Source organism: Cyprinodon tularosa, unplaced genomic scaffold, assembly GCF_016077235.1.
Source record: "Cyprinodon tularosa strain WSP-4 unplaced genomic scaffold, ASM1607723v1 ctg713, whole genome shotgun sequence".
NCBI classification, from domain to species: domain Eukaryota; kingdom Metazoa; phylum Chordata; class Actinopteri; order Cyprinodontiformes; family Cyprinodontidae; genus Cyprinodon; species Cyprinodon tularosa.
Genome location: NW_024039467.1, coordinates 396,701 through 540,879, shown reverse-complemented (window position 1 = coordinate 540,879; position 144,179 = coordinate 396,701). Strand labels below are relative to the sequence as shown.

General features: G+C 40.2%; 1 protein-coding gene across 3 annotated transcripts; it reads left to right on the top strand.

Moving 5' to 3' along the window:
• Nucleotides 1-45,462: 45,462 nt before the first annotated feature.
• On the top strand, nucleotides 45,463-132,760 carry nrp1a (neuropilin 1a). Of its 3 annotated transcripts, XM_038268986.1 has the most exons (18): nucleotides 45,463-45,874; nucleotides 46,858-47,303; nucleotides 48,876-49,050; nucleotides 74,025-74,206; nucleotides 83,803-84,030; nucleotides 88,035-88,190; nucleotides 92,011-92,177; nucleotides 106,531-106,686; nucleotides 109,674-109,818; nucleotides 113,507-113,838; nucleotides 116,183-116,327; nucleotides 122,272-122,382; nucleotides 123,000-123,050; nucleotides 127,370-127,513; nucleotides 127,596-127,873; nucleotides 127,956-128,052; nucleotides 128,142-128,195; nucleotides 129,898-130,184. In XM_038268986.1, exons 2-18 carry the CDS (start codon nucleotides 47,237-47,239, stop codon nucleotides 130,182-130,184), a joined length of 2,775 nt encoding a protein of 924 aa, XP_038124914.1. In that variant the 5' UTR covers nucleotides 45,463-45,874; nucleotides 46,858-47,236. The 3 variants fall into 3 exon arrangements, with proteins under 3 accessions (XP_038124914.1, XP_038124915.1, XP_038124916.1); XM_038268987.1 differs by lacking the exon at nucleotides 45,463-45,874 and having other exon boundaries at nucleotides 47,237-47,303; nucleotides 129,898-132,760; XM_038268988.1 differs by lacking the exon at nucleotides 45,463-45,874 and having other exon boundaries at nucleotides 47,237-47,303; nucleotides 122,272-122,361.
• Nucleotides 132,761-144,179: the final 11,419 nt, after the last annotated feature.

Below are 144,179 nucleotides of genomic sequence, written 5' to 3'. Positions count from 1 at the left end.
CTTAGATTTTACTTCACAGCTTTAATTGAATATTTTTAATTGAATATTTTATTAAGACTTTATTAAATAGACAATCACACTGTTACTCCTCAAGAGATAATCAAGGCTCAATGTCGTTCTTTTGGTTTTAACAGCCAATTATTGTGGACATGTCTTATAAAGCCCCCAAAATGCCCTCAGAACTAAAAAGGGAAACAGAAACCCAAATTAAATCAAAACAAATATAAAGGTTTACACAAATAAATACAAGTGAAACAAAGTCGTACCTCATTGGATGCATAAACTCCAGAGGAATAAAGGTAACTTATACATCTTTTTCAGAAAACCCGGTCTTAAAACTTTCTGGTGAAACTTCTTGAAAAAACAGGTGCAAAAAAAATTGCCCATGGTTTGTTGCCCAAACCATGGGCAACAACGTGAAATGCTGAACAAAAAACATAGGTTCCTCCTTACATTTTAATGAGCTTTTTAACCAAAGTACATAAACATAAATTTACTTAAGGTTATTTATTTATCTATTTATGATTGAACTTTTAATTTCAATGCTAGTATGTATTAACTCGTTTTTAACTAAATATTAGAGTATTTAAATTAATGGTGACTCTGATGGCAGCTACACACACAAAAAAGCATAAGTGGAAGAAGGAAAAATTTTTATAGTTTATTTTATTTATAGTTTTATAAAGTTAAACAAGGACTCTAAAGGTTAGATTTGCATTTTGGCTCAGAGCTGGAAAGTTACTCCTAGCCTGACGTAGTCCTACTCAATTCTAGTCAGAATATGAGTCTGATGCTGCTCCATAGAGCTGTGATTATGGGGCGTGTTTCGAACGAACCAGGAAAAAAATGCCTTTGCACTCAATTGGATAGACCTACAACCAATAAGAGCAACGGAGTGCGTGACGTATGTTAAGCCACGCATAGTTGTTGTCAACAAAAATCAAAGCGTGCAGTTGCACGCCTAGAATAAGAAGATGAGCCTTGATCGCGTTTCTCTGTTCCTCTTTTAAAATTAATTTGCTGTCGATATCTTCTAGAACAGACCTAATAGCAGAATCTACTCACCTCAACTCTCCAGCGGCAGCCATTGTTGTTGTTACCCAAGCACGCTTTGGTGACGTAGTTGATTACGTTACTGTTGATCATCTGTCCATCATCGTATAAAGCCCGCCCTGACAATTTGATTGGCCCGCCAGATATTGTGCTAGCATACTCGCACTACTACTGAGCAATGCCAGACCGAACTTCCCGACCTCAAACGTTGTGGGCGGGACTAAGTTCGGAATGGCACCCAGGCTGAGTTACTCCCCCCCCAATCTGAAATTTTTTGTAGTTTCTTGCGACTTTTCTCCAAGTAAGTTTCCTGTATACAACATGACAGTCCCTCCATCAGTGTATGGATGTAGATTGATCATAAGAACATGAGATGTGTAAAAATTTCATTGCTTTTTCTAAACCAAAAATTAAAATAGTGTACATGAAATATATTGGTAAAATATTCAGGCACAAGGTATCCTTAATTCTGAGTAAAATGTTCAAGTCTATAAGTGTTATAGAGATTATTAATTTGCACATTTGGTTGCATCTATAATGTTTGGACTCTTTCCTAATCTACTTCCCAGTAACAGAAATGCAGAAAGACCCAGCATGACAAAAGACACAACTTCACTTCGGGTGAACACAGACAAACAGACAGGCTGTTTTGCCACCAATCTGACAAACACACACAGAGACACACATACACTATATTGCCAAAAGTATTTGCTCACCCATCCAAATTATTGGAATCAGGTGTTCCAATCACTTCCATGGCCACAGGTGTATAAATTCAAGCACCTAGGCATGCAGACTGTTTTTACAAACATTTGTGAAAGAATGGGTCGCTCTCAGGAGCTCAGTGAATTCCAGCGTGGAACTGTGATAGGATGCCACCTGTGCAACAAATCCAGTCGTGAAATTTCCTCGCTCCTAAATATTCCACAGTCAACTGTCAGCTGTATTATAAGAAAATGGAAGTGTTTGGGAACGACAGCAACTCAGCCACGAAGTGGTAGGCCACGTAAACTGACGGAGCGGGGTCAGCGGATGCTGACGCGCATAGTGCGAAGAGGTCGCCAACTTTCTGCAGAGTCAATCACTACAGACCTCCAAACTTCATGTGGCCTTCAGATTAGCTCAAGAACAGTGCGCAGAGAGCTTCATGGAATGGGTTTCCATGGTCGAGCAGCTGCATCCAAGCCATACATCACCAAGTGCAATGCAAAGCGTCGGATGCGGTGGTGTAAAGCACGCCGCCACTGGACTCTAGAGCAGTGGAGACGCGTTCTCTGGAGTGACGAATCGCGCTTCTCCATCTGGCAATCTGATGGACGGGTCTGGGTTTGGCGGTTGCCAGGAGAACGGTACTTGTCTGACTGCATTGTGCCAAGTGTAAAGTTTGGTGGAGGGGGGATTATGGTGTGAGGTTGTTTTTCAGGAGCTGGGCTTGGCCCCTTAGTTCCAGTGAAAGGAACTCTGAATGCTTCAGCATACCAAGACATTTTGGACAATTCCATGCTCCCAACTTTGTGGGAACAGTTTGGAGCTGGCCCCTTCCTCTTCCAACATGACTGTGCACCAGTGCACAAAGCAAGGTCCATAAAGACATGGATGACAGAGTCTGGTGTGGATGAACTTGACTGGCCTGCACAGAGTCCTGACCTCAACCCGATAGAACACCTTTGGGATGAATTAGAGCGGAGACTGAGAGCCAGGCCTTCTCGTCCAACATCAGTGTGCGACCTCACAAATGCGCTTCTGGAAGAATGGTCAAAAATTCCCATAAACACACTCCTAAACCTTGTGGACAGCCTTCCAGAAGAGTTGAAGCTGTTCTAGCTGCAAAGGGTGGACCGACGTCATATTGAACCCTATGGATTAGGAACGGGATGTCACTTAAGCTCATATGTGAGTCAAGGCAGGTGAGCAAATACTTTTGGCAATATAGTGTATCTTATCTTAACAGCGGGATGTGGTGTTGCAGCGGTGACAAGCTGTCCAGCCAGTTAAAACTAATCTAGACTTTCTGTGCTGTTGTTTGATGTATTTTTATTTTTTTTGGTAATTAACTCAAACAAAAGGTGCACAATCTTCCTTCTGATTTAAACCCAGTGGACACACAGAGAGGCACACAAAAAAAAAAACACATTCCACATTTATACTTCCTGCTAAACCGGCAGTCATAGAGGAAGTGTCGGCAGCATGAAACAGGAGAGAATAAGGATTGGTTGGAATCTTAAACTCCAAATGGGATTGTTCTGAAAGATAACATCTTGACCATTTTCATGCAGGATTTGATTGCCTGCAGGAATGTTTTATGTCAACACATGAGAAACACAGCCAGTGAAAAAGTGAGAAAAACTTTTAGACAGTTCTCTGGTCAGATGAGAAAAAATTTAACTGAACTACCAGCAATGCACTTTGTATGGCATGGTGGTGTACCATGCACTTTAGACATTTTCCTTTAAAAGGGAAACAGAATCTGACAACATGGAATGAAAAAATGATATAGAGCAATTCTGGAAGACGATCTGTAGAAGACTAGAGACTATATAGAGAAGATTCATTTCAGTCAGAGGTGTTCAGGACAGAACACCTCTGATGTGACCACCCTAAGCACAGGCTCCCCTCAGGGCTGCGTCCTGAGCCCCCTGCTGTTCACTCTGATGACACATAACTGCATCCCCAGGTTCACCACCAATCACATCGTGAAGTTTGCAGACGACACCACGGTGGTGGGCCTGCAGAGATAACAGCCTGATCCTGAATGTGGAGAAGATGAAGAAGATCATCATCAACTTCAGGAAGAACCGGCCTAACCAGGCTCCACTGCTCATCAACAGCTCATCTGTAGAGGTGGTCAGCAGCAGCAAATTCCTTGTGGTGCACATTATAGACAATTTCACCTGGACTTTAAACATCACTTCACTAGTTAAAAGGGCACAAAAGCGCATATACTTCCTGCAGACGATGAGGAGAGCCCAGCTGACCCCACCCATCCTAACGAACTTCTACAGAAACACCATAGAGAGCGTTCTGACCAGCTGTCTCACTGTGTGGTGTGGAGGCTGCAGCGCCTCAGACTGGAAGAAGGTGAGGAGAGTAGTGAGAACAGCAGAGAAGATCATCATGGCTCCTCTTCCCTCCATTAAAGACATTTAAATCCAGCACTGTGTGTTCCGAGCCTGTAACATTATCACCGACCCCTCACACCCCCACCATGGACTGTTTTCCCTGCTGCCGTCTGGGAAGAGGCTTTGCTGCATTCGATGCAGGTTCTCCAACAGCTTTTCCTCAGCGGCCATAAGACTGTAGTACTGTTAAAATCTCTAATCAAGTCACACACAAGACGCTGCATCACGCTGAAAACATCAACTTTTCACTACACTGTGAATTTTCAAATCCCTTTAGATTGAATAGAAATCAGTGTTCTACTGCATTTGCACCACATTCCTCTGATCACTGCTGCACTTTAAAAAAGGAAATGTTCATTTTCACTGCTAAACTGCTCATTCGCTGTTGAAAAGCTGTGAAACTGTGTAAAGTTTGTCTAAGTCTTCTTTTAATGAGACTCCAACCCTAAAAACACACCCAGTTCTGCCGAGCTGTTAACAGCAATAATTCTGTTGAAAAACAATCTTTCTTGGAATTGTACTGATTATTCAATGCCAGGAATGCAAATTGACACAAACTAAATGAGAATACAAAATTAGAATAACTGGAACAATGATTTTTATGTTATATTTTATCTACCTCCAGCATAGATAGGGCCGATCCACAGTAAGGGAGGCAAATAAGAACTTTGGAGTGAAGGCAGAATAAGTAGTGAGAACCCAACGTTCCTTAACGAGAACATGTAAACTCCTTGTTTAATAAAAACTAGCCAGGAGTTAAATCTAGGGCTATTGCTGCATGGTAAAAACTGAGACATTATTAATATATTTTCTAATTTTAATACAAAAAAGATTGATATATTCCTAACTCTTAGTTTAACTGCACCTCCTTGAAACTTGCTATACTAAGCTTGCTATAATTCTGCCTGCATTGCTTTAGCGTATTCATTTGACAATGATTGTTGCTCAGTTTTAGTGGTTTCTATATAGATAAATATTTTTTTATGCTTTCACAGAAGTTTTTCTCGTTGATAATAGAGAAATGTGAGCCTTGATCCTCATGCTAACCTTTAGAGCATTCATAGTTCTGCTTTGGTTTCACATGTTTGTCTTCACATTTTATGGGCGCAGCTAAAAGCGTTTATGTTCAAAGGGTCAAGAAGAAGTAACCATGACCTACTCATAGTAAACATCACCTTTTGTGGATCCCTTGGCCACAAAATCTCTTAACTGGACTGAGTGGTAGAATAAAAGGGGCCAAGTGAATCCAAGACTAAGCAAGCAATGAAAGACTGAAGTATGTTCGGGAACCCGCAAACATCTTATTGAATTATCCCATTTCCGACCCGAACCCTCAAAAACCCACCTGGCACTTGAACTGGCCTCGTTTGCAAAACCAACACTGGAAATGCAAATACATTCCAAGCGCTGGGCTGTAGAGCCGAGCCAAAAGAAACATTTCTCATGTGCTGATATCAGAGAATCTTTAGAAGAGTTGTGGGTTCAGGCAGTAGGGGCCCTCTCCAAAGCAGCATCATAACTAAGTGAGGTCATTTTGTTGAATCACCCCCTGAAGTAAAATGCCTTTGAGGCCTTTAACAACTTTATTGCCACATATATCAAGGCCAGGCTTTGGTCTTTTTCACTTCAATTTGCGGGAGCTTGGAAGCCTTCTGTGAGCTGCTGCTGCGCTTCTACTCCTCCACTCTCTCCTCATTCATTTGACCCACAGTCATTGCTGGCTTTTTTCTGTCTCTTCTCTTTGTTTCCCTGCCTGTCTTCATTAAACTTGTCAAGTTCCCGCTGCAGCAACGCCAGCCCTGTATTATGTTCTGCTTTTCTCACCACCATGCCCTTCAGTTGCCTGGAAACTGAGCTTGGCGAAGACATTTGAAGAGCCACAGAACACCTTCTGATGCAAAGGATACAACATACCTTGTTAAAGAGCGTGCATACAAAGTTTTACAGTTAAAGTTAAGAGCAATTAGTGTTCCCTGTTGGGTAAATTAAACGATAAAATTAAAATAGCACGGCTGTGTACTACATGCTGGTATGAAGACGTAGGCAGCTATAAACTTAATGTACAGCTCCAAGTTTCACAGGGGGTAAAATCAGGGCTATTTACAAAGTTTTTTATTAACACAAGCTTTCATTTAAAACGAGCATTAATGATTAAAGGCACACTATGCAACATTTTTTCAGTTAATTAATGTGTTCCATAACGTTTTGGATGATTAAATGAGACATTTCAGGTCGAACAAAGGTTTTCTCGGCCGCCCTGGTGGTCTGTAGGGGAAATACCGTACTTGCAATTGCAGGAGCCCTCGGCCCGCACCCACAGTCTCAGAAGTCTCGCGAGAGTCGGTCTTGCTTTACGGCGAGAACTGCTACACGCCCCCAGTGAAAGGTATGCTCGTTGCTAGCGCAGTGGCGATATTTGTGCAGTTATCATGGCGGAACCAGCGAGAAAGCGAAAGTGGGATAAATTAATGGGAAACTCCAACTTGGCTAACTACAATCTTTGTTATTTAGACACATGCTTAACAAATAATGTATGAAAACATGCTAAATTTTCAAACTCGAAAATTAGAACAAAATAGTCACTTACCGCAGTAGACATGGTGATTTGTTGCGTTCGCCTGTCTGCTAAGCTCAAAACAATTGCACCTGGCTTGACGGAGAAACCAGGAGAACAGCTGAGCATATTTACGACAGTGCACTTTTACTTTCGCCCTCTGGGGGGAGCCTCGCTGGAAAATCAACACAGGTTGCATAGTATGCCTTTAAGAGAGAGCCTTACTTTGTTCAGTACAGTTCTCAAAATGGCTGCAAAAACAAACCCTCAGGATGCTTCAACCACCTTCATGCTTTACTGTACAGCTGGTGCTGTGTTCTTTGGTCTGACACCTGCAAAACTTCCTTCTATCACTGTGATCAAATGAGCTTTGACTCACCTCCCTATCAAAATGTTCTCTAGCAGACAATGAATCTTCTTTGAAAACCTTTTTCAAGATTTGGTGAATCTAGAAGTTATCTATGTTAAATTAAGGTTTTTATTAAGTATTTCTCAATGTTTGTGTAGAATTGTCCTAATCTTTGAGGCTCTTTAGGTTTGTCTTAATCATCATAATCAATTTCCTTATATCTAAGAATGACAGATTTGATCAATTGCAAAAAAAAAAAAAACTGGACACAAACCTTTGACTAGATAATGAATAGATAAAAATGTATAGAAAAAATAAGCTAATCTCAACTTTAACCCAAAATAAACATAAATGCATGATTAGTGCTAGTCCAATATATTGCAATGAATCAAGGGTCAGGGGTCAGATTTAAAGTCAACATTATTCTAAAAGTCTAATGATAGCTACAAATGTGTCAGGACTCCTGTCTTTGTGTTTGTCTGTCTGTGTTTGTCTCCCTTCATCCACCAGGAGGTGCCTGGTTCTAGTCCGCCTCCTCACACACCTGCTGATGGTTTCCTTGTTAGACAGAGTATTCTTAAGCTGCTGACTGCCACTACCTCGACGCCAGAGTTTTTGCCAGTTTTGGGTACTCTAGCCAAGCTGAGTTTTGCTGAGTCAAACTGAGTTTTTGAAAACATGAGTTTGACTCTGTTTTTGTCTTTGCCTCCCGGCAGGAAGTCACCCTGCAAACTGGAATTCTCGGACCTTCTCTCCCTGGAAGGATCAACTGAGCTTCAAACTGAGCTGAGGTTCAAACAGGAGGTTTGGATCCACTTTCCCCAAGAGATCGTTTGAGCTTCTCACTGAGAAAGGGATTATTCTCCACTACGACCCGTTCAAGTAATGCAGGAAATCTGAGTGCCAGTCAGTTTCTCCGTTCACCAACTGACAACCGCATTCTGGGTAAACCCTGTTCCGCCCTTCACCGAATCAGACAAACACTGGAACCACGGCACACAGACAGGAGTCAAGGATTCAACAACTTCTCAGGAAACGTTAGTCGGCAACCAAATCCTCTTCTCCAAGTTCACGAGTCAAATTCCCAACTGAGCCTGAACTAACTGCTGTGTCTTCTCCTCACTTTACAGTTCCAGTTGAGCAGTGTCCAGAGCAACACTTCTCCCTCTGTTTAACCTCTTCAATAAAATCCGTTAAACCTTTTCCCTGGTCTCTCTGTTCGGTTTTCGGCAGAAAACCGAACAGAGAAACCGAACCATTGAACAGGCCATTGAACTGCACATTTCTGTGTGGTATGAATACAGTAAAGCCTGGAAGTAAAAGACTGATCCTGGTTGGATAAAAGGAAATATAAAATAAATCAATACTCATACATCCAATGATTCGGAAAAAAAAAAAAAATAAAAGAATACCTTAATTTGTATGTTATCCAATCATTTCAATTGTGGAAAAAGTAAAAGTTCTTTAAAAGTCTTTAAAGCCTAAAAATGAATCTGACAATTACTGAATGTAAACACCTCACTGTAGCAGAGTTTTGAAACACTGTCCAAACATCCTGCAGTTGGGACGAGTTTCCATGAAAACAGGGGATTCACTTCCTTCCTTGTTTGTTTTGAATGACTCAGACCTTTATATACTGACAAGGAAGCCAATCCCAGCAATGCTCTGAGCTCTGAGTATATAGTACACTATATAGGAGTTGTTTGCTTCTTTTTTTTAGTAGTAATGTTTTCAATGTCTAAATTTAACGCCCTCTTTATCTCGTGTAAATTTACTCAAAGAGTCAAGTATCTTTAGTTGTGATGTCAAGAGGGTGTCTGGCTCATGCCAGCGTGAAAAAAATAAATAAGGACCTTGACAATTTGCTGAAAGTGGTAGACCATAAGTTTAAGCGAAGGTGTTATAAAAAAAAAGTGTCTTTGGAGTTGCTAAGAAACTAAGTCTGTTTTCTTTTTTTGTTTGTTTTTGCTTTGCTTTTCATAAAAACACCTAAGTCCATGACACACAAATCTTGTGTATTTTGTAATTTTATAACCAAAGTTTTATTGCGTTTATTGGGATTGTTTGTATTGGAACATTATCTAATGGAACCACTTTACAAATCCAGTGATGAAAAAGAAATGTCCATTAGATTTATTTGAATTCATTTACATTAAGATTTAGTAGAAAAATATTAAGTTATAAAAATCTAAGCATTATTGGTGGGAGCTACTGTTGGGATTTCACAGGTAAATGTGGTAAGATATGTATGCCTATGGTCAGTGATCCGTGTCAACTCTAATTTTCCTGTATAAGCTTGTGGTCAGCTCATTGCAGGCTGGGATAACTGTAACTGAACGGTATGGAGGGGAAACCACAGAGGATCAACTCTAGATTCTCTCCACAAATCTGCATGCTCTCCATAATGTTAGGATGTTTTAAAATCTTTGTTTAGTCTGGTTGAGTCAAACTCTGGATTGCCTGCCCCGGTCCAATTCCTGAGGAAAGAAACAAACCTGGCAATCGCTTTTAGGTGCGGACTGTAAGAAGTACACCAGAGCTGCAACAGGAAGTCATCTTGTTCACAAATCCAGAAATATGCATGTAATGACGTAAAATGCTTTTCTACAACATGGGATTCTGTGGCAGTTCAGTTTTCTTCCTGAGACACTTTAATAAAATCTTAAAATACAGCGGCAGTCAAAAGACTCAAAGAAAAAATGAATGAGGTTATCGTTTACAATAAGTCTCACATTTCTGATACAATTTTTATCTAATTAAGGATGGATGAAGCAGGATTTTTATTGCTTTAATTATTTGGTTATCCTTCAAAACAATGAAATTCTTATGTATAATTATTTAAAAAAAATGTTCAGTTATTGCTTATATACATGTAAGCTCAACAAGTTTTCTTTTTTGTTTTAATTAACCAATGGAAATGGGCAGCTGGACCTCTTATCACTGAAATGCCAAAACGATCAACAGCGATTTAAGAGTTGGATGGAGAAGATAAGGTTAATCATATGGTAATCAAATTGAGTTTTAGTGGTTTCATCCTGAGGCTAGAACCTATGCCATTAAACCGCTATTTATCTCTAAGCTAAGAAAATAATGCTGTTGTTTTTTGTTTTTTTCACTCTCTCTTTTTTTATATATATAATGTGCCAATATTCAATTAATTCTTATTTAGGCACAGCTCTCTTATCACACAGTGTTTTGGAAAAAAATTTAATTTTCTACAATTTAAACAAATAAAAGAAATGATAATATCAGACAATCAAACCTGAGAAAACACTGAATATATTTTTTGTTCAAATGTTGGTTTCATTTCCTAAGTTAAATGAGAGAAAGTGATGGCCATTTTTTTTTTTTCAGATAAAGCATTTTTTGAATTTTGTTTTTTTTCTCAGAACTAGAATTTGTGTTTTATAGAAAAGTAGGGAAAGATATCTGTTTCTGTCAGTCCAGATCATCCACTCCACCCTTAATTTAGAGGACACGGAAGTCTCAATATATATGGTTGTGTTTAAACCACGAGCTCTTGGAAAGTTGAGTCTGTCTTCACTGATTTATTTAGAAAGAATGAACCGGAACTGGCTCTGGCACCTATCCATTTTTGGCAACCCCTCAGTGCCAAGCCGGCATAATCCCCTTGCCAGGCAAGAACATTTATCCTTGCCTTGCCATCCCTTTGAATATTGTCTGGCTCAACCATTGTATGTAGGCAAAATATAGATATAGCACACACATATGTACATATATATATATATATATATATATATATATATATATATATATATATATATATATATATATATATATATATATATATATATATATATATATATATATATATATATATATATATATATATATATACATATATATATAATGTGAGCCCATCTTGCAGCAGTGAGAGTGGGGATAGATAAAACATCTTACTCTGGACTGACTGTGTCTGGTTGCAGTAAAACATGTAATAACATACAAAAAAAAATTTATACATTTAATAACAACATCAAGTCTGAGTGTTTCCAAGGGCGGACTAGTCTAGACATATACCGGTAGATGACTGGTATGCTGTAGCATAATTGTCAGGATGTTTGAGCAAAAAAATACTTTATTGTGTCTAAATGAAAGCAATTCAATGAACAGTAGGCCAAACGTCCTGTTCAGCGTTGTAAAAGATTAACCGCCTGTTATCACACTGCAAAAACAATCTAGAAATAAGTACAAATTTTGTTACATTTAGCCTTATTTACCCTTAATTTGAGTAAATAAATAAGTTGAGTTGTCAATGGAATAAGTATTTTTATTCTTAAAATAAGATAATTAGATAATGTGCACTTGAAATAAGACGATCTGATAGTTTTTTCTTATCTTGAATGTAAATTGTCTTGTTCCATTGGCAAAGTGTCTCACTTGCCTCCTCAATTCAAGACCAAAAATACTTATTGAGATTTACATTTTTTGCAGTGCACTTACACTTCATGCACGGCAAAAACGATCTAGAAATAAGTAAAAATATCTTAAATTAAGTGTATTCACCCTTAATTTGAGTTGGCAAACTATCTCATTTACCTGCTCAAATTAAGGGTAAATACACTTAATTTAAGAAATTTGTACTTATTTCTAGATCGTTTTTGCAGTGTAAATGAGATAGTTTGCCAATAGAATGAGTAATTTTACTCTTAAAATAAGATAATTAGATAATATGCACTTGAAATAAGAAAATGCAATTGTGTTTTCTTACTTTAAGTGTAAATTGTCTTGTTCCATTGGCAAAATGTCTCTTTAACTTCCTCAATTCAAGAACAAATGCACTTATTTTAATAAAAAAATGACTTATCTAGATTTAGATTTTTTTTGCAGTGTGATAGTTGTTGTTAAAAGGGTCAAGATAGAGTAAGTAGGTGTGAAGCAGCATAAACTCAAGAAATCTGTCCAAAAACACTTTGCACAGTGTCATAAGTCAGTAAAAATCTAACTGTTTCCACATATATTCTCAGCTGTATGGACTATGGCAAAGTAGTTTGTCTTTGAGATGAATGATGCAGTGTAAACAAAGCCATTCATCCATCCTGTGTGCTGTGAAATGTTTGCTCCCCCACTGACAGGACTGAACATTAAACATATGAAAGGGCTACAGCGGCTCAACCACAAACACAAACTGCTTAATTGACTTATTGTTACAAAAAAGCAAACACTGTCAGAAAACTCTGAGAGGAGGCATAACAAACTATCTCACCACATCATATTTGTAATGCCTGGAAATTAACCATGGAGCTGCTTACAGTTTAGTAGCTTAAAATCAATTCCTTGAAGAATGTTCTCTCACTTGTCATCCCAGAACGTTCCACCCATTCGCACATTTCCAACAAAGCAGTCAGTCAACATGTCAGTGTCCGGCCTAGTGGCATGACAGATTCATTTATTTCAGCACTCAGAGGCCTGCCTGAGGTTAGAGAAGGCTCCTGTTTGTATGCTGTTCTTCCAGATGGATGTTAAATTCTTCATTTTCTTACAAGTTTTTTTTTTCATTGGCATAATCGCTGATGAATTAATTCCTCATGCATAACTGTATTCTTCTTTCTTTTGAACTTCTTTTCTTTATGCTCACCTATCTTAATCTTTCTTCACACAAGTTCAGTATGTCCGGGTCAATTTCAGTCATCGTTTAAATGGAAAGCATGTAAACATAGACCTTGCCAAGTTGTGCTTGCAGTATCAGACCAAACTAGCCCACTAATTGTTTATTACAGGCAGGTTTTACCGATTTGCTCCCTCAGGACCTTATCTGTGCCTACAGTGCCTTTGTTCAGAAGTTGACATTTAAGAGAAGTGAACCAAGATGTACATTTTCAATAGCTGTCTTCAATCTTGTTTATATTTTCCAAAAAATGCAAATACACTCACCGGCCACTTTATTAGGTACACCTGTCCAACTGCTTGTTAACACTTAATTTCTAAGCAGCCAATCACATGGCGGCAACTCAGTGCATTTAGGCATGTAGACATGGTCAAGACAATCTCCTGCAGTTCAAACCGAGCATCAGTATGGGGAAGAAAGGTGATTTGAGTGACTTTGAACGTGGCATGATTGTTGGTGCCAGAAGGGCTGGTCTGAGTATTTCAGAAACTGCTGATCTACTGGGATTTTCACGCACAACCATCTCTACGGTTTACAGAGAATGGTCCGAAAAAGAAAAAACATCCAATGAGCGGCAGTTCTGTGGGCGGAAATACCTTGTTGATGCCAGAGGTCAGAGGAGAATGGCCAGACTGGTTCGAGCTGATAGAAGGGCAACAGTGACTCAAATAACCACCCGTTACAACCAAGTTGGGCAGAAGAGCATCTCTGAACGCACAGTACGTGGAACTTTGAGGCAGATGGGCTACAGCAGCAGAAGACCACACCGGGTGCCACTCCTTTCAGCTAAGAACAGGAAACTGAGGCTACAATTTGCACAAGCTCATCGAAATTGGACAATAGTAGATTGGAAAAACGTTGCCTGGTCTGATGAGTCTCGATTTCTGCTGCGACATTCGGATGGTAGGGTCAGAATTTGGCGTCTACAACATGAAAGCATGGATCCATCCTGCCTTGTATCAACGGTTCAGGCTGGTGGTGGTGGTGTCATGGTGTGGGGAATATTTTCTTGGCACTCTTTGGGCCCCTTGGTACCAATTGAGCATCGTTGCAACGCCACAGCCTACCTGAGCGTTGTTACTGACCATGTCCATCCCTTGATGACCACAATGTACCCAACTTCTGATGGCTACTTTCAGCAGGATAATGCGCCATGTCATACTGTAAAGCTGGAATCATCTCAGACTGGTTTCTTGAACATGACAATGAGTTCACTGTACTCAAATGGCCTCCACAGTCACCAGATCTCAATCCAATAAAGCATCTTTGGGATGTGGTGGAACGGGAGATTCGCATCATGGATGTGCAGCCGACAAATCTGCGGCAACTGTGTGATGCCATCATGTCAATATGGACCAGACTCCCTGAGGAATGCTTCCAGCACCTTGTTGAATCTATGCCACGAAGAATTGAGGCAGTTCTGAAGGCAAAAGGGGGTCCAACCCGTTACTAGCATGGGGTACCTAATAAAGTGGCCGGTGAGTGTAGATTTTCACAACAGCATTCTGCTAAGATTTACATATCTATGAAGTAAAGCCCGCTGAGTGAAAACAGTGGAAAATATCTACCTGATACAAATTTGGTAAAAAATTTTCAGGAAACAGAGACACAGATATAGCATAAATGGAGTACATCATGCAACAATAAGAAAGTACTGTTGCAAGAAGTGAATAGCAACTTCGGCACAGCTTCTTTCTTTTGGCCAGGCAAGGAAGGGTCAGGTTTGGGTTATCAGTCCACTCAGTGATCAAAATCCAGGTAATCAGGGTCAGGTAGGCAGGAGGTCAAACCACTGAATCCAAAACAGAACTGCAGAGAAACGGGTTTGAGCAGGCAGAGGAGGGATACAGGAGGTAAACAAGAAATGCTGAGCAAGGAAGAAAAACAGACTGGTTTGTCTTTTGTCAAAACATGACAAGATTTTTACATACAGTATGTTTTTACAGCTCTTACACGATGCAGAAGAGAGTCCATCCTTATAAAGTTGTTGCTGCTACTCTGGTTCATACCGTCTAGGTTTGATGGCTCCAGCTCAGAGGGAGGCATGACAAGAAGGTCTGAGGTTAAAATCCCGATTAGTTAATGTTATCTTCAGGTAACACAGAGTACATGTCAGACTTAATAATATTACTTTAGCGATAGTTTCAAGGTGTTGCTTTATTGTATATCTCGTACCATGTCTTTCGGTTGTGCTGTTCTTTTTTCATCTCGTTACAGGTGATGAAGCAGACTGAAAATGTTTTGTCATTATCTCCTTTCTATCTCTTCTTTCTTTCATCTTTTTTTTCTTTTTTCCTTTTTCTTCTTCTGTTTTTCTGCTCTACTTACATTGCAGTGTCCAAATAAACTGTAAAACTCCCTGCATAATTATAATAAAGCCATTTATATGCATGAAACAAGTGGAGCAATATGGCAATTGCCATACCGCTACACTTGTGAAAGTAAAATCTGTTGAGCTCTTTTTGGCATCAAGACAATTATTCTTATTGCCACATTGCCAGACAGGACACTGTAAAAAAAAAAAAAAAAAAAAAAAAAAAAATCCCGATTAGCATATCTCTGGGTACCCCAGCTTCCTCTAAGGCTATGTTCACACTACAGCCTGAAGTGACCCAAATCCGATTTTTTTTGCCCATGTGCACCCTGGATCTGATCTTTTAATGGCACTCTGAACGACACAGATCCGATTTTTTCCAATCCGACCCAGGCTCCTGAATCTGATACGAATCTGATCTTTTCAAATGCGACCTGTGTCTGAACGGCCAGGTCGGATTCATCCGTCATTAATACCCAACAAAGGCCATTATTCTGCATCTTGCTATGCAGAAGCGGCAAGAAAAACAACAACCATGGCAGATAATAATGTTTAAACATATTGAAAAGATTGAGTTTTTATGGTTGGAAAAGACTGCTAGATGCATGCCGGCACTACCATCCATGTTTACTTCAGTAAACAAAGAGCACGCTGGCCTGGGACGTCATTGCGTCCTCTACTGCGCATGCGTGACACTTGCGTTGTTTGACTGCAGTTCACACAAGAGATTACATACAAGTCGCATTTATTTGGAAATATGGCAACGCAAAAAAATCTGATTTCACAAAAAAATCGGAATTCAGCATCGAGGCCTGCAGTGTGAACGTAGCCTAATAGTCCTAAAACATGACTGCTAGGTTGATTGTCGTCCATTGCCCTCAAGTGTAAGTGTGTGCACTTTGTGTCTACTCGTGACCTGTGCAGGTTGTACCCTGCCTTTTGCCCAAATGCTATGATAGGCACTGAGACGCCCCGTCCAATCCTGTGTCGCTCCACCGCTGGTCTTCTGCAATGCTGCCTGGCTCTCCAGAGAGCAGCAGCATTTCCACGCTGTCCGAGCTGAGCCTAGGCCCCTAGTGCAGTCCCCAATCAAAAGACGTGAGGATGGCCGGTTTACCATTTGTTGACTTTTGCGACAGTGCTGCTGCTGCGCTTGTGCCCACTAGGGGCATTAGATATTACAGGTTACAGGTTTAACACCCCTAGTTGCCAAAAGTTAAACAGTGCGCTTTTAGTTAAAAAAAATAATAGATGTTAATAGTGATCTTTAAAGAGGCACGTCTGAAGCTACTGAAGCTGCTACCCCTGGGACCTGACCATTGATAAGCGGAAGAAGATGGATGGAAACATATCAAAGCAGCTTAAATGTGAAAATTCCGGTTAATTTGAGGCTTCCTTAGATAGAAAATTACACTGTAATTACCTGGAATTTTAGGAGTATTTCCCTCCCAACTTCCAGCATTCTTTGAGGAATTTCTCAGTGATTATTACAAAACACAGTTGCTCTGAAAAGAGTTTACACCCCTTCACTGAAAAACTAACACCACCTTTAATCTGACACAAATTATGTACACAGAAAAAACAAACTCATCTATTATGTTAGGAAAAATTAAAAAGAAAGAAGAAAAAGCTGCAATAACCCTACACTAGGACTTCATTAAAACTTCCTTGGATTTAATTTCAGCACTCAGTCTTATTTGACAGTAATCTGCCAGCTTTTGATAACTTGAAAAGAAAATATTTGCACTCTCTATCTGATGAGGACATCTCTTGTCAAAGGCCCTCTTAAAGAGATGGCACAGATCTCTCGCGTTTAGTTAAGGACATTGGCGTCTTCCAAACAAGATTTGTTTTCTTTTTCAGATTAAGCCAGTTTTTACTGATTTGGACTCAAGGAAAAAAATATCCATTAAAATTTCATTTATAGGAAAAAAAACAACAGCTAATTATGATGCAAATCACAATTATGCTCATAATGATGCGAATTTGTGAGCAAATTTTGTCGAAATTGGCAACTGAAAATTTCTCACATTGAACATATGTGATATGCATTTTTATGCAGTTTTTTGTTTCCTTTTTTTTATTATTGTGGATCCATGTTATCTCCAATGGCTAATGAGCTAAACAACAGCAATATGGGAAAATAGAAGTTTTGTGGATTTTTCTTTTTTCTTTGAAATTTTCCTACCTCTAACAGACTCTTTTGTATATTATCATTACTTTATTCCTTTGTAATATTTCTATAAACTAAAAGTTTCAAAGGAAAACATTTCTGGGATGTCTTAGAGTTATTTCATGATCATCCAATGCATCAACGGGGGCAGGAAGGAAACTCAGGAGGACTGAGTGCTGAAATCGAAGCCAAAGATATTTCACCAAATTTCACTGTGGGTGTACAAAACTAGGCCAACAGTATATTGCACTTTTTTTTAGATAGATAAATGTTTCTTTCCCATTTTTTTTTTACTGTTCACTTCAACTGCTCAGGATGTATGTATATAGTTGAAAATATTTGCGAACTATATACAGATCGTATAGCCTATAAACGAGTCCAATCAGGAGTCCATTTAACTTACAGTATGGCCTTACTCTTATTCTTATTTTTTTTCAATGATTCTTATTTTTAAAGAGAAAATAATGACAATATTATTTTGATCGCCAGAATCATTTTTTTCCGTAAAAGCAAAAAAATAAAAAAAATAAAAGAAATCAACTGGACTTGGTTTCCAAGTTTTGAAGACAAGTTCAAGTCCAGTGGATTATTTATTTATTTATTTTTTTTTTTTTTTTTTTACTTTTACGGAATGACTATGACCTGGATGACTGAGAATCTTCATCAGCACCAGAATCATTTCTTATTTGATGTAGTATTAAAAAAAAGTGCTCAGAAAATTAAACTAAATATCATCACATGTGGATTTCTTTCACTCTCATTAGTTAAAATTGTGTGTTTACTTCTAAATGAGAAGAGTAAATGTCCTCTGTCCTATTTGCTCTCATCTGTATCTTGTTGCATTCGATGGAATATATATTGGCCTATCAGTTCTTCTAAAATCTGCAGTTGTTGACATCAAATCGATATGGAGGGCATGTGTTTGTGGGTTGCTCTCTGCCCTCAGACCTAATGACAAAACAAGACAAATTAAGTGTCTTCTTATGCGCACTCCTTCAGAGTGACAAGGTGACGGAGGAGGCATAATGGAAAAAGAAAGGACACCGGAACACATGAAGATGAGTAGGCTGGTTTTATTATACAGCCCTCATTTGGAGAATGAGAGTAGATGCTTTCACAAAATGTTAAAGGACCCAGATTGCCAGTCACATGTCAAGAAGCTATAAGCTCTCTACCTAAATGGTTGGCGTTTATGGGGGTGGTTTGTCTCTGAGGCCCATTACGATGACAGCAAAGGTGCAGACTTGGAGAGACACGGACTAAAACAGATCAAACATGAGGCGCTGGCGAGGGAACAAATGGGGTCAGGGGTCAATAACATTACAGTGTCAGTCCAAGTCTGCTGCTCGCAGACAGGCGAGCTGATAACGGAGCATTTCAGCTGACACGCTAAAAGCCACTGAATAGTGCAGCCCGTAGAGTCGTATTTGATTCATATCAGGGGAGCTGAAGGGGATAGCGAATGGGGTGGTTTTATTTAAAAATCAACAGAGCCTGAAATCTTCATGTGTCCAATCACAACATTAAAGTAGCATCTACTAACAAGAAGACCAAGATGTTGAGATCATGTGGGTTGTTTGTGTATAGCGGTGCCAGTCCCCCCTGCTTAAAAAGCCTTTTTCACCAAAACCTTGTGGCGATTACAACCAACCATATGTCTGGTCTGTGAACACTGCCGCGTTGCAGCAATCCAATCCATTTGTATCATGCTCTTTGTAATTAACCATAAAATATGACTGGAGGAGCCTGGTGAGTTGTCGCTTTTGTACGCTGTCCAAGAAAACGGGTCTGGCTTTCTCTAGAAAGATGATTTCATTACTTTTGGTAAAAAAAAAAAAATTGAAACAGAGATAGATGGGGGTGGGGGGGTGGGTCTCTGTGCACAGCTCTGAGTTTCCTTATTTTCTTTCCTCCTCTCTGTTGCTATCTGTGGTTTGGATTTAAGAGTGGGGGGATGTGTCAGCTTGTGTTTATGTTTTTTAGCCCATATTAGCAAACTGTCTTGCTATCCTGAGAATGGTGGAAAAAACAACAATTTGGAACTACTTAGTTGCCTGTGTGACATGTGTGGGAGGTCAGTACTAATAAACATGTGCTTCCCCAGGCTCCATGCCTCAGAGAGCTGATATTTACCAGCTATAACTAAGGTTTTCTTTTTTGGTAACAGCCTCCCGTGTTTGAAAAGCCTGGGAAACAGTATTTATCTAAACTCTCCCTCTCATATGATGAACATAGAAGCCTGCATTTTCCGTATAACGCTGTTATACTGTGAAACGGCTGCTTAGAATAAAGTCCATGGGCATTATTTGGTTGTGTTTTTATAATGGTGTGATCGTCCATCTTCACTGTCACCAAACTCTGAGAAATCAGTGATTTTTCTTGACTAGGTCAACAAAAAGCTTTGTTTTTAAAGTGCCATTTATAAACGTTCTACAACAGTAATCACTTTACACTTATGGTTGTATATTATATTGATACATGATGGTTTTAGTTCTGTTGTAGTATGAGGGAGTGGAGACCTACGGAAGAGGATTAGGGCCACTGAAAAAAAAAAAAGTTTACTGATTTTAAAATTTTATTTCAATTTAGTATTGGAAAAAAGTCAGAATTCTGACTTTTTTCTCAGAATTCTGACTTTGATCTCAGAATTCTGACTTTAATCTCAGAATCCTGACTTTTTTCTCAGAATTCTGACTTTTTTCTCAGAATTCTGACTTTAATCTCAGAATTCTGACTTTTTTGTCAGAATTCTGACTTTGATCTCAGAATTCTGACTTTGATCTCAGAATTCTGACTTTGATCTCAGAATTCTGACTTTAATCTCAGAATTCTGACGTTTTTCTCAGAATTCTGACTTTAATCTCAGAATCCTAACTTTAATTTCAGAATTCTGACTTTTTTCTCAGAATTCTGACTTTGATCTCAGAATTCTGACTTTTTTCTCAGAATTCTGACAGATAACAAACATGTTAGCATCAAGCCAAAGCCATGTCTGTTTTAGAGACTAGCTCTCTTGTTTTAATGACCTTCTGAAGTTGCCTAATTCCGGTCATTTTCCTACAATGTGTAACTGACCCTCTCAAACAACTCACATCTATGTCAGTGAAGCTAAGTGCTCCCACATCTCTTCCTTCATAGTGCCCATTTACATTAAAATCCAAAATTCTGAGATTAAAGTCAAAATTTTGAGAAAAAGTCAGAATTCTGAGATTAAAGTCAGAATTCTGAGAAAAAAGTCAGAATTCTGAGATTAAAGTCAGAATTCTGACTTTTTGCCAATACTAAATTGAAATAAAAATTTTAAATCAGTAAACTTTTTTTTTTTTTCAGTGGCCCTAATCTTCTTCCGTAGAGACCAAAGGCATCCATTCTTTGCAGATTTACATTTTATCTATATGCAGACTTTTTGGTCAAAATGATTTACTTACTGACACTGACTCCAGAAGGCTTAGGTGTTATTTAAAAAGTAAAACCATAGTTTTAAACATTTCTATTAAATTGGCTGACTTCCATCCGAGTGTTTACTGCTTACCACTGTAAAAACCACAATGAAAATAGTCCTGCTTTTATTTTATTTTTTTCTTCATGATTTATGTAAATCTTCAGACCATCGATGCCTTTGCCTTGCACCAGAATTTCTTTATTTTAACTTGATTCATGATTCATTCGTTTAGATTTCATAATCGGTAACTGGTGTGGCATACATGTTTGAACTGCAAAAATTTTCATGTTTTCTTCGAAAAAATCATTAATGAATTTTTCCTTTAATTGTAGTTATTGTAATTATCAAACCGGAGACTTCTGAGCATATTTGCTTCATAAATTTTCAAGTCATTCAAATGACAACATAGCTTTACCTCATAAGTAGCCGAAAAGACAAAGGTCAAGATTTTTATTCAGTCTAAAAAAGAAAAAAAAAGGCTGAAGCAGAGACAAAAGCAGGCTGCTTTATCTCTTTATCTGAAATATCTCTTTTATTTACCCCTGGTCTGTATTCACCTAATGATAACTGATTGTGAAACCAGCTAATCATTACTTGGTTTATCTGATATGAGTAGATAAGCTGAGCTCTCCTGACTCACTGAGTAAACACCTTCTAAATCTGCTCAGTCTTGCAGGTAAAGGTTTGTTCTGCAAGCTTTAGCCTCCTATTGTAGGTTTCCTCCCCTCCTTGATTTCCAACTAGATCCCGCTTCATATCTAAAACAAAATCTCCATATTTGCTCCACATGCTGTTCATATTATGTTAGTGTTTTGCTTCAGGAAAACACAACCTATAGCCTGCTGTTCCTAACTCCTAAGGAGGTTGTGTCCTATTAGTTTAAAATGCCTGATAAATCCACTACTTAATCGCAATAGGCAACATTATGTATTTTTATATTATTTCAACAGTAATATGGACTATTGAGCTGATCTGCTGCCAGTTTTGTATGAAGGAATGTTGTTGCTTCGCCTCTTATGAGCCTGTCACACCTTGACAATTTAGACCAGCGCATGCCTGACATACAGAAACTCTGACAAAAGCTGGCACACGTTGAATAAATTATGGGTACGTTTTGTATAAGTCATGACCACACTGAAGTACGTTGAAGTACAAACAAACTGGCGCACGTCGACATTTTGCAAGTACATCCAGAAATTTTTAACATGCTTAAATTTCCAAATGTACGCCAGCATATGCTCATATGTTGCAAGTAAGTTATTTGATCGTTGACATAAGTTAAATGTAAGTTAATCATAAGTTGTAGTGTCTAGCTTATCCAAAACCTATGAGTAACATGTGCATAACTTATGCGTAACTTATCAAGAAGTTATCTCCAATCAGACTGTGAAATATGGGGGGGTCCGGGGGGGCTCAACCCCCTCTATTAACCCATAAGACCCCCTGAAAGCCTCAAAAGCAAAATTTAAAGGGAGTCTTAAATTGTGTCGAAAAAATTAAAACAAAATATTTTTTTGTCACTAATGGTCACTAAAATGTTTTCAAGCTCAACATGTCCAGTATTAAGATTCAAAACCAAGTGGAGCCAGCCAATCCTGCTCGCCTATGCAAATTAGCCATGTGCTTTTCCGTAGTTAATAACACGTGCAAAGCGGAACAGATTGCGCAAAGACAGCAGGTCTTCACTCCTGTTTGTGGACCTCAACGGACCTCCTCTGGACAAATTCGACCCAGTTTCATTCGTCAGAAACTGGATTAAAGCAGGACATGTCCGTGCATGAAAGAGACAGACAGACAGTCTTTGTGCATTTGTGTGTTTTCATAGTCTGACTGTCTGTTCAGGCTCTTGCCCGCTCCACCAGATTCACTGAAGGCTTTATTCTCCAGGCTGTCAGGAAGCCCCCCTCAAAAAAAACGCACTACTATTAATACAATATTTATTTACTGTTCTTTTGCACTGTTACTGGTACAAATGCTATATCTTACATAATTGGTAATAATAATGATATAATAATAATTTTTCTGATGCCATTACCATTTGCCTTTTTGCACTAGCATAAGTATTGCATATTTTATTGTGAAATTGAATGTTTAAATTTTAGTATTAGGAACTGATCTTATCTGTTGTGCCTGTGCACTTTATCGGTTTCACTGTTGGTGAATGAGAAACATCCTCTCCAGTCCTTGTATGTCTGGTTAATGTGAAGAATTGACATTAAAGCTGACTTTGACTTTGAAATGTTATAGGGTTACTGCTTATTGAGAAAACTTAGATTGCGCAACAATTGGGAGATGGGGACCCCCCCAAATATTGACAGGTATTTCGCACACTGTCTCCAATGCATATTATCGTATTTGACGTGTTCTAGACGGCCAATGAATTTGATTCCAACTTACAGCTACTGTTTAATGCCGTATTGGCAGCGTTTTGGTATAAAAGGGGGTTCACAGGAGGAAAGCGTCAGTTCTCCTCCAGACTTCATCCTCATTATAGGGTGAGTGAATAGGTGTGTGATTGATCCTCCCTGCGTTCACACCCACGACCAACAAACTTCAAAGCAGACATGACGCTGAATCTGCTGTGACTGCAACCCTTCTTTCTTTCTTTTTTCATTTTATTCATGTATTTATTTATTTTCGATGGGCGGTAACCATCAGCTATGTTAATACCGCAATGAAATAGATCTTTTTTATCCAGGCCGGATGCCTCCGCGCACAGTGGTGCTCCCTTCAGGACACTGGCTTGTGACATTTCATGGGCTGTGACATTTCATGGGCTGAAAGTTGGGCTGTCGTTGGACATACGTTCTGGACTCATTATGAATACACTATGTATACGCAATAAATTGAAAAAAATACATAGAAAGTTTAGGGTATACCAGCGTTTCAGAAGATTCTGGGACGTCAGACGTAAATCGTCAAGGTGTGACAGGCCCTTTAATTCTAATTTGCCCTCATTTGACCTTACACTTTTAGCATTTAAACTTTTTGTGCTCATTTGTTTCATTTTTTTTGCCCTTAAAGACTTTTATGCTATTTAATCTAGCTTTACTCTGCTGAGGACTGACAGTATTGGCACAAAGAAGCATTCCAAGTATGTTCATGTGGACAAATATTTATTCACTGAGGAATACCCTTTTCCTTACTTCTAGAAGCAAATTTTAAGCCTTAGCTGCATCTATTTTGTATATGTGGCCTGTCTTCAAAAAGGTACTAAGAATGATGATCAAAGAAGTGCTGCACCAGTTATTGTTATAAAGCTGATTTGCATTTTAACACCCAGTGACAGGTTCAACAAAGCTCTGCAGTAGTCTGCAGCTTTAAACAGCTGTGACGTTTTTGAGATTGCAGTTTTTTAAAGCTAGCCTTAGTCCATGCTGAGCTTGGAACACTGATTAGCTTCTTATTTAGGATTAACTGATCTGGGTTGATCCAAAATGATGACAGCATGACCTTTTCATAGTTATCTGATATGATACAATTTTAACTGTTGATAAAAATTTAATGTAAGATAGGCCAGTTAATTTCAGCACTAGAAACTGGACGTAAAATCATGTAACAGTTAAATAATTTCTGCCAGATTTCAGTTAGTATATTATCACCAGGCCAATATATATTGTGGGAAACTTTCAGGAAGAACTGAATTCTGTCCAGGATATTTTATTTGAACTATTATTATTATTCATTTTTTTCTCAGAAAAAGTCATAATAAAAGTAATTTCACAGCACTTTACTTGGAGATCAGCCCAGCAATTCCCTTTAGCAGAGCATCATGCAGAGATGTGGTCACAGTTGACTCCTCTGATTCACTTTCTCATTGTCTCTAGCTCTGTTTCTCTGTCTGCATCCAATTACATTTTTTTACTCACCCTGTCAACATCCATTTATCTGCGCCTGTGTTTCTGTCTGCATCCAACTCCAAATCTCTTTATCTCCCACTCCCTCTTTTTCTTTTACCGACTCTTTGCTTTGAGCTGTAACCAATGTCTCGTCCATCTCTCGCTTTTCTTCCTGCGCCATTTCTCAAATTATATGTACTCTTTTTTTATTGTACATTTCTCATCCACTGACCCTTCCACTGTGTCTCCCAAATACTTCTAATATTTCCTGTCTCTCCCACCTTCCTGCCTTTCTTTGTCCCTGCTTGTCTTTTCTCCACCCTCAGTCTCTGTCCAGCTCCTTTTCTCTCTCTTCCTGTCCATTTCTATTTGTCTCAGTGGACATGTTGGGTTCTCTCAGGCTGCACTCTGACATGGTGAAATGAAGTTAGTTTGTTCTTGCACTGACGGCAGCACTTTGCAGTCAGGATAACGACTCTATTGTGCTGATGTAGACAGTCGAGGAAGAGGAGGGTACACAAACAGAGTAGGATGCAGTTAAAGCTACTTAATGCCTAGCTGTAGGTAACAGCACATTGTAGCTGAATGGAATTTCATCAACTCGTTATCAATTAATAAAACATTTGGTGTTATGCAGATGGAAATAGCTTTTTCAGATCCCCAAGTGTTGCTTTTAAGAATAATCGGAGGGCAATGGGCATATTTAACCATAGAGCTAATTAATTTATTTCAGCCAGTTGGATCTATCTCTGACTAGATTAGTGCATAGAGTCCCCGTTTTTTGCCTTTACATCTCACAGGCTCAGAACAGGAGGATCCAGTATTCAAAGCCGACAAACAGTTAGATTTCTCAAAATGTTTAATAAAAACTGAATCGGAGTGAGCGGCGATGGCATCTAAGGCAGAAACCTCTGCCGGAGAAGGCAACAGGTTAGTGACCACGCATTTCTGGAAGTGAATGATAATGAACGAATGTGAGTCATCAACCTGGTCTTATAGTTCACTCCGAATCCAGAGAGTGAGGTTGGTTCCAGCTGGTCGACTGCCAACGTGACAGTCGCTATATAGAGGGTCCCACTGCAAAAAATTGAAATACAAATAATACAAATTTTTTCTTAAAATAAGTGCATTTGTTCTTGAATTGAGGAGTTATGTGGGATAATTTGCCAATGGAACAAGACAATTTACATTTAAAATAAGAAAAAGCAACTGCATTGTCTTATTTCAAGTGCATACTATCTAATAATCTTATTTTAAGAGTAAAAATACTCATTCCATTGGCAGATCATCCCATTTATCTACTAAAATGATGGGTAAATACACTTGATTTAAGACATTTTTACTTATGTCTAGACCATTTTGCTGTGGCAGAAGCTGATCTATCGCTGGCTGAAGGACAGCAGGACTTCAGAACTGAGTAGACAAATGTAGGCAGGTATAATCCAAAGGGAAAGGCCAAATCCGATATCGATGACATGTTAATTTGTCAGAGCCTGGAGGTCAGAGATTCAGGCAGGTGCCGAGGGAGAATCCATGATAGAGTCGGGTCACAGTTCCAACTCCATTCCTACATGTGAAACGCTCTGTGTGACAGAAAACCAAACCCCCGCTCTCCTCTCAGAAACACGGTGGGACAGATAAGTTGGACAGAGGTGATTAAATGTTTGTAGCCAAGTATAAGGCAGGTAAGGCTGAAAGTCCACAATAGTCTGCAAGCAACTTGGACCTGATGCAGAACTTCACATGTCCAAAACTTGACATAAATAGCTGCGATTGTTTCAAAATAAAATCGGTATTAAAGGTGCATTGCCAAAGTTTAAATGTTGTTGCTTCTTTCCTATACATGTCCTTACAATTGAATCCTCTTAAGGACATATATAGGTGCACTCCTTGTGACATGCTACACATTCTTGTTCACTCGCCTACTTTGTTGGCTGCTTGACGTTTCCTCCTCTCCCATGCATGTGCACAGCACTAGCTTCATTACCAGAGGGGGCATATATTTACAACAGCTCTGGAACTCACCCTAAACTACTTTGAAGTTGTCCTCTAAAAGCCAAGACCTAAATACATTACTTTCAGTATTTTGAAAAGGCATGATTATAGATTCTCTTTATCAACTGACCTAGGTTTTAGCTACTTAACAAAGATGAGTTGGCAAAGGTTTTAGATACTATATCTGCAAAGCTAAAAGCGTCCACCTTAAAAAGACTTACTGCTATATTTGTAGCAAAGTATGGACTCAAACGCATTAAACTAATTGTATTTATTAAAACCTATGAAAAAAAAATCCTATCTTCCATGTCCCATTTACTTTATGTTGGTATTTACAATAAAGTCCAGAAAAAATAAATTAGCAACACTAAGGAGAAACTTCGGGCTTACAAGTGTGAGCATGAGATATGACAGCTAGTTGGAACAATAATTAAATCTTCATGTTTGTGTTAGTAATTATAATTTGTTAAAATTTCTGCCACATTCTAGAAATGTAGCAGCACTTCTGTGAGAGAAAGATACACAACAAAACAGGCTGTAAGCAATCAGCGATTTAAGGAGATCATGTGAACAGTTTGATTCGTGGATGAAAGCAACACCTGATACGCCACAGCAGCAGCCGCATGTTGAATACATTTCCATGGATACTAAAGGAACAATTTTAGCTTGTTTCCTATCCTCAACATAGAATTGACAAGCCTCAGGTTTCTCCTTAACCTGTCCATTAAACTGGACTAATTTAATTTCATGCCCTGTTGGGTCCCTTTTAAGAAAGTTCTGGTGCATGGATCACATTTCAGTCAGATTGCTTAAGTTCACTCTACATTTCAAAGATTTAGTTATATCAATACTTTTCCCAATTGTCATCAGATATGATAATCAGCTGTATGCGTGCAAATTAATTTAATTGCTAAGCAGTAAGTTTCCGTGAAGTTTTTATATAGAGCTTGTCAAATGTACTCTTAATCTGACATTTTTGTCTCTTTGGAAAGTTGACTCAACAATACTGAGATAAGGAAGTCGTGGGGACGCCTGTTATAACCTCAGAAACTAGGATCCAATATTTAGACAGACAGACTAGGATAATTTTAACAGGTTTTTTTTTTTGTCATAAAAAGGTTAACGGCGAGCAACTGGGCATCAGCAGGGCGGATTCTCTGCAGAGATAGGAAACACAGGTCAGTGACCTGATTGTCCCCCTGATCATGACTTGGAGCAAAAGTCACTGACCTGATTCAAAGTTCAGTCCAATCCCGGAGTAGAGGGAGGAATCCTGGAGAGAGATTGTCCACCGTTTGCAGCCGTGGGCTTCCAGCACCCTGTGATGATGAGCTGAACGCCACCTGACACTGAGGGAGCAACAGTGTCAGTAAGGGGAATCCAAGCTGAGGTCAGTGAAACAGTCCAGGATCAATAAGCAGCAGAATCCAGGAGAAACAGTACAAAAAAACAAAAACAGACAGTGCAGACGAGGACAATTCAAAAACTTAAATAAATAAAAGGAGTAAATGAAAAAGCCAACCATCAGTCCCAAGACCATGACGACGCCATCTTTTCCACATTTATTAGTGGTTTCTGTGGATGATGATGCTATTTGATAAGGCTGGCTGAATTATTGTTTTTCTGTAATGAAGTATTAGAAAAAGGTCAAAATATAACAATGTGTAAATCATACAGTGGCCTATACTGCAATATTCGAGTTTGAAGCATTTACAACAACTCAGGAACTCGCCCTGAACTACAACTAAGTTGTCCTCTAAAAGCCAAGACCTAAATACCATTATTGTCAGTATTTTGAAAATGCATGATTATAGATTCTCTTTATCTACTGACTGAGCTTTTAGCTATTTAAAAAAGATGAATTGGCAAAGATTTTAGTCGCTATTTCTGCAAAGCTAAAAGTGTCCCCCTAAAAAAGTAGCAAAGTATGGACTCAAACACATTAAACAAAATGTATTTATAAAAACTTCTGCAAAAACACCTATCTTCCATGCCCCATTTATAAATTACTTTATGTTAGTATGTCTAATAAAATAAAAAAATAAAAAATTAGCAATGCAAAGGAGAAACTTCAAGCTTATGAGTGTGGGCTTGAGATATGACAGCTTGTTGGAAAAATAATTAAATCTTCATGTTTCTAACAGTTATGATAATTTCTCAATATTTCTGCCGCGGTCTAGAAATGTGAAAGAGAGAGATACACGACAAAACAGACTGAAATGAAGCAGCGATTTAACAAGATCATGTTAACAGTTTGATTTATGGATGAAAGCAACACCTGATACGCCACAGCAGCAGCTGCATGTTGACTACATTTCCATGGATACTAAAGGAACTATTTTAGCTTGTTTCTTGTCCTCTACATTGAATTAACAAGCCACAGGTTTCTCCTTAACCTGTCCATTAACCTGGACTAATTTAATTTCATGCCCTGTTGGGTCCCTTTTAAGAAAGTTCTGGTGCATGGATCACATTTCAGTCAGATTGCTTAAGTTCAGTACATTTCAAAGATTTAGTTATATCAATACTTTTCCCAATTGTCATCAGATATGATAATCAGCTATATGTGTGCAAATTAATTGAATTGCCAAGCAGTAAGTTTCCGTGAAGTTTTTATATAGAGCTTGTCAAATGTACTCTTAATCTGACATTTTTGTCTCTTTAGAAAGTTGACTCAACAACACTGAGTTGGGGAAGTCGTGGGGACGCCTGTTATAACCTCAGAAACTAGGTTCCAATATTTAGACAGACATACTAGGATCATTTTATCAGGTTTTTGTTTTCATAAAAAGGTTAACGGCGAGCAACTGGGCGTCAGCGGGGCGGATTCTCTGCAGAGATAGGAAACACAGGTCAGTGACCTGATTGTTGGCCTAATCGCGACTTGGAGCAAAAGTCACTGAACTGATTATAAGTTTAGTCCGATCCCGGAGTAATGGGAGGAATCCATTACTCCGGGAGAGAAATTGTCCACCGTTTGCAGCCGTGGGCTTCCAGAACCCCGTGATGATGAGCTGAACGCCACCTGACGCTGAGGGAGCAACAGTGTCAGTAAGGGGGATCCAAGCTGAGGTCAGTGAAACAGTCCAGGATTAATAAGCAGCAGAATCCAGTAAAAAGAGTCAGAGCAGAAAAAGGCAAAAACTTGAATATTCAAAGTAGAAAACAGGTCAGGATCGGAATAATAGACAATACTCATTTGAATGGTAAATGGTAAATGGCATGTACTTATATAGTGCTTTGGTCAAGTCAGGAGACTTGACCAAAGCACTTTACACTACATTCAGTCATTCACCCATTCACGCACACACTGATAGTGGCAAGCTACATTGTAGCCACAGCTGCCCTGGGGCTCACTGACAGAAGCGAGGCTGCCGCACACTGGCGCCACCGGGCCCTCTGACCACCAACAGTAGACAATGCAGGTGAAGTGTCTTGCCCAAGGACACAACGACACTGAAAGTCGGAGCCAGGGCTTGAACCGTCAATCCTTCAATTTCAGGGCAAACTCCTACCTCCAAAGCCGCATGGCCGAATGCCAGAATCAATCTCCCAACAGCTCGAATAATCTGCCGCTGATGGAAGGCAGGCAAACAACATAAATAGCTGAGGAACCAGGTGGAAAATATCGCCGTTGATCAGCCGCCGGGCCAATTAGACAGGTGAGCAGGAGCAAAGGAAAAAGCCAACCATCAGTGCCAAGACCATGACAATGCCATCTTTTGCAGATTTATTAGTTTTTTTCTGTGGAATTAGGCTATTTGATGGGGCTTGCTGAACTTTTCTGAAGATAAGTATAGGATAAAAGGTCCAGATATACTGTAACAATATGTAAAGAAGACAGTGGCCTATACTACAATATCTGAGTTTGAAGCTTGGAAAATATTATTTTAACATTGAAACAATCAAATTCACATTTTGTAACAGTGCAACATAAAAAAATAAAATATTTTGTAAGGATTGTATATGATAGAATCCAAAGTTTATCTAGCTAATGCGTCCTATAATACTTGGTTTAATTGAGAATTTTAATTATTTAAGAAAAAAGTTGAAGTTTATTCAATAACTTGTCTTTTTGAAATAACCAATGCTACTATTAGTATTATTGCTAGTATTTTGGCTATAGCTCACAAGATTCAGTAGTACAGGACTGCTTTAAAAACAATATCATGGTATGTTTTCTGCATTTCCCTTAAAGGGACAGTAACAGCTGTAAAAAGAAATTGTTTTTCTGAATTTTTATTTTTTTATTATTCTACAAATACAAAACTTAGAATGTATATCTCTCTACAACTTCAAATTCACACCTAAAATGTAGAAATGGTTTTGAAACAAAATAACCTTCATTTAAAGATTTGTTGTAAAACTGTTTTTAATTCAGACAAATCAAATGGTTTGCAGCCAGATAAAAACACAATACATAATAATTAATTTTGGGATGAAGGTGGAGCTGTTAATAGCACCATTTCCATGCATTTTAAAGTCCTGGGTTCAAATCTTTCTATTTGTATGTTCGCCTTTGTGTGCACGGATCCACTCTCTCGCTTCTGCTAGCATTTAAATCTATTTGAGACATTGCCCCTCCCTACCTGTCCAACATCCGCCAAGTTGCTAAACCCTCCTGCACTTCTTCCTCTCTCCACCTGACTGTCCCACCTGCTCATCTCATGACCATGAGGAGCAGAACTCTCAACTCAAAACCTGCCTGTTCAAAGCTGCATTTTCCCTATGATTTAATTTGCTGTTTAAAATTGTAATCTGTTTTATGATCTCTTTTGTTATAATAGTTTGAGTTACGATTTTTTTCACCAGGTTCGTGGATATGAAATGTTATTAAAAAGGCAGCGATCTGGTTTGCTCCTGACCCTTGATTGGTTATTTCTGCTGCTGAGAAGACAAGGTTTGCACATAATGGCCCCACATTACACTACTTAAACACTTCTGAGCTACGGTATGATGTTTATTGATATCTGACTAATAACACAACATACTATCTTGAATCCAAACTGCCCATTTAGTTTCATCTTCATGCAACAATTTGGAGAGAAAACATCACCAAAGGCTGGACTTGGCGAACCAAAATAGGCACATTACCCCCCAGCAGAGTTGGACTATTTTATTGGAAGACAGCGAAGTGTCCAACACACTATAAACCCAAACAAACATCACAGTTGAAAATCAACACAGATTAGTATAACAAATCAAAATGACTTTGTGGTCAAAATGATTCAGCTGGTAAGTGGAAAGCCACAAGCATGACAAACAACCTACGGCAAGGCTGAGAAAAGCAACAAAACAGAAGCTTGAATTATGAGATTCTGCACAGTTTTCAGTAAAATTAACTTTTTCTCTGTTTGAGAAACAGCTCTATACCACAACTAGTAAAAAAAAAACAGTTGGAATTTGAAACATGTATTAAGCTGAATGTTAGTTTAATGTCCGTGCTTCCTACAGATGCCATCAGCTGCAGATATCTGTGCAGGAGTGCAACGGTTTTGGTTTTAATATTATTGATGTGAACTAATTCAGTGTTCAAAAGTATTACTTAATCCCCTTAAGCATAATGTGTGTTTTATTATTCACGCGTTTATGATGAGAGTTATATTTGATATGCTACGTCTGATGTCTTAGTTTTCTTTTATGGTTTTTAATCTATTAAAAGAATAGAGAAGTGGTGTATTATGAGACATTATGTGACCTCAAAAGGTTCCCATGCCTTGTGACCATCTCTGGTATTCCTGGGGAACTGCAATCTTGTGATGTGTGTTCTTTTTTCTCATGCAGAAGATGACATAACGCAACTTCCACCTCATGATCAAGTTAGTTTTGAGCAAAACCGTTGACTTGTTTTCTATGAGCTCAGTGGCTAGGGCGCCTTAGTCATATCCTGAGCGTCTTCTGTGAATAATCCAAGAGTAAATCATCAGTGGTGTCATATTAAATAATATAACTGCATGCCAACTGTCAGATCTAACGGCTATGATATAGATATGGGAGGCCTAGAAGAGATGTAAAAAAATACAACAAAAAAATCTAAGGATAAAAATGGATATGTTTTGATTGTTCTCTAATTCTTGGCGCAGATAAAATAAAATGGGAACTGCCCAACCCTCCAGCATCACAAGCTCATTCAAAACCAATACAAAGGCAAATGTCTCATCTTCCTCAGTAACCCATCTCACTGTTTCAGGCCGTCTTTACCTTCAGAGCTCAAGCCGCCATTGTTCAGATTTCCTCCTCTTAATTACCGGAACACAGAGCTTTGTTCTAAGGCTGCTGCTGTTTCGGGCTCAGTTTCTCACCCTGTTGTTTCTTTAACGCTCTGTGAAGCCAACGAGCAAAAGGGGAAGCTAGGTTTACCACCTGGTGAGGTGATTGCAACTGAACAATGATGAGGTGGTGAGAAAGGTCTCCATTTCACCTGTCATAGCTTTCAAGTTCTCTTAGAAAAATTATTTCAACATTTGTAATCAGAAATTTGCTAACAGCTCAATAAGGAGTTTGAATTTCCATGTGTAAAAAAACATGTTGACATTGGTAGTGCAAGAAAAATGCAAATCAAGTGCCTATGATGAGAAGTGTAAAAAACTTCATCTAGAGGAGATTCTTTTGCAAAATCTGTCTTCTTTTTTGTTTTTTAGACAAGCAGATTGTCATGATTTTATCTAAAGCTCGGACCCACATTCAGTGAAACCAAACAGAGAGACACAGATGAAATGTTTAACAGGTTTTATTGAAGAGGTTAAGCAAGGTGCAGTGTTGCTCTGAACACTGCTCTGCCGGAACTGGAAGATGAGGGGAAGACAGACTATTAGTTCAGGCTCAGTGGGAAATTTCATTCGTTGATTTGAAGAAGAGCAACAGGTTGTTGACTCATGTTTCCAGAGAAGTGAAGGATCTTTGACTCCAATCTGTGTGTTGGTTTTCCACTGTATGTCTGACTCGGCGGAGGGCGGAACAGGGTTTACCCAGAACTCGGACGGTTTAGGTGAACGGATAGGCCGATTGCCACTCAGATTTCCTGCTGTACTTGAACGGGTCGTGGTGAAGATGATTCCCTTGCTCAGAGAGTAATTTCAACGTCCTCAAAGGAGACTGGATACAAACCTCCTGTTTGCATCCGTGGCTCAGTTTAGACTCAGTTGATCCCTCCTGGGAGAGAAGGTCTGAAAAGGTCCAGTTTGCAGGATGACTTCCTGCCGAGACGCAAAGACAAAAACAAAGTTAAAACTCAGGTACACAAGAACTCAGTCTTACTCAGCAAAAACTCAGCTTGGCTAGAGTACCCAAAACTGGCAAACACTCTGGCGTCGAGGTAGTGGCAATCAGCAGCTTGAGAGCACTCCGTTAAAGAGGTAACCGTCAGCAGGTGTGTGAGGAGGCGGACCGGAACCAGGCGCCTCCTGTTGGTGGAAGGGAGACACACACAAAAACAAACACACAGACTGGAGTCCTGACACAGATGGACAGATGGATCGATTTTTATTCATCATGTTCACTTTTTGTTTCATTGAAAAACAATAAAAAATGGTAAAGATGGCTCATGAAAAAAGCTAGAAAAACATCTATAACCACATCTCTCTACCTTCAGAGTATTAAGAAGTCCCCATATATTATACAAAAAAACCACATACTATTAATAAAAACATCCTATTTAAATATCTTTTCTCCAAACAGTGTAATGGATGTTGACATGGAATATATTAATTTATAGTTGCCGAAAATAGCCTTATAACTCAAAATATATCCGTACCTCAGCCAAGTAGACAAGTCAGATTATCAAACACGACCATGTGGCAGGCAGTAGTGTGTGAGCCTTTTAAACAGTGTGATAAACCTGAAAGCTCCATGTTAAGCAGTATCCAAAGCATAGCCAGTGATGGGGCCCCTAAGAGGTCGTGGGCCCGTAAGCAACTGCAGTCTCTGCTTACGGATATTTACACCATTGGTTAGACCCAGTCTTTTTTGCTAATGGGAAGGGAGGCAAATGCTGATTGTTAGCCAGACGACCCATTTTTCAAAACAGGATATACCCCAAACTGCTTTCAGTTTCCCTTTCTGTGGATTAACTAATGAGAGAACTGCAATGCAAAGAAGGTAAAGACAGCCACCGTATATACAGTTTTTAATGTGTAATTACAAACTTTCACTTCCATTCAAAATATCAAAAATGTAAAGAGACTTTTAAAGGTTAAAGCCCAAGTATGATGGTTAAATTTGTTATATTTGGTGCAATAATATATAGATTGATGTTATTTTTCAGACAAAAATCAGGCGTATGTTGACAAGACGTGCGCAGAAATCAGGATGTGGCAAATTTAAATGTCTTTGAATAACTTTTGTCTAATCGTTTCTCTAAAAGTAAGATCTTCAGAGCTCCTACCAAGGTGCTGCATCAACAAGAAACAAGCTAGAAGTATTTACTGAGAATGTACCCCTGCCAGGATCAGGAGTTTCTACAGCAGTCACCTAGGTGATTTTAAGCAGGGTAATCTCTCATAATTCAAGTCGGATGGATTCACCGGAAATCAAATCAGCTTCCAAGACTGTGAGCTGAGGAGGCAATATCCCAGTGCAATTCTTCATTGACCTACATAGCATTTCTTCCTGACAGTTCCCTCCCGGATCTACATTCCCCTTCTTCCCTCCCCTTCCCTGCCCCAATCTCCGGGGCTTCTCCCTGCACGTTTGATGATGAGCAGCACAATATTCATCATCTCAGCCTAGAAAGAAAAAAAAAATCATGTGGAGAATGGAAAATTAACCCAACCGATAAGAAAAAAAAAACATATCTATGCCGAAATGAGAATTTGCCAGACGGTTTGCTCCATAGCTTTCCAGAAATGTAATTAGGAAATCAGAGACAATTGCAAATCTGTGTCTCCAGAAAAAAAATATATATATATATATTATAATAATGATTGCTTGATTAGGTATCTAGGATTGGGTAATTTCCATCAGTGATGATGGGAAATTGGGGTGCTGCAAGACTGAGCTAAATGTGTGTGTTGGAGAGTGTGAACTCATGAAGCACATGCACATTTGCGGATAAACACCATCACATGTGCAGACACTTATGCAGACCCATATGCACACATAGAGACAGACAGGAGGCTTCCTCATCATTAATTCAGGAGCCATCACTCTCACCATCCTTCTGCCCCTGAGAAACCCTCCATACTTCCCGGCAACGTCTTGACTATTTATTCCTACATCCTCCCCATGTTACTAAATGTCACTGTAAATATTTCTCCTTCTAATGAAGCTATTTCTTTATGTTTTTGTCCTTTTATTCCAGTCCCACCTCACCCCTTTCCTTTGCTGTCTTCCTTAGTGCCCCCCAATGCTTATGTTAGAAAGTAAAACATCCTGGAAAACATTTTACATCCCTTTTTCTTCCTGTTGCAAAAACATCAGGCAATGTCTATCCCAAAGATGTTAGGTCTAAACAGGTCTAATAGAAATAGAATACATCTGCATTCTCTTCATGAACCTATATGTGCCTCATTAACACTCTGATTGGCTATCCTTCTCTACGTAAGATCTTGACCGATTTCAAACGGAACTTTAACCAACTAGCCTCGTAAGACCATCCTGATCTCGCGAGCTTTCAAGATTTCACTCGCTAATCAGTCTGGAGACTCTCCATTGAAGAAAATTTGGAGCCGTTCACCAAATGAACGTCCAATCAGCGTTGGCTTTGAGGCGGGTTGAGGTGTGACGCAACAAGAAGCGCGACAGTTCAGTCTAAAGAACATGGCGGCTTCAGCCGATGAAACTAGCGTTAGCGTGGCTATCGAGCAAGTTTTATCGGAATTACAGAGTATTTCTTCACTGAAAGAAGAGCAAAACACTGCTCTGGAGGCTTTTCTCCGAGGAAAATATGTTTTTGCTCTTCTCCCGACTGGTTTCAGCAACAGCAGCCTGGCTTGTAGTTGTGTTTTCGTTGTCGGTCTGTTAGTACGTCATATGCTTCGTTGATCTGATTGGTTTATTTGGCCCGTCTATCACCAACATAGGCCAATCAGCTAACCAGTATTTTCAACCCTTCCCAAAATTACTGCAACGGAAGGTTTCCAGATGGATATGCGGAGCAAATCCATCTGGCGGAGTCAGGTTATTGTCCGACTCCGTTATATTGTAAATCTTACCATATCTTTGGACACAGTGTGTTTCCCTGTTGTGCTGGTCAAGAAAAAAAGAAAAGTTTCAAAGTTTTGATCGCTCACGGGGAAACTGAACATTTTGGCAGTGCATTGGTTTCTGTTCCCACTTTGCATTTTCGTCCTTGGATTCACGTTTTTACTTTACAGTCTTTTACTTAAACTCACTTCTCTTGCGCCTCATCATCTCTCCCTGTTTTTTGGCAGCAAATATTCACACTACAAGCGTAATGTCCAACATTTTAGGTAAGCTTTGCTGATAACAATATTCTGTCAGATGAGCGAACCCGGTCAGACCAGCATACCCCGAATCAATACCTGTTTATCTCTTTAGTTTTGTACAAAAAGTACATTTAAAACTACCTCAACGGGCGTGTATCCCTTTACTCATATTCAAAAAAACTATTTAATTACTTACTTTTTGGTGTTTTTTGAAGTGTATGGCGATCTGACCTTAAATTGTTTTGTCTTTTGTACATGACTAAAGGGATACATGCCTGTTGAGGTAGTTTAAAGTCTATTTTTCATATAAAACTAAAGGGACAAACGCAAATCTGCATCTGCATGCGTATTGACTATGGGTATGCTGGTCTGACGGGGTATGCTGATCTGACAGAACAATGGCAGCTATAACAGTACCGGAGTACTCTAACAGGGTAAAGTAGTTACAGAGTCCTGGATTAGGTTTAGAAGTGTTTGGTGAGAAGACACTGTAAGACCAAACCTTGATGTGGCTGTGCAGACACGAAGCATTGCCAATGCACTGAATAGGTTTGCATCAAAGCAGAGATGTTTTTCTGCTTCCTTTTTTCCTGTCCTCACCGAGACCTCCCAATCAGAACAATGCAGGCTCACTACATTTTCTGTTTTTCCCTCCCTGTGCTTTGTTTTCCAATCCATCCACCACTTTTCCCCTGTATTTTCACTCCAATTGCACTCATAGCGCCTGGAGTTGCAGCACATTGACAAAGTTTGAAGGCGTATCATTTGTGCCAAGGAATTTGCTGGTGAGTGTGTGAATTGTTCTGTGCCCGGTAATTATCAACAACTGCAACAAGTGTGTGATAGGTACAGCAGCTGCTTCACTCTGAGAGCTCTTATAGCTCCTCCTGCGCATAATAGTCTCTCACTTTGCACCTTCTAGACATTGCTGTTGTCATGGAGTTGTGTTGCTCACAAATGCTACATTTAAATTTGTTAGATGTTGAAGTCAGTATTATATATAATGTGAACTTCAATCTCATGCATAACTCCAGCAACAACAGTCCTGATGTACTTGCAGAAAGTCATGACTTGGATATGACGTGACATGAAAAGCTTCACGTTTTAGCTCATAAATCCGAGGGATTAACCATTTTATATGAAAGCAGCACTTACTTTGGATGATATGACATCACAACCAGCTGTGTCTGTACCCAGTCATTTGGGACTAAAAGGCTGGAAATACATTACTGTGTAACTGCAATCAGAAAATGGACAAGATCTGTGATCAAATGGATAAGATCTGTTGCACTTTTTTTTCTTTTTCTTTTTTTTGGAGCGAACTTTCCTCACACACATCCAAAAAACTAAGCCAATCAATAACATGGTATAACAAGTATTTTAGTGGCAGAGGAGGAATTCCAGTTAATGGGAACACACTGACCCATTTTATGACATTGGTTGTTTTCTTGCTGTTATCTTTAGGTTCAGGTTGAGGTAGCTCTATGTCAAATAAGTCAAATTCATCTCTTTGTGTTCAAACCTAAACCACATATATGAGAAAAAAACAGCTGAACAAGATTCATTCAGACTGACATTAACTATGGAAAACCAGTTATATTAAATATGATGTCTCCCAACCTCTGGAAGTTTAAACATTCTACGACCTTCTTCTAGGGATTTGATGTGGTTGAGCAAAGGGGTAGTGACAGTGGTGGTGGAAGGAAAATGATCCATTCGTTTTAGGATGAATCCAGCTAACGATTGGAACACTGTGGCATGAACAGTGGAACTAGCTTTAGCTGCAGTTACAGTGGAAAGTTGTTTGAGGTTTCTGTCTAACAGCTTTGCAGAACTAGAGAAAAAAATTGCCTTTTCTTATAAAAAAAAACTCAAACCGGGTTATATGGAGAGGATGACAATATCAGTTTCCACGTCTAGCCACAGATTCTCAATTTGATTTAACTGTAAAATTTTCCTGGCTAGGGCTGCACGGCCTGGCAGTGTGTAGCACTGCTGCCTTGCAACAAAAAGGTTCTCGGTTCAATTCCAAGCCTAGGGTCTTTCTGTGTGGAATTTGTATGTTCCAGCGGCCAAAAAGCATTACTATTACTATTTATTTGACATCTCTAAATAGTCCATATGTGTCTGTGTATCTGTGGATGGTTGTATGTCTTTTCCCCCATTTCATCCCAGCGCTTGGTGTCCTGAGCCTGTCACAGTGACCCCTCACCCCCCAGACCATGGACTGTTCTCCCTGCTAACCTCAGGAAATAGGCTTCGAAGCATTCAATGCAGGTCCAGCAGATTCCAAATCAGCTTCTTCCCCAACACCATCAGACAGTTGAATGTGGAAAAACTCGAAATCATGTCACAGACTCCGCATGAAACTAAACATATCAATGCGTTTTGTTTTTTTTGCACCATGTTTTTTTTACTTCCACAATGATCACTGCTGCACTTTAAGAAATTGAAATGTCATGATAGCTGTACAAAATGAAATTTAATTTTGTGCAGAATCTGTGTATACAGAATTTTAATAATGTTTGTCTAAGTGTTAGTGTTTCCTTATGACATACTGGCAATGTGTCCAGGGTGTACCCTGCCTTTTCCCAGACTGCTGGAGATAGTTACCAACCCCACAATGACCCTGATAGATAAGGATGAATTGGATGGATTTTCCTGGCTCATTTAAACATATGCATTTATCAGATTTGGATCAAAATCATTCATGTGTAGCTCTGACTGGGGCTAAGGTTCCTATCCTGGTAGCAGGTGAACCTCTATGCCAGTTAGTACTTTGCTTAATACTTTCTCAGAGTATTGCCCTATTTAGCTCTATCCTTCCTTTCATTACATGAAAAGCCTGGTCACATTCAGAATACAAACTTCTGAGGGAACTTTAAGTACCGGTATGTAATTATTGCATACTTTTCACTAAATGATAAGTGTTTTTAATTAATAGTAATTTCATTTGAATGTGCTTTACTGGAGACATCCATGTTTTGTCAAAGAGCACTACCGCCGCCTACCGGTTTGTGACGTCACGGTGCGGTATCGGCTGTTGAGCAAGTCCCAGGACTGTATCTGGTGTTTCACGCTATTATCCATGATGGTGACAACCAGTACACTATGTGAAGCAGAGAGTAACGGATTACTGACGTGTTTTTTCTCTGGCCAGAAGTTTGAACTGTCAGTTTAACTATATCTCTTGCAAATTTCATAGTGAAGTCCTCTCAAAATATAAAATAATTGTTGTTGACATTGACTATATTGGCTTTCATTTCCACATCTACACATGTTTGTATGACAGTTATCTCATTCTATACTCATGAATTACTCAGTGTTAACCAACAGTGACAGGACTGAAAGAATTACTTGTTTTGTATGGCAAAGGTTGAAGTTATCAGAGGGCAGAGTGATTAACAGCCTGGTAGCATATCTCACCCTCATGCAGGAGACCAGCGGTTATACAGAGACCCATAAATAAGATGGTTTTTTTTTTATCAGTCCCCTTTATTTGCTGCAATGCCATCATATTTTATTTGACAGTTTACTGAACTGTGTTAAAACCTGTGCACCAGATTATGCTATAAACGGGGAGGAAGGACAGACAAGCACTACAGTAAGTATTGGCCTGGCTAAGATGGAGCAAGAAATAGTGGATTCTCACCTACCCAGTCACTGTTAGAAAACCGGTTTAGTAGCCATTTAGACCTTGTTACTCTAAATGGTGAGAATATTCCATCCTGACAGGTTGACTAAATCAGAAGAGTCGTGTTCACATCATGTTCCCTATCAGCAGCTGTGCACCATGCCATCACTGCTGTATGCCTGTACAATAATTTATATCGCAGTCAGTATGAGCTTGTATATTTGTGCAAAGTGGTTGCCAACACTCAGTTTTTAGAATTTCCATGTTTTTTCCAGGTTAGATAAAATTCTTGCTATTGATTTAGCAAATGCTTGTTCAAAGACAGAAAAGAAATCAAACAGGGTTGACTGAATTTTCCAAATGGAGGATGTACTCTCACAGGATTTTATCCTTTTTTCTCTACCCCTGTTTTTGGTGTTTTATTTTTGTTTTCTTTATACGCCACACTGCCTTCTACACATAAGGTTTCTCAATGATGAGCACGGTCAGCGTAGTCGCAAAAAGGAATGTACTGTATGTTTGCAAACTGATTCCACTGTAAAATCCTTCCCTCCATTTTATGCTGCAGTCACTTCATACTACTATTCTGCTGAATTTAAAATTTTGTTTGTATTTGGGATATGGGTTCAACAGTATTTACACCCGTTATCATCCGTGCAAAAAAGGTCGGGACAAACAGACTGCTAATAGTAGGATACACCTCCAGGATACTTCCAAAAAAAAAAAAAAAAGGTAAAATTGACCAGAATCACAAAGCTTTAAATATTGTTGGACTGGAAGGGCTGTGGACAAGTTTAAAAATCTCAGGGTTTGGTGAAACAGTAAGTTAAAGAAGAAGATGTAGGGTGAATTTGGAATTTTTGCTGCACTCATGTATGCGCTGCTCTGATATGTCATGAAGAACGAGCAGAGCTTAAAAGCACAGCTTTTGATTTATAGAATCATCCTTGCCAAAAAATCCTCACATACGGTTATGCAACATAGATCATGACCCCAACAAAAAAAAAAAAAAAAAAATTAAAGAAAGAAAGTAGGCTGAACTTGGATGGATGGATGGATGGATGGATGGATGGATGGATGGATGGATGGATGGATGGATGGATGGATGGATGGATGGATGGATGGACGGAATGACGGATGGAGGGATGGATGGATGGACAGATGGACGGAATGACGGATGGAGGGAGGAAGGGAGCAATGGATGGATGGATGGACGGATGGAGGGAGGGGTGATGGATGGATGGATGGATGGATGGATGGATGGATGGATGGATGGATGGATGAATGGATAGATGGACAGATGGACGGATGGAGGGACGAAGGGAGCTATGGACGGACGGATGGATGGATGGATGGATAAATGGATAGATGGAAAGATGGAGGGAGGGAGCAATGGATGGAAGGATGGACGGACAGATGGATGGATGGATCGATGGATGGACAGATGTACGGATGGATGGACGGATGGATGGATGGATGGATGGATGGATGGATGGATGGATGGACGGACAGATGGATGGATGGATCGATGGATGGACAGATGGACGGATGGATGGACGGATGGATGGATGGATGGACGGACGGACGGTCAGACGGACGGACGGATGGATGGATGGATGGATGGATGGATGGACGGACGGATCGATGGATGGACAGATGGATGGATGGACGGATGGATGGATGGATGGATGGCGGATGGATGGACAGATGGACGGATAGTTGGATGGAAGGACGGATGGAGGGAGGGAGCAATGCATGGATGGATGGACGGACGGATGGATGGACGGACGGATGGATGGATAGATGGACAGATGGACGGAAGGGCGGATGGAGGGAGCAATGGATGGATGGATTATTGTTTCTGTGTGCAGCTTGATGTTAATAACATCTGACGGCTACGATCCTCTTATTTAACCAATCAGAGAGCCTATCAACCTTTTTAATCCTAACCCCACCAACAGTGCATGGAATTTTGAGTAGAAAATACAGCCTAGAGTTAGCAGCTGCCTCACAGACAGTCTTCCAAATCGAAAATCAGACCTGATGCTTTGAGTCAGTCCATCCCCCGACAAACCCCCCCCCCCCTCCCCGACTCATTCACGTTGGTGAATAAAGGGCAAGCTAATGAAATCAAGACAGCTGCTCACAGGAGCCATAAAATGTCTGCTTTTGTACCAGAGCTAATTGTTCATCAGGGCTGTAGTAAAGATTACTGTGGATATATACGAAGAACCAAATCCTTTAAATGGCTCTTTTATTGTTCTCCTACAATCCCCACCCTCATTTTAGATATGCTGCTGCTGGGCCCCCTTGTGAAATGACTCTAAGCCATTGTTCCTGTTTTATCCTGATGACACCGAAGACTTGTTAGAGCTGCCTTTGATAGAGATGCCCGGCAAAATTTGAACACTGTGTTATCAGGGAGACGGAGAATTACAGAGGCTGGTATGAGAATGAAACCACTCCATCCTCTATCTCCATCTCTCTTTGGGAATAAAATACTGATAATAACAACATGCAAGGATTGTCGGCTTATCAGGCTCCATTGTACCACAAGTTTAAAAAAAAAAAAACTACTTCAAGGAGAGCAAATTTCAATATGGAGCCCTCTATATTTACAATGTATGTCTTCTAAAATGATAAATTGCCACTTGTATTTTCACAGTGTGATACAGTGATTCACTTATTTCTGAATATGAATACACAGTACATCTAGATTATCGTTAATAACCTCCTGAAACGAAGAATGAGAGAGCAGTTTAATCAGTGCACTCATTTATAAACTCAGCTGTAGACTGAGGGGCACAGTAGAGTACAGGGAGGACTAAGAGATGGTTTCCTCCTGTTCAGCTTTGTCACCAGCTCTGATGCCCCCTTCAGGGCAGAACATTCCAAACCACAGAGGTCAGCAGCATGGAGATCTCCAATTTTTATAGACGGATGAAACCACTCCAGAACTCCACCAGGTTGACGCTTGGGAAATTTTAGTGTTTAACTTTCAGTTCCTGTTTTGATAGTTGCACAATAGGACGGACGCATGATTTTAGGATGCCTCAACATGTTTTGGAAAATCAGAAACCCTCAGCTATGATTATTGTAAGAGGCATCATGTTCCCTTTAACTGTCTGATGTATGACTTTAGCTTCAGGTTTTCTCTGCTCCGATGTTCTTTTCCTTTGAAATCTAAAAACTTTAAAGTAACTTTCTTTTAAACTTCATGTATTTACTTTATCTTTTGATTAGACGATTATTGGCGGCAAAATTGCAGACAGTACTGGGCCTGATTTTTAGTAGAGAGACATTTTCTTCACACTTGGAAACTAATGCAATCATAAAAGTATGTTTATGCTCTGTACCAGCTTATCTGTGTGGGTATCTCCAGCACCCTTTGGGCAAATGGCAGGTCACACCCTGGACAGGGCACCAGCCAATCACAGAGAGTCGGAGATTTAAAAATATATATTCACATATGTACACTTCAGAGAGACACCTGTCAACCAAACAGGTCGTGTTTTTTTAGACTGTGGGAGGAAGCCAGGAGAGAAAACCTGGAGAGAAGCCATGATCTTCCTGTTACAAACTGTCATTGTGCAGTCCCAAAAATAAGCATCTGATTTTTTATTTCTTTTATTGATTCAATGGTGAATGAGAGAAATAAATCAAAAGCAGCTGAAGCTGTAGCTGGGTATTGTGCACCAACTTCAGTGTTGTCAGGATTAGTTCCTCCAACTTTTGTCACCTAAGGTAAAACTCTGCATTTACTTTAAGATATATCTTGCACAAAAATAGCTAAGACTCCAAACTAATTTAGATCTGATGGCAAAACTGAAAAATAATTGAATTTGATTTGACATATTTTCCTGCCTTGGCTCTTTTCTGCTTTTTTTATACAGCATTTAAAAAGGTACATCAAAAAATTGAAACCAAGTGGAAATGTCAGTATTTTTGAGATACCACTGTGGTCTGACTCATTCTGCCAATTCCTAGCCAACACATGTTTGTGGTCTATATGGATTTTACTTGGGTAACTGAGTTCTGGTTCCTTTAATAACATTCATTTGGCCTGACTAACATAAAACCCATATTGGAGTTTTTTATTTTTAAGATGGATCTCACATGGGAATGAAGAAAATCAGATCCATTTGGATCCAACTTTTTATGTTAAGTTATCCTGCATTAAACCGATGAACATGGAAGGAAGAAAGAAAGAAAGAAAGAAAGAATAATGAACATGGAAGGAAGAAAGAAAGAAAGAAAGAAAGAAAGAAAGAAAGAAAGAAAGAAAGAAAGAAAGAAAGAAAGAAAGAAAGAAAGAAAGAAAGAAAGAAAGAAAGAAAGAAAGAAAGAAAGAAAGAAAGAAAGAAAGAAAGAAATCCTCTCTTGTACAGGCAAATTGCTTTGACTAACCAGTTTACCGACCATATTTACATGATCTGCCTATATGGGATTGTGTGTGTAAGCTCCACTGAGGTGACCTAAGCGCACATCTTAATATCCTTTATCTTCTGTTGGTATCGTTGCTCCTCTGGAGTTGCAGATATAATCAGAGGCTTCCCTAATATCCTCACAAGACTTCTGGAAGCGATCATGCTGCATTGCTTGGCTATTTATCATATGAGGATCTCAAGCAGAAGGGAGATTGTTGGTGTGTGGATCGGGGCTGAGATAGATCTCATTGAGGATGAGCGTGTTTTATGTTTACTGAGAGTTTCTCGCGCGTCCAATAAAGGCTGCAGTCTGACAAAAAGCGAGCAACCAGCCAGCCGCGTGAAATCTGCATATCGATTGCAGAGACGCACACGCACGGAGAAAACAACCTCGCGCGCGCATCCCAGCTCTCCGCTCGTAAAGGGGGCGTGTGGGACTGGCACGGACTCAGACCCTCCCTCATTTGCATCAGTCAGTGGAAGAAGCGGAGAGCGAAGACGCACTGAGGAGCTCGAACCGGGAAGAGGAAAGTTATTTAAATAAGATTTTGATTTTTTATTTTTTATTTTTTTTTTATTTGCTTTAGAGATATTTGGGAACTGATCTCGTCTCCCGTGGCGGTGGTCAGGGTTTTAGCTGTAACAGAGACTGTGAATGAGAGCTGGAGATATCGGCTCTCATCTCGGGGAGAGGACTTGTCTGCGCGCCGAGCTACAGAGCGGCTCCACCGGGTAGAGGCTGCGCGTCTTTGCGCAGAGCTGCCCCCGGAATCAGCGGGCGGTTCGAACTAGAGGAGAGAAGAAGTTGGGCTCACTTTTGGAAGATTTTTTTTTCTTTTTTTGTTGTTTAAGGAAACCGGAGCAAAGCTTGTCGGATTGTGCACTTTGTGCGTTTCTGCTCTTGTTGGAGGCGGAAAAGGATTGGATGCCTGCTGCCGGTGCGCGAATCCTCAAGAAGCAGGTGAATGCAGATGTTTTATAATTTTTATTTATTTATTTTTATCTTTCTTTAGTTCATGTTGCGGTTGAAAGAAAAGTGTGAAAAAACACACATATATCCATGAATTTGGATTTCAAACCCAAATCTAAAGTGACATCTTTAATGTGTTAAATGGCAAATATGTCTATTAAATACAATTTGCTATAATTACCTGTCAAAAAAATCCACAGACATGTATAAAGTAGGTGAGAGTTTCAAATTCCCCTTTTGTGCATTTGTGATCCAGCTGTGAACTACTGCAGGCTACTGAAATACGCTTCAGTTGATTTCTTCTATATACCAGAGCGACGGTCTAATGGTGTCACATTTGATGGGTAGTTTTACTTTATTCTATTTTTTAACAAACAGGCGCTGTGGTGCTTAAAATAAAAATTCACACAGAGAGAGAGGGAGGAAAGGGAAATAAATGTAGACCTCTGGCTTCAGAGCAGAAAACAGGAACATGTGATTCACTTCCACTGCAGCTGTAGTATTTACAATAGAGTCACAAAGTGGAGGATATGGAGAAATCATTGCAAACAATGAGTGAAACTGCTCTTATTTTGGAGAATTCCTTTCAATAAATAGTTTGTTCATAGTTGTCAGCGTGTTTTTATATATATATATATGTATATATGGCTGCGGCCCAGACGAAAGAAGTCCTGTTGAGTCACTATATCTTCCATTACTGTCTGACTGCTTTTTTTTTAGATAGGGATAGTGGGAGGGGGGAAGAAAATAGAGAGAGAGAGAGAAAGAGAAAGAGAGAGAGTCATGTCACTTAACGAAGCGCCTTTGCTCAGTGGCTCAGTGTAACTCCGCTTACATATAAGGACTCTTGCAGACACAGGTTGGCCAAATGAAGCCAAACACTATTCCCAAATCCTATAGAGTAAGAAGCGCAGGGCGCACGCGTAAATAAAGAATTTACAATCTTCTTTTTGTTTTGTTTGTGCGCCTCACAGCCAAGGATTGTATCCATTATCCAACGGAGTAAGGGCGCAAGGTGGAGGGACGGAGGACTGGCATCTTTCTGCGGAGTGGAAATGGAAAGGCTGGCCCTGGAGAGGGGAGAGCAGCCGGCGGAGGAGAGGAGACGGAGCAGGAGCTGAGTGACAGGATGCCCGCGACCTGAGCGCTCAGCACCGCTGATACCTTTTTTATTTTTTTAACTTTTTATTTTTCTTTTGCTAAAAAACAAAAAAAAAAAGAACACTTAACAAAGGAGACACATTGTAAAACAAAGAGCTTTGGGGAAATTGATTAATATTTTCACAATTCTTTCCTGGAGTGCTATTTTTCCTTTTTATTTTTTCTTCTGATTTTGGAGGAGACAAAACAAGGATGCATTGTGGATTAGTTTTTGTCCTGTTTATGGGATTCCTCCTGGTGCTCGAGGCTTTTAAAAACGGTAAGTGTGACATCTGATATCTGTATAAATAAAGCTTTTATGTACCCAGCAAAGCCACTAATCCTCGTGTTTTTCCTAAAGATTAGCCCCCTCTGATCTGTGCTGATCTTTGGGCAAACTCTGACTTCTGCCTGGAAAATGCCAAAAGCTCACGCGCCATGATATAAAGTTTCAATTTAATGAAGTTTGAATTAAAACACATCTAAACAAGAACTGTGAACCTAATATTGATAGTTATTTTTTGTTTGTTTGTTTGCAATTGAAGGTGAATCTTTATATTTAAGCCTGCATAAAATAATGTTTACTATCAATAGCCTGTGAATCTGACTAGGATGCAGTTTAAAAAGTTGGTGCATTAATAGATCCAAGCACTTTTTTTTTGCATTTGGGACAAAAAAAAGATCAAAAGAATCATGTTGACGCCAGAGACATTTATAAATAAATATATAGCTGCAAAAAGTGCCCCTTTTAAAATAGAATGCCTATTTTTAATGATGAAACGCGCTGTCAGGAGGAGGGAAGTTTCGTTGAAACAAGCTGCAGATCAGCCTGACTTCAAAACCAAAACTTTCCAGAGAAACGTCTGTGCGCTCAGACGCGGGGTGATGATTGCCTCTCCAACTAAAACTGCGTGTTTATTTGAATATCAAACACAAAAGGCGCCGTACCTTCCCTCCGTTCACTGGCTTAACCACGCGCATGTGGCAGAATGGGGTTATCTAATAGAAATATGCGCTCATAATGAATAATTTGTTGGCCTAATTCTTTTCCTTTTTAAATTATTAATCATTGCTTTTGATTGAGCATCACGCAATGTTCCACCTACTGGAAGTATAGTCAGTGTTTCAGTAACAATGAACAAAATCGATCTAAAAAGGAAAAAAAGAATAAAGAGTTTTTCTAATAAAATTATTAAGATATGATGGATTCCTTATAGCATTATTTTGTATTTTTTATTTTTTGCTTCCTAAAATCTTAATTTCAAATGGGCTAATCCAATTAGAGGTTAGTTTTTTTGTTTTTAGGTTGTTTTTTTGTTTTGTTTTTATCATGTAGGCTCATGAACAGATCAGTTATTGAATATATCAACTTTAGAGAAGTTAAAACTTCTTGCTTGTGGGTGAGTTGGAGAAGAAAAAAAAAATGTAGATTGAAATCAGCTTTAAGTAAGATAAACTTTCTCCCTTTGTTGCAAAAGAATGGCACATCTTAGGTGGAGGGGTTCAAGCAAAATGTTAACGCGCCTTTCTTTTAAAAAATAGACTTTAAACGATTAAAAGTTCTTTTAGTGAGAGAGAAACAACTGTTCCTCTGTTGTTTTGCCAATAAACTATCTTATCTTGGTTTACCAGATTATAATTAGGACGCTTTTTGTTAAAACATATTGGAGTTTATCTGTCCGAATAGGATTTGGTCCAATTATCAGTTCCGACGCCTGTTTTTACGCACAGTTTTGGATTTAATTGAGATGATTGTTTATGGTTAAATAATAACACCGGGGCTGTTTTTGCTCAACAAGCATTTTAGTATCTGTGTTACTAGAGTTGCCTTTTCCCTCCCACCTCTCTGTAGATAAATGCGGTGGCAACATCAGAATCTCCAGCGCCAGCTACCTCACGTCGCCAGGTTACCCCGTGTCCTACCCCCCCTCCCAGAGGTGCGTGTGGGTCATCTCGGCGCCTGGTCCTCACCAGCGGATCCTTATCAACTTCAACCCGCATTTTGATCTGGAGGACCGAGAGTGCAAGTAAGTGATGAGAAACGCGCGCGCGCAGTTTATACTAGTACTAGTTTTTGCATCTATGCTCCATTTCAGGCGTAAAACCAAATGCAGTTCTGTGTTCAATCACAAAGCATATATTCCAGTCATAAGTGCGGCTGATGTGTGTTTCTGTGAGAGAATCTCCCTCCCTACTCGCTTTCCTTCCACTTATTGCACGTCAAACTGCGCCATCTAGCGACGGAAAGCTCCAGCAATCTGTAGAAGTGATCCTCCTGCGGTGAGACGCAAGGATGAAAGAATGTCTCCTCCATGCTGTTCGGTTTTGGAAAGTTCTTCCCTTTTGCGTTTTTTTTTTTTGTGCTGTGAAGTCAGCGGCTGTGATTTTGCAGAGTAAAATTTGATCAAAGAAGCATATTGACATGACTTTTTGTAAAAGTGGAAATCAAATCTTGGAGCATATTCTCATTACTTTGTAGATGCATGTGTTCATGGCTTAATTAACTATTTAGTTAACTTTTGATATCAGTGTTGGGACTTGAGTATCTATTAGTGTCAGTTTTAAAATAAAGGATGGGATAATTTGAGCGGATTGCATGAGAACCCAAAAAACAAAACAAAATAAACAGTTTATCACAATTTCAGGTTTATTATCATTATTATTTCCATTTCACATATTTTCATCCAAGGAAATCGTGGCATGTTTGCCAACAGCTGCTGCATCTAAAGCTAATTACCAATTCAAGATTCCTATTCTGTGTTACATTAATTAGCTTTTCTGTTTTACCTTTTCTAGTAAATCAGGTCTAAAAAAAACCCTCAAAACTAAGGATTGTCAAACACAGGAGTGGGTTATGTTAAACCGAAGAGAGATCAATTGATATGTTAATTAAGATTTAGAAAACCTTTGTTCTATTTTTGTAAACACACTCAAAAAGCAATATTTTAAACTGTTTTTGGGATATTGCTGGCTAACAAAAGAAGCCAAACGCCCCCCATTCCAGAGGGGTGGACTGTTTCAACTGTTTCGTCTGTTTCAATTTGCATGTTTTCAAAACAAAAACAAGGTTTTGTTGGGCTACTGTATAAAACCTCGTACCCAACGCTATTCCTGACATTTTCAATTGAAATAAAGCTTCCTAGATGGGAAGCGAAATGTCTTCAATCTTGGAAACAAAGTCCAGTGGATTGTTTTTAACCTTTTTTTGGGTGGAAAAAACAACCGTACATTCAGAAAGCCAAAAAAAAAAAATCATAATATATAAAATGGTCAAAAGTGGACTTAAATGTTCTAGAGAAAAACAGATAAATTACATGTGGTTGTAGAAGGAGAGGCTCGCTCAAGACAGCAATTATATATGAACCGCTTTAGCCAAACTTGATAAAAACACCCTTTGAAGACAGGTTTCTCTGTGACAGGTGGTAACTGATCCTTATTTGACTTGTAAGCCATGAGCTCCTGCATCAAGCAAAAGGCTAAGCAGCCGACCTATTGTCAGGCAGGTAGTCGGAGCCACCGAAACCAGAGACAGTGGGTAATGTGATGAGGCTGTGTCAGCGTGGATGCCCCGAGGTGAGCTTTGCTGGGCTCACTGCCTCGCTTTGATTGCCTGTCTCTCTGTGTGTCTGTGTGTGTGTGTGTGTGTGTGTGTGTGTGTGTGTGTGTGTGTGTGTGTGTGTGTGTGTCGGCCCTGTTCTGTCTCAGCTGTTTGTTTACGCTGCAGGGCTCCGGAGAACGCAGAGCTTTTCTGGATCCTCTTACTGTATCCCCGCTCCACCCAAAATTGGGACCCTATGCTTCCTTTGTACTCCTTGAATGTTCCCAGTATACACTGGCAGCAGCTCCCCCCCCCCCCCAACCTGGGATTTAAATCCCACTTTAACCTTTTCTTTATAGCTGCCAGAGATTTATGGCAGCCTGTGAATGCTGCTGTCTTTTAGCAGCTGGATCTTTGACACTTCCTTTGTTTCCAGCGTCAGGCCTGTTGTGGGGTGGGGGGGGTGTTCACTGTGAATGAAGTCCAATATGTAGAAACAGAGGGCGAGGAGGGGACAGGAGGAGGAAGAAGGGTCAATAACAATGCCTGTGTTAATCTAATTAGTCGGGAATGAAGATGTTGAGCATGCTAGAGGAGGCATTAAGTTCCTCTAGGCCTCTACAAAGTGAGTTTGCTCCTGGTTTTTTTTTAAAGAAGGTTGGGTTTATACATTAGTGAGTCTTTGATTTTTACACTTCAGCACTACCACTGCTCTTTCCTTCAGGAGACACATTGTCAGCAGAACCTGGCTATATCTGGAGATCTCCCCATTTTAATCGCTCCATTTAATGCTTATATTAGCAGTAAAAAGTATTTAAAATGCATGTTTCGATTCCCCAAGATGAACAGCGATTAGGTACTTGCAATAATCAGCATTTTACTTTAGATGAAATACACATTCAGAGCAGGCATTAGTAGCAGCGCTGTGATCCGAAAGGTTCCTAACCACTTGTTTTTCAGGCTCCATTAGTAAATGAGCCAGGCAGATGGCTGCGCAACCTGCCTGGAAATGATGTATTTGGGCCTTTAAAGCTTTCACCCAAAAATATGGTGACTCCCCTCTTTTTAATTTCATTTTCAATATTGGTAGTGGAGTGTTTTACATAGAGCTTTGGTCATACGTTGTGAGCCATCCAAATTTGTCTTTAGATTTAGTTTTTTAAGAAGATGAATAAATTTTTCCCCTCTTAAGTATTTGAAGATGGTAGTATAGTAAGAATAAACATTAATCTAAGAGATTATAGTTATTGTCATGCTGCAAGGTGAAAATCTCCTATAATCTTTATTTAACTCAATTTGTTTTTCCGAACTATGATCACCTTCTCTGTTCGTGCTAAAAAAAAAGCATTCCTGTAGCATAATTCTGCCACCACCGTGTTCTACTATGTAGATGGTGAGTTGAGAGCCTTATTTTTCTTTCACACATAGTGTTTCTTATATTTGGTTTTCTTTCCTTTGGCACTTTTGGAAAAAAAATTTTTATATATCTTACAAATATAGACCACTTTTTGTTTGTAAAACCAAAATCCTCAAACATACACCGACGTTTGTTGTCATAATGTGAAAAAAAAAGCATAGAGAAGCTTAGGAGGTATAAAAACTCTTAACAAAGCATTGCATGTATCAGCTGTACAGTTGACTGACATGAGAGCTGGACTCATCAGAATCCCCGTTGCAGCTCCGCTCACCAAATCAGCCCTTATATAATGGAAACTGATGAGATCCAGAATGGCTTCCTTATCTGATAGACTGCTAACATTGGTGGGGGCAGAGAGGAAGGCAGTTGGGCTCACAATGCATGCTTCAGTGGACTGCCATACAATCTAATTAGTGGGCCAATGGAACACACATGCACCACATGTTCCTCCTACACAGGTCTTATCAGCAAACCAAACAAGAACCACTCAAAGTCGAGCTTGTAAAAAAAAAAAGGAGGAAAAACAAGTCTATATGGAGTAAAGCCTGGCTACCATGCTGCTGTTGCATGTGCACCCTTGACAGGTTTGTTTAGGGAAGTGCAGAGGCCTGTATCCTGAGAGCAGCAGAAGGAAAACACTCCATCACTGAGATAAGGGGACTAAGTGAGCCTTGTGATTCTGAATGCATGACGTGTTTACCTTTCACACGCCGTTGTAGACTTTCACGGAGTGGAGTTTTCAGGGAGCTGCCCCTCATCGCCTCTTGCGGCTAATGAAGTTTGAGGGAAAAGGCACAGGCCGCATCAAGGCAAATATTTGAAGTCAATTTGCTCAGAAAATCAGCGGAATGAGCTGGCTGAGCAGAGGTGAAAAAAGACAACAAAGCAAACAGATACGTTTGTAGTCCATCACTATTCTATGCATTTATTCTTTGTTCCTTGGGGAGCTGATAAGACCTGTCAGGCTGAACTGGCAGCATCTGAAGTTAGAATGGAAACATGGATGAGAATACAAACAAGTGAAAGAGGGGTACACCTGATAGGCAATTCATCTGTTTAAAAAAAAAAAAGGAATACTATAGCTTGCTTTCTTTCTGTTTAGAGGTGTGATAAAGTTTGAGCTGCTGAACTTTTTCCACCCCCCCCTCCCCTTCCCTTGTTGACTTGAAAAGAAGAACGAATACTTCAGAACCTGCAGGTTCCTCACAAACACTATGAATCTTTGATAGTGTGGGATTTTCTGACCAGACCAGAAAACAGTTCAATGTTGAACACAATAAAATCCCTTGCAGTCAACCATTCGGACAGTCAGTCAGGCAGAGCTTCGGTCTTGTTTGTTTTGGAGGAGCAGATGATTTGAGTTGAAAACTTGAAGGGAGAAAAAGGAAGACTCACCCCTCTCAGCCATTCCTGATGACTGTTTAATTCTACCAGGGTGTTATTTTTCTTTCCGGTCCCCACAGACTTTCCAGGTTGACAGTGTTTGCGGGTAGATGGAGAAAAAGTTTGGACGGGGGTGGTATAAAGTAGCATCATTCGAGAGGAAAGCGAGTGAAAACTTTTAGACTCATAGTGCTTTAAAAGCCAACAAGATCCCTACATCTACACTTAGGTGGACAAATTTAAATATTGGAAAAAGGAATCCTACCTTTCCTTACTTTCTCATTCGTGTCTGTATCACACTGCATTTCCTTCTGTCAGGTTTTGTGGCCTGCCAGGAAAGAAAACACTCTCCACTGTGTACCTAATACAATACATATCCTGCCTTTCCTGCCCTTTCTGAGCAGGATCACCCCTGTCAGAAGCTTGGAAAAGAGGATTGTTGACCTACCCCGCATTTAAAGTTGGATCTGCCTCTGTCATGCGGAGTTCCACTCAGTGTCCTATAAAGAGAGCCACCTGTTTGTAGGAAGTGACAGTGTGGGGCTGAAGGGGGCTGTAGAGAAAGCAGCACTCTGATATTTACTTAATTCCATCCTTTCTGACAGAGGGACACCATGACAATGAGCAGCAGAGCTTCACAGCTGGAAAGTCAGGAGGAAATGTTACTGCTCAGCCCCTGATGCAAGCCAGCCAAAGACAGATTGTTTGTGTATCTGTTCTCAGAAAGGGGAAACAAATAAAACAGGAATACAGTCTTTTTTTTTTTTTTGTCAGTTGCCTTTTAAGCAATAGGTTGACATTGACTTGGTCATGATTTAGAAGAGTTGTCCTCAAAAGTCGAGACAGAAAAATGTAAACTTGATTGCAAACAACAGGCCGCCGCTTTCTTTAACTACCCTCCTTGTCGAAAACAACCGAACATGTGCAAGCTGATGTTTTCTACAACAATAGACTCCCACAGTTCATAGCAGTGGAAATTAAATTAGGCTTTAAATTGCGAACTGAAGCCGTGCCCCCCGGAATAAGAGATTGTCGGAAGAGCAATCCACTTTAAATACAACTTGTTTGCACCTCACACCAATTATGCCTAACCCTATGCTGTCAGTGTGGTGAAATGGTGAAAAAGGCGCCCTGTATTTTAAATGTCTCTTTGCAATATGGCGTTGTTGTTCAGAGTTGAAATAGGAGCGGCATTTAAAATAAAAGAGGTGCAAAGCTGTGGTGCTTTGGAGGGTGTTCACCTGGCTAATTAAGTTGAGGGCATCGAATTTGGAATTGGAGACAGAGATGTATTCAACAGCTATTGCCCTTCACATTCAGTACTCTTTCTTTTTATTTCCTTTAACTGTAGAGGTGTTACTTCCTTGCTAATGAGCAGGATTAAAATAGGTCATTGTGAGTATGAGTGAGTGTGTGTATATATATATATATGTGTGTGAGTAAGGCTGTTGAGTGTCTTTTTTTAATCCACCGGTGAAGTGTTTCACCTTGGCCACAGCTTGGAAGGGCAGCCTGATTGAAAAGCTTTCTGGCCGTGGCATCTGCCATCCTCCCCGCTGCTCTGTCACCACTTTGATTCATGCACAGTCTGACCACAACTGGGAGGCGAGCCACTCTACCTCACAGTGGGATGCAAGTTCCCTTCGCAGCAGAGGGAGTGGAAAAAGGCAGATCTGAGGGAGAGGAGGAGAAAAAGAGGTTGTTGTCCGTAAATTAGCTGTTTTCGAGCACTAGTACGAAATCTGAGGCCATAAAAGCATCAGTCTCTTATATTTCTGTTTGTTTTGTTTCGTTTTTGATGAGATTGGGGAGTCACTCATAGACTGCTGTCCATAAGCTGCTCTGGCACATTGATTGAACCAACCTAAGCTTTCCTATCTAGGCATTTTTGCAGAATGACAGTGCAGCCCATGAACCCTACAAAGATCAGCCCCTTTTAATCTGACTTTGTATCCCAAACAAGGAAATGACTGTATGGTGAAAGACATTATGAGACTGTGGGAGTCTTTCCAACGACAATGAAACAGCTATAAAATGTTATAACTTAGTTAGCCATTTTGTTTTCAAAGTACAGTTGGCATTGAGTACCATCTCTCCAGCGCACGTTTCACACAAACGAAGAAATAAGAATCCAGTTTGTGAAGGAGTAAAGAGAAGCTTCGGGTTACAGTTAGATGAAGCGGACAGGTCACCTGTGCATCCATGGGTGACACCTAAAGATAATTTGCGTGGAAACGAGAAAAAATACATGTTAGCTGTGCACAAAAAGCCCCTAAACAGGGATAGACCCTGCAGCTTCATCCTTTGATACCACGTTAGCTGAGTTGATGAGATGGGCCTTGGGTGCTTGTCAGACATGCTGTATTCATTTATCCATGCTGGACTAAGGCCCCGCCCACACGAAGCCGAATCCTGGCCTAAACGCACAAATTTTTCACCAAACCAGCCTCTCATCCACACGAAGCCGGCGTTTCGGGGGTCTGTAAACTATCTTTTTTTTATTCAGCCTTCAGAGTTGGAAGATTTTGAAACGCCGTTTTCGCGTTTCCATCTTTAAGCTCTAACCGCATTTTTTTTTTTACACGCATGTGTCATAGCGTCGCCTCTAAACACGCATGCGCGACACAGTATCACAACAACAATGGCGCCGTACTGTGTTGAATGGTTGCTGCTCATGCTACTCACCCTGCTGTCGGGCTTACAACAGAATCTTCTTCTTCTGGAATATCTCCAGGAAGAACAGAGCAATATCGACGACATAGTTCATCACCTGAATTTGACTTAACCACGAAAATGGACCCGCAGGGCAACCATGTATAAATATTAGTGCGCATGCCCAACATTTCGTTGCTTATTTTTGCTTTGGCACCACAGTGCCACTTACAAGCCTGGCATACATTTTGCAGCGTTTTCATGCATTCGTGTGGACGATCACATTTATTTTACGTCTCCGTCTTTACGACAAACGTTTTGGAAAATATCAACGTTTCTTGTTCGTTTTGACTTTGTGTGGACGGGGCCTAAAGGCCTACGATTTTGATTGATGTGGCCACAGTTCGACACAGGTTGTTTGTTGCCCCAACGCCCCAGTGCTCAACAGAGTGGCCAACTGGAGTGAAGTCTTGCTAACCGCAGGGATTCTAACTCAAACAATCAAATAATTTTCCCAGAGGGGATTTATTTAAAACAAGTTTATGTGCAATGGGGTAAAGAGGGTAGGTAGATTAGAAAGTCAGAGGCAGAAACCATTTTCTTTACTGCCCAGTTCCTTGGGTTAATTTTCAGTTGCTATGTTTGCCCACAGCAGGCTACAGTTTTTCTAGGGTTTTTCCACCACTCAGCCCTGCGTGATTGGACCAGTGCAGCAGGCAAGACAGTGATTGATGGGTTGATAGCCAGCTGCTCTCTGATTGACTTAGAGACACTCAACAATCCCTCCCTTTGTTTGCTCTTTGCATGATCTCTCCTCACTAAATTGCCAACATTAGTTGTGGTCTATCCTTTTCATTGCGGCAACAATTGCGTTCTCTTCTCGGTGCCCTATTTCTTCCATTAGACAAGAGAAAATGTGAAAGAGGACAGCCCAACAGCAATCTTTTCTGGCATTATCTCAGTGGGGTAAAGTGCTGAAGGTATTATTAGTAGCCTGCTTCCCTGGCGCCTGGCCAGCCTTTCCAGGATGACCCCTGTATGCACTGGAGTGTCTCTCTCCTATGTGCTGACGGCATCATATAAGGGTGGCATGTTTGATTGTCAGGCCAGCAAGTGGAAGTGTCACACCGTCCTTCAAATGCCGACAGAAGGTGACTGACCAGCGCAAGCCAAATCGGTTGCATAATGCCAAGAAATTCCCACTCCTCACCCATTGCCACTAGAGGAGATACACCACTTGGCAAGCCTCCTGCAACGCATGAACTCTTTGGCTTCTAAAGTGCTGTATCACTGGAATATCTGAGCTCTTTGTATAGGAAACATTGCGGCCACAGAAAGATATAAGGGAAAAAGATTTGAACATTAGACAGCACATCTTTAAACTGATTTACATTCAGAGGAAGCTGCCAAATCTTAAAATCAGCACATTACCTGCTTGTCCTTGCAAATATCCTCCCTTTATGTCCTTTCATTATTTGTTTTTCCGTTTTAAATTATTTATCCTTCCTGTAAAGAATTGGAAATAAAACTGTGTTTCTCTCAAGCATGCTAATTTGGACTGGCTCTGACTTTTTAGGTTAGGTGAGGGGGGGTAAACGCTCAACACTCCAAGCGATCATAGTCCTCCCAGCTTTATGGCCAGCCAGATGACCGGGTCATGATGCATCTAGCCAAGTCTGCTCTTTGACCCTCGCCACCCCTCCCCTCTGTCAACCCTTTCACAGGCTCTAGGGAGGTCAGGGAAGAGAAATAGAGCAAGAGCACCAGGGGGAGCGGATGGAGTATTTAATTGAATAAATCCCAGTGCAGTTATTATTACCACTGCCCTCAGGCGTCCTATCCTTTTTCCAATTCTTGTGTGAGTATCTTAGCATGCAAGAGCTCACACTTTATGTTTCTGAACACCTTACAATCATGTTGGTGTTTGTTTTTGAACTATCTCAATCGGGTTGTAACCATTTCTATTTTCCCGTCAACCTCTTTTTCAACAACACTGCATCTATTCCTTGTTTATTTACCTTAGCAGTTTCCCTTAGCACTGGCAATTCAGTCACACCTTAGTGTTCGCCTCTTCCTGCCCATTGTGATGAGGAATGAGATTTTAAAGCTAGCGGTCAAAGGCTTTGCCTCTGCCTGACCTTTGCTTCAACTCACTCTCTTCCTTTTTTTTCAACTTCCATTTTCTTTCTTTGTTGTTTAAGGTATGGGATGCTCCTTGAAAGTAGGATCAGGTTCATTACTCAATGGGAGAACTCTATCCGCCGCCTCAGAGGCAGACAATTTACTCACACAAGTTGTTTTTGGGGGAGAGATTCTAATCACTTTCTTTCCTCATGTTTCACTTTTTTAGCCATAAAGTTCTCACTGGATTAATTTTGCTCAGCTTAGTGGCAGCTTTGTTGAATTGTTTACAATCAGTTTTACAATAAAGAATTTAACAGTGGTAACTCACATTGGAAGCAGAATACTGGCAGAACTCTTGAGAAATTCTGTCTCGGTCTTAGAAGTACCGTAGTAACTAATTAGCTCAGGCTAAAACATTTAGGTATTGGTACAATTTTGAGTTTAACACTTCAAATAAAATGTAATATATATTTGAACTCTACAAAATCGGCAGTGCACTCTAGCATGTAGGATTCAGATGGTCATTTCTTAGACAAATTGTGCAGGATAGTGACCAATGCTGGCCTTCCCATTGCTTTGAGGATGTTGAGATTGATGGTTTCTGCTATTTCACTTGGTATTTTAACCAGGTGCACGGGCTCTTGATAAGATTCAGATCTCAGGAGATCCCTCGCCTTGTGTCAAAAATTTTAATGTTCAGATCTATAAGCCACATTGTTACTCGCTGTTCCTCCATCGCCCGATCTCCCGGGGCAAGTCATGTTTTTTGTTGGGGGAGTACAAATTTCATTGCATTTGCCTGCCGGGCAAGTGCAATGATCGCAAAAAAAATTATTTATCACTCAAAATTACTTTAAAATCACTGACATTCGATGAAAATGACCCAGAAGCGTTGCCGGCGCCATTTTTGTTGTTTTATACACATTCTCGCTTGATTTGAAAAAGGCGCATGATTTGAAAAAGCCGGGTGATTTTCCGCCAGATGGCGTGATTTTTGTCCTCCTAGCGGTAATTTAGATGTAGTTACCAAAACGACAAATGGCTGCATTTATTTTGTCAGGGAAAACTAATCCTGAGTCAGTTAAAAGTCAGGGAATTCTGAAATTATGTAAGACTGTGGAAACCCTGTATAAAATAACTGTATAAGGATTCTCTAGAAAAGTCACATTATATTAATAGTAACAAACCGTGACTCTGAAATAAAAGTTATTAATTTGTGACATTGACTTCTGTCTTGTGATTTATCTTAAGTTTTTAACCTGTCAAGTTTGTTTTTAGATTTTTAACATTACAATTTATATTTTTCCAAGCACACAACAGTTTAAAGCAAAGTAAAGTTTGAAAAGAATGTGCAGGAAGGATTGAAAAGCATGTTAACGCGGTAATGTAGGCTTGAGTTCATTATCTGATGTATGCATTTACACACCAGGAACCTGGAAACTTAAAAAATACTGAATTACAAAAAACATTTAAAAAACAAACATGTTTCATTGATATATATACAAAAATGAATATTAGGAACGATATTTATCAAACATTATACTGGGCAAGTAAAAATTGTTTCTGGGCAAATGAAATGTGAAAGTCAGTCATGTGAAAGGTAAAAATCGTTAACGTCAACCCCGGCTCATATCATCACCAAACTGTCCATCGATTGTTGGGGGACAGGAATAGTTCTTGGTGAACAGTTAATTCCGACTCTCTTGCAGTTTGGTAATCATTTTATGACAGGATACATTTGTCATCAGGTAATTTTGCACACAAAAAAGAGCTATTTGCATTCATTCAATATGTGCAAATAAAACACTAACTAAATTTCAATGACAAAAAGTAAATCCGCCATTGTTTGCAGAAGAAAATATTTTTGTCATCCACATGACCTTTTTCCAATTGGTAGCACTTGTCCATTTGTCTGGAAACCGATGCAATTCCAGCCTGAATCATCCTAAAGCAACAGCCCCCCCCCCCCCCCCCCCCCCCCCCCCCCCCCCCACCCCAACAGTGTGCTGTATTCTTGTCACTCAGGGGTTTCATGGTGAGAAGCTGTAACTGGAATATTATATTACATATTATTGTTTATGTGGTCCAGCTGTAAAGGTCCAGCCTCCTGCAGGGCCACATCTTCCCTCCCTCTCGCTGCCCTGTTATTTTTACCCTTGACTTCTCATTGTTGTAGCGACAGCGCATCATTCGAGTCGTGCTGCCGACCCCTGTGGAGTGCTTTCTCCTTGCTCACCTCTGCCCGCCCCTCGCTTCGGTGTAATCAGAGATCCTCTCAAATGTCAAGGTGGGACAAATGGGAGCCATTCCCTCCAGTAATGACCCCCAGAAATGGGCTGGAGTGGTTCTCTTTCTCTTCTTCTCCCTCTTGCTTTGAGAAAATGTATGGTTCCTTTCACGCCCTTATCATTTGCTCCTTTTTTTCTTTCTTTCTTTATATTTTTCACTAGTTTCCAGCTTTGCTAGGCTGCTTTGTGAATCATATCACAGATTTTCAGGCTGCTGTGTTAGAATATGTTTTCAACTCAGAGTGTAATTGACCTATTACACACTTCTCAGTCAGAATGAGTATATAATAGGGCCATTACTGTAAACTTTATGAAGGATTATTTTTTAAATAAGCGAAAGGGTGGCTCGCTTCATTCCTAAAAGCAGACAGAGTGGAAATATTTACATTTCCACTCTGAGTTGTGCTTGTGATGCATTTATCTGAATTCAAACTTGTTTTTATTCTGGGTTCCAGTAAGCAGAAGAAACACATGCTAAATGTTTTTTTCACTTTGCCATTAGCAAAATTATAATTTTTTTAACCACAGCCTTTAGTCAAATTCACTGCTGATGTTAGAAATAAGATATGTGAAAGAAACGATAGAGCCCTTCACTATGACATGTCATAAATGCATCTAAGGCCTAGATCTATTAGAAAATTATCATTTACATTTTTTAGTTGGTAAGAAAGACTCAAATTAGCAATTTGACAATGGCAGTTGTTAGTTTATAGTCTTCGCTCTCCCTACAAGTTCTCTGATTTTAGGAAATATTATCATTTCTAGATGAACGTTTGGGCGGGGCTTACACTTTTCAATATAAAATCAATAACTATATCATCTGAACACTGCATATTATCAAGAGATGTGCCAGTTTTTGAATCATGAGTTAAAAAGTCAGGGTTAGGGAGCCTGGAAATGTCTGCAGCCGAGTCTTTGTATTTTATATAAGTTCAGTAAGAAGACGATTCAAAATGCTTTACATGGAAAATAAAGAAAAGCACACAGCAGTTGCATAACAATGGCGGGTAAGGAAAATTCGGACTATTCAGTTTTCATGGGAAAATTATGGCCACCCAGAAAAAAAAGCCATCAATTAATAACATTGTCAACTTTGCGATTCTCTGTCACGGGAAACACAAGGCAAGCATTGTTTTTGTCCTGAAACCACTCATGTTTATTAGGGTTATAATGATCAGGTTATTGTGACCTATTTGTCACACTTCAAAGGTTCACTTAGCGATAAAACATGCTCTATGCAAGATGAATAATGGTATGTACAACTACTCTTTGGGCCTCAAGGCGTGTCACAGTCTTTAATAGGAGTAAAAAGTAAATCAGCTGACAATGTGGCTTGGCCTGCTCAGGAGTCAGACGCTTGTGGGTCATACATTAGCGTAGGGCAGCCTACTAACAGTAGGATCTATTGTGGACGATTGCTTCTCGTTCTTGTTTTCAACTCTACAGCCTCCACCCATCCATGTTTTAACTTGTAGCTGCCTGAGAAAAATAGACTCCCCCCACACACACACTCACACACCCTTGGGGCAGAAAACTCCTGTTTTACTGTGTGCTTGTATTTCTGAATAAAGGATTATTTATGCATGCTACAGAGGGAAGATGAATGTAATAATAGAGCCTAAACGGCCAAATTCATTAATTTGATTGTTGGCGACAGCAGATCTCTCGACAGGGTAATTAGGGAAGCTAATGGATGCGAGCATGCTAAATCCATCAGTGCTAATGATAATTGCAGCGTAGGAATATGCTGTACAAGCGCGTGGCCAAGGCGAAATTGGGAACAAGCTACGACATCTAAAAATACTCAGCAGCGTTGAGCTGAAAAAAGTGGCTGCGGAGTCGACCAGAGATGCTTACTGGATGGGTGCAGCTGGGCCTTCCAGAAGGGAAATATCCAGCTTTGCATCCAAGTATTTTATCTCCGTCCATACTGTGGAAACATACACTATATTGCCAAAAGTATTTGCTCACCCATCCAAATTATTGGAATCAGGTGTTCCAATCACTTCCATGGCCACAGGTGTATAAATTCAAGCACCTAGGCATGCAGACTGTTTTTACAAACATTTGTGAAAGAATGGGTCGCTCTCAGGAGCTCAGTGAATTCCAGCGTGGAACTGTGATAGGATGCCACCTGTGCAACAAATCCAGTCGTGAAATTTCCTCGCTCCTAAATATTCCACAGTCAACTGTCAGCTGTATTATAAGAAAATGGAAGTGTTTGGGAACGACAGCAACTCAGCCACGAAGTGGTAGGCCACGTAAACTGACGGAGCGGGGTCAGCGGATGCTGACGCGCATAGTGCGAAGAGGTCGACAACTTTCTGCAGAGTCAATCACTACAGACCTCCAAACTTCATGTGGCCTTCAGATTAGCTCAAGAACAGTGCGCAGAGAGCTTCATGGAATGGGTTTCCATGGTCGAGCAGCTGCATCCAAGCCATACATCACCAAGTGCAATGCAAAGCGTCGGATGCGGTGGTGTAAAGCACGCCGCCACTGGACTCTAGAGCAGTGGAGACGCGTTCTCTGGAGTGACGAATCGCGCTTCTCCATCTGGCAATCTGATGGACGGGTCTGGGTTTGGCGGTTGCCAGGAGAACGGTACTTGTCTGACTGCATTGTGCCAAGTGTAAAGTTTGTTGGAGGGGGGATTATGGTGTGGGGTTGTTTTTCAGGAGCTGGGCTTGGCCCCTTAGTTCCAGTGAAAGGAACTCTGAATGCTTCAGCATCCCAAGACATTTTGGACAATTCCATGCTCCCAACTTTGTGGGAACAGTTTGGAGCTGGCCCCTTCCTCTTCCAACATGACTGTGCACCAGTGCACAAAGCAAGGTCCATAAAGACATGGATGACAGAGTCTGGTGTGGATGAACTTGACTGGCCTGCACAGAGTCCTGACCTCAACCCGATAGAACACCTTTGGGATGAATTAGAGCGGAGACTGAGAGCCAGGCCTTCTCGTCCAACATCAGTGTGCAACCTCACAAATGCGCTTCTGGAAGAATGGTCAAAAATTCCCATAAACACACTCCTAAACCTTGTGGACAGCCTTCCCAGAAGAGTTGAAGCTGTTCTAGCTGCAAAGGGTGGACCGACGTCATATTGAACCCTATGGATTAGGAACGGGATGTCACTTAAGCTCATATGTGAGTCAAGGCAGGTGAGCAAATACTTTTGGCAATATAGTGTATATGGTGTGTAGAACAGACGCGCCCACAATGAACCACTTCTGAAGCCAGCAGCTCTGATTGGTTTATGGTTTATCCCGCTGAGTGACTTGCCACATTGTGAGCTCCTGCAGCTCTGTTCTCTAGAGGCTGAACATTAGTTGAGATGATGATAGCTTTGACGGTCTGCAAGTTTTTTACATTTTATGGTCAAACATCTGCCAAAGCAATTCCAAATGCAGCTTTGATTAAAGGAAAATCTTTATATTCAAATCAATCAGGGCGCACATTTTTAGCTTGGCCTTGGATCTAGGAGATGTAGATGTGGTTTACAGAGGTATTTATATACTCTCAATTACTATTTTATTAGGTACATCTCTTCAACTGCTTGTTAACACAAAGGCAGGCCAGTTTGCAGTTAATCAGTGCATATAGGGATCTAGACGTGATAAAAATGACCCACGTAAACCAAGCTTAGAAAGAGGAAGACCATATTAAGTGAGTTTTAGCGTGATCGACTACTTTAACTTTAGAAATATTTTTGGAAAACAATCTCTAAACTCGCAAAATGTGGCACAGCTTAAATTATCCCTCTTACTGTAACATGTTAGATGCATGCTGCTCTGTGCATTTCTGTTACCTTATGTGGACAAAATTATTTGGGGGTCAAGACAAGAAACTGCAATCATTGACTTTAAGTGAGACTGATTGAGTCTAAGGAGGTTTGGTTTTAGTTTAAGATGGAGGAGAACCAAGCTTGAGGTATACGAATTGTTTCTCTCTATGATTTGCTCATTATTAATTGTTCTGTTATACTTGATTGAAATAAATTCTGTTGAACCTTAAAACACTTTTTCTTTTTTACAATACATGGAGATTACTCCCTATTTGAATATGAACCGGACTGAACAACCATAACAATGAGACCAGTAGAATGTCATTTATTCTCCAAAGTCAGCAGAAACTAGTACAGTAGATGTTCTTTCAACCTGCTTATCCAATCTAAATTGGCGGCTGGCTAGCTCAGGTGCTAGTCACCCGTCCTGCAAAGAGGAACCTTGGGTTCGTATCCCAGTTTGGGGGAATGAGCTGCCAGTTTGGGTCCTTAGGAAAGACCCTTCACGCTCATGCCTGCTTTGGGGAGTGACGACCTAGTTGTTAAGGCATTGCACTTGGAACCCTGAGGTTCTGAGTTCAACCCCATTCCCACAGATTGCTACTCTGAGTCCCTGAGCAAGACCCTTAACCCGTACACGGATGCGTTAAATACAGACAGTTCATTTCGTTGCTATGTACTTGTGACAGTGTAATGACAATAAAATGCTAGGGAAAAAAAATATATGAGAAGCATTTTTGACACCTCCCTGGATAAATACTGAATCAGTTCTAAAGGCAAACAGAAATTTAAGCTAGTTATTAGCCACAGGGCTACTAAGTGTAGCTCAATCTGCCCAGAGCAACTAAGGTATGGCTTAACAGATCAATCACCAAGAAAATGGGGTCCTTTTGACCTGGTTAGGTTAATGAATTTCACTTCCTGTTGGGAGGCAGTGATGGATTCATGTTAGGTTTAAGTATCCTCAGTCCCATATCAGCATTGGGCCCCTTGTACAAACATTAATAATGTTTTGCCTGGGCCTAGACATGGATTTAATCCCTGAGATCCCTGAGATCAGAGTTTTTTGACAGCTTACAGCGAGGTCTTTCTTTTTTTTTACCCATAGTAACTCTCCTTGGACCTCACAGAACTGTCAAGAGTTGATTGTTTAAGTATTTGTATCTGTGTTTCCAAGAGGTGTTTTGTTAGGTTGAAGGCAACTTTTTTTTTTCTCTATGCCAAGCTATACACTGTCAGAACCAGAAAAAAGAAATCCAGGCAAATGTGTCAGATATTTGTTGTGGATGAACCACAGGCCAGTTGCAAAGAAAAGGCTCTTGTTTCAGGATTTACTGCAGAAAGCTCCAACTTACACTATATTGCCAAAAGTATTTGCTCACCTGCCTTGACTCACATATGAGCTTAAGTGACATCCCGTTCCTAATCCATAGGGTTCAATATGACGTCGGTCCACCCTTTGCAGCTAGAACAGCTTCAACTCTTCTGGGAAGGCTGTCCACAAGGTTTAGGAGTGTGTTTATGGGAATTTTTGACCATTCTTCCAGAAGCGCATTTGTGAGGTCGCACACTGATGTTGGACGAGAAGGCCTGGCTCTCAGTCTCCGCTCTAATTCATCCCAAAGGTGTTCTATCGGGTTGAGGTCAGGACTCTGTGCAGGCCAGTCAAGTTCATCCACACCAGACTCTGTCATCCATGTCTTTATGGACCTTGCTTTGTGCACTGGTGCACAGTCATGTTGGAAGAGGAAGGGGCCAGCTCCAAACTGTTCCCACAAAGTTGGGAGCATGGAATTGTCCAAAATGTCTTGGTATGCTGAAGCATTCAGAGTTCCTTTCACTGGAACTAAGGGGCCAAGCCCAGCTCCTGAAAAACAACCTCACACCATAATCCCCCCTCCACCAAACTTTACACTTGGCACAATGCAGTCAGACAAGTACCGTTCTCCTGGCAACCGCCAAACCCAGACCCGTCCATCAGATTGCCAGATGGAGAAGCGCGATTCGTCACTCCAGAGAACGCGTCTCCACTGCTCTAGAGTCCAGTGGCGGCGTGCTTTACACCACCGCATCCGACGCTTTGCATTGCACTTGGTGATGTATGGCTTGGATGCAGCTGCTCGACCATGGAAACCCATTCCATGAAGCTCTCTGCGCACTGTTCTTGAGCTAATCTGAAGGCCACATGAAGTTTGGAGGTCTGTAGTGATTGACTCTGCAGAAAGTTGGCGACCTCTTCGCACTATGCGCGTCAGCATCCGCTGACCCCGCTCCGTCAGTTTACGTGGCCTACCACTTCGTGGCTGAGTTGCTGTCGTTCCCAAACACTTCCATTTTCTTATAATACAGCTGACAGTTGACTGTGGAATATTTAGGAGCGAGGAAATTTCACGACTGGATTTGTTGCACAGGTGGCATCCTATCACAGTTCCACGCTGGAATTCACTGAGCTCCTGAGAGCGACCCATTCTTTCACAAATGTTTGTAAAAACAGTCTGCATGCCTAGGTGCTTGAATTTATACACCTGTGGCCATGGAAGTGATTGGAACACCTGATTCCAATAATTTGGATGGGTGAGCAAATACTTTTGGCAATATAGTGTATAAAAGGTCTGATTAAGGAAGCCAACCGATTCTATGAGGCTTATACAGTCTGTCATAGCGTTATTTGATTGCTTCCGATTGTATTGCCTTTGTAGAACCATATCAAGCAGAGATTTATAGAGGGAGGACAGATTATTTCCATGGGAAAGCTTCAGGCAATATAACCGTTATATTGTTAGACCGCCGGTTTGTCGCCTTCTCTTCAGCTTTTGCACGGAGGACTAATGTTCTCGTTTGACACTAGCGGATTGCTTTTTCTCTGTGCCTGAAGAAAGAAGGCAGCCTAATATGTTTGGGTTGGTGAAGCGAAGGTCGTTGAGAATTACATTCACCCCCTTACTCTCCTACCCCCTTTTCTCTTTTTTTCCCCCCTTTTCCTCTTTAATTTCCCTGCTGGATTGGCAAACCATTTTCACTATTAGCGCTGTGGTAGGCAGCTCCCTGCGCGCCCAAGCGTGTAAGGGTGTGCGTGTTCTTATCTGTGTGTGTGTTGTGGCCCACCCAGACCCAAAGTAGACCTGACAGATAAATAGTTGCACGGCTCAACTAGATTGTGTTGCTATGAGGGAAAAGAACAGCAAGCAGTGGCAGAAGTCATGAAATGTAAGGGTGGCTACACATCCGTGAGAGGATTCTAACTTTTACTCAAAAGGTCATGAGGAAATAGAGCAGTGGCAAAACACCAACACTTGGATTGTGTCTGGGGCTTTTCTAAGTGGGACAAATCTACCGACTTGTTTTATGATCCTTGATAGAGGTTGTACCTGTCCTGTCCCCCCTAAAGACCCTGAACCACACAGGCGAGCACCTGCAGGTGTTTAGAGCGATAGATTAGAGCTCCATCTAGCACAGCTGGCTACAGGAGGGACTTTAGAAGGCATTAAACCACCCAGCCTATCACTCCCCATAACACCTTCCAGATGATGAGGGCCTGGGTGGATCCGCGTTAGCTGTGCTGGGAGTGTGGACGAACTGGAGCAGAACCGCTGGAGTTCCAGCTGACGCACCACTCATTTAGGCACAAATAGAGACATTCTGAGGAGAGAGGTGTCCATCATTCACAGTGAGGAAGCCCCCCCCACGGGTGTGTCTCTCTTCCATCTGCATTCTATCCCCCTGCTGTGCCGCCTTAACGAGAGGCCATCAGAGCTGATGGTACTCTGGGGTAAAAATGCAGTAAACAGCTTCTTATTTGATTGGTTTGGGAAAGAACGGAGAAAAACGCAGGACAAAGAGCATATCTGCAAATGCTGCTATACCATTGCACCCAACACAATATGCATTTTTAACACTCAGCAAAGCTCCCTCTGCTGTACCGATGCAGCTTGCTCTTCTTCATCTCAATGATGCATCTCAGCATCAATTTTTTAGAGCGCCTGGCAAAGCTCAGCTTTTGGCAGTTGCAATGCGGGGAAGGGTGAGATAGCTGCAGAGACATAGGATCTGAGGTGAATTATAAGTCTGCTGATAGACCAGAGGAGGGCCATGGGAAGATGGATGCTTTCTGCTGTGAGCCAGGAACTGAAGCGAGGAGAGGAGAGGAGTTAAACTGGTTAATGATGCTGCAGTTTTTCCCTATAAAATCATACCAACTATGCCTGCCCAATTTGTGGCTGAAATAACTTGTGTATATAGTAGACTGGGTGACATCATTCTAAAAGCAGCCGGGCAAATGAGCTACTTCATGGCTCTTTTGATAAAAGCACAGGCAGAAACAGGCTGTAAACAACCTGTAAAACTACGGTTTTCTTTTACTGAGCAGTTGATAAAAAGGCTAAAACAAAGTGGTGCCTGTTTAAGACTAGCAGCCCTGTTTCTACAGCTGGTGGCCTGACAAATTGGGAGGGGAGAGACCTGGTCTGAAATCATAAAATAATCTCAAGAGAAACATGGAGATGTCAAAGAAAAAAAAACAGAGAGGGAGTTTCCTGAAGAAGTACAGATCAATATCTAGAAGAAACAAAACATATAAGAAGGTAGAAGGAGAAGAAAGTATGGTTTCACTTCCCTCTTCAGAAAGCCAGAAACAGCCAAACATATTTTGTCCTATTGCATTTTATCAGACTTATATGTCACAAGGTAATACATGGGAATAAGGGAACGGCTGATGTGCTTTTCCTGTTTTATATTATAATTTATGTTTTACACTCATTAGTTTTAAACTAATGGTGATTTAATGATTCATTATTGAACTAGTACTAGATTTAGCGCGGTTCGATTGTGTCTGGCAATCAAATGTTCAGCAATGTTCCATTTACACTCAACAGTTATCTCGGTTAATGTGCTTGGACCGTTCTCGGCGCGGTTTCAGAAGGGTAGTGTTAATGGGGCTCATGATAACTGTTAGTTTAGACGCAGTCTGATCATTTATATAGGGCGACAGTGGCGTTGGATGTAGGAGTTTGCCTTGAAATCGAAGGATTGACGGTTCAAGCCCCGACTCAGACTTTCAGTGTCGTTGTGTCCTTGGGCAAGACACTTCACCTGCATTGTCTACTGATGGTGGTCAGAGGGCCCGGTGTCGCCAGTGTACGGCAGCCCCACTTCTGTTAAGGTAGCCCCAGGGCAGCTGTGGCTACAATGTAGCTTGTCACCATCAGTGTGTGCGTAAATGGGTGAATGAATTCAGTGTAAAGCGCTTTGGTCAAGTCTCCTGACTTGAATAAAGGCGCTATATAAGTACAAGCCATTTATCATTTACCATATTCAAGCCTTGATACTTTAAGATTTAGATGTGGACTTTGACTAGGTCTTTCAAGCATTGATGTGCTTCCATCTAACCTGTTAACCTTTATACATTAACTATGCCCTTAACTTTCCTACTAGCCTTGAATGAATCTCAATCCTGCTTTCCACCAACTCTGACACGCTACCACAACATGTTGCTGCAACAAACATGTTTCAAACAAACAGAGGACTAGGTGTGTTGCAGGTAATATGAGCCTGTCAGTTTTCCTACCACAGACCAGAAAGCTCAAATTTGCTCTTATCTGATGAGAAAACCTCTGTCAAAATGTTTGCTGTTTCTACTACATGGCTTGGAAATTGAAAAGTTTTTTTTTTTTTTGCTTTCTTCATACTGCTTTTCAATAAAGGACAGGTTTTTGAAGAGAGTAACGTACGGGTGTCTTGTCAACAGGCTTTTTTACCCTTCTGAGCTGATTATCTCTGCAGTTTATACAGAGTTATGGTCCTTTTGATTATTGTTGTTCCTTCCCAGAAACTAAGTTGTTATGGACAACCTTTTCTTAGAAGGTTTACAGTTTTTCTCTCCGATTTTTTAGGTGATCATTGATCACAGGTTAGGGTATCGTCTTTTTAACTGAACCTTGACTAAAAACATCTCTAAGGATTAAACCTTGACCCCTGCGCTAATTTTCTCAAACAGACAGCTGGATTTATACTGAGATTAGATTATTCAGATGGCAGGGTTACATGAAGGCAGATGGTTAAACTTTGGTTTGGATTTCCTTCTATTAAGTCAAGATAAACACACACTTGGAAGAATTTAATTTGCGTTGGCCACTTAAATCTACTGTGACCAAGTATTGACAGTATTTATGGTGGATCTTAAATCAAGCGAGGAAGTCCGCTGATCTGAGCTACGTCATCGAACTGGTTTCTGTAAATGAGAAGAGCCACTTTCTCCTCTTGTCCTGCTATGTAAGCATCTCATCTTGTCTTAATATTTATAAACTTTATTCCCAAATTCTAATAAATACACTTCCTCTTTTCTAAATTTCAATTTTAATTCAATTCAATTCAATTCAGTTTATTTATATAGCGCCAAATTCACAACACATGTCATCTCAAGGCACTTTACAGTTCAACCAGATCATACAGTCAAATTGATACAAAGTTTTCTATCTAAGGAAAACCAGTTGATTGCATTGACTCAAATGCAATCCCCCACATTAAGCATGCTTATAGCGACAGTGGAGAGGAAAAACTCCCTTTTAACAGGAAGAAACCTCCAGCAGAACCAGGCTCAGTGTGAGCGGCCATCTGCCGAGGCCGACTGGGGTTCAAGGAGACAGAAGCAGAGATACAAAAAGCAGCTGTAAAAGGCGGCCCCGTCCAGGAAACACACAGCCAGGCAGACGAGCTCCAAGGCAGCTCCCATGCCAGAGGACGAAGAGAGCACATCCACACAGTCACGGTCAGAGAAACAGGATCACACTGGAAACAGGCCGATCTCCAAAATCTATAAACAAGGGTGTTGATAGAAGCAGCACAGCTGATGTTTCTTTCCAGGATGACGTCACAGCCAAACAGGAACAGACGAGGCAAAGCTACTCTGAGGAAAAGCAGAGAGAGCAGAAGGTTAGAGATTGAACTAACAGATTCTGCAGAATAGGAGAACAGAGAGAGAATGAAGCAGAATGATGAAATGGGGGTCCCTATGTCCTCCAAAAGTCTAAGCCTATAGCAGCATAACTATAGAGATAGCTCAGGATAACCTGAGCCACCCTAACTATAAGCTTTATCAAAAAGGAAAGTTTTAAGCCTAGCCTTAAAAGTAGACAGGGTGTCTGCCTCACGGACTAAAACTGGTAGTTGGTTCCACAGGAGAGGAGCCTGATAACTAAAAGATCTGCCTCCCATTCTACTTTTAGAAATTCTAGGAACCACTAGTAAACCTGCAGATTGAGAGCGAAGTGCTCTGTTAGGAACATAAGGAACAATCATATCTCTGATATAAGATGGAGCTTGGCCATTTAAGGCTTTATATGTGAGAAGAAGGATTTTAAATTCTATTCTTGATTTAACAGGAAGCCAATGAAGAGAAGCCAGGATAGGCGAGATATGATCTCTCTTTTAATTTTCATTAGAACTCTGGCTGCAGCATTTTGGATCAGCTGAAGGCTTTTAACTACAGTTTGTGGACTTCCTGATAGTAAAGAATTACAATAGTCCAGCCTTGAAGTAACAAATGCATGGACTAGTTTCTCAGCATCACCCCTGGACAGGATATTTCTAATTTTTGCAATGTTCCTCAGATGAAAGAAGGAAATTCTAGAAACCTCTTTGATATGGGATTTAAATGACAGGTCCTGATCAAAAATAACACCAAGATTTTTTACTTTATTATCTGAAATCAGTTTAATCCCATCCAAATGAAGTGACTGGCTAATCAGCTTCTTTTTCAGAGACTCTGGTCCAAAGACTATAACTTCTGTTTTGTCTGCATTCAGAAGCAGAAAGTTAAGAGTCATCCAGGTTTTTATGTCTTCAAGACATGCCTGTAATCTATGTAATGGGTTAGCTTCATCTGGATTTATAGACAGATATAGCTGGGTATCATCAGCGTAACAGTGGAAATTAATCCCATGCTGTCTAATAATTCTACCAATTGGGAGCATGTATAAAGTAAAGAGAATTGGTCCTAGCACTGATCCCTGTGGTACTCCACAGGTAACCTTTGAGTGTGTTGAAGATCTATCATTAACATAAACAAACTGAATTCGATCAGATAGATAAGATTTAAACCAGTCTATTGCTGTTCCTTTAATTCCAACAAAATATTCAAGTCTTTCTAAAAGAATATTATGGTCAACTGTATCAAATGCAGCACTAAGATCCAACAGGACGAGCACAGATACAAGTCCATTATCTGAGGCCATGAGAATATCATTAGTGACTTTCACCAGAGCTGTTTCAGTGCTATGATGAGCTCTAAAGCCAGACTGAAACTCTTCAAAAAGTTCATTATGGTGGAAGTGATCGCAAACTTGTTTGGCAACTACTTTCTCAAGAATTTTTTTTACAAATATTATTTTTCTAAATTCAGCCCAGGGGAAAGAAAAGAGGTAGCAAATCCTGCGTGCTGATACACGTAAAAACCACAACTAAATGGTTTCACCCCACAGCCATTCAAAGCGTAAATCACATTTTGTTGGAGAAAAAGCCACGCATTAACGGAGTTCAGAATCACTAAAGAGCCCAAATGTTTTGACAGTAATTTTGGAATCAGACAAAACTATGAAAATAGGCCCCTATTGGCCAGAGAGGCCATATTTTCTTAGATCGAAGGAGCATGTGTGTATGTGTGAGACTGAATGTGACCACACACCTGCTCCTTGTTATTCTCTCATACATCAAAATTTATTTCTGCCTGACTGTCTGTGAATTGCAGCTTATTCATCTGCTCCTAAATGATGATAGGGGAACCGAATGGCAGGTCACGAGCGTTTGGCCGGGAAAATATTCGACAAGGAGCCGGCAGAGCTGAAAACTTGGCAGGATTTCACATTATGTGTAATTAGAAAGAGTTGAAACCTGAACCTAACCAAAAGAAGGGCTGCTGTCAAAGCTTTGCTCCTGCCGTCACATAGAGTGAAAACACAGCATGGAAAAGTCGTCTCTGCCCATCTTTCAAACCCACACACATACACAACCATAGGCGGGCACTGGAGTAATAAACCACCAATCAAATGCATTTATCGTAGACTTTTAACAAGTGCCTGAGAGCAAACGCACACACCGCTACGTAGAGGTTGTTCAGACCACCCTCACTGGCTAGACTCTCCCATTTCCCCTTCAGCAGCTTAGGTTTTGCACGCCAGATTCCTTGGACGTGTTTCTGCGCTGCGGCTCCTGTCTCTACAAAGCCGCTCAATTTGTTTACTCCCAAACTCTGCTGTGACTCAGTTCAATGCTCTCCCATTCAATAGCCAGAGGTCTAAAAATCCTTTTTGATGTTTTTGAAGTGTGCGGATTATGAATACCTTTAGTATCTGCTCTGTTTAAAAACAATAATGAACCTCCTGCACTGTATTTCCTGCATGTATTAAAAAAGGCTGTGTGTGTGATCCTGTCATTAAACGGGACATAGAAGACCATTAAGCTTGACTTAAGTACTTAAAGTATTTAGGTGAATTTAATATCAGTTCTGATAGAAGCGTGAACCCTTCTGTAAGTGAGCATAAATTGCCTCCTGTTCACTTAGATTTGACCTGAGACCTCATTAACACACACTGTTTTAATTCCACTGCATTACTCACACAATATGCCCTGTTGCGTGGTGTTTCTGTCCCACTGTGTGTGTACCTCTATGCAGCGCACCTCCTCTAAAATGCCCAGCAGAAAAACTAAAACACCACAGTTTTAATCATCAACTTGCTTGAGATCAACTACATTGAAGCAGAGCATTATACTCCTACCGGCAGCTTGTGACCAACACTGTCTCTGTTGCTTTTTTCCTTTTAGGTATGACTACGTCGAGGTGCGAGATGGCGTGGATGAGAGCGGGCAGCTAGTGGGGAAGTACTGCGGGAAGATAGCCCCCTCGGCGGTCGTCTCCTCTGGAAACCAGCTCTTTATCAAGTTTGTGTCGGACTACGAGACGCACGGAGCGGGTTTCTCCATCCGATATGAGATCTTTAAGACAGGTATGCTGAACGTCTATAAAGCACAGAAACGTATTCTCTAATGCCGCACAGTTCCTGTCCTTTAGGGGTGCAATACTGTAAGTTTAAGATGTTTATCTCCATCTGAGGTAATCCGAAACTTTAAATTACTTCGTACATGTTAAACCTCGTTATATGAAACAAGGGATACAATTAAATGCTGGAGATGGACACCATTCTTCCAGTGTTTTAGGTGTTTTTATTAACTTATACCCCATTTACACTACCCTTGAAAAACTGTGCCGAGACTGGTCCGAGCTCAGTAACTGAGATAACTTATCGTGTGTAAATAGAAAGCAAACTGAACTGAACCGCGCTAGACACAACCGAACCGAGATAACTGCAGACCAGTTCCAGAGGTGGGCTCGGCTCGGTTTTTCACTGGCTCAAGAGCGCATGAGCAGAACGCGTCATCCCCGTCTGGCTGCACATCCCGATTCACACTCCATTCCAGTAGTTGGCGGTAATGCCCCTCCAGAAACAGAAGAAGAAGAACGACTTCTTCTTCAACTATAAACAACAATCGAAATCTTCTCCACGCAACATTTTAAATAATGGCATTTTAAACAATAATACCGAAGTACAGCAATAATAATCAAGCATAACTTTCTGAATGTGACGGGCGCCGCCATTTTGATTTGCTTGATTCCCTCCTTCTTCGTCTTCTTCTTCTTGTGTTTTATGGCGGTTGGCAAACAACTTTTGGTGCATTACCGCCACCAACTGCTTGATTTCCTCCTTTAATACTGGCAGTAATACCGCAGATCGTCACTAGGAGGCGAGGAGTCGAGGAACCGTGATAGCGTGATGTGTAAACGGTCGTCAGAACCGAGGTCGGCCTGGTTAACTGATCCGAGCTCGGACCGGTCTCGGCATGGATCGGTTTTTCAAGGGTAGTGTAAATGGGGTAACATGTTTGTTTGTTTTTTAACCCACCCTCATGGTGCTCTTCTAGATGGTAAAGTTGGTGAAGTCAACTTGAAATTTGTACAAATATGATTTTGAAAATAAATAGCGGAGAGATGAGATGTTTTTTTTTATTTTATTTTATTTTTTTGATTGGAACTGCAATAAAAAAAGGATCAAACTTGTAATTATGGCTCTACTTTTGTGGTGTTAGCTCAAAATTGGGCATGCATAAATTGAGCCTCTACATCTTGCTTTTACCACTGTTTGGGTATCCAGTTCACATGAAAAAACCACAAATGGAGATTTGGGAAAGTGTTTTTAAAGATTACATGTTTTCCCCCAACTGAAAGCTCAGTTGCCAATTGCTGGCGTGGCGGAAAGTCTTTGTTTTATCCAAATATCACTGTTTATGTAGACACGGCTTTGTGTTTCTTTCCCCAACAATCAACCCAACCCAGAGATAAACTGTTTAATAAAATTTTTGGTAATTAAATAAACTAAATTGACCTCTGAACCAACTGGAAAGACACACAAGAAAGTGATAACTGCAAAGCCCAATGCATCCATCACCACATCTGATGGAGTTTGATACAGTTTGAAACCGAAAGAAAAATCTTGACAATGAAGTGATATTCTGTCTAAGAATCTATCTAATTTCATGCTTTTTGTTTGTGTTTGTAAAGTTTGTGCTTTAGTCAAGGCGTCAAAGCGCCACATTAAGCCAATGCAATATGGCAGGCAATATGTGTGGGTCAAAACAAATGAATCATAACCCCATATTTTTTCCTCCTTACACTATAAGCGAAGCTATGATTCTCTGAGCTGTGATCGAACAAATGCTGTTAAAGTGTTGCTGTGTTTTGGTGAGCTGGCATTCAACAGGGGCCGAAGGAACCGGCTGTTGTTATAGCAGAAACACCAGTTGGGGAGAAAGTAAACTCAGTCCTTTTTAAGCAGGCATCACATCAGGAAATCCTCTTAGTGTCCCAGTTTCTGGTCTTTATCAAAAAGAAAAAAAAGGATGTCCTGGTAACATTCTGGTTGGTTGGCCCAAATGTTATTAGGTTATGTCTGTCTTATCAGAACACAGCAGAATTCCAAGAAGAATTTCCTGCTGATAGGCAGTCTTCCTTTGTTTGGAATAGCAGAAGATGAAGGATGAGGACAGCCTACAGCGTTACTAGTAAGCAGACAGGTGCTATAGACTCCATTTCATTAATTAACCTTAGCAGCAGTGTATAGGGAAGCCCCCCCGTGACCTCTGAGACGTGATGAATAGCCTGGCAAGGTTCCTTCTCTCTTCTAATCTGTGTTTGTGATTGTGTTTGAGTGGCTGGGTTTGTGCGTGTCGCCACCACGGCAGGGCAGCTGGTGGAGTGTGGGGCCATTTAGGAGATCAAAGCCACACTCCGCCCCGACATACGCAAAGTCATCTGCACATGCCGCCTCATTCCCCCTGATAGGCCGGCTAAATCGCAACATTCTTTTCACAATTACCATAGTATTCCCCCATCTCCTCTATTAACGGTGGCTGATTAGAAATGAGCCGTGTTAGGGGTCCTTTGACGAAGCAGAGCAGCTTGGATGAGGAAAATAACAGATCTAGCAGAAAATATGCTAGAACAGAGACAGAGGTATAAATAGTTGGAGCTTGAAGACAAGCTGTGCTTTTTCACTGGGTGAACCAGAGTTTGGGAGGAGAGGGAGTCCAGAGGAATAATTTTTTTTTTTTGGCTCTTTTACACATGGCGTTCTTTTCCCCCCTGTGGAGGGGAGAACCAGGGAGCACCAATTCAGCCTTTAGTGGATCCAAAGCATCATTGCACCATGAATTTGCTTTGTGCTTTTTAATACGGCATTCTCAGCTCCTGCCAGATGCAGGGTCCTGAGATCAATTAACATCTCTGTTTGTTAGAGTCGGAGAGAATCAAGCACTACGAGAGATACAGAGTTAGCTGATTAGCACCGCTTATCAACAAACAGAGCATTAGCTGGAAACAAAAACAAAACATTGTGTTGGCTAACACATGTAATGTTTAATGATGAGACACAGATGCTCCATAACAGATAGAGAAGCGGGAGGTTTGCACTTGTGCATGTCAATGAAGGAAAATACTGCGACTGCCGGCTGTTTATTGCTGTGATTATAGGCATGGATCACAGCAAGTCCACGTCTGGGAGTTAAACTCAAGCAAAGGTCAGACAAAGACAAATAAACGTTTGAAATAAATATATGTAAACACACATCCCTTTTGGGATCATGTGCCAGATTATAAAAGTATGTTTACATGGGCATGCTGACCCCACCAAAGCTGTAAACTAAATACACTTTCCCCCACTCCTCAAAGCGCTGGCACTCTCAGCTCTGGCTCTTATCAGCTGTGGCCTGCAAAGTGTCTAATTGGAAGGGAACAGGTTGTTTTGTGGCTCCCTTTGGCTGATTCCACATCACTCTCTACCCCTCGCCACTGCTAGGTCCCATCAAGCCATCTTAATTAGCACGGGCTATTTATTTTATAGCCTGCAAATTGGCAGCGGCGCTTGACTGACCAGAGACTGGCAAGAGTAGCACGGGAGCAAATGAGATGGCATGGGGGAGATTTTGAGCTGAAAGGAGTAGTCTATCTGGCAGAGTAGTTTTATTTCTTTGTTAACTTTTATTTTAATTGAACAAAACAGTGATGTAAGGAGGTCTCAATTAAGATTTTCCATCTGCAAAGCAAATTAGTTTTTTTTTTGTACTCAGCTTTAGAGATTTTACAGGCTTTATGCACTGGTCCAGCACAGTTTGTGACTGTTAGCTACTTACTTACTTTGTTAGCTACTTACTTACTTTGTTTGTATAGCAAAAATTAACATAATGTCATCATGACCAGTGGTACAGTCCAACTTGAAGGGGCAGATGCCTGATTGAGAAGATAACATTTAAGCAATTCCTCGTACTGAAACCAAAGGAGGAAACAAGGAGAGAGGACAGTTCCATTTCATCACAATGAAACCTCCAGCAAAACTCAGCTCAGAATGAACAGCCGTCTTCTTTAACCCTCTGTGGGTTTGAGAAGAAAGAACAGGAATGCTAAAACACAGAACCGCTGTAGTAATGCTTCATCTAGAAGAGAAACCCAGATAAAATAAGGAGCTCCAAGGTTGGACAACAGATTTTTTAGAAACAGCCCAGCTAATAGCCTAGATAGGCTGGGCCTTGCATTCTTATTAAGTATTCACATTTGCAAATGAAAATCTTGCCACTTTTTAATGTATTGAACATGTGGCACTTTTGGCTTCCCCTACATGCTCTAGTCACAATGAATCCTATTTATAGACTTCTGCTTGCATGAAATGTTTCAATTTAAGTACAAAATATTATGTTCATAACATGTCTTTAGTAATTGAAGTTCTAAGAAGGATTGTCTGTTTATTCATCTCCAATGCTGAACCTGCTTTATCTGATGCAGCAGTGGACCCAGCTATTTTTCACTTTAGGAAAGTAGAAACAGCGTCGCCTCATAACAGTCTATTGGAGTGGTCCTAATTATAACCTCATCCAGCAAAGATTAAAAAAAGGGCCCTGATAGAAACGGTTGAGTTTTATAGAGGCATAAAAGGGCGAGAGCAATTCTAAGTTAAGCTGTACCTGCGGTTTGAAGCCTGTTGATAAGGTTAAAGTCTTGGTGGTGTTCTTGTGTAAAACTGATGAGGCTGCAGACTGAACCAGCATGGAGGGCAGCTTTACGAAAAATTAAGATAAGTCAGAGAACCCAAAGCCATTTGGTTAGAATGAAATATGAGTGTACTTTCCCAATACTTTATTGTCAATTTAAAAGAAAATAATAATAGGAAAATATTTAATGTAACCTAAATATAAGGCCTATGTGTGGAATTTCTTTTGCTGAAAAAAAACATTTTCTGACTATAATTTGGAGTTGTCATCCTTCTCAGCGGAAGTGAATATAGATGAGGGCCACACTTTTGTCCTTCAAATGCTTTGTCCAGGAAAGAATCAAAATCAGTCTAATTTTAAAGGAGAATCTTTTAAAAAGCTCAAATCCCCATCAAGTAAGACGAAACTAATTATACAACAATCCCAGGACGACTCAAGCTTCTGTGGAGAGACAAACATGAGTTATTGGCAGCAGTAACTGCAGATTCTGCATAAATGAAGAGCAGAGGCAAATAGTGAAGAAAAGTGAACATTATGTATTCCAGCAGCTGCAGCCAATAGACACTGTTGCTGTTTTCAAGCTACTAAAATGCTAAATAATGCATTTCAGATTTACACAGCTTCGCTCTGGACTGAAAATATCACAAGAGTTCATTTTGTTTTACAGAATGCATGATATATCCAAATGTGAAAGGGCTCATGTGAACAGTGAATAAATCATCCCTCGTGTGAGGTGCATTCTTGTACTTGGCTGGAGCAAGGGCAACATTTGATTGGTTGCAGATCTTTCCCTGTTTAAAAAAGGCATTTGTATGTCAAACCGTATCAAAAATCCACAGATAAATGCACCGATGGCAACAGAAAACAAGCAGTTTTTAAATCAAGATATATTTGTATTTGCATCAGAAATACAACACTGAATCATGTCCTGGGCATTTTTGAATCACGTGTTTGTATTGATGAATCCCATATGTGCTTGTATTTTTATTCAGACTCTTTTAGCCCCGCATTAGTTTGAGTGGTTAAAAAGTTATTTTGATTCAAAACATTAAATATACTATATATATAACTCAAACCTAAGGTTGATGAAGTTAGGGATCAATGCAAACCCAGTGCCAGTCATAAAGAGGTGCATTCAACTGAGCTAAAGTTTGATTTTCACAATTAAAAAAACCTGCTACCATTTTAAATGAAGAACGTGTCAATGGTCGGAATTTGTGTTCCTTTTTTTTCTACTTATAGGGCTGTAAACTATAGCAGCATTCATCCAAATGCTCACTAAAACATACACAACTTTATACAAAAACAGACATTTGGAAAGCAACTTTGGATTGGGGCTCCAGAAAAGATGTCAATGTGAGAGAAGAGAAAGATGGAATCAAACCCACAGTTTTATGATTTCACAACACAGCTCCTATTTCCACTGAATCACAGTTGACAGTGTGATAGCAAAAATGCACAAACGATTTCAAAGGGAGCTATTTTCCTAAAGGGACACGAGAAAGAGAGCAGAGTTTCTACTAGTGGCTTAACGGTTCGCTCTGTGGCATATCAACACCCTGGACAGTTAACTGAAGAAGGCAAGGACCCAAAGATAATAGTCACTTACTCTTGCCTCTCCCAGCCTCCTTTAGGTGGAACTTTATATTGCTTTCAATTACTCAGCAGAGTGACTGATTCTGTTTGAAGTGGGGCCACCATGTAGCACCACAAAACACATTTTATCAAGAAATCTTGTGGTCACGTCAAAATAAGATTACATCCATCATATAAAGCGCACACCTGTGAAAATATGGATTTGTATGGCAATGCTTTTTCCACAGTGAAAATAACAAAGGAAACTCCACCCCAGCCTGTACCCCATCTTATCAGACATGTTTCCTTTCTCCTTTTACTGAAATGGGTGTTTGTGTTGTAAATACCAGGTTGGCATAGCTGAGCCTAAGAATGTACGTTTGAGGGTGCTGGTGAGTGTAGACCTGCCTTCCCCATCTGTTTCAATGATTGGAACTCCACACGCTTCTGGTTAATGGTTGATTTAGTGCTGAAAGAGTTCATTTTCCTCAAGCAATCAGGCCTTCTGTCAGTGTGACATAAGGGCAAAATAAAGGGGAGGGGGAGGTATGAGGAAGGCATGAGGAATGAGGTTGGGTAGAGGGTCCTAATGACCGGCCAGAGAACAACAAGGTACATAAACAGTGGTGATTTTCCTTTGCAGTCCAAAATCAACACCCTCAGCCATCTTGGCTCCAGCCAGAAACGCCAATGGTGATTAGCTTGAAAAAGAACAACATGAGGAAATTGAAAAGGGGGTCAGAGAAAAAGTACAAAAAAATGTCATATTTAGACCCGGATTCTTGTCCAAATGTAGTTCTGCTTTCCAGCACACAGAGCAACAGTTTAGTAAAGGTGAAGATTAAATTGTTTAACATCAAATTGTCATTAGGTACCATAAACGAAGTTCCAACTTTCCCTATTAGAAATAGTCTACACACTCACTGAGTATGACGCAAATTGAGCTGTAGGAGGTCAGCAGTAAATGTTCGATCAAGGTCACTTCTCTTTCCTTCTATAAACTTCGGATAATTTTTTTCAAATGCTATGTTTGGACTGAAGTCAAACTACTTGTATAGCATTTATATTTACAAATGCCATTGGGTTTAACCCCTCTTCCATCATGGCACAGAGTCAGCTAGGAGAGACAAAGAACAGTAAAGCAATAAAACAACACAAGGTGAGATAGATTAAGTTTGGGGGCAGGGAGTAAGAATTCAATTGACCCTTAGATATATATTTGTCTCCAGAAGCTCCCTGTCAACACAAGTGGTGTGTTTTGTACAGACAATATCAGAGAAATGCACTGCCATCACTAAAAGCCTCCCCACCGCTGATGGTACCACAGAGCATTCTAGGTGTAGTAAAGGGAGCTGGGGAGTTAGCACCTCCCATACAAGGAAGGAGTAGATAAAAGAGATCAGCAAGATGATAATCTCACCGGTGGGAGCAGGCAGAGTGTTCTGCCTTTCTCACTAGTCCATTTTGGTTTTCCTTTGTATATAGCCAGGGACGCAGAAAATGTCAATAGAGAAATTTGCCCTTGGCTTTACCTCAGAGTAAAAAGAGGAAAACCACAGTGTAAAAATGTATCAATACACAAGTAATGCAGGACAAGACAAAAGTAACAAACACCCAGAAATAGAAAAACAGGCATCTTTTATTTGATTAATGACATTTGCATGAAGGACAAGAGGTGAGGCCACCTTATGCCAAGGTTTTCTTGGAACATTTTGTATGTTGTGTGTATGCAGACTGTCTCAGGTACTCTGGCTTCCTTTCACAATGCCAAAATATACCTGCTGGCATAAATGATTGGTTCACTTGTATTTCACTTTTAGAGACCAAGGTGGAGTGAATAAAAACGATTGAGGTAACTGAGGAGTCATATTTAGATCCCAGTCTCTTATCGTTCATTTAAGGCTATGCATTCAACCTCTCTGTGGATTTGGGTTTTTGAGTAAACCCTTCCCAAACCTCCAGTCTGATCTGGTCGGCACAGGGGGGAAATTTAGGATGCAGGCAAGTGAGTTACATTCAAGCCAACGGCTTTTGGAAGTCCAACAGCTATGAGGAGTACTTCACTTCTACAGCAACAATTTTGACAGAATTGGTCTCCATCTATTGTTTTTTTTTCCAACCAGAAAATGCATGACATTATCCCAAATGCAGCAAAGGTAAGTGCCATACTACATCCAGGGAACAGCGTCTTTCAGCAAAATCCTTCCATTTTCTCCAAGTAAATACAAGGGGAAGCTGTGAAATTAATGGTACCTACTGTTCTCGAAGGCCACACTTTAGCTGCTGTGCTAAATGTCAACTCTCTTTCGAGTCAAAAACGCTGCTCGCCATGGCTTTCAGCTTGTGGAGAAAGAAAATCAATATGGTTCTGCAGCCCTTTACTCACTCTGCTGGTGGACAGACTCAAGTGGGCCTGATGGTCTTCAATTAGGAGCCAGGCAAGATGCTTGAGTGACGCCTGAAAAAGCAGTTTGCCAGATTCATTTAAGCTACAGTGACTGCAGGACAGCAGCTCTATCCAGCGATAACTCCCTGCAATTTTGGTCTCTATTGGCCACATCTGCACTCATCTTACCAGCTGCCAGACTTGCATTAAAATGATGTTATCCTGGATACAATTCGGGCTGCTAATGGCTCCAAATAATTGCCCCGAATGACAGTACTTTTTTTTTTTTTTTAGTTATGTGTTTTTTGCATTGAGCAAACCTTGGACCCACACTTGAGCTGACAAATCCCAACATCACTTACCCCTATTGCTTTTAGAAATCATTTTGCAGCTGTTGGAGTATTTTTCTTTTATGTGTCACTCATTTTCAAATCATAATTTTGTGCTCATAAGAGGTAGCTACTATGGGAAGCGTTTTAATTTTCCTCATCAGCCAAAAGGCAGCTCTCTGGGGAGCTGTGCATAAATATTTTGACTTCCCTCTGTGTAAAACTGTGAGTATGTGTGTTGATGTATGCACAGCCATTGCTCTCCCTTCCATCATTCAAGCTCGAGCACCTCTCATGTGTTTCACAGACATCTTGATGAGGGCTTATGTGTGTGTGAGACAAGCAAGAATTACGGTTTGAATAAAACTGTTTATTTGTCGTGACTTTGGTGATTTAGGCCTTTTACTAATGTTTACAGGGTTGGTCCAGATGTTCCAGGAATCACTGATTTAACATATACTTGCTGTAGGATGTGGAGTGATGTTTGTCTTAGGAAGGGGAGAAAAACAAAGAGTAAGTCAGAGGCAGAGTTAAGAGATCCAGATGTAGCACCCACATAAACTGTCCTGGTCTAAACAGACCTGCTGGGAAACAGGGGAGAACTCAAACAAATCAAATTCACAACTGCCATCCAAAATCATTATCTCCTCCTCTTTTCTTTTTTTGCCCTTTTCTCCCATATTTTAATTCACAGTCTTGTTGTTCTATTCCCCTGTAGGTCCCGAGTGCTCCAAAAACTTCACCTCCAACAGTGGTGTCATAAAGTCGCCAGGGTTTCCGGAGAAATACCCCAACAACCTGGACTGCACCTTCATGATCTTTGCCCCAAAGATGTCAGAAATCATCCTGGAGTTTGAGAGCTTCGAGCTGGAAGCCGACCCAACACCCCCTAGTGGTGTCTTTTGCCGCTACGACCGGTTGGAGATCTGGGATGGTTTCCCAGGAGGTGAGCAGAAACAGCATGTTGGACTGTCGTTGAAAACAAAGAAAAAAAGACAGGAAATTTACCAAATCACCAGTGGTGGATAAAGTACTCAACAGTAGTACTTGAGTAAAAGTCCTCATACTCATAGTCAAATTTTACTCACCAACAAGTAAAAGTTACATCTACTCAAGTTGAAGTATTGGATTACTCACTTAAAAAAAAACATCTAAGTTTTCAAAATTACATGCATTTAAAAGCCCCAAAGAATTCAAAAATACAAGTTACATTTTCTAATATCAGTACATTTCTGTGTAATTTCCAGTGTAGTTTTAAAAAACATTGCCTGATGCAATGATGCGTAGAGCCACCTGCTACAAATTCTACACCACCTGTGAAGAACGTTAGCATAAACATGACACAAAAAAGGAAAGCTATCTTTATTGTTTCTTATTAAGTAGAAGTGCGATTCTCCTCACACTTTCACTGGTGAATAGTGGTTTAAGGTTGAGTCTATTACCAAAAAGAAACCACAGCTCTAATTTGAGAATTCGTCCTACTGAACAACTTAGCCACATGGCAACAACCAATGGCTTAATACAATTTATAAATTACAAATAATATCTTCCCTGAGTTTCTCACATTTGTGGACTCAAGTAAAGTAAAGAAACTCAAAAAAGTACTTAAAGGAAAAAGTACTTTTTATACATACCAAGGACTTTTTGAAACCACCTCTCCCACATCTAGTTAAGTCAAAGTAAGCCCTGATCTCAGTAATTTAAGTCGATTAATTATTTATACTATTTTTAATTTACCAATCTTTACTTCATCTAGAATATGCAAAAACTTAAAACACTAATTGTTATAAATGTAACTTTGAAGATCTTATGTCATGGAATCTCGAAATAATGAACATTATATTTGCAGCGTAGTTACTTGGTCAAACAAAACTATCCATTTTCTGTGACTAGTTGAGTTTGTAAATCATAAATGGCCTGTACTTATACTGTGCTTTTTCAATTCAGGAGATTTGACCACACTATATTTAGTCATTCAACCACACACTGATGGTGGGAAGCTATATTATAGCTACAGCTATAGTAATTTTAGTCTTGTTTTATGCTGAGAGAGTGAACAGATAATGACTTTTTTCTCTGAGGTTTTAATATGTGTATATGTTTGTTAGGTTAAAAAATGTAGGTTCATAAAAGAGAAACTGAGTCCACACAGAAGAGGGATTTTTTAACGGCTTCTGCAGAAGGAGAGCGCTACATTCTGACTGACTTCTTCTGCAAAGTCTTTTTATTAGCAGATCATAACACATGGGGTGAGTTACAAAATAGAGTAAACAGAGTGAAGCATCTAATTTCTCCAATGTTCCATATGCACACACATTAACTTTACAATCATCATTGAATAAACCTAACAATGTTTTAAAGTAAAGACATAGAGTAAAAACTACATTGTATTGCTTTGTCTGAAGAACTGAGGGCAGTTCCTGATAAAGAACCGCATGTTAGCCATTTTTGTGCAAACACAATGCAATGGCATTTGAGCTACTCTGTGTGGGGACACCGGTTTCCTATGAATAGTTAATTGTAAAGCAAGATATTTTTTTGTCAATGTTCCAAAGAAAAAGGGGGTTGCCATAAGGCGATGGAAGCAGGAGAATACAGCAGGGTAGATAACTAGATTCAGCTTCATTTAGTGCAGTATTTCTATATATATTACTATATCCAGACCAGTGACCTGAACAGTCTTTACCATACCTTGCAGATGTCTCCGTTTTCATTACACTGTTCCTTTTTCACATCATATGTTGGCTGTGTGCAACAATATGTTAGGGCCAATACATTTGAACAAGGTCTAATATAAGATAAAGGGTTTAAGCTTTTGCATGACAGTCCTATCTAACAGAAAATACCTCCAAAAGGTTTTTTTCTTTTCTTTCAATTTCTCACCAGTGGGTTGGAAAAAGTTGCCAGAGAGGATTCATATATTTAGCTAAACCGTTACGGACCTGACCCAAACCAACCCTTGCTCACGTATTCCCATACACTCACAAAAATGCACAAAATCAAACACTGCCCTGAAACAGTTTTCAGAATCTATTCATCTTTAAAGTCAGTGGGAGGACGGTGAGATGAGGTGAGGAGGGTTCAAAGCTTGCCTCCACAGCCTGAGATTAGCCTTTTAACTCAGCGAGCAAAATCACATCTTGAAGTTTTTATGTCAGAGATTCTAACCTCGGGAGCTGGCAAGATGAAAGCCTGGCTCACCCGTACATGGCTGAAAACCGAAAGAATTGTTATCTAGCTCTGCTTAACCTGGTTGCACATCGGTATTCGCTGCACCTAGCCTTCTAGGTGATAAGGTTGAAGTGTTAATCACAGACGCCTATTCTGGGGAGTTTAGTTAAAGTTCACATCTCTGATGATGTTAACTTTGCAGGGCTGACCTTTGATTCCTCAGAGTGGGGCTCGTTTGGGAGCCCTCCCCTCGAGTTTTCCCATTTCATTTCCAAGATTTGTGCTGATTGAGAAGATTGTCAGAGGGTTGGAAAAATGAGAAAATCCATGGTTGTTCTGGAATGTAGTTTTTGAAGAATCAGCATGGGGTTTGAAAAAAAAATGTCTCTGCTCCTCTTTAGTTATTAAAATTAAGAGATGACAGTGGTGGAATAAGATGAAAAAGCCTTCCTTTTGTCCAACAGTGGCAGAAACCTCTCACAAGCATTTTTTTTTTTTATCATAACACCCTTTGAAGGTTGCTGTGTGTGACAGATAGTGGTGTATAAAAATAAGCCATAGGAGGAAAATAGAGTGTTGGCTTTTGCCAGTCGCTTCCTGTTGTGCCTGCTGGATCGATAGTGCATTAGCACAGGAGGCATGCTTGCTACTGGAGTGTGCTGAGATTAGAGATGTCCGGGCATGCAGCCGGGGGGATTCACACCTTCTTGTTCCCCTCGCCCCTCAAAGCACACCTCACTGGACAGCCACTGAGGAAGAAAGAAGAAGCTCTGCGCCTTTCTTCCTTCTCCCTGCGGAATGTGGAGCCAGGCAAGAGGCAGAGTTCATAGTGAGTTTGTTTAAAATTTCATGGCACTGTGGAGTCATGCAGATAATCCGGCAGATAGGCCTTTTTTTTATTTCTTCAGATCAGGTCTTACTGGGATTAAAGGCACACCATATTTTCAAAGACATGTACCCGGCATCTGTTTTATGAAGATTAATCTTAGCCGTCACACCACTGCGTCCATAAGCCAACCAACCACCAACACCCACCCCCCATGGCCTGGCCTTTGGCTTTTATGTTGGAGCAGGGCTGGAAGTGCCATGTTTTGGATGACAGGAGGCTTTGGGGAGGCAGGACTGTCACTCGCTGCTGATCACAGCATTACTAATCACAGATAAGCTGCAGGTCCCCACGCACTGACAGGAACACATTCATAAAGGGGCATGGATCATAGCACACATCAAAGGAAGAGAGCAAGGTCACTGTGTTCTTTTGCTCTCCCTCACTACTAAACCCTCTTTCCCCAGGTTCCTCTCTTTCCATCTCTATCTCTCTCCTCCTAACTTTCCACTGTGTTTACCCCATTTTTCTCAGGCTTCTCAGCGGAACCTTCACTTCTTGTCCTTTTATTGCTTTCTGTCTCTTAATGTTCTCTCATCGTCCCTGCTCTATCTTTACTTGTTTGACTTCCTTCACAAAACGTATTGGGTGATGGCTGTCGATGAATAGGAGTCTGGGTTTTTGGTATTTACAGCCAAGCAAATAGACGGAGACTGTGACCTGGCCCCACACCACCGGCCGCCCTTCTCTTCTCTTTGTGTCCGGCAGGCCAGCGGATCTGGAATGCAAGGACGTTTTTTTCTCATGCCTCTTTATGGGGTCAGCGCCATACCTCACTGACACACTAGTTTTCACACCTTGCTTGGGGGGGTTACTAGTTAAACCCATGTGTGACAGGGCTGCAGCAACCATTTTAACAATGCCTTTGCTTTTATTCTCATTTCTGTTTGCAGTCGGGCCATACATCGGACGGTACTGCGGCCAGAACACCCCCGGCAGGATCATCTCCTATACAGGAATTTTGGCACTGACAATCAACACGGACAGCGCCATCGCTAAGGAAGGCTTCTCTGCTAACTTCACCGTCCTGGACAAGACAGTCCCAGAGGGTGAGCTGGCCCAATCATGATGAAAAAAACAGATGGTGAAACGGATTAGTAGAACTAAAACTCATTTGAACCATTACTACTGTATACTATTACTACAACACACGGAGGTTCCACGCTTTGTTGTATGTAACAGCGAAATGTATTAAAATATCACTAAAGTAAATATTTTCTGAAGATTTCTTCATGAAGAGCAAATGCCCAGTGCTTTAAGTGGAAAAAAGTGTAAACGTTTCCCTTAACGCTATACAGATATGGGGAGTATTTTTGTAAAGATCCAACTATCAATCTAGAATTTAAATAAAAAGATTTAAATAAAAAGAACAAACAGAAATATATGCACCATTGTTGCTACCAAATTAGTTAAGTGTTGTTTCAAGATTTGGATTCTCCTTTTTTTTTTACTGCAGGTGTTTTCAAACGTTAATACCTTGAAGTTATTTTGGAAATAATGAGAAAAAAATTGACAAATACTGTATTATTGTTCATTTCCAGGAGGGGTAATCACACTGTATTTGTGCTCAGTGCACCCAGATGGCTAGCAGTGCCCCTAATCTTACCTTTTATATCAAAATATATCACAGAAGTTTTTGCAGGTTCTTCCTTAGATGCATTATTGCATGCCTGTTGAGTCCCACCTTAGTTTCTTTGTGTTGGTCTGCTCAAATGGCTACTTTTATTCATCTTTGCTCCAGCTCATTTCCTTCTGGAGCAATGCATCACAAACAAGATAATTTTCCTTTTCCTCATTCATCATCCCCATGACACGGCAAGCTTTTTGCTTGGTTTTATGCTACGTTCACACCGGACGCAGCAGAAGCAGCGAGTTTACATGCAAAGTCAATGGTTGACGCACGTCAAGGCGAAGCAAAAGGTCCCGCAGCGTGTTTTGAGCAGCAGGCGCAGCGCATCTGAAGCGGCACGTCGGGAGCGTTTAAGCATATGACCCGCGTGACGAGGCGCAAACACGCTGCTGCTCGAGATGGAAAAATTAAACTTTTGCTGCTCGACGCGCCGCGTCAACCAATCAGAGAAGCTGATCCGGGAGCTGGCCGTGAGACAGACACATCGCTGATGACACAGAGCGCTGTGATCACTCCTCTGAAACAGTTTATTGACGCATAAATTAACTTAAAATGGAGAAATCTGCCGGCAGAATATGTTCGCTTTTATTATCCTGGTGCCTGCAGTTTAGATTATTTAGATGAAAAACACCTACTAGCCGCCGCGGTGAACCGCGAGGAGGCAACCCGGCCAGAGGCTGCAGCAAAAACGAAGCAGCAGACGCGATTTTGCTGCTCCTGCTGCGTCCGGTGTGAACGTAGCATTATTTCCTAAAACAAATTAGCTCTGTTTTATAGAATGCAAAACTTAAGCCAGTGATTTGATTCTTTACATTTAAGCTCATGTCAAGAAACATTATTTCAGCATCTAAATTAACTGTATCCTCACTGCAAAAAATGACAATCTAAATAAGTAATTTTTGCTCAAATTAAGTGCATTTTTTCTTGAATTGAGGAGGTAAGTGTGACACTTTGCCAATGGAATGAGACAATTTACATTTAAAATGAGAAAAAAAGCTATAGTTTTGTCTTAATTCAAGCATATATTAGCTAATTATCTTATTTTAGGAGTAAAAATACTAATTCCATTGGCAGGTCATCTTATTTACCTGCTCAAATTAAGGGTAAATACACTTAATTCAAGACATTTTTCATTTATTTAGTGCTGTTCTCCTTTCATTTATTTCTACTTTCTACCTTGGAGGGCTTTGTCCAGGTTTTGGTAAAAAGAAGATAATATTGCCTTTAAAGATATTGCTATTCAAAAAAAATTAATATTAATTGAGCTGCTGGGTAGGCTCCACAAAACTACCGTTTAGATACCTGAGGCTCAGACAGCTAATTTGTGAGGTAAAAAAAATAAACTTTAAAAAGTCTAGAGAGGTTAAAATAAGTTCAGGAGATTAAAGTCAAGTTAAGACGTGTTTAAGAATTTAAGGGGGGGCAGATGGGAGCACCAGAGGAGCAATAATCCAGGTAGAAGTAAATGTTGGTCAATTATGACAAATTATGGCTTGTTAAACAGTTTAAGAGTTATTAAACGAACACCTCTTGCTTCTCCATCTCAGTGATGGGTTACAGGCAACAAGTTAGCCTCGACAGCCTCTGTCAGTAACTTGCCTGAACACACACTTTCACGATCACCCCCAGGGCTTTTTACATGCCACATCCCTGTCACAGTGCTCGACCCCCCTGACCCCATTTTGAAAAACTCTCCATCTAAACATTTCATTAAGGAAGACGAGCTCTGGTAAGGCTCGTAAATCTGTCCGGCAGCTAGACCACCCCGTACACAAGGACCCGCACCCACACGCACAGCCCGTCTCTGAATAGCAGCAGAGGTGGATGACTTTCAACAAGTCTACTAATCATCTCCAAAAGGGATTCTGTCTTGCCCAAAGGGGAAAGCAGATGCTGTTGAAGCACACACAAAACAAGAGGAACAAGGCTGCCTCACAGTGATGAGCTGAGCTGTGACTGCTGGGGTTTTATTCTAAGATTTACACCACCGTATTTAATCAAACATCCGGGATCAGGTTTTGCGAATAGTATCTCCACATCCTCCATTGTAGAGGAACAGAGGATGTGACCTGACCTGCCGTTAGTACATACCTCGATCAAAGTGTGAGTTGCTTAGTATTACATGATTATTTAACATGTTTTTGAGATAGAAAGGCTCCAAACTTGTGCCTTTGCCTTTTAAAGATTGTGCCAACTTAATCTTTCATAATGCATAATGCATAATGAGGGAAAGGGTAGCTAAAAATCCCCAATGGGTGCAGAAAAGATGCATTTTCTTTGCTTTTTCTGTCCCTTGCTCTTATTCCAATACACCCAGCCAGTGTTTTCTAACCAATAATCCTGACCGCGCTTGGTAACCCCTGTAACTAGATATAACCTCTGCAGAAAACAAATGCCTCTTTGTGTTTTGGAGGATCTGTGGTTGATAATGTCAGCCAGCTCTGAAAGGTTCATCAGTAGATGTTTCTTCACGTAGTCAGAGCAAACGGCTGTGAGACAGTTTATCATTCATGTGTGGTGCCTCTGACATACTGGCGAGCATGAACCCGTGCAGCTGCGCATAAAGACTGCTAGAAGTACACACGATGACCCATTGAGTAAGGGTGTGCTGGCGGTGCGGCAGATGGGGAGACCATCTGTGTTAGCTCTCAGGCGGCGGCCGCATGGCTCCTCTCAATGCTCCTCATCCAGAGGCCTCCAAGTGTGCAAGTACATGCGAGCTCATGGCTATATTTAGGGCATCGAAATGTATAATTCAGGATTGCAAAAAGAACATTAATGATTGTTAAGACACACAGCTACCTTCTTGACACTGACGTACTCTTGCTTGGACCAAGAGAGCTTTGCAGTTTGTGAAAAAAGATAAGCTTCCCTACGGGAGGCAGGGGTAATATATTTAGTGAGTGGAAAAAATAACTGAAGCAAAAGTCACCCTAACGCCTAATATGAGCATAAACCACACTGAATGTTTTATGATGACATTTTTATGCTTCCATCCAGCTTCTATTAAAAAGTACTGGGAGATTTGCAGAGGCCCCCTTGATGTGCTTTTTTTTTTTGGTCAGTCATGCAGAGGCCTTCACCCTGGAGATTTGCTTGGATTTAAGGAGTGGACACAAAAGACACATTCTTTAAGCACACTGGTCGCTTAAAATTCAGCTGAAAGTCTCTCACTGTCTCCCGTATATTTTTTTTCTGAGTTCCTTTTCATCTCCTATCTATCCTCCTCTGCTTTTCAGACTATGACTGCAGCGACCCACTGGGAATGGAGTCGGGAGAGATAACATCAGACCAAATCATGGCTTCATCCCAGTACAACCCCAGCTGGTCCCCAGAGCGCTCCAGACTCAACTACTATGAAAATGCGTGGACTCCAGCAGCCGACTCCAACAAGGAGTGGATTCAGGTAACATTTCCTTTCTTGGGAAAGAAATAACATCAGAAATTAATCACATTTTCTATCGTGTTAATTTGAAAGAAGGTGTGGGTTATATTAATACACTCTTCCCAATTGTGCAAGCATGTTAGGTTCATTGGTGATGCCTTTAGGTATGAATGTGTGAGCGTATGGTTGTCTCTCCTGTTTATGTCTCTTTCCTGTGATGAACTGGCTTTCTGTCTGGGGTCTACTCTGCCTCTCGCCACTTATCCAGGCTCTCTTTGTCAGCATTGATTAAGCGAGTATACAAAACTGAAAGATTCACTAATGGATGGGTAAAACTGTATCTTGACAAAGACCACTAGCCTAGTGAAGCAATGTTTATGTACAAAAACATGTCCTGCCCCACTTTCTTAACCCAACAGAATGCCCTTCCTCCTAACATAGTGAACCCTTTGCATTGATGTGTCCACCCTCTTTGTCGCTCTCTGCCTGTCTTCTTCCTGGGGGAGTGTTGGCCTAGTGTGTTAGAGCAGTGGGCTTGTGCTCTGAGAAGGTTGCAAGTACCCGGTCCCACGGCCTGCACTCTGGGTCTCTGCGTCATGAAATGCGGACAGATGGACCCAGTATTCAAGGTGAGACAGTCAGTAGGAAAGTTCAAAAAGGTTTATTAAATAAACAAAAACCAAAGAAGAGCTGTGGCTTGCGGACACTGCAGGATTTGGAGCGGGGTACCGCCCAATCACAGACACTCTGCAGGAAAAACACAGATAAGTGACCATGATCATCTGACAGAAGATGATTGTCTGAGTTGGCCACTTACCTGGTTCAGCAGTCCAGTCCAAGAATGTCCCCAAGTGCTGCAGTCCCAGAGGTCATGCTGGAAGCCGATCCTGGTCGGGGATCCAGAACAGACAGGAACAGGATCCAGATCAGGCAGGAACAGAACAGGTGGCAGGATCCAGACTTCCAGGCATCAACAAGCTCCCAGACAGGTTCAGAGTCTGACAGAGTTCGGAAGCGTGACCAGACGGTCACGCACAGAAGCAGACAGGATCAGGTGCTGATGGGCAGGCTCAGTGGAAGAGGGTAGCCGAGACAGGACGTGGAATCAGAACTTTATGCAGGAACTTTAAACTGGTCTCCTCCCTGGAGCCAGGCCTACTGGAATAAAAACTGAACCTCCCCACATATAGAGCCAAAAGCCCAGAGGACTCCGCGGGGGAGGATCAGTGGAGGATCAGGAGACGAGACAAACACAAAAACCCTCTTTCCACTGGCTGCCAGGATCCAGGACATGAACCAAGGAATAAAACTAACAGACAGGCTAAAAGAAAGACAAAAAATGATCTGGCCCTGAATGCTAGGGCTGAACTGAATATAACCAAGAGGAAACAGGTGAGAGGAATAAATTATAATTGAGGCAGGGAGGGAAAATCACAGGTGAAAGGAATGAATAATTAAGGGAGAGCAAACAGGCCACACAATGGCAGCCCATTTCTCCCCAAGGGGATGGGTTAAAGGCAGAGGTAAATTTCTCCAGTGTGAGATCAATAAAGTTTAATTATCATTATTATTTCTTACATCTCCCTCTGACTTCTAGTCCTACCTGATAACTTTCCGCTTCCTTTAGAACTGAGACTGCCTCCGGAGATGCTCAGATTTAATCCAGGCATCCTGCCAAGCTTCACACACACACAGTCTCTAGCACAGAAACTGTCTCAGGCTTTGTCATGTTTTATTTTTTTTTTCTCTTGGCTTATCTTCACAGAGCGATCATCACCCACCAAGGGAACTTTATGTGGGAAGATTAAGGATTTAGTTCCGTTATTCCGTGATGGGGATAAGACACGTATATCGAGTCCACTCACATCACAACGAACACCCTAGTGACACCACAACCACAGCCCTTCCTCCATGTATTTGCTCTGTCTTTGATTTATTAACCCAAGGCCCCTAAGTTTTATAAACACTTAGGCAGTTTTTTTTCTTAATTCTACTCTTTTCAGCATCTTATGCTTCATTTTTAAACATTTAGCCGCAATAGATATCTCTAGGGACAAATCATGGAGCTGACCCAAAGCCAAATATTTGCTTGGAGAGGAACATAACCAAGCTTTTGCTTTATTATTGCAATGAAAATATTTTCCTGGGGGCCACTGTTATTCCTTCAAGCTAATTTAATCGGTGTGTAACCGCAGTTGTGCGCAGTTGTATGTGTCCTGTGGTGCGCTGTGTCTGTCCATGTGTTTTCTTTTCTGGTTGAGTGTAAGGGTTTGGCAGGATCCATATTGTCCTGCAGAGGATCTCACCATGCATCTGAGTGGATTAAGGAGAAATGTGGCCACTTTTCAGTTTAAGAAACGTCTCACTAATGGGAACTTTCCTTGTTAATATCCACATTCGGAGAGATTTTAAGGCTGCTCTGCTTTAGCTAGGGCATTATAAATCCAAATGATTAGTTCCCCTACCTGATGCTGTTCCTATATTGATCAGGTCTAGGATTTGAACTTGAAATTTAAATCTAGCTTTACAAAGGTGTCTATTATAATGCATCAACCCAGCTTTGAATTTTCTAATCTAAAATGTAGGAGCAGGGTTTTTGATTGACTGATGGTTTCTATTTTTCCATAGGAATGAGTTGCTCTTGTGTTAAGCAGTTGAGCTCCAGTCATCGCAAGTGGTATTAAAAGAGTAGAAATTCTCATATCTGTTTCATTAAGCATGTCAGCAGTGTTTCAACAAGCCCTCCTGGCATGCACAAATCATTTCAGTGCGCAGTCAGATGCATAGCAATCAATTCATTTTATATTTCATGATCATTTTCTGACTCCAGTTTCAGCCAGACAGTTTTATTATTCATGATAGGCAGCCTTTGACTCCAAGGCCTTTTCCTTCGCTTTGATTTTTCTTTTTTTTACTCTGGACGTGATCCAGATTTGTCCATCCATTTTAATGTTTCCTCATTCAGATGCATGGAGAGAAGGAGGACAAGATGCTACAGCCTGGGCAGTCTTCACTGGCTAATTAGATTGGTGTAGTGTGGTTCAGTATTGAGTGCTGGGTTAGCCAGGTCATTAATCAGGCCCTTCGTGAATACAGAGATAGACAGATGTCTTTTGAGGGGAATCATGGCTTGAAGAGACAGAAGAAAAATGAGCTAGGAATTGCTGAAAACAAGCTGCCTTTTCTGTATGTCTTCAGTCATTTCAGTCATCTTTATCAGATGCCACAGTGCCAACTCTAGTCTTTTTTAGGCATTTCGATTTCTTAAAACAGCCTTATCAATGTCTGCATGCAATTAATATTGATATTGGCAGTACTTTTTTGACTGGAGAGCGCTTAACTCTTGCACCCGTGACGTTTTCGACGCTGCAGTCTCTGCCATCCATTTTTCTTGTGACAGTTACTTGAATTTCTGCAAAACAGCATCATTTTATTCCCATAAAGTCATGCTCAACTAAGGTTATACCGGTTATTGCATTCACTTTGTTGTTTTCTACTGCAGCATTTTACTATATTTAGCTCCATTAGCATGTTTGCTCTTTTTTATGACTTGTTGATTATCCATCTGGTAATCTAATTTAATGCTGCTTTTGCTATTCCTGAAACATGAAGCTGACAAAAACATCGTTATTAAACAGCAGCTATGCAACAGATGCAAGGAAGCTTCTACAGTAATATCTGGAATTTACTCACAATATTCATAGCTTATCCTTCTATATTTCACCATCCACGCTCATACTTTTCCTGCTAACAAACTTGAATTTTCTAGATTCTTATGCAGAGATATATTTGTATATATTAGCAGCATAGTTTAAGCAGTAGGAGTTCTCTGCCAGTGGTTTCTAGGGAAAATAGAAGGTAGACCTTCAGACGAGTCAATGAGCTGTCTCCTAGTTTATGAACTCACTTCGACTGGCATGGAAATACTTGCATCTGTGCAACACATTTGTCTCCAGTGGGAGAGGATGATATGTTTACAGTCTGACGTAACGGCTCCTCTGGAACTTTTCTGGAACTGCTGACTTTGTGCAAAAATGACTTCGTCAAATGTGTTTAAGGACAAACTTGATGGGTCCCGACAGCAATAAGAGCAACAAGAATGAGACGCAAGACAAACTGTGAGATTGAATCTCTGTCAGGCAGATGCCATTGATTGCACATGCTCACAACATCAATAATTTAAACTGTTTTGGAGAAAGCCCAGCAGTCAATACCTGAAAGCCTCGTTACTGGGCTTCTCTTGTATATCTTATCCCATAACAGTAATTTAGCTTCACTGGGTTCATCTGTCTTTAGCTGTATTTATGTATTCATAAGGAATAATGTCTATATCTAATTACTTATAATGTTTGATCATTTAATCAAGATAATGCTGCATGCCTTTGCTCTGTGAGGGATTATTTTCTCTTCATTTCCTGTTATATAAAAACACAAAACCAAATAAAGTATCATTATTTATCAGAACAAAATCTTTCCTCATCTTTTCCGCTGTTGATGACCCCTTACAGCAAATTAGATAATTCATTGTAGACTGACAGGAAAACATGTAGGCCCTTTTGGACCTTTTGAGACAGAGCTGCACACCCCCTTTGTCTTGATATTGTTTCCTCAAATCTATAAGGCAAACAGCTCTTGCTGACCAACCAGACAACCTTTGATTGCACATTTCCTGCATGAAAATGACACCAGAGTCCCTTTGCAGAGGCTTACATCTGACGCTAAGCCAGCGTGTCCTGTTTTCTTTCCATGCTAATGTGCTTTCCATTACTTAAAAGCCAGTGATCTGCAAAAGCGCTCCATCCCATTCCATTGTCTTCATCTTTAAATCTGGCCCATTCTGGTGTCTTACCACCCTGTCGAGTGACGACTACTCAGAATATGGATGTAATTAACAGCAACTTCTCACTTGATGAAGTCTAGCGAGAGCCTTGGAGCAGAGGCTGGCACGCAGCTGCCGGTGAGATCATCATCATGCCATCCCAGTGGAAACAATGGATGCTGTCTTTGCAGTGCTGCTTCTGGGCCTAGCTCTCAATGGGAAAATCAATGTGAGGATAGAGACCCACACTCGACCGGTAATCGAAACATGAGCAATTGCATGATGTAATGAAATGAGTGCTGCATAAGTACCTAGAGACAAAAAAAACTCAGCTTAGGCATAATCAGTTCCATTTTCAGTGTCTGCTTTATAAAAGAAGGGGAGCAGAAATGCCTGAAAGCCCTTTAGGTCAGTAGTCATCATTAAAAGATCATGTGCAGCTGGGCATCCTGGGAAAGGATCGTACTGCGGCTTCCAGACATGACATCCCTTCAGGTTGTCCTTTTTTCTATCCCTATCACTGCCTGTCGGTTTCATAAACTTTACTCAGAGTGTTAGTCAGATGTTTTTGTCTGTGGCAGGGTCAGAAATGACCCCAAGTGTCAGATTCAAAGATGAATCACAAACCAGTAAACCTTGAAATCAGACTCCCTTCCTCTTCTTCCTCCTAATGTTAGGCTGAATCTTTCATCGTGCAATATAATGCTTTCAACAAAAAAAAAAAAAAACTGAAACTTCTTACCTTATTATCACTGTCATCTGAACTATACGTACCTTTTTGTCACCATAACCGATTATCATCAGGTGCATGAGAATACATGCATAATTAAATGCCAGCAAAGGGATGTAGGGAGCTAAAAATAAACTATAATTCTGTCAGGTGAATAATGTGATAAATTGAGGGTCGGGAGCGAAGCTCATGGGTCCTGCAGCATCAAAGTAATATAATTTTCAAGAAGGAAGGATTAATTACTCTTTCAGCAAATGGAGCCTAAGGCAACGGAACTGTGGGGCATACTTTCCGTCATCTGTGCTTGCCCAGTGGGGTCCTCCGGGACCCTTAAGGAGCTTCCATGTATAGGCTTTAAACTTGTGATTATTCTGACTGTGAACGCAGGCAGAGATGATAACATTTTCAGTACATACACAGACATTACAGTAAAATGCAAACAGACTCACAAGTAGCAGAAGAAGGCAATAATGTTTCTTTTTATAAAAAGTTCTGTGCAGAAATCATAATATTCATTAATTACCCAGTGGGAAAGCACAATACGCTTTCTTTTCAGCTAATTTCTTCCTTTCTATTTTTGTAAACATCTGATGAACCAGGGCATAAATGCCCCCAGTGAAGCTGTTGTGAAATATGTGTGTCTCTGAGGGGAACAATGTGGCGTAAATGAGCCAAATATAGCAGGAATGTGAGCATTTGTGTTTTGGTAAGGATTCAAACTACAAACAGATGCTGATATTATTTTGTATATAAGAGTCTTTTAAGCCATTCCAAAATGTCTGAGGATGAAATCGGGGAGAAAATCAGTAAAGCATGTGTCAAAATGGAAAGACATCACTTTAATCAGTGCCTGTGTTTCCTTTATGTCATTTTATATGAATCTCTTCTTACTATCATTAACACAGAGAAGAAGAAAACAGGAAAAAGGGGAGATTTGGGTTTCTGCATCTACTTTATGACCAGCCACACATCAGTGGAAATCCGTAAAGCATTCCCAGAGGTTTTCCTGAGAATTCAGGCCTCTGCCAACATCAACCATATGCTGTTCTCTGAGCACTACATTCCCTTTCATTTTCTGCATTTGTTGCTCTCAGTAGGATGAATAAACTCAATCCGCAACGGACTCTGCTTTATGCAAAGCAATATCAGCACACAGGATGCTGGGATTTCCTCTGTTGGGAAAGAAAACAAATGGATTTTGTATCTTTCGAAAAACTTTGATGCTCCTAACTCAATTATGATCCAATCAAACAGGTATAGATATGGTTAAAGGGCTTGAAGCCGTCGACATGTGGTTGTTTTTTATCATCCACATGTCTGATTCCTACACTCAAACAACCCAGACAAGGCTTCAGTCTCATGCAGCTGTCATCTCACTTTGCATCTGAGTCACACAGTCCGCGCTCCATGACAATGCCATGAGCAACAGCTCAACCCAGTGATTACACTCCACCATTAAGAGCGTAGTTGGAAAATTATCTTAAACTAAACTATACTTATATGAACACAGATAAATACTTAAATACCAGGGATGTATTTCATGCCTATCATCTATTCCAACACTCATACTCAATGTGTTTACCCCCATTTAAACGCTGAAAGTTAATTTCAGCATGCCGATCTAATGGGAGGTACATCAGGGTTAAGATGGGTGGCGTTACAAGCCTGAGCACGACTGATTCTTGTTCTGCCTTTCTGGTTTCATCACTTTACTAAACCGCCGGAGCTTCGGTGAGAAACAAGTTTGAGTCAGTTTGGCTCATAGCGGAAAGGTTAAACAAAATAAAAAAAGAACAGGTCATAAAAAAAGTTTTCAGGAAAAATAAGGGTTAAATTCTTGCTCTGGTTCTTACGATTCAGGTTGTGTGGTCTTCGCTGACGCTCTTGAATCAATGCGCTCACGCTTGCCCAGAATGTGTGGTATAATTTCTTCGGTTCGGCTTGAGTCCAGACATTTATCTGGAAATTTAACAAAATGTTAAATATGGAGGAGAGAGATGCTTCATTCTGTTGGTTCAGCAAAGTCTCAGACTGCAGTGATTGTAGATCGGGAGTCATAATTTACATCTCGCTCAGAGTGATTACATCAGCCATCAAACACGATTCAACCTTTCAGCTCTAGATGACAAATAGGTTTATATCTGAGGATGATTTATTTAGCCAAGATCCTCATTGTTTTGTACAATGTCTAAATGTTATTGGTTTATATTTCCAGGTCAGTAAGTGCTGTGCTAGGCTCTAGGTTAAAAGGACTCCCTGTTGTAATTATTATCTGGGTCTGTTTGTTTTTATAGAGGTCTCTGTGGTATATGAAGGTTTTTGTCCCATATCCAAGCACCCTGACAGCCTGCCTTCCTTCCTGACCCGAGAAACCTCAGTCTGTTAGCGCTGCTTCGCCAGCGTTCCCTCTGTTTCTAACAAGCGCCCATTAATAAATCATGCCTCGCTCATTATCCAGCCCCTGTTATCATCCCGTCTGTGGAATTGATCAAGTCTGTGCGCTTCTTTGCTGGAGACCCCATGATCCTGTCCTTCAAGTCTTTCAAGGCTTCGCTGTCGGTGGCAAACTTCCCCTCCCCAGCTTTCCCCCTCTGCTCTCTCCTATCTCCTCAGAGTGTGGACCGTTTTCCTGTTTCCTTCCCAGCATGCTTTCTTTCATCTTCCTTCGCCATTGCATCCTGTTACAGCTAACTGCAACCCCCGCGTTCACACATATTGAAGAATATTCGAAATTTATGAGACAAAAATTTTTACAAAGTTTTCAAAATCAGTTTCCTGCTAGTTTGAATGAAATAAATACTCAACTGGCAATAGAAGAACCCATCATATTTTAATATATCTTCCCTTTGGGCTCAACAATAGTAATATGTAAGGATTCTGAAATGTGCAAACCACTATTAAGATAGACATTAGACTTTATTTGTCCCCAAGGGGAGATTCTTTTCCACATACACAGAGCTAGTTTAAACAAGACATAAAAAAAGACACCACAGTAAACACCAACACCAGCAAAAGTATAAGACATGATACGAGACATGATACACTCAATGGGGCCTGTTGTTTAAAAAGGTGATGGGTGAAGGGATCAGGCTCCTGCCAAAACAGACCCTTCTACACCTGAGTGCCCTGTACCTCCGTCCAGAGGGCAGGGGTATGAGGTAGTCCTGTAGTAAGTGAGTTAAAAGCGGCCAATGGCCTGTTGGTTTGTGTCTGGGATACCAGGTTGTTGTGATTAAAGAAACTGAATCAGGATAAACAAAAAAAGAAAACTATTTCCATATAAAATGGGGCTGGGCGATATAGAAAAAAAGCTTATCGATAAAAAAAAAAATTGCATGTTGATCGATATCGATAATTATTGAAAAGATATGAAACCATATTTTATGTGCAGCTCTGCCTGGACTTTTTATAATATTGCTAAATGATTTAATTTTAATAAAAAACACAAACACAGACTTCGAATTAAATCTTTATTTAACCTTTATTTAAATCTTTATTTTATTTCTTTTTTTAACCATAACAGAATTGTTTTAAAGAAAAATAACTTAAGAGACCTGAGTTATGTTATTAAATACTGACAAAGAATAAACTAAAGTGACCAGAAAAGTGACCAAAATAAATATAACAAATAAATAAATGCCTCCCCCCCCACCCGTTTCCTGCTTTAACCTGAGTTTCTGAAGTTTCTGGCCCCTCAGCATTTTTATCTCAATTGTTAGAACTACGTGGGAAACTGCCCAGAACTGAAAATATATATATATTTTCCCAAAATTTCCGAAGATTCCTCGGAGAGCCGCGTCGGGACCTACACAGCTCGTACTCCTGCGGGTGTGAGCGGCTGAGATGATAAAAAAAAGTTGGTTTTGTTATCAGACTTCGTTTTCACTGGTTTCCTACACATTTTACAGATGACTGTGGTTTGTTTTTGGTCCGACTTGCCATGACCGAAATACTGCCAGACTGCCGAACTACAAAAACCCTTCTTTGAAACAATTTCCTCCGCCTCTCCTTGCTGCGACATCTTCATGTGCTCTATGTTGACAGGACAGAATTTTTTTTGCAATAAGACATTTCTTTAAAAGTGTTTAAACGACAGAAGGAAAAATTGGTCAATCAAATTGTCAAAAGAACATTACCATCTTTAAAAAATGTAAAGAATATCCAAAAAGGAGTGGTTGTGTTCTAGGCGAGACAATAGTCTGTAAAATTAAGTTTCAGAGCTGCCTAACCAAGTCTCAAATTAAAACGAACAGTAAATACTTTCAGCTTTTTTAATTGTCATTGCACTTTCACAAGTACAGAGCAACCGAATTAACTCTCTGCATGTAACCCATCCCCTTGAGGAGCAGTGGGCTGCCACTGTGTGGCACCCAGGGAGCAGTGTGAGGGTTAACGGTCTTGCTCAAGGAGCCAGAGTGGCAGTCCGTGGGAGTGGGGCTTGAGCTCAGAACCCTTGGACTCCTAACCTGACTCCGCCAGATGGATTTGCTCCGCATATCCATCTGGAAACCTTCCGTTGCAGTAATTTTGGGGAAGGGGCGAAAATACTGGTTAGCTGATTGGCCTATGTTGGTGATAGACGGGCCAAATAAACCAATCAGATCAACGAAGCATATGACGTACTAACAGAGCGACGACGAAAACACAACCACAAGCCAGGCTACTCTTGCCGAAACCAGTCGGGAGAAGAGCAAAAACATGTTTTCCTCTGAAAAAAGCATCCAGTGCAGTGTTTTGCTCTTCTTTCATTGAAGAAATACTCTTGCTCGATAGCCACGCTAACGCTAGTTTCATCGGCTGAAGCTGCCATGTTCTTTAGACTGAACTGTCGCGCTTCTCGTTGCGTCACACCTCAACCCGCCTCAAAGCCAACGCTGATTGGACGTTCGTTTGGTGAACGGCTCCAAATTTTCTTTAACGGAGAGTCTCCAGACTGATCTGCGAGTGAAACCTTGAAAACTCGCGAGATCAGGATGGTCTCACGAAGCTATTGGACTCCAAGCACAATGCCCTAACCACTGGGCCACCAGTCCCCTTGATTATACATGAGTTTTGCTGTAAATAACAAGTCTTTACCATCTACTAGACACGGAGATCTTCTATAAGTTAACCTGGGTATTTATTTAGAAGTCAAATTTGTTATTGGGTTTTCATTAAAGAAACAGCGGAAATTTTGAAAATGAAGCTAAAGAATGTGCATGTGTAGGTCACATTATGATCAGTTTGGACAGCAATAGATACATCATTAAATTACCTCTAAAGGACATTTTAAAAGTCTCTTTCAGCTGAAATTTTCAAGAGTCAGAGACAGTTTTCACAGATCACTTAAAGCTGAGTCTTTGACACCTTCTTACTGCTACATTATGTTTTTTTCTCTAAAAGATTAAATTCAATCTATTACTGTTTTATGTCTTTGACCCTCTAAGGAGGCAATTCATATCTGCATAACCACCAACCTATATCAAGATTAGCCACTATTGCAGCTTCTATAGGTGTCAGTACACCAATATGTTTTTCAGTTTTACAAGCTTGACAGTAGATTTAAGTTAGAATTGCAGTGGGACCACTGTGGCTGATTATTGGTTCACATTTGAGTAGTAAAACAAACCCAATAAGGGCCAACATATCAGGGATTTTTAGTTTACGTCCCCTTCTGTTTCATAATGCCAGCTGCATTTTTTAAAATTGTGGGTTTGAACGGGCCAGCTTCATCTCAGATCCATGAAAAGCCACGAACAACCTGCAGAGAAGCTTGTTTTTGCAGCATTATAACAGAACATTTTTCTAAAAGAGGCTGCTGTAGCTGTGCTTTCTGCCGGTGCATGACAGTTGGAAGTATAACCACTCTCTCCAAACGGTGGCATATGCCAGAAAATAACCGCTAATATTCTAGAAAGACAAACAAAGTACAGATGTGAAAATCAAGCTAAAAGAAAACTTTGACTAAAGACTAGAATTAAGACATCTCTCCTCAACTAAGTAATTTGTCAAAAAGTACATGGTTGGAAATCTGAGCACCAAGTGTTCCCAATTACCAACCACTCATTTCATCGGTTTTCCCTTTTACAGAAAGTGTTCCACGTCAAAGTTCTCTTAATTTTTTTTATTTATTTAAGCCCTAAGCATTATGTAAACTGCCTCATTGTGCATTGCCCTCGGTCCAAACAGAAAATAAGTCAGTAGGGCTACATGAATGTAGATAATAAAGACCTTTCACTACTAAACACCCGGTCCAAACCTCGCTGACATCCACTGCTTTTCCCATCATGCTCTGCCACAAACAGCCATTTACCCCACAAAGAAGAATTCAGCTCCTGCGTCATTAAACCATCTCAGCCTGACAGGATTTGATTTTGTTACTATTTGTAGATCCCCCCAATATTTTAGGGATTTAATGGTGAAAGACCCCTGAGCCAATAGACAAGAACCACAGCATTGTGTCTGTATGCGATTTTTTTTTTTTCTTTTTTTTTTACACCAAATGCTTCCAAATCATGGATTGACAGATAAAATGTTATGGTGGAATCCCATTTATTGCTTCCATCTGTTTTTGTCTTTTTTCTGGAGGAAGAGAATTTAAGGAGCAGGAATGACCAACGTTCTGTGGCATGCCCATAGTCCTTTCCAGCTCTTTGCTTGGAATCATTAAGTGTGGTAGATTGCTGTATATGGGGCTGGCAGACAGTGCTTGAGCTGACTCTTGACTTTATGGCTTTTACATACTGGATGGATCCCTGCTAAGATCCGTGGCGGCAGATAACCCTGGCTTTAATTATCTAAAATATGTGCACACACTTGTATCTGTTTGCTCACTCTCACATTCCTCCAGCTTTTTTCGTTTTTTGGGGGGCGAATTTTAATGGGGTAAAAGCAGCTTCCGCAAATGGGACTTTGCATAAACATCCATCCTTAAATTTTTCAAGATTCTAGAAAAAAAAAAAAAAATGTCTTTTCGACTGGGATTGTATGCGATCAACTAGAATAATGTTACACATTAATATGAGCTAGAAGCGAAATGATTCATGATTTAATATTTACATTCATAACTAAAGATGTGCCTTGTAAATTTTTCCAGCCTCACTTAGTTTAGAAAAAAAACTTGCAAGTATATGGGAGCTTTCCTACGGAAGAGGATTAGGGCCACTGAAAAAAAAAAAAGTTAACTGATTTTTTAATTTTTTTCAGTTTAGTATGGGAAAAAAGTCAGAATTCTGACTTTAATCTCAGAATTCTGACTTTTTTCTCAGAATTCTGACTTTTTTCTCAGAATTCTGACTTTAATCTCAGAATTCTGACTTTTTTCTCATACTAAACTGAAAAAAAAATAAAAAATCAGTTAACTTTTTTTTTGTTTTTTTTCAGTGGCCCTAATCCTCTTCCGTACTTTCCACATGGAGACATAGTTGACATTTTCACAGCCATTTTTAGAGCACTCTTTTTGTGCAAACTTGCACAAGCTCCAAATACGTACACTGCCGTTAAAATCAACATACGTTTTCCATTCCTCTTTTAGATTCATATTTAGGTTTGTGATTTTGTTTAGTTCAAAACAATTTTAGAGTGTGAAACTCACTGAAGTCTAAAATGGTTTCTTCCAAGTGTAACGTTGTATTAATCACCAATTACTGTTGTGTTTTCATGGTGGGGATGTTGTGTGCAGAATGGCGTTAGACTTTCCATGTGGTTTAAAACATTTTGTGTTATTTTAGTCTGATTAGATCCCTTTGCTTTCTTCACATACGTGATGTTATCCTACATCTATCCTATCCTACAAGGCATGTGGCGCAATTCAAGCGATAGTCTAGGAGAAACGAATCCTGCAAGATCAATGACTTAATGCAAAGAGCTGTTTTTCCTAATAAAAAAAACTTTTAAACAGTCTGACTGTATGATCCGACTGAAATGTGTTAGAAGACGTTGCAAATTGGTATATAAATACAAACTGTTTTGAACTGCAGTAAATTTAACTGAATTGATTTGAGCTAAATGACAAAATCTAAACAAGTTGTGTTTTAAAGGCTCTATTCTTTCTTATATTATTTAAAGTTGTTGTTCCACTGATGATAGACCGCATCATTTACATGTCCAGAAGCAGGCCTTCCCTTCTACATAAACAGATGTGAGGAGAACCTAAAGCAGTCTACAGACTCATTCTTTCCCTGCAGCTTTGGTGATCCTTGTGATAGGTTTTAACGTGGGGAATATTTGAGATAAACAAGCCTTGAGCTCAGATGAATGCTTCTTTATCCACATATGCATAAATCAAATAAATACGGAAATGAATAGCTATAGACTGCTTCTCCCCTCTGACTGGACTGCCTGTGGCTTTCTCCATGTGAAAGAGTATTAGCCATCCAGTGATGTACTGCAGTCATCACTGCATATTTTAAATGCAGTGTTTTATATTCACTCTGTATCCCTCTCTCTCTCTCTCCTTCTTGCTGATTTTGATAATGTAATTCCTTTTTTCTTTTTTTTTCCGTCTCGCACTCACTTTCATCCAACAGCCTCTTGTCTCTCATCTCAGGAAATTAAGCTGTCATCCTCTGTCTTTTTCATTAATGTGGGTATCATTTCATTGTTGTTTATTAAATTCCTGGTGGAAGTTGATGAGACTGTGGCCAGAGGTGATTTTCTGAAATGCTCTATGTTTTTACCTTCCCCTGCTTGCTTGTGTTTTATTAATACGGACTGTGCATTCAAAGCCTCTCGTTCAGGTTGTTCCTGTCTTTGAACAAACAAAGGGTGTTGCATTTTACCTGTGTCTTTGTTGGATGGTAAAACAAGCTTTAGAAATATATTTTTTATGTTCATCTCCTCTGCAGGTGGACCTTGGCTTTTTGCGGTTTGTCTCTGCCATTGGTACACAGGGTGCTATTTCCCAGGAGACCCACAAAATATACTTTGTCAAGTCCTACAAAGTAGACGTCAGCTCAAATGGAGAGGACTGGATCACCTTGAAAGAAGGCTCCAAACAGAAGGTACCCCATGCATATTTTCAAACTTTCTTTAAGATCCTTAATATTATGATGGAACCAGATATGGAGAACAATTATTCAAATTTTGTTCACTGCAAAAACGATCCAGAAATCAGTAAAAATTTCTTAAATTAAGTGTATTCATCCTTAATTTCAGCAGGTAAATGAGATAGTTTGCCAATGGAATTAGTGTTTTTACTCTTAAAATAAGATAATTAGATAATATGCACTTGAAATAAGACAATGCAATTGTGTTTTCTTATTTTAAATGTAAATTTTCTTGTTCCATTGGCAAAATGTCTCTTTTACCTCCTCAATTCAAGAACAAATGCACTTATTTTAAGAAAAAAAAATGACTTACCGGTATCTAGATTGAGATTTTTTGCAGTGTTGTCCTACTTCATATCAATTACTTCTGTAAAGCTATACGTATTATACGTGATACCAGAAGATATCCTTCTTAGAGATTTCAGTTTTTTTTTTTTTTTACTGTAAGCAGGTTATTGATTATTTATATTATAACCAAAGAGACTTTGAGAATTTGTTAAAATTCATTATCAACTAATTTGATAAGAATTGTCATTTTAACCAGGCTTTAGTATGCCTAATATTTTCAATTATTACCATTGTTTGTTTCTCTAGCAACGATTATTAGCAAAGAACGAGATCGTGGATACAAGCGGCCGAAATGGGTTTCCTCCGTAGGGTGGCTGGGCTCTCCCTTAGAGATAGGGTGAGAAGCTCGGTCATCCAGGAGGGACTCGGAGTAGAGCCGCTGCTCCTCCACGTCAAGAGGAGCCAGTTGAGGTGACTCGGCCATCTGGTTAGGATGCCTCCTGGACGCCTCCCAGGTGAGGTGTTCCGGGCACGTCCCACCGGGAGGAGGCCCCGGGGAAGACCCAGGACACGCTGGAGAGCTTGCCTGGGAACGCCTTGGGGTTCCTCCTGAGGGGCTAGAAGAAGTGGCTGAGGAGAGGGAAGTCTGGGCGTCCCTTCTTAGGCTGCTGCCCCCGCAACCCGACCCCGGATAAGCGGAGGAAGATGGATGGATGGATGGATGGATGGATGGATGGATGGATGGATGGATGGATGGATGGATGGATGGATGGATGGATGGATGGATGGATGGATGTTTCTCTAGCATTAGAAAAAAACATATTTCTCTTTGTGTACCTTCTTAAGAATCTTTATTTTGAGTTTTAAAGTTTCCATATACTTGCCAATATTCACAAAATCCAGTACGTAAACGTTTTTTTTTTAAAGGGGTCAACTTTAATGTACTGTGTTAGCCTTCCTGTTATCTCCTGAAAGTCTCACCCTCACAGTTTAATTAACACATAGACATTTCTTGAAATATTGTATTAGATACACTTTTATGTTCCTTTGACTTGGTTTCAAACGCTTCAATAAATGAATATCAAATTCTTCACTAATTAACCATGAGAAGTCATTGTTGTCTTTGTGAGCTTGTGGCAGATAGTGTGATATAATCTGACAAAGTTTCCAGTTAAACACATCAACACACACTTGGCCAATCAAACTCAAATTAATCCTGGTCACTAGTAGTCAAGTTCTTGTTCCTTAACTAAGAAGCATTTGATTGTTTTAAAGTATGAAGCTATTTCAGCTCTTAGCCTCACATGGGTTTTTGTTTACATTTTTGTACTCTAACTTTTATTTTAGTTTCTAAGAGATTGATTTAGGCAAATTATTTAAAATGACCGAAATAAATTGAACTGAAAACAGGTAGAGAAGTTGAATAGCATGGAGGCTGAGATTGCCAGGTCTGATGAGCTGATAGAGGTGGATCCCAAATTAAAGGGGAGAAAAAGATGTTTGACTGACTGGGACCGACTCTAAACAGTGAATCAAATTGTCAAATGACCCGACTTTGTCCATCTGGAAGCGAAGGCGTCCCTTCAGGGAGGCTGACAAACATTTATCTGCCGCACAGTCCCCTCATTTCGTGATATTTAAAACCTATAAGACGCTCTTGAAAGAAGAAATGTGGAGTTCAGAATGCTTCCCAGACCATCCAAACAATTGTTGCTACATACTTGTGCCCCCAAGCTTGATTCTTTCATAGTCTCTCTGGAGTACACTGTTCCTTTTGTAAAGTGGCAGCTTAAAGGTGCCGCCTAAAGCCCTGCATGTTTTTTTTCCTGGCCTCTAAAGTGCTTTTGTGTGGAAGGGCACCATTTACTACATGCTGAGCCTGCAGTTTGGCATCTTAGCACAGCTCAGGAAAAAGCCACTTTACAGTTAGTGTGTGAGAGGAGACTCTGCATGGCATTTAAGGAAGTGGCTGACTTTTTAGAAGGGTCCCTCAGTGATGTGGATGAAGGTCTTGGTAGTACTGCTGTGTGGTCTAATGGATCAGTTGGTGTTTCAGTTCATCCTAGATAAGCTTAACTGCTATCTTTCCATCTGCCTGACTTTTCTCAGCTGGAATCCTTTCCGCCTCGTAACTTCTCGGTCAGGGAGGTCAGGAGGCCGTGTGGTTGCCTTTGAGATTCAATTACTCAGAATGAACTGTGACGGACTGTGGGCAGTTGTTGGGCTGGGTGGCAGGCCTCCTCATAGTGCTAGTAAACTGTCATCGGACCTCAGGGGAGAACATTGACATCTCTGACCTTTCAGCACGACAATGCAGTAAAACTAAGACCCAATCTGGATACAGAGAATGGTAAAAGGGCACCATAAGTCAGTCGGTTCTGATCGCTGTTTCACTTCCAGCCTCAGGTTTCACAGCCTTTCATTGCTTCAGCTGCATCAAATGAAGCAAAGGCAGCTCCTGTCTGATTACATATGAGTAACTTTCCACACTCAGTCGAGAAAATATTCATCTATTTCCCCGAATATACTGGTTTACATTAAACATCTGGAACATTCTCTGGATTTTCAACAATTCTTTTAGATTTCTTTTTATCTAAAAATAGCTTCTCTGGATTTCTGTCAATAATCAGAATGTCTCCCTCCTTCTTTTACAGATTTTCCAAGGCAACACCAACCCAACAGACGTTGCCAAGACAAAGCTGCCTAAACCTACGCTGGCGCGCTTCGTTCGCGTCCGTCCAGTGACCTGGGAAACAGGCATTGCTCTGCGCTTCGAGGTGTACGGCTGCAAGATATCAGGTAGGGTACCTCTGCAATTCTAGTTGATCCTAATCTATATTGCCTGTGGATTAACTCTTTTTTCCTACCTCATTGTTTCCTCTTCAAATGCAAAACTTTTTTTAGCCCCCATTACAACAGAATCGAAGCCGCATCAGCATAATGCTGAACAAAGGCAATGAAATAAGGGATTATCTATTAACACAACCTCATACTTAGATGAATCTCATGCAGTATAAATAGAATAAGCAGCTGGCTTGAATCACCTAATGGTGCTGGGTGGGCTCTTCCCGATTTGCTCTCAGCCTGTTCTTCATTTTTTCTTTGCTTATATAACTTTAATTTTAGCAACAACTTTCTTCCCCTTGTCCTTTTGTTGATGTGTCAAATTAGCGTATGCATGTTGGTGGCTCTATTTAGTGTGGTTTTATCACATCTATCTTTGTCTCTGTGGGATATGAACATGTGTATTCAATTTAAATTCCTGCTTTAGTAGATTAAAGACAGAAGAGACATTGCCTTTGCTCTGTCGGCATCTTGAATAAACATGGGCCAGAATAAGATTGAAAATGTAATTGCATCTGTAACATTCAGTCATTTGGATTTTTAAATGTAAGTAGCAACATTCTGCACATTTCTCCTCTAAAATTCCTTTAAGTAAGGAGACAAAATCAATCTTTCTTTAATGGGAATGATGGTCCATACCCTGGGTAAGATTTTAGACTCGTTTTATTTTTATTTAGTGATATGTTCAAGTAATTTGTGTTCGATTTGTGTGCAAATAATTCATATACAATATTTTAAAACAAATGTCACAGTGCCACCTCTAATCTAGCCCTTAGTCCACTTAAGATATAACAATACATGAAAGCAGGGATCGTTACAAGCATGATTAACATCTCAGATCATTTTAATCTAGCATAAAGTTATTCAAAGAGAGATTTTGAAGGGTTAACAATGATATTATAAAAAGAGAACTCAGAACTTTAACATTTAACCTGATGCATGTCTAACTGAGAAACCATTGTAGTAAAATATTCCAAAAAAAAAAAAATTTAAAAAACAATCCACTGGACTTTATTTCCAAGTTTGAAGACGTTTCGCTTCCCATCCAGGAAGGTTTTTCAATTCAACATGTCAGGAATAGCGTTGAGTTTGGGGTTTTTTACAGTAGCTTGATTTTTATCTGAAAGCATGCTAATTAAAATGGACGAACGGGTCCACGGCTTTAGAATGGGGGTTGTTTGGCTTCTTTTGTTAACCTGCAATGCCCCTTACCCATCTAAGTCTCTGAAAGGGGGGTTGTTAAAGGGAATTGTTGGCCTGGCTGAATAGGCGAGATGTTGGGGTTGCGATGATAGCGGGAAGGGATCAACTCAATTGCTGCATTGTAGGTTTTTGTAAGCTTAAATCTGAGTCCACCCCCTCTGTTTATCGATAAAATTTATCTATTTAGGTAGGGGAACAATGACTTAAACCCCAGAGAAGAGTACCGTTCTTAATCTCTCTACGTCCTTCTCGTTTTCATGGTTAGAAATGTCTTTCTTGTGGCCAAGAAAAATAAAAAATTGCTTTAGCATTCTTTTAAGAAGTATGCAGCAATATGTGGGGGAGGGACGTATCTGTGTTATTCTGTGTTGTGAGAATCTAACTCACTCTCTCTTTACAATCTCTTTAAAAATGACTTTTAAGCACAGGGCTGATCATTTTGCGCAACAACTTTTTATATTTTGATATCAGCAGCAGGCCAATGCTTAACATGGAATTAAAGTTGGGATCTGGATAATTTGGTGCTCCTTTCTTTCTTTGTAGCGCCAGTCACTTATACATCACATATGCGTGGCCAATCTTATAAGAGCAGATGGCCCTGTGGGTGCAGCGGGGTTACAGCTGGGGTTTGTGTGTGCCGCACATAATCAGAGCGCTGCGCCGAGCATAAACACATCACAGAATCGAAGTCACCACAGGGCCTCCAATATGACGTTAGTGCCCATTGGTTTTCTGAAGACACTGCCAGCTCCACTGCATGCTACTAGCACAGTTGGGGCGAGGTAAACCAAGGCTGTTGAGGGCTACATAAACTCTATGACTTGCCAGTCCTCTTCAACCTTTGATATTTTGACGTAAAAACTATTGAGAGCTTTCTGAGTGCATCTTTACCGTCACCAAGAAGTGCTTTCATGGCAGCTAAGCAGTGCATCAAAGTGGGACATGGACTAGAGAGGAAACCATATAGTTTAGGGGGTCCCGTCTTCAATTAATGATGTCCAACCAGTTACGAAAGAGGGTGAGTTGGACGTCACCACAAATTACCATGGTGGTTTGCCTTCTGATACAAACAGCTACTCATTAATAAATGGATACACCACCCAGTTGTTGGTAAATATGCCGTGATGTAAAAATAGCCCAGATGAACCACGGATGCTCCACCCAAACCTCAATCGTGGTCCACGAGGGCCCTGCATCATCTCTACTCTTACCATCCACCGACATAAACACTCGTTCCACTGGGTGTGTCATGGCATGCTTGCCATCCCTGTAGCCACTATAATCGCAGCTGAGCTCGATTAGCAGCTCCAGATGATCTGGGGAAGTCGCGTGATCCACTTTTATCTCTCATCCACTTTCATGCGCACACATGCACCTTTCTCTTGCATTTTCCTCACATCAAAAGGTGTTTAGATCTCAGTGTCTTAGCTTTACACGACTAAAGGCCAGCTCCTCTGATCATATTTAACAGATCTTGGCCAAAGAAGAAAGAAAAACAGGACAAAAAATCACAGGAAAAGAGGCTTCTGTGCAGCCAGCGATTGCTAGCTTTTTGTTTTGCATGACCAGGAATTCATCTCAGGGGTTTTCATGGGAAACGTTCCCATAGGCAGAGGTAGACTTAAAGCCTTGTTCTGCAAACCGTTTTTCCCACAGATGCAGCAATCCTGACTCTGTACACTTTGTCTCATATGGACACAACAAAATGGAGCAATGACTTGTTTGTCTTATGATTGCTAAAAGAAAAAAAGCGAAAGGTAGAGGAATGGCAAAATGTTTCTCCAAAGAAAAAGTCTAGTTTCTCTCACAAACAAAAGTAACATAGATTTTAAAATAAATGCATTTGGGATAATGCATTCGATATCAAGATCAGATAAATAGAAAAAAGAAAGGAGAAAATCTGGAACTGTGAACAGAAAACAAGGATATGTTCTAAGTTGTAATCCCACAGATGTTGACAGCTGTGAAGCAGAAGGTAGATGATTGCTGTGGCAGCAAAAACAGCGCAAAAAGATTGTATTTTTGTATGTGAGTGGATGTAAGTCTATGGAGAACAGGGCAGGGAGATAGAAAGAAAACAGAAAGCCCCAAGAATGCAGGAGGTGGAAGCACCAGCCGGCAAGAGGGTTTTAATTGGCTGCCTGGAGACAATCGCTTCAGGCTGAGGAATTAGTATGCATGAGATCTACAGACACATAGAGAGACAGAGAATAAAAGGGGGAATCACAGTAACATCTTAAAGAGTTTGGGGAATAATCCTCCTCTCTTTGACTTTGGTTACCCTCTTTATAAGACCCAGACAAAAATATGCTTTTGGCACTGCAGATGATCTTGGTCATCAACCCTTTGAACATAAATCAAGTCCTTTTTTCATATTGCATCCCAGCAGGGTTTGAATCAAAAAAGTTAACAATATTTTCTTGTGCCCTTTGTTTCTCAGAGTACCCCTGCTCTGGCATGCTAGGCATGGTGTCAGGCCTGATCACGGACAACCAGATCACGGCGTCCTCTCATACGGACCGGAGCTGGGTGCCTGAGAACGCCCGCCTTCTCAACAGCAGGACAGGGTGGACCCTGCTGCCTCAGCCACAGCCTTTCACAAACGAATGGCTGCAGGTGGATCTTGGTGAAGAGAAGCTGGTGAAGGGGTTAATCATACAGGGAGGCAAATACCGGGAAAACAAGGTCTTCATGAAGAAGTTCCGTCTTGCACACAGCAATAATGGCTCTGACTGGAGGATGGTGCATGACACCAGTGGAAACAAGCCAAAGGTATGTTGGGGGAATCCATGAGTAAATTTGGCATTTGTTTAGCAATGGAAATGAGGTACCACTTCAACAAATGAAGTGGTACTTCACTTTATCTGGGAGTTTATCTGGGGTTGGGGGAGTGCTGGCCTAATGGTTGGGGCATTGAGGTTCTTAGTTCAAGTCCCGCTCCAACTGACTGCCACTCTGGGTCCCTGAGCAAAACCCTTAACCCCCACACTGCTTCCCCGGTGCCACACAATGGCAGCTCACTGTTTAGGGGAGTGGAGGCCTAGTGGTTAGGGCATTGCACTTGGAATTTGGAGGTTCTGAGTTGAAGCCCCACTCCCACAATTTACCACTCTGGGTCCATGAGCAAGACCCTTAACCCCCAAACTGCTTCCCGGGTGCCACACAATGGCAGCCCACTGTTTAGGGGAGTGGAGGCCTAGTGGTTAGGGCATTGCACTTGGAATTTGGAGGTTCTGAGTTGAAGCCCCACTCCCATATTCTACCACTCTGGGTCCCTGAGCAAGATCCTTAACCCCCACACTGCTCCCCGGGCACCGCAATAGGGCATCCCACCGCTCCCCAAGGATATAGGTTAAATGCATGGAATTAATTTTGTTGTTCTGTACTTGTGACAGTGTAATGACAATTTAAAAAATGAAGAGGTGGTTAAAGGTTTCACCCATAGACCCAATATTTTTCAGCCTGAACGAGGAAATCTGCCAACACCTTCGACTGAAAATTAAACATGCTAGATATGTGCATCAAGCACATGAGTTTAGCCTCTTTATTGTCTTGTTTAGGAATGATGATAGATGAAGTGGATTGACACCTCATCTGCAGTTGTTGGTGTAGCTCCAGTCTGTCATCTCAAAGAAAGTTTGGCCACTGAGTATTAATCCAAAACAGTCCCAATACTATTGTTTGTCTAACATGAGACAATGTGGGATAACATGACAAAAGTAAAAATGAGACAAAAGTGGGGTTCTGGTAGAAAATGAGTTTAAAACTGCATCCCACTTTGGGTGCTTAGTCTAACCCTTACAGATAATTAGCCAACCTTTAAATGGTTTTCCAAGCATGTCCCACTTGAAATAGAAGGTAGAGGGTAGAGACTATTATGATATTGACCTGGAAATACAAACAGGAACCCCCAAATTTGAGCTGAGCAGTGTCATTCTTAACTGGACCTGTTACTGTTACAGCCTGATCTTAGTTAAAGACAAGCTAAAGGGTGGATGGAGGTAACTGCCAGGGGGATTAGCAACAAAAACACTTAATTTTTTATTGTTCGATTGTTACACAAAATCTATCAAAGCTAACCCAGTTTAAAAAATAAATAATCTCAAAGAAACAAACTGTCTGCGATAATGAAATGAACCCTACAAAAAAGCTGTTTTTCAAGTACATACCTCTGTCAAGGGAACACATTGAATTGAATAGTTTCATTTCTGACCCAATTGCTTAATTGATTCTCATTCATTTGTTCAGTTCCGCTCAGAACATTGTACCTGTAAGTTTTACGTAGTTAAAAGTTAATTTTCACTGTTATACATCGCTATAGTTCTGACTTTCTACTTAGTAGTATATGTAAGAAACTTTTCAGGTTTACAATCTTCAGATTCTTTGGTGGGGCAGTATAATGGAATGGCAAGAAATGGAAAAAAATCCTTCCCTGCTTTGAGAGTGACCAAAGATTTATCTACCTGCTGTGTAGCATTCAATGTATCCCTACAGCAAAGTGTCTGCACACAAACTCACACATACAAAACAAATTTCATGCTCTCATACAAAGCTACATTCTTTTCCAAGAGGAGCTACAGCACCCCGTCCCCAATTACAATTGTCCCTGACAGGGCATAAATCTCATCCAGATGGGCTGATGGTTGATTTATGAAGCGAGCAGGGGAGATCCATACCCCTGCCTGGCCTAGTTAGCTTTCTTTCTCCCAACGCATGAGAGGAGGTACCCAAGCATCTGAAGCTCAGCAGACTCTCTCACGTTATCAGACAAATTAATCCACTTCTATAAGCCCTCTGTCTTCCTCTTGCTTCATATCATACATCTCCTGCTCACCTCTCATTTGCTTGCTAAAGATCTTATTGAACTTTTAGTTCAATGAGCTGAAAGTTGTTTTTAACCCTTGGTGTCTCCCACGTATGCTGCGGTTCTGATATCAGTAAGACTAAAGAGATCTGCTGATCTCTCCTGTTACTTTCCACCTAACACAGCAGTTACCTCCCACACATTTTACATTGAATGCTCAGAAAGCCAAAATTAGAATCCCTAACAGTGTTCCCAAGTCTGTAAGCAGAATGTAATATGTTGTGCTGACTTTTTTTTTTTTTTCTCTACCAGATATTTGAAGGTAACAGCAATTACGACACTCCTGAGCTGAGGACAGTGGAGCCCCTGCTGACCCGTTTCATCAGAATTTATCCAGAGAGGGCCACTCCTGCTGGGATGGGCCTGCGACTTGAACTCATTGGCTGTGAGATTGAAGGTAAACAGAAACAACCCACAAAAGCCCCCTATAAGAATTGTGTTCTGCCATGTGTAGATGGTAAAGATGAAAATACAGGACACTACTTCCCTGTCTGACATCTGACTAAGCTTTATTCCTGTTTCATGTAAATAGTATTTCTGTTTCATCAATACCAGAATAATATTAGAGAAGATCAAAAAGTTAAACAGTTTTACTTTCCTCAAATTACGAAAGTTAATTCAAATTTACTGGGTCTTAAAATGAGTTGGAAGGCCCATCATGATGTCACTGGGATTGTACACATCTGCTATTGACTGCTGGTGAAGATTCTGTCATCCAGGTCATAATGATTCCAAAAAAAGTATAAAAAATAAAACGTTTTCCAAACTGTTTTCCAAGTTTGAAGACATTTCACTTCCATCCCAATGTTCTCACCTGGGAAGGTTTTGGAGAAATAGAAAATAAATTATCTAAAAAGCTAGCAGGAGGCATATAGACCGTAACAGATGAGGTTCATACTTATAACATCCGGTTGTCTGCAGTGGTCATCTGTTTAAGACATCATCTGCACACTGTCATCTGCAAGCTTTCAGCTATGTGCTACGTCCCAGAAAGCTGTTTGCTTTAGTGTAACTTGTGCATTTAATAGAGAATAGAATAGAATACAAAATCCTTTTATTGTCCCGTAATGGGGTAATTAAAAATAGGTTTTATTAAAGGGTAAATTAAACATCAAATGCTCTGTAAAGATGCTGGCAGAAGCCTGCAGAGAGCATCATTGTTCAGCTGTAGTATAAAAACTGTACCAACATGAACCCTCATAGAGAAAGAAGTCATGAATTCAAAAGCAAGATAAAACACACATTCTTATTTTCACAATCAACCAGGGAAAATGTAACTGGATCTTCCAAATGGACCACATCCTGATGCATTTTATCAACCAGTTACAAGTTGGCGTAAGGACAACAAACTGTTGTGTTTTGTTGTGGCAATCACAAAGCCATATTTTTGAGACGTCTGTTGGCAAGCAAGAAGGAAATGGCCAGAATTCCAGCAAATTATTGTGGTTGACCAAACTCAAACAATATGAAAAGCAGCTGTGCCAAATGCAAGGAAAGGAATATAAACATCTGAGTATAAGAAAGAAAAAACGATCCGTAAACTGACCTAAAAGTGGGAAGATTTTCAGTTGTTTCCCTTTTGCAGTTTATGTACATACCTGGTTTCAGTTTACGTCTGTAAATGCAAGCAACATTTAAGTGGCAAAGTAACACATTTTATCGTTGGTGTTGACATGGGCTGCCTCAAAAACACATTCGGCCACCATAAGTGCATTTTCTTCTCCCATGGCTGAGGTGAAAACTGTAATCAGGGTTCCCGCGGGTCCTTAAAAAGTCTTAAAAGGCATTGAATTCTTCAAAATAAAACTAAGGCCTTAATTGGTATTAAAATGTCCTAAATCAGTCTTTCCTGGGTCTTAATTTTTAAAACATCATAAATGGGATCATTTTTATTACGATTTATTTTTGTAATCTAAATAATCTACGGAAGAGGATTAGGGCCACTGAAAAAAAAAAAAGTTCACTGATTTTTAAATTTATTTCAGTTTAACATGGGAAAAAAGTCTTTAATTTCAGATTTCTGACTTTAATCTCAGAATTCTGACTTTTTTATTGTCAAAATTCAGTCAGAATTCTGAGATTAAAGTCAGAATTCTGACTTTTTTCTCAGAATTCTGACTTTTTTCCCATACTAAACTGAAATAGAATAAAAAAAATCAGTTAACTTTTTTTTTTTTTTTCACTGGCCCTAATCCTCTTCCGTACTAAATAAAACATTAAAATTGACTTTTTTTTTTTTTTTTTTTTATTTATTTTTTTTATTGGTCCCGATAGCGGAACCAATAAAAGGGTTGTTGCAGCCGGGAAATTTGGGAGATGCGCCATTAACATTTTGTCTGGAAAATATGAGCAAGTGTAAATGTAACCAAAATTGTCTCCAGCCAAGAGTTTTCTCCATGGCTTTTGTGCAAGAAGTCATTCAAGCTCAGAACGAATGGAATTAAGGCAGTGGAGTTGCACATGCGAAGCGCGAAACACAAAGCGCCAAAATTGAGTTACCGATAAACAGTCTGTATTTCTCAGTTTAGTTCCACCCTTGTCTCTGCAACGCCTCCACTTATCACCAAATCAAACATACTAAGAAAACCATACAAAGAAAAATAGCTGCAAAAAAGACTTAGCACTGGTTATGTTGTGGCTTTAAAACTGATTTGTTTTGTTCCCTGCTAAAACAAAGTTTGTGAATTCAGTTAAATAACTGTTAAAATATATCTGTCATTTGTGTTTTTTTTAGCTTTCTTCCTGTATGGGAAGCTTTTCAAAATTTGAAACATTAGTGCAGTGGTTGTCGCAGAAGTTGTCGCAAGCAGGTTTTTCTTGTGTTTCTTGTGAATTTGGTCTTAAATTTTTATTTCAAGTGGCATTAAAGAGTCTTAAAAAAGTCTTGAATTTAACTTGCCTTATGCTGTAGTAACCCTGGTAATTATTTTCTATCTAAAAAGGTGGCATCAGTACAGTAGGCAGATAGAGATAAGAGTTTGCCAATCTCTGACCATATCTCTTCACATGTGATATGTCAGACTCAATGAGGTGAGCAATCTATCACCCATAATAATGACATGACTACACACAGCTTCATGTCTTTACAACTTCCCTGCTTATTTAATGATGTGCATGAAGGCTCCCTGTGTTCAACACACAGCTGTCCAACTCATAATACTACTCATACAACAAGGGATGGTTTGTCTTGCCTCCCTGTTACATCAAAGCTGCCCTCATGGCTAACCACTTCTGGAGGGGATCAAATAAAAGCCCACCTGGCTGTCTCGGTTTGTTGCCACCCGGCCCCCATCACCATCTCTACAACCTGTCTTTGGTCCTTCAAAGGATCCAATGGACTTTGGTATATTTGAAATGACCCATGTTGTTTCCATCTATCTCAATAGTCTCTCTCAGAGCAGATGTGAGTTTTATATGAAACCACTGAACTGTCCGTTTTTTATTTCCATTGTTGCTAAAGAAGTCAGTCTTTATTGGTTATCCAGACTTTTTGAAGCCATTTCAAAGTTTTTCTATAAACAAAATAAATTTCAATTCCTTTTTTATATATTTATGAGAAATATTATGTTGTCACAGCTTGAGGAAAGAGAAAATTCTAGATTTAATCTTAAACACACAATATTTAGTATGCAATCTTTAACCTATCTTCCCTAAATGTGGAAATAAACGTAACCATAAAAGTACTGAATATACTATTGTTACCAACAAGAGTCTCAAAGAGTAAATGAGCTGAAATTTCTTCACAATAAGCCCTCGTCTTGGCTTTGTTTGATTGCCATGTTTCACGGTGACTGAAGAAAGTATGTTATTTTACTTTTACTTAATTTGGTAAACGAAGAAAGTACTGATAGCTAAAGGCAAAAGTGAATTATTGCTATTGTACCATAACTCTGCTCATCCAATTGTGCTATTTGCGAAAACAGTGATGTTCCTGAGTGGTGGGGTGACGCATTTTTTAATATAACTGACTTAAGCGTGTTTGACCATCAATCACAGACCCGATTCAGTGGCGCATCAGATGTTTGTAAAGTGAGCTTCTCATGAGTGACAGCGATGACAGCCAATCACACAAGAAAAGACGGTGGGCCAATCTGGAGCTTGTGGGCGGTCTAAATGCAGGGAAGCGGGCTTCAGCTTGAGGCCTGGTTTTCCGCTTGGTCCTAGTGCTCAACGATAGTCTGTGTATTGTAGTTTAACATTGTCTTTGAACAGTAAAAAGTTAAAGGGAACAAAACAGATGTTTGAAAAAGTGCAGGGGACATGCCCCCTCCAAAATTACATCCATGTTTCTGACGCCATCTAGCCCCTAATTTGTCAACAGTTGTAGTACTGTTCTTACCTCATTTGGTCACTCATGGGCCAAAGAGCACTATCACCTAAACACCTTCAAGTTACGGCTTGAGCGATTCTGAGAAAGCAGCTAGTGTGTCTGGATCCCAATACATACCCCACAAAAGCTGGTATCAGAAGATGAAAAATATCTGATAGATTTTACTTTTATTTTTTATAGAACTGACCTGGAACTGGAGTTAAGGGATGCATTATTGTTCCGTTGATCATAGCTCCCAGATTTCCAGTTTATTGAGCTCAGGAAGTCTTCATATTGCTGCTTAAATCCTTATCTTGTGCATTTCAATGAGATGTTTCATAAATTTCACTACAGACTGTTTGAGCAGCAAGTATTAGATAGCAACTAGTCAGGTAGTCCACATCACTAGATTATTTGCTCATAGTTTTACCACCCAACTTAAAAACAGTAAATACTGGCTTATTAACAAAAAAAAAGATATGAAGTTCAACACTTAAGTGCATTTGTTCAGAACAGAAGGAGATTTGCAATATAGTAGCAGGGTGCATGTTAGCTCTAAGTGGATTTTCATATTGGATTTCAGGGAAGCCCATTCTCTCATAAACTTGGAGGACTCCCACCGGAGGACTTCAGGCAGATGATAATGCTTGTTTTCGATGTTAATGCCAAAAACAGACACAATCATAGAGACGGATTCACTCACAGCAACCGCAAGCACCTTGCCAAGGTTGTGGTAAAAGGACTAGATATACAATTACATACACAGGTGCATATCTGGTTGTATTAGTGTGTTTAAAAGTGTGTACAGCAAACCGCAGCAGGAGGGCTAAATCCTCATTTCTGTAAGAGGCTTCCCTAACGCAGCGCTGACCCAATCCCTGACCTCTCCCACCCTGAATCTGACAAGGCCTGATCAGTCTCATATTTCATCTAGCAGAGGGCGAGAGCAGGAAACTTGACTCACACACAGACACAGCACACATTTTTCAGGAACTTTCCCCCCCATCTGTCTATGCCTCTACCCTTTTTTTCCTCCCCCTGCTCTGGGGAAGCCTGATCATTACTCAGTCGGTATAAAAACTTACAAATGCATGCTCACACCGCAGGACGGCTGTGTGGCAGCGGAACGTGGACTGGATCCTTGGCCTTGCCCACATCCAAGTGAGGCAGGGCCGTAATGATAGGCCATAATGGTAATGCCTATGTAGCCAGTTTCATGTCTTTCTTTTTTCTTTTCTTTTTTACATCTTGTCATTTCAACCACTCAAGATTCATTTGCAAAATTCAAGTCTGTATTTAAACATCCACATCGTACTAGCTTGATAAAAGGTTCAACTCTAGTAGCTAAAGCTGAGACTAAAGAAAAATAATTAAAGCCTGCATTAATAGCCAGTACTGTATACATTGTTTTATCAAGTTTCATTTTTTTTTTTTTTTTTTGCAGCAATGATTGAATAAGATCTGCAAACATCATACATTAGAATGATGCTGAGTTTTTTTAATTATTATTATTCAGGACTAATGTACTTGAGCAAATATGAATTTATAAATATGAATTATTTTCTTGACAGTGAATCCTAGATGGTTCAATACTGTTGATTAAAGAGTGCTGTTTAAAACATTTTGGATAGATGATCCAAAATGATCCAAAAGAAATTAGTCTAAATAATATAAGTGATCTTATATTACTAAGATTGGACGGGTTTATCACTGGAACAGGGGTTGTGAAAAGAACATGTTGCTAAATCAGTTGGGCAGTTTTATTTTTGTGCCTAAGTAAGATCTATTCAAAGGGAACTATTGGGAGTATGCTTAGAGTTTAGAATTAGAATCCAGCTGGAGTTATAGCCATTTAGATCAAAAAGGCCCATGTTATTAGTTGTTCTATGCTAAATGTGAGAGGCTACATGAAGCATGGTCTTCTTTTTAAACCCCTCTGACCTATGATCCAGATACGACTCACCAATGTCACCAACCTCCTCACCAATAAGAGTTTTGCTCGTAAATCTAAACAGTTATTTTTCTCTCTCAGCTCCGACGCTACTTCCAACCACTGCAGTCCCAAGCACCACCCCTTCGGACGAATGTGACGACGACCAGGCGAGCTGCCACAGCGGCACAGGTGATGACTACGACGTGACAGGTGCTAACATCGCCTTCATGAGACTGCGTCCAAACTCCCCCACCCTCCTGTTGCTCCCCCCCGCCCCTCTGCCTTGTTTTGTCATACTCATTCTGCTTCCCCCTCTATGTAATGCCACCAATTTTTCTTAGCGCAGGCAATCTGGCATCTCTCGTGCACGCTCGCAAGCATGCATGCATGCATCCACATGTGAGCTGGCACTGATACAGCTCTAATTAGCCGCACCTTTAGTTCCCACCTCCCTTGTTGGCCTTCTTATCTCCACCTCCTGGAAACTCACTGGGGAGAGCCGATCCACACACACCTGCCTCTGCAGCAGAGCATTACCTCTCTCTGTCATTACCTCTCTCGGATGCCTTGTCCTTTTGGCCTCTTTTCCCACTAACCCAGTAACTCAATGAGCCTTCACCACTGTAGATACTCCCCATTAACCAGCAGTCTCCAATGAGGAGCAGGGCACTGTCTCAGTCTTACGCAAAAATATGAGAAAATGTATATTGGAGATTATGAAAGGAAAGTGGCATGAGCTGTTTAGTTAATTCTACATGGCATGAATCTCTAAAAAGGAGCCAATGTGTGTAGAAGCCTAACAGTGCTATTTCACCATGCTTTCACAGGTGGTTCCATAATGCCTGAGACCACAACCTCAGAAGTGGACACCATTCCAAGTGAGTTTTTTAAAAGCAGAATTCCCCTACAATTCACAAACCGCTACTCTTGACCTGCTGAAGAGTCATTTCAAACACACGTCATAAAGAAGCACACCTTATGTAATGAATGCCAGTCCTCTCTCCTCTTCATATTTATCTGTCATTAAAGATAATGACATGGCCCGGAGAGGCTCCTGCTGACACAGTGAGAGAGGTTGCATGATCTGATGCTAGCGGATGATTAGCACTGGTGCTCTGCTGCTGCCTCCTCAGCATAATCACTAATCACCGGGCCAACACTGACGCACACAACAACGAGCCGGTGCTAAAAGCCGGAAAGCACAATGCAGATGACCAGAGGAAATTAGTTGGACTCTGGGGCCAAGCACACGTAGCGGTGTCTACTATAGCACGCTGATGAGGCAGGAGCCAGCTGAGTGAAGGTACCCCCTAGTCTGACCTTGGCTAATGGGCCGTAGGCTCCACCCCTTCCTATTTACTCAGTCAGCTGCCTTCATGGTCTGTCTGCAGTCTGCTGGGGTCTCAGCTATCCTAATGGATGAGAAATGATGTCTATTGTGTGTTTACCTTAAACTCAACCTTGTTTTATTTAAGTAAAGGTTTTTAAAGAATCAATCCACTAATGTGTACAGTTGTGTGTGCACAATTTTGTTAAAGGCTTTATACACCTCAAACTTTTCTCTGCTTTGTTAAGAGATTTTATGTCCACCTGTGTGTTTTTTGACATAGTATAAAAGTAGGTATTTGGGAACAAATATCATGAAGATCAAGAAACACCAACGGGTTAAGGATAAAGCTGTGGAGAAGTTTAAAGCAGGGTTCAGTTGTACTACAGTTGCTCAAGATTTTGAAATTTTTTGGAGCACTACTTGAAAAAGACAAGACCCTGCACCTAAATTGAAGGATTATGAAAATGTCAAAATCTCACTCTAGCAAAGAGAAACGGAGAGAAAACTGAATAACAGAAATCCTGTTTGCTGTTTGTCACAAGAAAGGCAAAAATATAGAGGAAGTCCCCTGGACCAGGCAAGATAACCAACATTTATTTTTATAACCTATCTGCAAAGCTCTATGTGTGAACTGTGAAGGATGTAACTATAGCATGATATATTCACCCTCTTGCTTTTCTTCATTCGCTAAGGGCAGGGAAGCCATTTTACCTAAGATTAGGAGAAGAGGCCCCAAATAAACTAGCCTCGTGAGACCATCCTGATCTCGCGAGCTTTCAAGCTTTCTTGCTAATCAGTCTGGAGACTCTCCGTTGAAGAAAATTTGGAGCCGTTCACCAAACGAACGTCCAATCAGCGTTGGCTTTGAGGCGGGTTGAGGTGTGAAGCAACGAGAAGCGCGACAGTTCAGTCTAAAGACCATGGCGGCTTCAGCCGATGAAACTAGTGTTAGCGTGGCTATCGAGCAAGTTTTATCGGAATTACACTGTATTTCTTCACTGAAAGAAGAGCAAAACACTGCTCTGGAGGCTTTTCTCAGAGGAAAAGATGTTTTTGCTCTTCTCCCGACTGGTTTCGGCAAGAGTTTGATCTATCAATTGGCTCCTCTTCGTCGTCGCTCTGTTACGTCATATGCTTCGTTGATCTGATTGGTTTATTTGTCCCGTCTATCACCAACATAGGCCAATCAGCTTACCAGTATTTTCACCTCTTCCCAAAATTACTTCTACGGAAGGTTTCCAGATGGATATGCGGAGCAAATCCATCTGGCGGAGTCAGGTTACAAATAAACACCTACAATGCAATTGTTTAGAGACATGGTTCTCCATCCGGGTCAACAAGTACCACTGAGCAGCATATTTCACATACCCCTGCTGCAGCACACCTGTTTCACATGATTGCATGAGCTCCTCAGCAGCCATCAAGTGCTGGAGATGTCCGTTAATGTCCGGAGACATCTAAAAATTGAACAACAGTGGTACTTGAGGACCAGAATTGAGAACCACTGGTTTAGAAAAAACATATTTATATACAAGGATGTTCTACTCTGACAAGAGCTACAACCAGTTTGTGTTACAAATTAATGTGCTTAAGGGTTCTCCATATATAGATTTTTATTTTATTTGAAAGCCATTTATCACTTTTCTTTTACTTTACAGTTATGTGCTATCCTCTATTGGTCAGTCCCTCAAAATGTAAATAAAATACAATGTCGTCTGTTGTCTGTAGTTGTCAGTATCATGACAATATTGAAGAAAAAACTCACAAGTCACTCTATTCTAGAGGAAAACTGTATTTTCTTGTTTGGTGTCATAAATGTAGCTTTTGTTTTAGAGTGCAGTTCTGTTTTACCAGAGGTAAACCAACCATATGCTCGTGTTTAAATGTCTGGGCATGTGTGGGTGTACGTCTACCATGCGCCCAAATCTCCAAGCCTCTAGTTTCCATTGGCATTGAGCAGGAAAAAGTCCCTTTTTTTTTAAAGGAAATGGCCAAATGAGTCATGTGGCTGCTCATCTTATCCAAGACGTGTTGGCTGCCCCAGTCAAAGCCTTCCAATAATGGAAGGAGGGGAAAGCAAACTCATTTTAATTGGGATTGGGGTTTATATGTGAAAGTAGCAGTCTGTAATGTGGTTCCATATGAGAATTCCATCCTTTGTGCTTAATGGGTAAATAGAGTCGTAGCCTGCAGAAGCTGGTTAAACCCTTCCCATTATTAAAGGGAATATTGGCTCATATATTTTGTCACTTGGAGGACAGCCTCATTATATATCTGAAGGAATCTCCTGATGAAGCGTAAAACCATGGCTAACTTCCCAAACATCCCTCTCCCTTGTGTTCTCTGTCTTTGTCTGTAAGCTCTCACACGTTTTTTAGCCTCTGTGGAGGCTGCTCCGGCACGCCGTGGGTCCATGGGGGATCGCATAGTTGGAACAGCTCCTCGGCACTGTTGCCATAGCTGTCTTGAAATCTCAAGTCCCTGCTCTCATTAAAATCCTCATCTCTCAGCGGGATGCTGTGAATGTCTCTTTCTAAGCTGTGTCCAGACCTTGTCGTCTCGATCCCCCTGTCATTGTTTGGTGTGTGTTCCCAGCATGCATCCCCGTCTGTTCCTCACTCAACCCTGTTACATTCATTAAGAGATATCATTATAAGCAGCCATGATAAAAGTGTGATTTCTACACAGGCATTTCTCTCTGGCTCATGTCACATTTTGTTTTCATCTTCTAACTTTGGTCTCACCAACAAGTGGGTCTTGTAGTTTTTATTCTGCAGTGCTTTGCTGCCCTCTAGTGTTTGTAGAGGGGAAAGGGATTCCTTGTAAGTTGCCTATGGTGAAAGTTTGACAACAGGCTACAAGCTCTTAAAGGAATAGTACACCCAAAACATGATTAGCCTTCATTTTCTACTCACCCCCATGCTGAACAACACTCTGGAGTACTTTTTTGATATCTCAAATGCATCTGGAGATCTGGGAGGCTTCTTGCTGTCTGCTGACATTCAAATAATGGAGGTCTATTGTGCCCGAGACAGAAAGGTCCATAAAAGTCCACAAAAACGTGTCAATATTCCTCCATACTGCTCGTCCAATGTATTCCAAGTGTCCTGAGTGGGTAGCATCCAGAATTTACTCGAAGCGAAGTCATTTAGAATGTTTTTAGAGCATAAACAGTAGTGTATAGGATTTCCTGAAAGCGTGCACATGCGCGATCCCGACGCTACGGAAGCCGGCAGACCAAACCAGCGCATTCAGCTCGGCAAAGAACTCATGCTCTTCCTCAACACTGAAGTCCTCCGACATTTTTCTTTCGTTGTTTCTTTCTTTGCACAGGTAAACAGCACATTTCTTCTTCTACGCTTGCATTATTGGCAGAGCAGACGCTGAATGCGCACTTTCATCTGGTTTGGTCTGCCGGCTTCCGTAGCGTCGTGAACGCGCATGTGCGCGCTTTCAGGAAATCCTATACACTACTGTTTATGCTCTAAAAACATTCTAAATTACTTCGTTTCAAGTAAATTCTGGATGCTACCCACTCAGGACACTTGGAATACATTGGACGAGCAGTATGGAGGAATATTGACACGTTTTTGTGGACTTTTATGGACCTTTCTGTCTCGGGCACAATAGACCTCCATTATTTGAATGTCAGCAGACAGCAAGAAGCCTCCCAGATCTCCAGATGCATTTGAGATATCAAAAAAGTACTCCAGAGTGTTGTTCAGCATGGGGGTGAGTAGAAAATGAAGGCTAATCATGTTTTGGGTGTACTATTCCTTTAAGTAATTTTCTGGAAGCAAGACAAATACATTGACATTTCTACTTCTTTAATAGCATGAGTTTGACATGTCTTCAATTTGTTTTCAGCGTTTCAGTGGTTTGCCTGCGACTTCGGTTGGCCCAATGATCCGTCCTTCTGCAGCTGGACACCAGAGGACACTGGTTCGAGATGGCAAATCCAGTCCAGTGGCACCCCAACTCTCAACACTGGTCCTAACATGGACCACACAGGTAAGTGCTTACACGGAAAAAAAAAAAAAAATTTAATTGCTTCTTTTTACCCCGAAGTGAACAAAGTCTAACTCTCCAACAGGAGGATCAGGGAATTTTATCTACACTTTAGCGACTGGTCTACAAGAGAACGAAGTTTCTCGACTGGTCAGTCCCCCGGTCAACTCTCAGGATGCTGACCTGTGCCTGTCTTTTTGGTACCATATGTATGGGCCGCACATTGGAACATTGCATATCAAACAGCGTAAGCAAACTGAAGGTGGATCGGCTGATATATTGCTTTGGACGATCAGTGGTCATCAAGGCAATCGCTGGAGGGAAGGACGTGTTCTCATGCCACGCACTAGCAAACCCTATCAAGTGAGTGTCCTTTGAATTGACTTCTTTCCCTCAAAGACTTGAAGATCAATTAGACATTAACTTTACTTTGTCTTGTTCTAAGGTGGTGATTGAGGGTCTTGTACAGAGGAAAAGTTGGGGAGACATTGCTGTAGATGACATTAAGGTTCTCGAAGGAGTTGGTCAGACAGACTGCGATGGTGAGTTCACTTGCATGAAATAGAAGTTTGCTGGTGTGAAAAGAGTTCCCTGAAGTAATGGATTAAAATACAATTTCTTGTTGTTGTAGATCCTGTTGTGCCGACTGAGCCAATTCTACCTGAGGATGAAATTGACAAAATTTGTAAGCCATTTCCCAATATTTACTTATACAGCACTTTGCAAATACTTTTCATATCTCTTGAACTTTATTTTTTCTTTACATAATAAGACAACTCTAATATTTATTTGAATTGGTTAAAATAAACCAAATAATTTACACTGCAAAAGCAATCAAGATATAAGTAAAAAAATTCTTAAATTATGTATTTTTACCCTTAATTTGAGCAGGTAAATAAGATGATCTGCCAATGGAATTAGTATTTTTACTCTTAAGATAGTTAGATAATATTAACTTGAAATAAGACGATAAAATTGTTTTTTTCTTATTTTAAAAGGAAATTGTCTTGTTCCATTGGCAAAGTGTGTTACTTACCTCCTCAATTCAAGGAAAAACGCACTTATTTTAAGAAAAAATAACTTATTGAGATTTCTGTTTTTTGCAGTGTAGCTGTGAAGTGGAAGGAAACAGATTTAGTTTTTAGTTGAATGCAGTATTGTATTGCATTCAACTGAACTGCTTTTGAAAGTAATTGCCTATCTGTATTGCCTCTTTGAACACAACTTCGTTTGATGTAAAGCTCGGAATACAAAAGCATGCTTTTCTTTCACTTTTTGTATTTATAAAATTTCAATTTAACTTTTTTCCATTCACTTGATAGTTTCTATTGCTTTTGGTCTCTCCTAATACATTAAAGGAATAGTACACCCAAAACATGATTAGCCTTCATTTTCTACTCACCCCCATGCTGAACAACACTCTGGAGTACTTTTTTGATATCTCAAATGCATCTGGAGATCTGGGAGGCTTCTTGCTGTCTGCTGACATTCAAATAATGGAGGTCTATGGTGCCCGAGGCAGAAAGGTCCATAAAAGTCCACAAAAAACGTGTCAATATTCCTCCGTACTGCTCGTCCAATGTATTCCAAGTGTCCTGAGTGGGTAGCGTCCATAATTTACTCGAAACGAAGTCGTTTAGAATGTTTTTAGAGCATAAACAGTAGTGTATAGGATTTCCTGAAAGCGCGCACCTGCGCGTTCATGACGCTACGGAAGCCGGCAGACCAAACCAGATGAAAGTGCGCATTCAGCGTCTGCTCTGCCAATAATGCAATCGTAGAAGAAGAAATGTGCTGTTTACCTGTGCAAAGAAAGAAGCAACGAAAGAAAAATCTCTGAGGACTTCAGTGTTGAGGAAGAGCATGAGTTCTTTGCCGAGCTGAATGCGCACTTTCGTCTGGTTTGGTCTGCCGCGGTTTCCGTTGCGTCGTGAACGCGCTTTCAGGAAATCCTATACACTACTGTTTATGCTCTAAAAACATTCTAAATTACTTCGTTTCGAGTAAATTATGGATGCTACCCACTCAGGACACTTGGAATACATTGGACGAGCAGTATGGAGGAATATTGAAACGTTTTCTGTGGACTTTTATAGACCTTTCTGCCTCGGGCGCCATAGACCTCCATTATTTGAATGTCAGCAGACAGCAAGAAGCCTCCCAGATCTCCAGATGCATTTGAGATATCAAAAAAGTACTCCAGAGTGTTGTTCAGCATGGGGGTGAGTAGAAAATGAAGGCTAATCATGTTTTGGGTGTACTGTTCCTTTAAGGTGTATCGTTAAAATGTTGCAAAATAAAGGACATGAGACATGAACAGCCTTTCCTAATTTTGTCATTTTCGTACCTTCTCAATCACTAACTGTGTTTCTGCTTTTCTGCTTCAGTTGAGGAAATCACAGACTTTCCAGACCTGGTGGAAACGAACCAGATCAGCGGCGCTGGCAACATGCTGAAAACTCTAAATCCCATCCTTATTACCATCATCGCCATGTCAGCCCTGGGGGTTTTCCTGGGTGCCATCTGTGGTGTGGTTTTATATTGCGCTTGCTCACACGGCGGCATGTCAGAGAGGAACTTATCCGCCCTGGAGAACTATAACTTTGAGTTAGTCGATGGTGTCAAGCTAAAGAAAGACAAACTCAATGTACAGAACTCATACTCAGAGGCGTGAGATGGGTCTGGCTGCTTTCATATGACTAACAAACGGGCAGAGCTCGCACAAAAAGACATAAACAACTCAAGGCATATCTTCTCATATGTCTGCCCCATAGGTGGGCTCAACAGGACTGCCAAACACCCTCTACTCATTAGATGAGGGTCAGGTTCAGGAAACCAGTGGGAGGTTTGGACTGATCCACGCTTTTTTCTCAGGAGCTGCAGTAAAAAAAGAACCTACCAGTAGGGGACACTGTGTACAAATAAAATTACAGGAAAAAAAAATATGTACAGATGTTTAAGATGATATTATAATTTTGTATTTTGATTTTCATTCATTTCTACAATCGGATGCTGGTGTTGAGACCAATTTATTAATGATGTTTAAAGTATTTATAATTTTCTGGGTAAAAAAAATGTTTTGTTTTGTAGAATCAGTTCATGAAGGCTGTTGTTTCTTTTCATGCTTTCAAAGAGACGTATTGAATCTTTAAAGAACCATATTCAACAAAACTGTTAATTTGCCCTATAGGGTGGCATGGCGAGTGCGACCCTAATCCTTTTCCATTTTATCACTCTAAAGTGAGGGTCCCGTTCATGTATGGTTCTGACAGTGCCTTTAGTACCTTTTGGTTAGCCTTTTCTGTTGAACTGAGTTCTTCTTTTAATTGCTGTATATTAGGATTAAGTTATAATTAAAGGAAACAGGGGCACATTACATTATAAAGTCCTATCAAACAGGACTAAAGTTTATTGCAGCGCTTTTTTGTTTTTTTTTTCTGTCCAAAAAAAGAACTTTGTAAATACGTTTTAATATATTTTATTGCCCTTTTTAAAGAAAGTAAAAAGAAAAAAAAAGCTGCAGTATCCCTTTTTTTCCCCCCCTTCATGAATGTGAGTGCGTGTGTGTAAATACAATCTTTTGACTGTTTTGTGCAAAACTGCGACGTCGATCTTAGATTCTGTTGCTCAGGCAAGGAAGATTGTTTTTTGGGATTTTTTTTATTTTGGTGCATTTGTTTCATCTTTCATTTCTAAAAACAAAAATACAGCAAAAGAAAGGATGTGTAAAACAGAAAAACACACACCCTCCATTAGTACTCCCTCATGATTTCACATCTGTTTTGTAAGTTTGGCAGAATTAAAGGGTAAATCTAAACATGTTTACGTCAAAAATATATAATGTTGACCAGCATACCAAAAGGAAAACTACAACCACCTTCTGTTTTATTCATTTTACCTCTAACATCACTGTGGATGTTCACTGTAGAAGTGCTTTCTGAACAATGCAGCTTGAATGCACTTTGTTTTCTGACTCCAGCTTCGATAGAAAACTGATAAAAGTGGAGTTTTACCAACTGAATGATGGTGCTATCAGTAGTTTAGTCAGACATTAATGTGTTTCATTATAAACCCAGTTTCCTACATGCTGATGTGTAGCTGAAAGGTCTCTTCTTAGACCTGCAAGAGTTTTATGTGTTTCACATGTAGCAGCCATAACGATGATGTCAGAGCTGATGTCAGAAGAACGGGACAGCGGTGCAGCAGGGGATCGAGTGGCATCACCTGAATCAGGTTATCTGGCCTCCCTCTGTGGCTTTACCAAAGGATTGTTGCCCTTCGCCACAAAAACACACACACACCTTTTGACTACAGGGGCTTCTCCAAAGAGAGAACAAGAACACAGTTCAACACCAAGCGGGCAACTTTCAGGCCTGCCCCTTCGAGAGAAGGTCAAGAGGGGGGAAACAACAGGACACTTGTGGGAAATTGCAAAATGTAACAGTGTGTTTTTCTTGCTCCTTTTAGACAAAAACACTGCAAATCTCACCTTGTGAACTTTTAAGGATCTCAGTCGAGACTGTTTGCAGACGGAGAGATGAGACAATCCCACCATCAAACAGGGAAAGGAGTTCTAAGTGGTGAGATTTACAAGGACAGAAGGGCCTGAGAAGCCCAATGAAACTCATTGCTTCGCCTCACCGCAATCGATCCAATCACGAACTTGTTTTATTTCTACGAAGGGGTGACGTCTTTTAAATCTGTGTGCTTTGTATGTCGTGCCGTGGTGTACACACACTCTCAGCTTGTTCATTTCAGATTGGACGACCCGCTCTCCTCAGCCTTCACTTTCAGAGGACAGTAGCTGCAGCAAGCTAGACGAAAAGGATACTGTAGCGTGGACTCGAAAACAAACGATGTTGCACTGAGAAATATATTTAAGAGGTTTATGTGTTTATAGTGTTCATTTGCAGAAAAAAAGAAAGGTTAAAACAGAAAAAAAACTTGTGCTCATTTTTTTTTTTTATGCATAATTTCAGATTATCTGAAATGGATCCAAAATGTACAAATATTGAGAAGAATTCAATATAAAAAAGATAAAGTTTTTTTTTTTTCAAACGGAATATCCCTCTCTTTAAAATGTACATGCCATGTTAGCGCTTCATTTTGTACTGTCATTCAGATTTTGTGCAGGTTTTTTTTTTCTTTTTTACAAGAATAAGAAAAAACTAGACTTTTATTTTCAATACCGCTTCTGTGATTTGCTGTTGTAGAGAAAAAAGTAATAAACAGCAAAGGCCTTAAAAAGCATTGGGTATGACTGTGTCGTTATGAATGGAAAACATGTTTCTGCTGTTTATTCAGCAGAAGGGGATCGGAAATTTATGCCAGGGCAACGAGGGGTTAACTAGCTACCTATTCAAAGCACAGTGGGTCTATGCCCTGTCTCATAGTCGTCTGCTGATAAAAACAGCAAAACTTTGACTAAGTGGAATTTTTTTGGAAAGCAAAGAGTTATATCTTTCACTAAGAACGTTTTTTGTGGACTTTTATGGACCTTTCTGTCTCGGGCACCACAGACTTCCATTATTTGAATGTCAGCAGACAGCAAGAAGCCTCCCAGATCTCCAGATGCATTTGAGATATCAAAAAAGCACTCCAGAGTGTTGTTCTGCATGGGGGTGAGTAGAAAATGAAGGCTAATCATGTTTTGGGTGTTCTATTCCTTTAAGTTACCTAAACTGAACTTCAAAAACACACCACAGAGTTTATGTTCTGCTGTTTAAAGTTCCATCAAAGTCAACTTCCGGCATATATGAGGAAAATAAAACCCTGCTATTTTGCAAGTTCTCCCACTTAGAGATCATGGAGGGGTCTGAAATTGTCATTGTAAGTGCATGTCCACTGTGAGAGACATAACCTAAAAAAAATCCAGAAATCACAATATATATATTTTTTAACCATTTATTTGTATGCAGCTGCAAATAAGTGTTTGAACACCTGTCTATCAGCTAGAATTCTGACCCTCAAAGACCTGTTAGTCTGCCTTCAAAATATCCACCTCCACTCCATTTATAATCCTAAATTAGATGCACCTGTGTGAGATCATTAGCTGCATAAACACACCTGTCCACCCCATTCAATCAGTAAGAATCCAACTACTAGGGCAACAGTGACGTTGGATGTAGGAGTTTGCCCTGAAATCGAAGGATTGACGGTTCAAGCCGACTTTCAGTGTCGTTGTGTCCTTGGGCAAGACACTTCACCTGCATTGTCTACTGATGGTGGTCAGAGGTTCTGTCAGTGAGCCTCAGGGCAGCTGTGGCCACAATGTAGCTTGCCACCATCAGTGCGTGAATGGGTGAATGAATGTAGTATAAAGAGCTTTGGTCAAGTCTCCTGACTTGAGTAAAGGCCCTATATAAGTACATGCCATTAACCATTTACCATTTATTAACATTGCCAAGACCAAAGAGCTGTCCAAAGACACTAGAGACAAAATTGTGCACCCCCACAAGGCTGGAAAGGGCTACTTTTTCACCCAGCTACCAAGCAGCTTGGTGAAAAAGTGTCCACTGTTGGAGTAATCATTCGAAACCCAATGGAGAAAGCGCTGTGTTTCTCAGCGACATCCAAGAAACCTGACTGATCTAGATCTAGAGTGGGCCAAAATCCCTCCTACAGTGTTTGCAAACCTGGCGAAAAACCACAGGTAAAAGAATAGAATTCAACTTTATTGTCATTATATTGTCACAAGTACAAAACAAAGAAATTCACTCTCTGCATTTAACCATCCCCTTGGGGGGCAGTGGGCTGCCATTGTGAAGTGCCTGGGGGTTAACGGTCTTGCTCAGGGACCCAGAGTGGCAGTCTGTGGGAGTGGGGCTTGAACTCAGAACCTCTGGGATCCAACCGCAATGCCCTAACCATTAGGCCACCACTACCCTAATTGAATAGGGGCACATATCCATTAGACGTGAGTAGTAAGGATATGCCCAAGTTAGGATATCCTTATAAACTCACGCCTAATGGATATAAACCCCAGAAGACTGTTTCTCCAAGGAAAGATTTGACCTCTGTAATTGCAAACAAATGCAAAATAAAATAGTTTAAAAAAATCATGTATTGTGATTTCTGGATTTTTTTTTTTAGATTATGTCTCACAGTGGACATGCACCTAAAATGACAATTTCAGAACCCACCATGATTTCTGTGTGAGAGTAATTGCAAAATAGCAGGGTGTTCAAATACCTATTTTCCTCACTGTTTATATAAATATGTTAAATATGTTCTTTGGAGCAACAGAGAATTTGTTTGTTACATCATGTCCTAACATCACCTTTTTTGGTCAGAGAAAATAAGAAAGATGTTGTTTTATTTCTGTGCACGCACAGCAGTCAAGGCTAGGGTCAAACATATTTCCAGAACAGGGAGGGGCTGCTGGTGCTCAGAGCAGAATGAGCAGAGTTTAGAGGAAAAAACTCCCGTTTATCATGCTAACTGTAGTCTTTACAGTAGGAGAAAGAGCTCTTGTTTATTTAGGTTTTGTCAGAGTATTTAACAATTAAATCTTGGGGTATCGCTGATGGGATGTCCACTCTTGAACTGAAAATTACCATGAAACCTTTTCACAGCTAAATATTTATGCATGATTTTCAAGTGCACCCAGTCCTCATTGCCCAATAAGGAAACAAAATTCTCTGTAATGAAAGGGTAAATATGACTCAGGGTTAACGCGATCAGCAACACCAGTCCTCTCCTGATTCACAACAGAGGCAGAGCACAACAAAGGTGTAGTACTAGAAGCCCTCGTTCATAATACTTGCTTAACAGTCCTTTTTCCAAAGCCCACATTTATCTCTATAATTCTTAATTCTTAAATAAGTCAGATTCAGTGTAGGACAAACCCCTTCTAACCTCAGATTCTGAAATTCTGAGATCAAAAATGAACTGCTGATCAGTTTATTTATGAGACCAAACACCAACTGGCAATTATGAAAATCTTAAAGAGAAAACTACGTGAATGGTAGCCATCTACAGCATGTCCCAGTATATCACGGATAAGCCCCCAATTTTTGACAACAGGCTCTGTGCCACAACAAAGAATGGGAGACATCACCACAGGCGAGGCCAAGCAACAGTGAGAGTCACATATCCTTTAACGTAGAGTGAGGAGAGCCAAGCTGGTAGGCAAGAGCACAGCTGACTGATAAGAGCTGGAAAGATGGCACCTGTTATCTCAAGTGCCAAGTCAACTGGACAGAGGAGGGGCAAACAGGGCAGGAGTACAAGCAAACTAATCTGAACCTAAGATGTAGGGCCATGGTAGTATCAATACACTTCTGTAAGCTCCATACATTCCTAAACACTTGTCCTTTTCTGAGAAGGTGATATAATTCCTCTTTATATCATTGAGAAAAAGCATGGATGCATTTGACTTTGCTATAATTTGCTTCTGTTTTTGTTTGGTAAATGACAAATGTGGACTATTACCTGTTGGATTTTTATGTCCAAATATGTAAAATCCTAGGATTAAAACAGGATGTGCTTCGTCTTTTCTATAACTAAAAGCCAGTCTGGTCCAGCACTAAGCAAGAAAAGGTGAAGATTTGTGCTCCAATGTAGGAACGGATGGAAACAACTTGAGTAACATCTTTGAGTTTCCACATGACAGAGGCAAAAAAGACCAAAGAGTGCACTGACCACTAATCATAAGTGGATGAGCTCTGTACCCTGCCCAGCAGCTGGCTCTCTATGGCTTATCTGTCATTAGAATATATTAACTAAATATATACTTTGACTACATCTTTTGGTTATATTTTGGCAGCACATAAAGAAGATAAAAATCACAGCAAGATATGTCAGGGTAGGGTGGAGGTTGGTTGAGGACCCAAATGCAGAGATGAGTTTTGCTGATTTAATGAAGAAACAAATAGTGATGTTAGGCTGGAATCAGTAAGTTTGAAATAGCTTCGATCTTTTTGAGGCAGAGGTTTTGCTGGGAAGTCTTTCAATCTTACCCGCTTCACGAGACGAGCGTTCATTATGTCACAACTCATTTAGAGCTATGCAGGAAAATAGAATAATCCGGGCATTTCCACACTACATGTCAAGTATTTAAATAGCATCAGAATCAAGGCTCGAACCGTGGGTTTTGAGAGGAGGAGAAAGTTTTGCTAGTGACATTATTATTGACATTAATACAGGTGCTGGTCATAAAATTAGAATATCATGAAAAAGTAGATTGATTTCAGTAATTCCATTTAAAAAGTGAAACTTGTATATTATATTCATACATTACATACAAACTCATATATTTCAGATGTTTATTTTGTTTAATTTTGATGATTACAAATGACAACAAATGAAAATCTCAAATTCATCATATCAGAAAATTAGAATATTGTGAAAAGGTTCAAAATTGATGGCCCCTGGTGCCACACTCTAATCAGCTAATTAACTCAAACCACCTGCAAAAGCCTTTAAATGGTCTTTCAGTCTAGTTCTATAGGCTACACAATCATGGGGAAGACTGCTGACTTGACAGTTGTCCAAAAGACGACCATCGACACCTTGCACAAGGAGGGCAAGACACAAAAGGTCATCGCTAAAGAGGCTGGCTGTTCACAGAGCTCAGTGTCCAAGCACATTAATAGAGAGGCGAAGGGAAGGAAAAGATGTGGTCGAAAAAAGTGTACAAGCAAGAGAGATAACCGCACCCTGGAGAGGATTGTGAAACAAAACCCCTTCAAAAATGTGGGGGAGATTCACAAAGAGTGGACTGCAGCTGGAGTGAGTGCTTCAAGAACCACCACACACAGACGTATGAAAGACATGGGTTTCTGCTGTCGCATTCCTTGTGTCAAGCCACTCTTGAACCACAGACAGCGTCAGAAGCGTCTTGCCTGGGCTAAAGAGAAACAGGACTGGACTGCTGGTGAGTGGTCCAAAGTCATGTTCTCTGATGAAAGTAAATTTTGCATTTCCTTTGGAAATCAAGGTCCCAGAGTCTGGAGGAAAAGAAGAGAGGCACTTCATCCACGTTGCTTGAAGTCCAGTGTAAAGTTTCCACAGTCAGTGATGGTTTGGGGTGCCATGTCATCTGCTGGTGTTGGTCCATTGTGTTTTCTGAGGTCCAGGGTCAACGCAGCCACATACCAGGAAGTTTTAGAGCACTTCATGCTTCCTGCAGCTGACCAACTTTTTGGAGATGCAGATTTCATTTTCCAACAGGACTTGGCACCTGCACACAGTGCCAAAGCTACCAGTACCTGCTTGAAGGACCATGGTATCCCTGTTCTTAATTGGCCAGCAAACTCTCCTGACCTTAACCCCATAGAAAATCTATGGGGTATTGTGAAGAAGAAGATGCAATACACCAGACCCAACAATTCAGAAGAGCTAAAAGCCACTATTAGAGCAACCTGGGCTATCATAACACCTGAGCAGTGCCACAGACTGATCGACTCCATGCCACGCCGCATTGCTGCAGTAATACAGGCCAAAGGAGGCCCAACTAAATACTGAGTGCTGTACATGCTCATACTTTTCATGTTCATACTTTTCAGTTGGCCAACATTTCTATAAATCCTTTGTTTTTATTGGTCTTCAGTAATATTCTAATTTTCTGATATGATGAATTTGAGATTTTCATTTGTTGTCATTTGTAATCATCAAAATTAAACAAAATAAACATCTGAAATATATGAGTTTGTATGTAATGTATGAATATAATATACAAGTTTCACTTTTTAAATGGAATTACTGAAATCAATCTACTTTTTCATGATATTCTAATTTTATGACCAGCACCTGTAGTTTACATATGAGACAGGGTAAGTATTAATATTTAGGTATAGAATAGATAAGTCCAGATTTATCTTTCTGAGCCATACCTCCTCAGAGAAGAAGACCCGCTTAAATATTGCTGCTGTTTTTCCAAAATTGCATAAAACTGCAAAGAAGTATTTATCAATGTTAGCAACATCTGTACCTGGAGAAGTAGTGAGAAAGAAGAGGAGCAGATTGAAGTCAAACACAGTGGAAATAAATATTTTGTATGAATGAAGGTAAGAAACACGGGCACCGTCCCAGTTGCCGAAGCACATACTCCTCCCACATTCATGTTAACATTCTTTCAAAAACTGCCTAAAGTATGATTTTTATAAGGTACAATTACACAACATTCCGCTAATAAGGGAAAAAATACAGAAAAGGCTTTCATTCAAGCTGTAATGCAGCAGAAGGGATGTTAATCACATAAAGATTTCACAAGTCAGGAATACAAAAATATACATATATATCTTCTTTAATCAATATCAATACTGTCATTATGTAACAAAAGAGTTAGGTAACAAATTATTGGAGACACTTGGATACTGACTAATGTAATTCTCATAGCTATCCAGCAGATGCCGCCATTCAAAAGTCTGTCAAATGTTTTGAGCCTGGCTTTGACTTTTGGCCAGTTGTGTCAAACTGATTAATTGGTTCATGTGGCTTCGAAATTGCCATCACTGGGCAGAGATGAATTTTGCTGATTTGATGAAGGAACAAATGGCACCAGAAACATAAATCCAAAAACAACAAACTGGAACCCAAAAAAACCAAGAGGCACAAGGGAGAAACACATATTTAGAGTAGGCAATTAAGAGAAACCAGCGCTGATGAACTGCAGAAGAGGAGTATATATGGCAGACCGAACCAAGATTGGAGGAATCAGTTAATTGGGAGCAGGTGTGGACTGAAGCAGCTAGAAAGGAGGAAAATGGTACCAGAAATAGACCAGAAATAGACCAAAGAATAAATAAATATTGACAAAACAGAATAACATATAATAAAGCATAACTGAGAACCCAAAATGAAAAGCTTACACAGAACCAAAAAGTGCAGAGTGCTCACCAGAGTGGGGTTTAGGTGAAGGTAAGCAACAATTGTAATTGTAGTTATCAATAAAATTAATCCTTATCTGATAATCATATCAGTCCGATTCAGCCAAAAAAAAAATATCGAAATATATCTGCCTGCATCCACAATCTCCCGTGTGAGAAAGCAAATACTTGTTTCTGATTAATGTTTATGACCCATTGGTCAATAATAAATGTGTACATATAGTGGATGGAAGGGTAAACTAACTATTAAAAAAAATTATGAACTTCATCCAATAAATCAGAAAGAAGGAATGCCTAATTGTGAGTTGAAGGGACATTTTAATTCTTCTTGAATAAACAAGTTTCTAAAGTGTGGCATGCATTTGTATTCATCAACATTTATTTGACGCCTTTAAATTATAGTCAAATTAAAAAATTTAGCTTCAGCAGTCACACCGTAAAACGAGTTCTCATGCATATTTTTATCTCAGCATAAATCTAGCTGCTTGGTAAAGCCCTCGGACGTTTGTTAGGGGACATTAGAGGACAAATAACAGGATAATGAAGTTATTGAAAAGTTTAAAGCAGATTTAGGCTGTAAAACAAAACTATAAACTCCTCAAAAATCTCTGTTTATTGCGTCATCTAAAATAATGGAAATACTTTTTCTCACAGGGTTATCTACAGAGAAAAGGCTGTCCATCTAAAACAGAGCTCTCCAACCCGCTGCTCCAGAGCCTGAGGTGGCTCTGCTGACCTTCCACATTTTCTCTTATTGATGTTGGTTAAGAAGGATAATTAATGTTTTCAAACTAGAAATTAGAAAAAGTGCAAGTTTTAACTATTCCTAACTTTGCTGATTCTTTGCAATGTATATCCTAAACACTATCATACTAAAAGAGCCTCTAAAATTTTTTATCATAAGGTTGGAAATCTACGGAGCCCCTAAAGGGACATGGAGGGGAAAAAAATAACTTTTGCGAGATCCCGCAATACTTTTGCAAAATCACGCAAAACTATTGCGAGATCTTGCAAAAAATAAACTTTTGCGAGATCTCGCAAAACTATTGCGAGATCTTGCAAAAAATAAACTTTTGCGAGATCTCGCAATACTTTTGCGAGATCCCGCGATAGTTTTGCGAGATCCCGCAATACTTTTGCAGGATCTCGCCATAATTTTGCGAGATCCCACAACAGTTTTGCGAGATCTCGCAAAACTATTTCGGGATCTCGCAAAAGTTTATTTTTTGCGAGATCTCGCAAAAGTTTATTTTTTCCCTCCATGTCCCTTTAGGGGCTCCGTAGTATGTGCTTTCTTTCCACACCCCATGGCAAAAAACTTTTTTTTTTCTGTAAAATATAACTACAGAAATAAACCGTTTGTTCTTTAAACATGATATTAAGTTTCCTATACTACAGCCATGTATGAAATATTATAATCTTTATTTTCTTTAAAGTTCATGTAACATTTTTCAATCCAAACAAGTTTTATTTAGCTCGACTGATGGAAAAAATGATTCTTTGGGTTGTAAAAGTTGCATATGTCTAATCTAAACTGTGTGCAGAATTATATATATAATTGGCCTGAAAGCCAACTACTAATTAATTAAATCAGGTGGTGTGCATCTCTGTAATGAGAAGGGGTGTGGCCTAATGACATCAATGCCCTATATAATGTGTGCTTAATTATTAGGCAACTTCCTTAGAGGGGTAAAAACGTAGGTTTCTTAGTTAAAAAGGTTCAAGAAGCCATTAATAAAATAGAAGAGTGGTCCTTTAGATGGGGATTCAAGATTTCTATAGATAAAACAAAGGTTTTGTTTTTTTTACAAGGTAAAAAGTTTCTGAAGACATAAAGTTAAAAATATATAGATATGACTAAGAAAGGGTAAAACTATTTACATTTTTGGGCATATGGTTGAATGAAAGAGTTACTATAAAGTTAATATTAAAAAGATGATTGATAAATGTAAAAGAGCTCTAAATGTTATGAGATGTTTGATTGGGAATGAGCGGAAAGCGTGAAATAAATTTATACAGGTTTGATTAGATCTGTTTTTGATTATGGATGTATTGCTTTTGGTTCAGCATCAGAGTAATTACTTAAAAAAATGGATATTGCTCAGTATCAAGCATTGAGATTATGCACAGGGGTCACAAGAACAACATCAGCATTACAGGTAAAAATGGTGGAAATAACACTACAGTGGAGGAGATTTCAATTACTTTCTACTTACTGGTTTCAGGTAAAGAATCATTGTGAAATTCATCCATGTCAAGAAATCTTAAAACCATGTTGGGAAAAAGGAAAGAAGTTAAATTCCTTTGGATGGTCAGCAGATAATATTATAAAAGATCTAGATTTATCTTATCATGTAAACGTCAGTAGTTCTTAGGTCTTTAATTCATCCATCATTGTTGCCTAATATAGGTATGGATTAGACTTTGCTGTTTAAATGGAAAAACAAGGAGAATATCTCTGATTTAAATATGGTTCAGCAATATTTAGATGAAAAACATTACGGTTTTGTTAAAATTTTTGCCCCAAGATTCCAATAATAGGAATGGTGTTTCGTTTATAGTTCCAGAATTTTTTTTTTTAATCAAGTAAGAGAATCAGTGACGGAGTTTCACTCTATACAGGAGAAATGTATAGGATCATGTTGGCATTAGAATGGATTGAAGAAATCCGTCCATTAAGAAACATAGTTTGGTCTGATTCTAGTTCAGCACTAGTTCAGCACTTTATTTTTATTTTTATCCTAAGTGTATATATTAGTCTATTTTTTGCATGCCTTATACCCACAGTGTTTTTTGATATTTTTATTATTTTATTTACCTATTCCATATTATATGTTTCATGTTGCACGATTGTACCATAAAAAATTCCTAGTTTGTGAACTCCTTCACTAACAATGGCAATAAACCTGATTCTGATTCTGATTTGGATTCTATGTTCATTTAAACACAATCACTCAGAGAGCAGACCTGATATACTGTATTAGCAGAAATTCAGCAATTATTATTTAGAATTCAAGCATTTTGATTAATAGTTTATATTTTATATGGATTCCTTCTCATATAGGAATAGAAGGAAATAAGATGGCTGATAAATGTGCAAAACAAGCAAGTAAACTTAGTTTAATTGATATAATAATTCCATTTAGTAAAGGTATGGGCTAGTATCATCAAAGATTAGCTTGTGGGACCTTTTCGGGTTGATGATGGAGTCAACTCCCAGACCTACTGCCAGTTTCTGGAAGACACCTTCTTCAAACAGTGACACAAGAAGAAGTCGCCATCATCCAAGAAAAACATTATGCAGGACAATGCTCCATCACACATATCAAAATACACCACAGCGTGGCTGGCCAGAAAAAGCCTAAAAGGAGAAAAAATAAAGACTTGGCCCCATTGTTCACCGGATCTGAACCCCATCGAGAACCTGTGAGATCTACAGGGAGGCTGTGGCGGCTGCTGCACGCAATATGGATCGCAAACACATCAAAACACTGACAGAATCTATGGATGGAAGGCTTTTGAGCGTCGGTGAAGAAAGGTGGCTATATTGGTCACTGATTTGTTTGTTTTTGAATGTTGCAAATGTTTATTTCAGAATTTGAGTTGTTATATTGGTTTACCTGGTGAAAATAAACAAGTCAGATGGGTATTTTTTGTTTTTTACTACGTTGCCTAATAATTCTGCACCGTAATATTTACCTGCACACACAGACATCCTTATAAAATGGCCAAATCTAAAAAAGAAATACATCAATTTACAAAAATATGAAACTTTGATATTAAGGAGTCTTTTGGTTTGATTGGGAGCACAATTGTGGCCCAATAATAAATATAACCCTCAAAAATAGCAGTGCTGCAAACTATGGTAACTCTGGAGGAGCGGCAGGGATCGTCAGCTCAGGTGAGAAGATCTGAACTGTCAGGCATGCCCTCTACAAATACGCTTCTTATCGAATAATGCAAAGAAGAAAACCATTGCTAAAGAAATCAATGGCTAAAGGAAAGAAAGCCATGGATGAATCTTAATTAAAGTTTGAACTTTCACTTTAGGTAATGAGGTCAGCCTAATCCTTTTAACTGTATCTTGTTGTTGATATCAGTGCTAAATATTAATTAAATACAACGGTAGATAATTAAAAAAAAAATGCATCCTCAGTATCTATGGGTGTAGAAAGATTTTGTTAAAGTATTCTACTTTCATGTCTGTTTTCATTAAAAACATCCTCATTAAGGATCAAAGAGTAGCCAGAACAGAAAAAAAAATAAAATAGAATAGAATACAAGCTTTAATATCCTGCAGTAGGGAAAATGAGGTGTTTTACACTGCATGAAAAGTGGGATTTTCGTCAATATACAGCACTGTAGATTGTCGTGGAACTTCAGGTTAGCGGCAGTTTACGGCAATTTGCAGGCTTCGCCGAAAACTCACGTAAATTGTCAGAAATTGACGTGGACTCTCTTATGCAGTGTTCCCCCCATGCCTCCCCACCATGGAATTCTAGGGGAGGCTTTAACATGTAAATGAACATGCTGTGAGCTATACAAATGCAAACCAGGGTTGCAGGGGGGGTTTTACTCCCCCTGCAACCCTGGGTAAGAAAATCTCTGATACAAAGAGATCAGGTATAGGCTCTTACATTTTAGCTTGAATTGATTTATTTAATTAAAGTATAGAGACCAAAACAGATCTTTAGCTGGCAGAGCAATACATTTAGAGCAGTAATTATTTTTTTTTTTTATTTGCATTTAAGATAAAAAATAAAATGTTGTCTGTCAATATGCTCAATTCACAATTACTTAAGTGGAAAAGTTTCAAGAAATGATTCTGAGATGATTCA

Excerpts from the sequence above, each read along its gene's own strand:
- nrp1a (XM_038268987.1), top strand. The coding sequence starts at position 47,237 with ATGCATTGTGGATTAGTTTTTGTCCTGTTTATGGGATTCCTCCTGGTG. Across the intron at positions 49,051-74,024 it reads CTGGAGGACCGAGAGTGCAA|GTATGACTACGTCGAGGTGC; the intron begins GTAAGTGATGAG and ends TTTTCCTTTTAG. Across the intron at positions 127,514-127,595 it reads TCCTAACATGGACCACACAG|GAGGATCAGGGAATTTTATC; the intron begins GTAAGTGCTTAC and ends ACTCTCCAACAG.